Source organism: Lynx rufus, unplaced genomic scaffold (assembly GCF_022079265.1).
Source record: "Lynx rufus isolate CCGP_SWC_20201006 ecotype Redwood Valley unplaced genomic scaffold, mLynRuf1.p SCAF_14, whole genome shotgun sequence".
Taxonomy (NCBI): Eukaryota; Metazoa; Chordata; class Mammalia; order Carnivora; family Felidae; genus Lynx; species Lynx rufus.
This window is the reverse complement of record NW_025814828.1, coordinates 23,688,343-23,832,500: the sequence shown is the minus strand read 5'-3', so window position 1 is coordinate 23,832,500 and position 144,158 is coordinate 23,688,343. Positions and strand designations below refer to the sequence as shown.

Genomic DNA, 144,158 nt, shown 5'->3' with positions numbered 1-144,158 from the left:
ACAGAGCCCGACACGGCTCAAACCCACAAACCGCGGGATCATGACCTGAGCTGAAGTCAGACGCTTAACTGACTGAGCCACCCAGGCGCCTCTATTTTTGGTGCAGTTATAAATGGAATAGGTTTCTTCATCCATCTTTCTTTTAGTTCGTTATTAGTATATGGAAATGGTACTGATTTCTGGGTATTAATTTTATATCCTGCACCTTTACTGAATTCATTTATTAGTTGTAATATTTGGGGGGGGGAGTCCGTAGGGTTTTCTACGTATAGTATTATGTCATCTCCATATAATGATAGTTTAACTTCTTTTTTTTACCAATACGGATGTCTCTTATTTCTTTGTTTTGTTTGATTGCTGTGGCTAGGACTTGGAGTACTGTGTTGGATAAAAGTGGTGAGAGTGTATATCCTCGTTTTGTTCGTGATTGTAGAGGAAAAGTTATGAGTATTTCACTGTTGAGTATGATGTTAGCTAGAAGTTTTTCAGATAACAGCTTTTATTATGTTGAGTTATGGGCCCTCTAAACCTACTTTGTTGAGAATTTTATCATGAACAGGTGGTGAATTTTGTCAAATGTTATCCTTTGTTTTGTTGATTCAGTGTATTACATTCATTGATCTGTGAATATTGAACCACCTTGCGTGTCCAGAATAAATCCCCCTTGACGGTGGTGAATGATCCTTTTCATGTATTGTTAAATGTAGTTTGCTAATATTTTGTTGAACATCTTTGTGACTGTGTTCATCAGGGATATTGGCTTTGGTTTTCTTTTACTTTTTTGTGGTTGTCTGGTTTTGGTACCAGGCTAATGCTGGCCTCATATAATGTACATGGAAGCTCTCATTCCTCTTCTTTTTTTCAAAATAGTTTCAGAATTAATTCTTCTTAAAATTTTCAGTAGAATTCATCCATGAATCCATTTGGTCATGGAGTTTAAAAAAACTTTTTTTAGTTTTCTGATTACTGATTTGGTTTTGTTATTAGTAATAGGTTCAGATTTTATGATTTTTCCTGGTTCAGTTTTCGAAGATTGTATGTTTCTAGGAATTTATCCATTTCTTCTAGATTGTCCGTTTTGTTGGTACATAATTTTTCATAGCATTCTCTTATAATCCACTGTGTTTCTTTGGTGTCTCTTGTTAATTCTTCTGTTTTGTTTCTGACTTTAATTATTTGGGTCGTTGGTCTTTTTTCTTGATGAGTCTGGCTAAAGGTTTATCACTCTTATCTTTTCAAGGAACCAGTTCTTGGTTTTATTGCTTTTAATATAATATTTTATATATATATATATGTGTATATATATATATACACACACACACATATATACTTATACAATATACAAATAAATTTATATTTATACTATATATGTATATATATATTGGTTTTAATATGTAAATGTTTTAAATATGTTTATATATAGTCTCTGTGTCACTTATTTCTGCTCTGATCTTTATTATTTCCTTCCTTCTTCATACCTTGGGCTTTCGTTATTCCTCTTTTTCTGACCTGCATTTCTTTATATTTTCCTCTTAAAACTGCTTTTACTGAATCCCCCACATTGTGGATCATTGTGTTTTCAATTTAATTTGTCTCCATGTATGTTTTCATTTCCTCTTTGATTTCTTTGTTGACTCATTCATTGTTTAGTGGCAGGTAATTTAGTCTGTGTATTTGTGTGTTTTTCCAGATTTTTTCTTGAGATTAATTTCTAGTTTCATACCATTGTAGTTGGAAAAGATACATGGTATGATTTTATTCTTTTTGAATTTATAGAGAATTGTTTGGTGGCCTAACATTTAATCTTTTCTGGAGAATGTTCTATGTCTACTTGAATGTGTATTCCACTGTTTGTGGATAGTATGTTCTTTTTTTTTTTTTAATTTTTTTTCAACGTTTATTTATTTTTGGGACAGAGAGAGACAGAGCATGAACGGGGGAGGGGCAGAGAGAGAGGGAAACACAGAATCGGAAACAGGCTCCAGGCTCCGAGCCATCAGCCAGAGCCCGACGCGGGGCTCGAACTCACGGACCGCGAGATCGTGACCTGGCTGAAGTCGGACGCTTAACCAACTGCGCCACCCAGGCGCCCCAATGTGGATAGTATGTTCTGAATATATCTCTCGTTCACTTGGTCTAAAGTGTCATTCAAAGCCATTGTTTCCTTATTGATTTTGTGTTTTAATGATCTATCCATTTGTGTAAATGGTATGTTCAATTCCCGTAATATTATTGTATTATTTTCAATTTCTTCCCCTTTTTTTGTTAATAATTGCTTTATGTATTTCCATGCTTCTGTGTTTGGTGTATAAATATTTACAATTGTTGTATCATCTTGTTGGATTAATCCCTTTATCATTATGTAATGCCCTTCTTTGTCTCTTACTATAGGTTTTGTTTTAATGTCTATTTTGACTCGGTATTGCTACCCTGGCTTTTTTTTTTTTTTTTTTTTTTTTTTTTTTTTTTTTTGGCTACAATTTGCAAGGTAAATGTTTTACCATCCCTTCACTTTCATTCTGTATGTGTCTTAATATCAGAGGTGAGTCTCTTATAGCCATTATATAGATGGGTCTTAATATTTCACAGCTTCATGTGTTTTGAAGGGATCATTTAAGCTATTAATATTTAAAATAAATAGTGATAGGTATGTAGTTACTTATCTTTTTCTCGCTTTTTTGGTACTTCTCTGCTCCTTTGTTCTTCTCTTTCTTTCTTTCTCATGAGTTCCAGAATTCTTCTTGAATTACTTTCTCTGCTTGTTTTGTGTATCTATCAAACATTTGGGTTTGTGGGTTAATATGACTTTCATATATAACATCCTAAGTATTTAGTAGTCTTTACGAAGTTGATGATTGTTTAAATTCTAACACATTTAAAACAAACTTTTTTACTCCCTTGTCCATGTTTTATGTATATGCTTTCATCTTTTTATTTGTAATGTTTTTGTGCCTAATTATGGCCATTTTTTCCACTTACATGTTATGTCCTTGATAACATTTCTTGTAAGACTGGTTTAGTGGTGATCAATTATTTTACTTAGGTCTATCTGGGAAACACTTTATCCTTCCTTCTATTCTGAAAGATATTTATTTTCTTTATTGATTCTACTTTTAATTTTTTAAGTTTTTATTTAAATTCCAGTTAATATAGTGTAATATTAGTTTCATGTGTACATTATTCAACACTTCCCTCCATGACCCAGTGCTCATCACAAGTCCCCTCCTTAATCTCTATCACCTGCTTAACCCATCCCCCCCCCCCACACACACCTCCCTTCTGGTAACCATCAGTTTATTCCTCCCAGACCTCACCTGGGAGGTCCTTGGAGTGCTCTGCACCTGGGTCACTCTAGCAAGCCATCTGAAGTCAAGGTAGTGTGGGCGCTTGTGTGCTTTGCTTCTGTATCACCTTGGGAAGAAAGCTAGAGCTCTAGTGAGTGCTTACCAGGGTTATCCCAGTATATGTTGCCCTGTTGCCACCTTGGTGGGATGGCTGGGGCCAGTGTGGGCTAGTGGCCTGGGGTTCACTGAGGTGTCAGGTTCATTAGGGTATTCACACCACACACTGATCTGTGCTTTCAAGGTAAAGGGAACGTTGACCCTGTCCATCAGTACCTCCCACAAGGAGAGAGTTCCAGTAGTTTTCTCCTTGTTGGGCAGAGTTGCAGGGCTTGTCTTTTATATGCCAGTTCTTCTTTTCAAATGAGGCTGTTTTTTTCTGTATTCTAGGGCTTCTGGGGCTAATGTGTATAGGCTAGGGGACTTGGTGCTAGCTGAGGTAGCAGGTGGGTTAGGGCATGGAGGCTCTGCTCTCATTCATGTTATTAAGGTGTAGGGGGAGGTAGATGGTATCCACCATCCCCTCACATTGGAGAGTGTTTTATCAGCTCTTTCCCCTCCACTAGTTTGTAAGAGTTCTAGAGCTGATGTCTTCATAGGCTAGTTGAACTTTCAAAGCCAAGTCTTCTTTTCTGTGCCCCATTGTGTCTGGGGCTGGTGTGGGCTAGGGAAGCTGGGGCTCCCTGAAGGAGCAAGCTGGCTGTGACATCTGCATCCTGCTATTGTCTGGAGTTTCACGGTGAAGGGAAAGTGTAAATCCTGTCACTCTTGGGTCCCTCTGACCCAGAGAGAACTCTGGTTCATCTTCCACCATTGGTGAAGTTCTAGGGCTGGCTCCTTTGTGTACTAGTTGCTCTTTTAAATCATGGCTCTTCTTTTTTGTGTCCAAGGACAGAGGAACTTTCTCCCAGTCCCTCAGCACAATCCCTCCCCATTGCAGTGTGCAGGATCAAGGGTGGGCACTCTCTTTGTTGCTGTGTCTCTGTTTCTTTTGCTATTCTCTTTTGTTGTTCTACCTTTTGTTGTGCAGAATCTGTTCAGTCAGTCCTCAGTTCTTCAAGAGGAAGCACTCTATAAATAGGTGTAATTTGTTGTATTCCATGGAGAAGGTCAAATCAGGGTCCTTCTGCATTGACATCTTGGACTGGAACACTTCCTCTATCTCTTTGTAATGTGTATGTGTCTTCTATAAGTCAGAAATTTTTTTTTCTAGGACCTGAAAGCCATTTCTTTGAAATGCAACCATCAGCAAGGATAGGGCCTCTGTCTCCCAGCCTCTGCAGGAGGATAGATTCCTAACTTTGATATTCAGCCAGCTTGCAGACACAGCTGGTCTAATCACATTTACACTGACCAAGCCTTTGTAAATTTTCCCTTCCTTGACTCTACTTGAGCCATCCCTCACAACCTCTATCCCATGTCCTTCCCTTCCACCTCCTCCCCTTACCTTTAAAATGCCCAGTGACCTCTGTGAAAATTAGAACTGAGCCCTGCTCTCTCCATTACTGTGAGAAGTTACTAAATAAGTTTTCACTGCTTGAACAAAGGTCTGGGTTTGTCTTTGACAGGCTTATTCCTCCATGTCAGTGGATTATACTACTCTCCAACTAAAAGGAGTGAACCCTAACAAGGCATTTAACACACTTTCACAGGCGTGAACCTGAGTCTAAGAAAGTTTTACAAAGATAAATCCCTATCTAAGCTGTCTCCTCCCCTTCTCTGATCTCAAGTTATGGGAGAAGGAGGTGGTGAGGGGTCAGATAACATATCTTCAAAGTGCAGCTAAGAGTGAAACACACATGTCTCTGGTAGGGTGGGAAGGAAGTTAAACAATCATCTACACAATACCTGAAAAAACATATCTAAAGGATCCTAAAGCACCAACAATTTGAAAAGAAACAGCATGGTAATTATTGAAGAAAGAAGGAAAGAAAAGTAGGAAAGGCAGGAAGGCAGGCAGGCAACGCAAAATATAAATTACTCAGTTTAGAATCAAACATAACCCAAGGGAGAGAAGATAATTCTCCCCATGTTCTTTGCACTATAATACAACATATGTACTCAATAAGACTAGAGCTCAAAGATGAGATGAATAATAGGAGATTAAAATGGGGATTGCAGATCATAAGAAATAACATATTGAGGACAAAACAAAAATACCATTCAGAACAAATAAATTAAGAATAAATAAGCTGAAGGGAACAGAATAAAAATGACAGAAAATGGAATTACTAACCTAGAGAGATAGCTGATACAATCACGGTCAATGCAGATAAAACTAAAAACAAAGGAATTAAAACCATTAGAAAAAAACTATGACATGTGGAATGTGGATAACTAAGATTCAAAGTAAAAAATAATTTGATAGAGTATCCAAATTAACAAGGATTTAAACATATAAAAATTTCTCTGAAATCAAAAAGCAATCTAAAGTGGTTGGAAAAAGCACTATATTCCAAGAAACACTGAGACATGTCATGGTTAAATTACTGAAGTGGAAGTATTAAAAAAAAATCTTTAGTCATCCAGACAGAAAAATCACTTTGAAGAAGAAAAATCCAGACTAAGCGCCAGATATTTTTGAAGGAAATTTTAACTGAAAAATAGATTGCCAGACATGGGACCCTTGCAGTAGCAAGCAACCATTTTAATTATAAAAGAAGTGAGGGAGAATAGCCATAAGCCTTTGTCTTTTGTGTTGTGTTTAGGGTAAAATTAATTTACATTTCATTACATTATTAAAATCTAGGCTTTGAAAAAAATTGAAATTCCTGAAAGGAATGAATAAAACCTACAAAAAGGATTGAATGACATTATAATAGAATTAATACCAAACAGTTATTGGGGTCATAGAATAAAATGTAAAAGTAACAAATCTTGGTCAGATAATAGCATAGAATGTGTGGGAAAATGTGAGCACTAGTATTCTGATCTTTCAAAGCAGGGAGTTGATCATTGTTATTTTGATTGAACCATGGTTTAAAAAATAAGTAATGATTTTAGCCTCTTACTGTGTTCTACAATGTATTAAGTTTAGAGGAGTATTTTAGGGTATGATAACTCACAGAGAAGAATCATTTATTTGATGTAAAGTAGATTTTCTTTAGTATTCAATTTGCTTTTCATAAGAGTAAATAATTGTATTTAAAAATAAAAATAGGGTGGAGGGAGTTAAGATGACAGAGCAGCATGGGGACCTTGAGATTGTCTCATCCCTGAAACACATCAGCACCAAACTATTTTGCACACTTAGGAAATTGATGTGAGGATTAACACAGCAATATGCATAACTTGAGCCACAGAAATCAGCAGTTACATGGTGCAGAGAGGGGAACTGAGGGAGCGAAAAGCCGTGGAGGGTAGGAGCTATTTTTGGGGAGAGAGGACAGAGAAAGAGAAAGGAAGAGAGTGTGGCACATTGAGATCATGCCAAAAAAAAAGCACTCCCCCAAAAGTAGCTAGAGAGAGAAAGAGTGAAAACTCATGGGGATTGAAAAAGAAATCTGTTCCCCAAAACTATTGATGGGAAGAAAGGAGAGTATTCATTACCACTAGAATTCTGTAAACATTGGAGTACAGAGTTTGCAGTTTCAGAGCTCGGTGCCTGGTTATCCTCTTGTAAGGAGGCAGGGCGAATCCCCAGGAGAAGGCAACCTGGTCTGAGGGGTCCATGTGCCACATGGGGAGAAGCTGCTCCCCTGCTTGGAATGCATTTGGTAGAGGCCATATGGCCTCCCCACAGGCAAAGGTGCCAGAGGACCCCAGGGAGCAGCCAAGACCCTCCCGTAGAGAGTAGGCAAGCTTTGGGCATCTCTAAAGTGTGGGGTTTTGAGACACAACCCCATCTGAGATGAAACTCTGGAGGGAAGTGCTACCTGGCAAGCGCACAGCTTGGACATGAACAGGGTAGAGGTGGGAAGTGGACAGAAGCCTGAGACAAAGGAGGGGTACTTGATCGTGAGAGCATGAAGGTCCTGTGCCAGAGACTAGGGTGCTGGGTTAAGCCATTTCCACCTTTTCTGTGGAATGCGCATGTGCATCAGCTACTTAGCACCCCAGTAAGCTAAGCAGCGCTGGTGGAGAATGGAGCCACTAAACCAAGTCCTGCCCAACTGCACCCTCCAAGCACATCCCCTAGAAGACTAGGACAAGTCACTCCACTTGCTTAGTGACTTAGTATAGAAGTCTTCATAGTTTCTTCATTCTAGGGGAAACTGGATGTAACTTCCTTTGGGTTCCATTTTGTTTACCGGTTTATTTGTTCATTTTCTTTGTTTCTGTTTTTGTGTAAATTGTTGTCTTTTCTTTCTTTTCTTCCTCTTTCTTGGATATAGAAAGAGAAAAATTTTTTGTATTTTTTTTACTTTAATTTTTCTTTTTTAATTTTTTTTATTTCATTTTCTTCTATTTTATTATATAATTTTTAATTTTTCTTCGTTTTATTTCCTTTCCCTTTTTTTCTCTATTCTATGAAGCTTCTTTCAACAAGCAGACCAAAACACATGTAGGATATAGTTTCCTTTATTTGATTTCTTTGTTTTGTTTTGAATTTCTGAATTTGAATTTTTTATTAATCTTTTTTTCTTCATCAAAATGACAAAATGAAAGATTTCACCCCAAAAGAAAAAACAGGAAGAAATGGCAGCCAGGGGCTTAATCAACACAGATATATAAGAAAGATGTCTGAACTAGAATTTAGAATCACAATAATGAGAATACTACCTGGGATTGAAAAAGCATGGAATCCCCTTCCGTGGAGATAAATAAAGTCTAGTCAAACCAAAATTAAAAATGCTATAACTGAGATGTAGTCTCAAATGGATCCCACGATGGCAAGGATGGACAAAGGGGAGCAGCAAATCAGTGATGTAGAAGATAAAATTATGGAGAAAAATGAGGCAGAAAAAGGGAAACAAAGGCAAAAGATCGCAATACAAGATTTAGAGAACTCAGTGACTTATTAAAAAGGAATAACATACGAATCATAAGAGTCCCAGAAGATGAAAAGAGAGAAAAGGGGGGAGAAGGTTTCTGTGAGAAAATTATAGCAGAAAACTTTTTTAATCTGGGGAAGGACGTGCACATCAAAATCCAGGAAGCACAGAGAACACCCATTAGCAAAATTAGCACACAGAACGCCATTCAGCAAAAACCGGCCATTGCTAAGGCATATCACAGTTAAATTCACAAAATACACAGATAAGGAAAAGATTATGAAAGCAAGAGGGGAAAAAGTCCTTAAACTATCAGGGAAGACTGATCAAGCATGCCGCAGACCTATCCACAGAAACTTGGCAGGCCCAAAAGGAGTGGCAGGATAGATTTAACGTGCAAAATTGGAAAAATATGCAGCCAAGAATTCTTTATCCAACAAGGCTGTTACTCGAAATAGGAGACGTAAATTTTCCCAGACAAAAACTAAAGGAGTGCCTGACCACTAAACCAGCCCTGCAAGAAATATTAAGGGGGTCCTTTTGAGGGGAGAAAAGGCAAAACAAAACAAAAAAAGACCAAAAGCAACAAAGACTAGGAAGGACCAGAGAACGTTACCAATAATACCAACTCAATAGGCCTCAGGATGACACTAAATCCATAGGTTTGAGTACTCTTGCTAAATGTCAACGTAGTAAACACTCTAATCAAAAGACATATAGTATCAGAATGGATAAGAAAACCCATCTATATGCTGCTTACAAGAGACTCATTTTAGACGTGAAGACACCTGTAGATTGAAAGTAAGGGGATGGAGAACTACCTATCATGCTAGTGGTAATCAAAAGAGAGCTGGAGGAGCCATATTTCTGTCATACAAATTAGATTTTAAAATAAAGACTGTAATGAGATGAAGAATGGAATTATATTTTAATAAAGATCTAACCACCAAAAAGATCTAACATTGTAAATATCTTTCCAATGTGAAAGTACCCAAATATATAAATCAATCAGAAACTTAAACTCATTGATAATAATACCACAATACTGGTGACTTGAACACCCCACTTAGAGCAATGGACATACCATGTAAGCAGAAAATCAACAAGGAAACAATGGTTTTGAATGACACACTGGACTTGGATGGACTTTACTGATATATTCAGAATATTTCATCCTAAAGCAGCAGAATACACATTCTTCTGAAGTGAAGTGCATATGGAACATTCTCCAGAATAGATGAAATACTGGGTCACAAATCAGCCCTCAGCAAGTACAAGAAGATTGTGATCATGCCATGCATATTTCCAGACCACAATGCTATGAAACTCAAAATCAATTACAAGAAAAAATTGGGAAAGACCATGAATTCTTGGAGGTTAAAGAAGATCCTACTAAATAATGAATGGGTTAACCAAGAAATTAAAGAGAAAAAGTACATGGAAGCCAATGAAAATGAAAGTGTAATAGCCCAAAACCTCTGCGATGCAGCAAATGTGGCCCTAAGAGGGAAGTATATAGCAATCAGGCTTTCCTAAAGAAGGAAGAAAGGTCTGAAATACACAACCTCACCCTACACCTAAAAGAGCTGGAAAAAGAAGAGCAAATAAAGCCCAAAACTAGCAGAAAAAGGGAAATAATAAAGATTAGAACAGAAATCAATGACCTCAAAATAAAATACAGAACAGATCAAAGAAACCAGGATGTGGTTATTTGGAAGAATTAACGAACTGATAAACCCCTGGCCAGATTGATCAAAAAGATAAACCTCTGGCCAGATTGATCAAAAGGAAAGGACCCAAATAAATAAAATCATGAATAAAAGAGGAGAGATGCAAAAATTCTCAACAAGATACTAGCCAGCTGGATCCAACAACACATTAAAAGAATTAGTCACCAAGACTGGGTGGGATTTCTTCCTGGGATGCAGGAGTGGTTTAATATCCACAAATCAATCCATGTGATACATTACATTAATAAAAGAAAGATAAAAACCACATGATCCTCTCAATAGTTGCTGAAAAACCATTTGACAAAATACAGCATCCTTTCTTGATAAAAACCATCAAGAAAACAGGGATAGAAGGATCATACCTCAAGAACATAAAAGCCATATATGAAAGACCCAGCTCTAATATCATCCTCAGTGGGGAAAAACTGAGAGCTTTCCCCCTAAGGTCAGAACAGGACAGGGGTGTCTGCTCTCATCACTGTTACTCAACATAGTATTGGAAGTCTCAGCCTCTGCCATCAGACAACACACAGAAATAAAAGGCATCCAAATCAGCCAGGAGGAGGTCAAACTTTCACTCTTCACAGATGGCATGATCCTCTATATGGGAAACCCAAAAGATTCCAGCAAAAACTGCTAGAACCTATTCATGAATTCAGCAAAGTTGCAGGATATAAAATGAACGCACAGAAGTTGGTTGCATTTCTACACACCAATAATGAAGCAGCAGAAAGAGAAATCAAGGAATCAATCTCATTTACAATTGCACCCAAAACCATAAAACATCTAAGAATAAACCTATACAGTGAAATCTGTAGAAAGCTTATGAAATCAGTTGAAGAAGTCACTAAAAGATGGAAAAACATTCCATGCTAATGGATTGGAAGAAAAAATATTGTTAAAATGTTACCACTACCCGAAGCAATCCACATATTCAATGTAATCCCTATCAAAATAACTCCAGCATTCTTTACAGAGGTAGAACAAACAATCCTAAAATTTGCATGGAACCAGAAAAGACCCTGAATAGCCAAAGCAATCCTGAAAAAGAAAACAAAAGCAGGAGGCATCACATTTCCGGACTTCAAGCTGGATTCCAAAGCTGTAATCATCAAGACACTATGGTACTGGCACAAGAACAGACACAGATAAATGGGACAGAATAGAGAACCCAGAAATGGACCCCCAAACATATGGCCAGCTAAGTTTTGACAAAGCAGGAAAGAACATCCAATGATAAAAAAGACGGTCTCTTCATAAATGGTGCTGGGAAAACTGGACAGCGACATGCACAAGAATGAACCTGGACCACTTTCTTACATCATACACAAAAATAAACTCAAAATGGATAAAAGACATAAATGTGAAACAGGAAGCCATCAAAATCCTAGAGGAGAAAACAGGCAACAACCCCTTTGACCTCAGTCACAGCAACTTCTTAATTGACAGGTCTCCAGAGGCAAGGGAAACAAAAGCAAGATGAACTATTGGGACCTCATCAAGATAAAAAAAGCTTCTGCACAGCAATGGAAACAATCAGCAAAACTAAAAGGCAGCTGACAGAATGGGAAAGGATATTTGGGAATGACCTATCAGATAAAGAGTTAGTATCCAAAATCTATGAAGAACATAACAAACTCAACATCCACAAAATAATTAATACAGTGAAGAAAGGGGCAAAGGATATGAATAGACACTTCTCCAAAGAAGACATCCAGATGGCAAACTGACACAGGAAAAAATGCTCAACATCACTCATTATCAGGGAAGTACAAATCAAAACCTCAATGAGATACCACCTCACACCTGTCAGAATGGCTAAAGTGAACAACTCAGGCAACAACAGATGTTGGCGAAAATGTGGAGAAAGAGGATCTCTTTTGCATTGTTGGTGGCAATGCAAGCTGGTGCAGCCACTCTGGAAAACAGTATGGAGGTTCCTCAAAAAAACAGAACTACCCTATGATCCAGCAATTGTACTGCTAGTTACTTATCCAAAGGATATTGGAGTGCTACTTCGAAGGGGCACATGCACCTCATTGTTTATAGCACTGCTGTCAACAATAGCCAAAGTATGGAAAGAGCCCAAATGTTCATTGACTAATGAATGGATAAAGAATATAAGGTATATATATCCAATGGGATATTACTCAGTGGTCAAAAAGAATGAAATCTTCAATTTGCAATAATATGAATGGAACTAGAGTGTATTATGCTAAGTGAAATAAGAGAAAGACAAATACCATATGATTTCACGTATATGTGGAATTCAAGAAACAAAACAGATGAACATAAGGGAATGGAAACAAAAAAAAATGTGAAAACCTACTGAGACAAACCATAAGAGACTCTTAAATAGAACAAACTGAGCATTGCTGGTGGGTTGTTGGGTTGGGGGAAAGGCTAAAGGGATGAGGGGCATTAAGGAGGAAACCTGGTGGGATGAACACTGGGTGTTGTATGTAAGTGATGAATCACTAAATTCTATTACTGAAACTATTATTACACTAGATGTTAACTAACTTGGATTTAACTTTTTAAAAAAATAAAAATAGAAAAGACATAGTATTGTGTTAATATAATTAGGATATTACTAAGCTGTTTTTATTAACTATTTTCACTGTTTTAATATTTTTAAATCTTTTTATTCTACTTTTAAGTAGTGGTGACTAGGTCAAAGTACACATGGGAATTCATGTGCAAGTGTCGAGGATCAACAAGAAATGTCAAATAAAGGAGGAAATACAACAAGTGGTGTATGAGAGATTTAAGGAAGAGGGAAGTTGATACATGAGTAATGAATATGGGGAATGGAAGAAGTGCTGGAAAAAAACCTGAAAACAAGATAAAAAAAAATCTTACTCCTAAAGTTAGGTGTTTGACACGGAATGTATGTTCATGTGTGCACGTCCCTTCACAAAATTTAATACCTAAATAAGTTTCATACTTACCTACTCTTGAAAAATCAACTCCATTGTATTTCAAATTGAAAGCTTGCCCTCTCTTATTACCAACAGTAACAGAGGTCTTCACCGTATTCAGTAATAATGCAGGTATAATTGAGTTAAGTGTAAGTTAATGGGATGATTCTTAACAAGATTATTTGACAGCCTCCTGCCACCTAATTTGGTTAAGAAGTGCATGAGAACCTTGAAGGTAAATTTAAAAAAAAAATCCTTACAGATCTCAATGTCCTCATGATTCTCTTGTCAGTATTAATGTTTATTTATTGTTTGGTTAATAAACTCTTTTACAAACAATGAGTTGATACAAGTGATTAGGCATTTAAAAGGCAATTCTAATGGAGAAATACTCTTCAATATTTTCTTTGTGTTGGTAATTCTAAATTATACTTCAGTGAGAACACACAAATCACGTGTGCTTTCTAGAAACAGGAAAACGATTTTATAGGATTATAAGTTTTGTGGTATCTATTTTTGTTCTAGCAAATAAATAGTGACTACCTCCTCTGACAGATGTTCTATTAAAGGAGGCAATGAATATGACCATCCCTGCCCTAAAAGACCATGGTATGATTATGCTCAAGTCTAAACCAAAGATGTTGTAAGCATTTTCCCAAAGTTATATAATAATGATTTACTTTTGCATAGCCCTTTGCAAAAGTAAATAACATTTACAAATAGCATCCCGTTTATTATCACCATCACCCATACTCACTGAATTTACCTTAATTGACTAGTCTATAGCATGGATACATAGAAACACAAAGTAAAAAAAAATAAAATGAATACTTTGTTTTACTGTAAAACCTGCTTCTATCTTCATCTTATTCCTAATCTAGTTCTTCTACTTGCTTTCTCCTAATTCCCACCACCATCTCAAATACAAGTTAATCCCTATTTAGAAATGAAGTAACAAAAGATCAGTAGCTTATCTTAAATAAAGCTCAGTCTAGAAAGGAATCCTGCATGTAAATCATTCCCCTATTTTTTCCAACAGGAATATGTCTTAGGTTTGTAAAATTGTGAATATATAGTAATTTGTAGATGAAATTGCCAAGTTTCTGACATATTTACACAACTCAATTATATATTTAAATAGATGTTGTATAAATATTGATTTAGATATATTGGAGGTTTTTTCTTCATATTTTATGAAAGAAATTTATTTCAACTATTCACATACATCTTAGCCATCATTAGCAGTGGTAGACTGTTAGATTTGTGACCCCTGACATACCATGCCATTTGCCTTTATATATCATTTAGTATCATTTTCCTCTAGGCTTGGCCTTGTCACTTGCCTTGGCTAATGGAGCTTTAGCAAGTGTGATGGAGGTGAAGGCTTGATGAATACTTGAATATTTAGGCTTTTCCTGTTGGACAGCTCACTCTTTGAAGCCAAATGCCCTGCTGCAATAATGCGTGCCCCAGACTATTGAATGATAAAGCTGAGAGATTATCTTGGATGGTAGAACCACAGCCAAGCTTCCAGGTGCTTGGCAACTCCAGGAAATGCCACATGGAGCAAGAGACAAGCCATCCCCAACAAACTGGCACCAACTGCAGAATCCTGAGCAAATAACAAGAGTTGTGTTTCATCCTACTAAATTTAGAGATGGTTTGGTTTTCCATAAGTAACTGAAAGGCCATCTACAGCTTTATTACAATCGTTTTTTGAGTCATCCATTTTCCATTTCTTGCCATCTTTGCCTACTTCCGAGATTTTGAATGGTCACCAAAATTTTTATTCCTTAGCCTAAGTATCCATTCTCACAACTTTAATAGAGAGTTTCAATTTATTTATCCTATAAGTCTATGCTTGTGATCTTCACAACACAAACACTTTTGTAGGACTTTAAAAAGTGAGTTATAAAATGCTTATTTACAAACATACCCAATAATTGTTCTTGTGAGGTTATACACTAATAAATACTAAATCTGTTCACAAATATTAATGTCCTGAAGGAGTTGTGACCACGGTAGTTTCAGGCTAATTTGTCTTCTTTCATCATGACTATGTTGTATAAGAGAAAGTAATCCCAAAATACAAGAGGCTTTATAAAGTATAGTTTTACTACTCAAATAACAGTATTTCAGACTAGCAATGTCCAGCATGAGATGGGACCAGAATTTAGAGCCTCAACTCAGATCTAGTGAATAAAAATATGCATTGGAACAAGATCCCCAAGGAGATTAGTATACTTATTAAAAATTGAGAACCAAGGGCTCTAGAATAAAAATCGGCAAACTACTGGCCTACAGGTCATATTTGGTGCACTATTTTTGTAAATAAGATTTCATAGGTATACAGCCATGCCCATTAATTTACATGTTGTGTATGGCTGTTTGCACATCACAATGGTAGAGCTGAACAGTTGTGACAGAGATCACACGGGCCACAAAGTCTAAAATATTTACTGTCTAACCCTTTATAGAAAAAAAAAATTGCTGCTCCCTTATCTACAGTATAAGACTATCCCATAGTTTTAAAAGGTCATTTTGAGAAAAATTTCCACGTTTTTAAATCCATTATTAGCTGTGACCTTGAGCTATCATTTAATCTCTCTGAGACTTTGTTTTCCTCACGTGAGGAATGGTGACAGCATTGGCCACCAGGTGTGTGTGTGTGTGTGTGTGTGTGTGTGACATGGAGTAACAATTCGATATTTGGATACCTTGTTCAGTACTCTGTTGAATGGTCTTTATTCAGGATATAAAGATGAAAGAAAATACATAGAATCTTGTTTTAAAACACATGGCACCCCTTACTAGTATGTAATGGTTTATGGAAGTGGAAGTCTGCAATAGGAAGTAAAATGCATTAACCTAGTGAATCTATACATACTTGATTTTGAGCTCTGTTAAAAAATAAACATGCCTAAATTGGAGAGGTATGACTCTATTAATTTGCTGCTTCAAGAGGCTGTTTGTCCTCAATTTCACACTCATAAATTGTTAGTATGATCAAATCATTCCGGGAAAAGTAAAATCGATGCCTGTATAATGTTAAAGCTGGTAATTCAATGAGAATATGTGGACCTCTCAGGATGCAGCACATTGTAGACTGAAATCAAGAAGCAAAACCTGATAAAAAGAATTTACTGCTTGGAGCTGGAGTGGGCAGCCTGGCAGAGGTTCAGAAAATGGTAACATCATTTCAGACCTACTGTTCAGCTATTAGGAATATGGTGAGAAGTAAGATAAAAGTAACCTTTGCAATGCAATGCAGTTCCGAGCTATTTCTCATAGAAAAATGGCACATGAACTTGCCTTGAATAAATAGGCAATAGGGAGGAAAATCAGATGGATCCACTGTGTGCATATGCCATTTATTCAGACACGTGAGTGAATGTATGGCATATGGATAATATAAAGGTTCTAGAAGGAAAATTAGAGACTGGTTCTTACAGTTATAAAAAGCAAATAATACTAGTAATTAAGGATGGGGATGGTCTCTACTAAGGAAACCGAAACAAAATAAACTCTAATAGAAATCTGCCTAGTCAGCAAAACGTCAGGTTGAATGCAGATTGTAGATTAGTAACAGCTTTTCAGAGTTAAATAAATTTGGAAGTCAGGACAACAGACCAGGACTAATTAAGTTGTCTAATATCAGAGTTCCTCAAACTTGAAGGAACATCAGAATCCCCTGGAGGGCTTGTTAAAATACAGGTTGCTGGGCCCCATCCCTCAGAGTTGCCAATTCAGTAAGTTTGAGACAGCGGTCAGAAAATTTCCATTTCTAACAAGTTTCTAGGAAATGCTGATGATGCTGTCTGGGGACCACACTTTGAAAACCACTGGCTTAGATCATACTGTGCTGCAAAGAACTGAGGAAGCCTGACTTCACGTCTCTCATTCTTATAAATGCTTTCAACTCTCACAGGGAGATCAGAATGGCTACAATCCTTTAAAATAAGGCTAGAAGTTGTACACAGCCTTTGGTCTAGGTACACACTAGAAGATAATTCTTTAAAATAGGATGTGGATCTTGAGCTTAGCATTTCAAATAGCTGATACAACCTTACTTGATGACAATCGTGCTACCAAAATTCACTTTAGAACAATTGGGCCAAGTATTAGCTTTGTTGAAGTGTCAAAAACAGAAAATAGTTTGAAGGTTGCTTTTTATAGAATCACCATCGAAATACTCAGAGTTTAAGTTACCAATGCATACTTTTCTTCATAAATAACTTGGTATCAGTTTTAAATGCTTTTTGAATGCTTAGTATGAAAAAATGTTTTATTTACTTGCAAGGTGTTAGTAGTAGGTAGGTGGTGTTATTTTGCTTTAAAAGTTATGCAATTATCTGGCATGACACTGCTATTTGCATAATAAGCCACATATTTCTACCTTGTTTGCCCAATGCAGAGAATTACATGTTTATAAAATGCTGTGAAAATTTAGAAAAAACTTCTCAACCCACAACTAAAATCCTTCTTTGAAGGATCTGTCATTGTTTCATATGTTTATGAAGAAAAATGACGAGGTTAGTGACCCATAAAAAGGATGCAGATTTTTATAATCCTTTAATTAAATGTATGGTGAGTTTCTATTGCTAACTAGGATGTTGCAGTGAGGAGTCTCTACACCAAAATGAGTATCACTGAATATGACTAAAATATATAACAAAATCCAGTAAGAAAATGTCTGCCAGAAATCAAAATAAAAATTTAAAAAGCATTAAAACTACATAGATCTTACAGGAGTTTCTTATTTTTTAAGGTTTACTAGTAGAATGATAAAACATTGTAAAATACTGTGGTATTGCAAAGAATGAAGTTTGATGAAAAATGAGAATATTGAAAGCAAAATGTCAATGTGGCATTATAGAGACTGGAGCATAGATAGAAGATGGAATGGAAGTAGGCAGTGTGGTGTCCATAGTAAGCAAAGGATGCTTTCTATACACCAGGAAATTGAGGCATGTAAAGAAAAAAACAAAATTATTCTCCTCAGTAACCCTGACTAGATGCCCAAGCCACAAGTATATTTTCAGCTCTGCAAAGAAGATGATGAAGGAATGCAGGGAAGTATGCCCAAGGAAATCTAGAAAGAGTAATTTTCTTCAGCTGTACATGATAAAAACCTTGCAGTGAATGCAAATAAATACAATAAACAAATTTATGATCTCACCTAAGGCGAAGGTCATAGACAGGGGCAGACTAAAGGCTTGCTATGCCTGGGTTCCACATCAGTGGCTCAGAGATTCTCTTGACTTGTTTCTCATAATACCCTCAGAACGCACTGATGCTGAAGTGTAGTGTAGAGATTAAGTTCATCTATAAAATAACTCTTTGGTGCCTATGTTTGGACCCTGATCCTCAGTAGGTAAGTTGCTTCTCTGCAATTCATATTTTTCTTTTTAAGATGAATATAGTGTTCTTTTCAGCTTTAGGATAGGTAGTGTGTAAAGTACTTAAAACCGTTAATGTCACATGAGTCTACCACAAAGTTTAGCGAGAATGATGATGGTTATGGTGATGATGATTCCTTTGTCACTCAGAGGATTTAGATATGTTTCTATTCTGTGGGAAGCATAGATGTGAACAGAGAAATGGTATTCAATATGTGTCAACACTGGAAAGCTGCATAATTATTTCTGAAGGTTAATTAATACCCTACCACACTGACCCCTAAGTACACATTGCTGTCTAAACACTCTCTTAGTGATGTTTGGTGTTTGGTGTCTCGGATTTAAGTACAATAGTTGCAGCTTCTCCATCTATTGTCCAAAGTAGGCACTGAAGCTCTGGGCAGTAACCAGGCAAGCATGGCAGTAACATTTCTTCTTTCATGTTCCTTTCTTTCCATTATCTCCTTGAGTTTCACCCAGTTTGACCCATATGTGGTTTGTCTGACCTTTAAAAAAATCCATTTTATCTTTGCCTTAGATAGTTTTACACTTTGTTTTCTGAGCTATCTTTACCACTGTTTTCTGTTGGGGATTCTTCCCCTGAACCTATCAATGACTTTTTCCTCCCAACACTTATTTTAAAATTACATTTGTTTTAGATATTTTTCTTAGCCAAGCGAATGACTTTTAAACTACATGTGATGGGCAAGAGAATTTTTTCAAAGGTAGCAATAATAGTAAAAGTAACAATACTAAACTAACCATATTAATATGGTTTAAAATTCTGAATATATAAAACACATTGTAGAATTAAAGACAAATGTGTTTTGGAGTTAGCAATCTGATGCAAGGAAGAAAATACTATAGTAAAGCATATATTCTCACTAATCAACTTGAAAAATGATCAATAGATTTCCAAAAATCTTTTGAATGATTCAAATTACAGATCACAACTGTGGAAACTGGGTCAAGGGACAATGTTTAGGCTAAAGCAATTGTTTGAGTTCTTTTTATTGGAAAAATATTTCAAACTACTGAAATGTAACTAAGAACTTGAAAAATGATTCACTTAGACAAATTGTTTGCCCAGTTGACTGCCACAGTCGGATCTAAACTCTCATACGTGTAAGTTTTGGGAATGCTGGAGTTTGTACTTTTGTCACAATTAAATTTCTAACACAGAAGTAGATGTGGCACAGAATATGTGCTAAATACATATTCGTTGAAAAATTAATTAAAAAGATCACTATCTTTTAGGGTTAGAATAGAATATATCTTGATTATCTCTAAATTTATGTTATGCTATGTATTTTTATAATCAGCTAATACATCTAAAACTTAAAAATATTTTGACATATATGGAGACATATGAACAAGTTGTGACAGAATGTTGCAAATAATTCTTGTATACTCTTCAAATTCTCCAAATATTGAGAATGCATGAACTCTGTGCATTCATGTAATACATATAAATACTGAAACATTTAGAAGTGTACTCATAACCATAGTGTAATTATCAAAAAGGAAATTACCATTTATACATTAATATTAGCTTCTGTGAAGACCTTATTTAAATTTAACCAATTGTTTCTATAATGTCCTTTATGGGTAAAAAAACAAACAAACCTGGATCATGTATTGCACAATGTTATAAGGTTTCTTTACCTATTTTAATTTAGATGTTTCAGTCTTTTGTTGTCTTTTATGATCTTGATTGTTTTCGACAAGTACAGGTCAACTATTTTATGGAAAATCCATCGATTTGAGTTTGTCTTATTTTTTCTTGTGATGAGATTCAGGTTATGCATTTTATGTTAGAAGTACAATAGGCATGATATTATCACTCCAGACTTCATATGCTGTTGATTTTCTCCATGACTTCTTTTGTTAACTTTAGTCACTTGGTTATTGCGTTAGTTTCCTCTTGCTGCTTTAACAAATTACCACAAATTCAGTGGCTTAAAACAACACAAATCTATTATGGTACAGCTCTATATGTCAGAAGTCAGACATTGACAAAAATCAAAGTGTTGGTAGGGCTGTGTTTCTGCTGCACACTCTAGCGAAACATTCATTTCTTTGTCTTTTCAAGCTTCTAGAGGCTGGGAAACATTACTTGGCTCATGGCACCTTCTTTCATCTTCAAATCCAGCAACGCTGCATCTCTCTGACCTTTTTTCTGTGTTCAGCATCTCCCGTTGACCACAGCTGGGACAGATTCTCTACTTTTAAGGATTTGTATGATGATATTGGGTGTACCTGAGTAATCCAAGATAATCTCCAATCTCTCGATCTTCAACCTTAATCTTAACTCTAAATCCCTTTTTTCATGTAAGGAACAGATACAGGTCTGGAGATTAGAATATGGATATTCTTGGTGAATGGGGCATGATTGTGCCTACTATTGTTAAGGTGGTGTCTGCCATGTTTCTTTACTGTAAAGTTACCATTTTCCCCTGTGTATTTGAACATGGTATTGCAGTATATAGTTGAGACTGTGTGAATATTTTGTTGCTCATTAAACATTCACACACTAGGTTTAGAAGCCATTGATGATTCTTGCCTTGTATCTAAAGCATTACTTTTTTTACACATTGCATAACATTTAAGGATTCAGGGCTTCCCTTCAGACCATGTATTTTAGATAGGTTTGTTCCCAGAGCACATCCTGGGATGAAGACAAGGTGATCCCAGGAAATTCAGAGAGGGAGTAGCGAAAGGAGAAGAGCAAAAGAGGAAATCCATTGAAGGATTTATTATCAAACTGTGTAGTTTTGTGGGACAGTAGTGCTTAAATTTCCTGGGGACTATCTAAGTGCCTATATAGAACACATTTCAGAATTGTCTGACCAATGAGTGAAGATGTTTGGGTATTCATTCTCCATCTCTGTTGTCTGAAGGTATTAATTATCACTTCTGGCAGCCATGCTTCACTGTTTGGAGAAACTTCTTGGCCAGAGAGACCTAAGTATTTGAGGTAAGAAGCCCTAAGTATATATAGGAACTGTCAACGAAAGATGGAGGCAGCCTCTGGGTTGGTAGAGAGCGTGTGGGTAGAAGAATTGAGTGTCTTTTATACTTAAATTTGTTTTTACTTTTAAAAATTAAAATAAATCTTTAATAATATCATCCTTACCCTTACAGAGGCCTCATCAACTTAGTCTAACCTCACATACTGGTGATTTTTATCTTCAAGATTACTTCAGTGGCTCTCTTACAGGAGCTAGAAACATTGACCTTTAGAGATGGACAGAATCCAGAAAGTATGAAGATAATCTTGTGTTTAAAAAGGAGAAACTTGAAGTCTAGGAATTCTCACAGATGCCTGCCATGCCACAGCTGTTTAGTAGGAGTGTTACATATGAATATGTGGGCTCATAACTTTCTTATTTAATTACACACATGAACAAAAAATGCAATAAAAGAAAGCTATAAAGGCATATTTTACTAATAAGACAGGGAATGTTTTTCTGACCGTTTTCTACTCTTTAATCAGTATATTATTTCTGAGTAGCCATCAAAAATAAAAAGTTAATTTATTTTATAAAAAGCCACAGTACGATTGTCTTGAGGCTTTTTATTTTGAAGGGCCTAGAGATCTTGAAAGCATTTTCAGTTATATCATTTGGACATAACAGCAAGACATATTTCATTCCATTATGGCTTGCCTCCCTCTCTGTTTTTATCTTATTTTTCCTTCCCTTCCCCTCTGTTAATCTTTTTTTTTTTACCTCAAATTCTACATATGAGTAAAATCATACAGCATTTTTCTTTCTCTGCCTAACTTACTTTGCTTAGGATAATGCACTCTAGTTCCATCCACGCCGTTGCAAATGGCAAGATTGCTTTGTTTTTGAGGGCTAATATTCCATTGTGTGTGAGTGTGTGTGTGTGTATTATAATGGAATATTACTCATCCCTCAAAAATAACACACACACACACACACACACACATATCACATCTTCTTTATCCATTCATCAGTCAATGGACATTTGGGCTCTTTCTATAATTACTGTCTACAGTCTTCCTCCTAAAATGTAGTCTTTATGAGAGCAGGGTTTTTTTTAAAATTTATTTGCTTATTGCTTTATCCTAAGTAACTAGGTACTCACTATTTGTTAAATCATTTGTAAAATTGAATGTTTGGATTTATGTAAAATTTATAGTTGAAAATAAGGTTTTTTCCCAATATTTCTGATGATATATACATTTTTTAGATAGTATTTTTGAGAAGCCCTTTTCCACTCTGATTGCCATTCTGCTATTTTTCTAATCTTAAATTTTAATTTTTAGGGGCACCTGCGTGGCTCAGTTGGTTAAGTGTCTGACTCTATTTCAACTCAGGTCATGATCTCAAAGTTTGTGGATTCAAACCCTGCATAGGGCTCTATACCGAGCATGAGCCTGCTTGGGATTCTTTCTGTTCATCTCTTTCTGTGTCTCCCTTGCTTGTGCTCTCTCTCTCTCAAAATAAATATTTTTAATTACCTTTTATTTTATCTTTTTTGTGGTATTATGAAAATTTTTCATTTATTATGCTGTGCACTCAAAGAATGATTTCATTTGAAGACCATATACTTCTGTTGGGAATGTTCCCTGGTTCATTTCTTAAATTTCATTCCCATTTCCCCTATTTCTTTGTCATACACTTTTTCCACAGGTATTAAACTGCTTATATTGATGCTCTAATTTTCTTACCTCTTTTTTCCTCCTCTATTCCATCCCATGATATATTTCTTTTGGTTTTTGGGAGATGGCTTATTTTCTAGCCTGTTCCTGTCATTTAGGAATCCATGTTTGCATTCTCTTGCAAATAACAATTGTATACTAGCTTCAATAAACATTATTTTTCTTTGCCTTTTCCCTCTCTGACAAGACGTCTGGGTCCAGGCAGTCCAAAATGGAAACAAGTGCAATGATGTCATCAGGTACAGAGGCTTTTTTCATCTTTTCGGGTACAATTCTTAAGGATCTTGATCGATGTTGCAGATAGGATAAAGGAAAAGTAAACAGAGAAGGGTAGGGAATAAAGGTCAAGAGGATAATAACAGAGGAGTTATGTCCTCTCGAGCCATTCCCTGTATGTAAGTAGCCAAAGAAAAAATACAGGAAAAAAAGAGAATTAAAAAAAAGTGTCTAGCACAAGTTCTATTGCTTTATATTTATCAGGTTTGAAACTTCTTGAAACTCTTGTTTTCTGATAATCCTTTTGCTCAATTTCCTGTTGTCATTCAACCCATGAAATGCCACCTCTTGTGCATATAGTTATATTGAGAGAATTTTTATTTTCATTTTCTTCTTGTATCTCTTATTTTTTTGCAACTTTTTATTTTTCATCGGGCAATTTTTTATTTAAGTTTATTTATTTATTTTGAGAGAAGCTCAGGAGAGGCAGATAGCAGGAATCCCAAGCAGGTTTGAGTCTGATGAGGGGCTTGAACTCACTGGGATCATGACCTGGGCCGAAATCAAGAGTCAGATGCTTAACTGACTGAGCCACCCAGGTGCCCCAGATAGTTTGCTTTTAATCTGTGTCATCTGTGTTAGAAAATGGTCTCCAGTACATGGTGATCCTTGTTCATCTCTCTCTCTCTCATTTAAGGCACTAAAAAAAAAACAATTGCTATCTCAATATACATGGGAATTGTTGGTACAGGTTTTCTCTAGAGCATTTGGCAAACTTTTTCTGAGAAGGGCCAGAAAGTAATAGTTTAGGCCTCATGGGGTACATATTCTCTGTTATAAGCACTCTACTCTGCTGTTGAAATGGGAGAATAGCCATAGACAATTGCAAATGAATGAGTATGGCAGATTTCCAGTAAAAGTTTATATACAAAAACAGGCTGCCAGCCAGATTTGGCCTACAGGGTATAGTTCTATGGTAATTAGAGGATGAACGGTGTCTTCCTTGTGGGTAAGCATTTTCTCTGTGGATATTCAGTTTTTTCCAGGCAAGAAATCCTCTAATTTCCTGTCTGAGGGTATTTGAATCATATGTTGAGACACTGGTAGTGGTAGCTATATTTCTTAATATTTAGTCTGTAGGCAACTGCCACTTTTAGGTTATGTATCTCTCTCATCCTCCCAGAATCTAAATTCTCTGATGTTTGTTTTCTTCCTGGAAAAGCCTCTACCACCTGAAAGTTGAATGATTGGGATATTCACCTGACTGCTTTACTGCAGTCCTTCACATGAGCTGTTACCATGAAGGTCCTATGTCCTCCAGCCTTCTGCATATATACTTATCACTCAACACTGTGTGTGTGTGTGTGTGTGTGTCTCAAGCTTAGGTTTTAGCTTCCTCAGCTTCCCTTAATGAGGTGTAACTCTTCCATCTGCCTTTGCTCTTTCAAAGATTGGGTGACATATCTTGTCCATTGTTATCCCTTCTTCCATTCTCAATTTCTGGGCTTATAAAATTTTCATTTGTATCACTGTCATTTTAGTGGAGTTTCAGGCAGGAACCAGAGATAAATGCACTTACTCAGAAATATTTACCTAGAGGTATGTGGATTCTTTGTATAAAATAGCAGGGCTCACACAGTATTGGGAGGGAAATGGAAAAATAGAGAACACCTAAGTTGAGAGCCAGAGGGAATATTTAATTGCAGTAAACAAGAAGTATCGTAACATTTATGTTTTTGCTTGTCAGTGTATCTGTTCTTAGCCAGGATTCAATCGACAGTTTAAATTTCATCCCCAAATTTAATTATAATAAAAATGCTTCCATCAAGGCATCTTGATTAGAACACACAAAACAGATTATTATATAAGCAGATGAGAATCCAATAGAGAGTATAGCATCTACGCTATGATATTTGTAGGGTGAGTTCATTCCATGGTCATGAAGAAATAGAGGAAGGACTGTGCAGAGCATATAAAAGCAAAGCCTCATTAATAATTTAATTGATTATCATTTTATTTTAAAAGTCAACACGAAAAATTACATTCGTAGAAGTTGCACTATGTTGTATGTTTTAATATTCATGAAAATAAATATCCCATTGCAAAGCATTTTTGAAACCAGAACAGAGGAGCGATAGAACTTAGGTAGACAAAGCAAAAAATAATTGCTGAAAAATGGAGACAGTTAGCTCAAGTATACCTGTTTCAAGATACTCAATAATTCCTCATTAATTATGTGACATATATTTATTAAGCATTGTATATAGTTATAAAGATACTATAGTATATTGGAAAAAGCAGTGACTGTAAGAAACCACTGTCCGGAGTTCACACACAAGGTTAAGTGTATACTATCATCTATTACATGGACAAGTTATTTAAAAGTCATTCATGTTGATGCTCACACTTTTTTAAAACAATGGGAAAATATTTATTTTATAAAAATTAGTAATGTGAACTGTGGTATGTGCCAGCAGTGTCTTGTAAGTCCTATAGGTGTGCAGTATAGTTGAGTTGGTGTGGAGGTAGGCACACTTTGGATGTTAGATCTGGACCTCCAGACCCCACTTGGCTAATGCAGTTGTTAATCTGAGGCCTGAAAGAGCAAACTTAAGTAACACCTTTTGCAGAATATTGATTGCTTTAACACAACTCGTTACTGTCCGAATGTCCTACTCGGTAGAAGTTACTAATGCTTCGTACAGTGTCTGGTACATAATGAACACTCAAGAAATATTTGCTGATTTAATTGACTTTTGTCCCTTCCTTATACTAATTTAATAACATCTGAGAAACAACCAGGAGCTCAGTTTGACCAAGTCATTCACACTCTTTGTCTATTGGTTCCTTTTGAGGCATTTGCAAACTGATTTGCAAATACAGGCTTTTATAAAGAAATGTTATTAATATTGAAAACTTGCTTTTCAATTATTTCAAAAGCACTAATGAATCTAAGTCTCAGGAAGAAACATTTTAGTTCTCTCATAATTAACTTGTATAATGTCCATTTGACTGAAGAGTCAAGTTATAGGATTCATTAAAATATATACAAGCCCTAATGACAAAACACACAAAAAAAATCAAGACCTACATTATACTAAGAATAATGCAAAGAAAGAAAAATCCTACTTTCAGGTAATTTGAGGCAGCACTTTTAACATTTAACAGATGCATTTTTTTTCTTCTACTTGTAGCTGACACTGTGGCCTCAATATTGTCTCTTTCCAGGCAACCTTGGAAGCCTCGTAAGTTTTTCCATATTTTCTGAATTCTAGTCTAAAAGTGCTCCCTCTTTTGTCTGTATGATTTCTAATACTTGTCACTTTTTGGTCTTCCAGACGAGACAGGCAAGGGCTTGATCGTGTGCGGCTCTTGTTGACCTCTCTACTTTTCACTAATTAAGTAAAAAAATTGCTTCTAAAATCACTTTCCCCAACACTTTATTCTCCTAACTCTAATCAAAATCCTTAACTGTGCAGAACATTTTCCCCATCATTGTCAGATTAGACTTAAATAGGTTCAATTGTTGGATTTCCACATTCCCAACTAGATAACATCAGTTTAATCAATGGACTGTGGAATATGCTATTTGCTAATCCTGTCTCATATAAATAAGTCATTTGAGTTTTTACTGAGACAAGCCCAGCTTTATATGAATCCGTGTATTAGTATTTTTTTGCATTTATAAGTTACGGTTGCATGTAGTTTTTCTTATGCAAGTTAATTATATTCATTCATACAACCGTTTTTCTTTACTTATTCCGATTCCAACCTCTGGCCTGAATCAGGACACACAGATAGAATTATAAAGGGAAACATTTTATTGTAACCCAGCTCTGCTGTAATTAATTATTCAAAGCTCTTTGTTTATGCAGATTTACATACTTAAGCATCTCTTCCCTCACGCTGTCTACCTCACTGACGATGCTCCAAAAACATTTTGAAACTTAGTCATTAAAACATTTTTTCCTAAACGTTCCTCCATATGAACTGATGCAGGAGTTTCTAATCTCAGGTACTTGTATCCCTGGGTGAAGATAGAGCAAAAATGGTGACCCTTGTGTTATGCTTAGTTATTTGAAAAGCCAAATCTCAAGTGAAACCTGACATTTCTTTTTCTTTTTTTTTTTTTTCCCTGAATGTCTTTCCATACTGCCTGTTAACTGGTTATCTCAGCTTACTTGAAACTCTGGCTTTTCTATTTGAGTGTTAGAAAATTTAGAAAACAAGTTATTACCAAGCACTTCATTGGGAGGAAAAACTTTCAAAACATGAAGACTCGGGATTGAAGTAGGAAAAATTGAAGGTATACTGTTAAAACCTTGGGAAAATCTGACATAACCTATTTCAGGATGTGCTACAGATAAAGTCTCAGGGCTGGTTTATGACATCCAGAGATAATTGATCCTTAATGTAGTTACATAGCATACAAAATTCAGGAATGTTCTTGGACATGGCTGTAATTATTTGCTGGACCTAAGGGTAGCAGAAATGTTTACTCCTATAATGTAATGGCCACGGTGAACTTGCTGTATATTATATAACTGAGTTTGATGAGGAACTCCTGATCCAAATGAATTTATATTCCTTACATATGCAGACATAACTACATGCAGGTTTAGTTAGTTTTATAAAACTGGTCATAAAATAGGGTATTTTGACTTACATAATCTCTAAAGGGACCTTCTCACTTATATTCTCATCCTTAGGGTACATCTGCCTGGTATGGATTTTGGGTTCAGGTGACTTGGCCATTTACTCTGTGACTACACAGATTTCCTTTTGTGACAAGTAAGCCCCATCTGATTTTTTTTTAAGTTTGTTTATTTATTTTGAGAGAGACAGAGACAGCATAAGTGGGGGAGAGGCAGCAAGAGAAGGAAAGAGAGAATCCCAAGCAGGTTCTGCGTTGCCAGCACAGAGCCCAATGCAGGGCTCGAGCCCATGAAGCCATGAGATCATGACCTGAGCCCAAACCAAGAGTCCCAAGTTAAATGGACTCAGTTAACCAGGTGCCCCAGCCCTCTCTGATTTACCCAATCAGTGTAAGTGCCCAATTGTTAGATCAGTAAAGGCATACTATTGACTCATGTCAATGCAATTATCAAAGAAGTGTTAGGAAAAAAAAAGTGTTAGGAATATTTGACCACAAAACTGATACTTTATAAAATGATGTTAAAGAAGCAAAACCAAAACCAAAATATCATCATAAAGAGTGAACTAGATGAAGAATAAAGTCACCTTTAGACAGTAGCTACACTTGTGGTGAGCACAGCATAATGTATAAGCTTGTGAAATCACTGTTGTGCGTCTGAAAGTAATGTAATGTGTGTTGACCATACTCAAAAATTTTAAGTAGAATAAAGTCACTTATAAACTATAAGATACTTCTTTCTTTTTCTCTAATGTACATTTATTTGGCAAAATTATAGTGATAAAGTAATATAAATGATATTAACTACAATACACTGAACCTGAGCACTCTTTTAAATTTTTCTTTGTACATAACTATAGTGAAAATTCACAGTTTAAATATTTAAATACTATTTTAACCAATGATAGTAGTATAAATTGTTTTTTTCTTTTTTTGTCTTTAATTTTTCTGTTTTACAGAGGATATAACATTAAAACTCCCTTCAGCTTACAATTACATATTTTTCAGTTGACAAGTAACAGGTCTTTTATTGAAGTATTATTGACGTATAAGATTATATTATTTTCAGGTGTACAACATAATGGTTGGATGTTTGTATACACTGCAAGATGATCTCAGGTCTAATTTTTCCTGTCACTATATAAAGTTACATAATATACAATACAATAATGTTGATTGTAATCATGCTGTACATTATCTCCAATGATTTGTTTATTTTATGGGTGGAGTTTACACCTCTTGACCCCTTCTCCCATTTTGCCCATCCCCACCCCCCCTGCCTTGTGGCAATCTTTTCTCTGCATCTGTGAGTTGGTTTGTTTATCTGTCTTGTGTTTTAGATTCCACATGTGAGTGAAACCATACAATATTTATCTTTCTTATGTATTTCACTTAGCTTAATACCCTTAGGGTTCATTTACATTGTCACAAATGGGAAGAGTTAATTCTTTTTCATGGCTGAATAATACTCTGTGTGTGTGTGTGTGTGTGTGTGTGTGTGTGTGTGTGTGTGTGTGTGTGTTTAATCTTCTTTATCCACTCATCAATTGATGGGTACTTTGACTGTTTCCATATCTTGGGTACTGTGAATAATGCTGCAGTGAGTATGAGAGCGCATCTATCTTTTTGACATAGTGTTTTCATTTTCTTTGGACAAATACTCAAAGGGAATTACTGGATCATGCAGTACGATTTTTAATATTTTGATGAAACTTAGTGCTATTTTCTGTAGTGGCTGCACCAGTTTACATTCCTACCAACAGTGCATGAGAGTTCCCATTTTCCTCCTTGAAAATACTTGCTATTTCTTCTCTTTTTGATTTTAGCCACTCTGACAAGTGTGAGGTGATAACTCATTGTGGTTTTCATTTGCATTTCCCTGATGATGAGTGAGGCTGAGCATCTTTTTATGTGCCTGTTAGCCATCTGGATGTCTTCTTTGGAAAAATGTTTATTCAGATCCTCTACCCATTTTTTAAAATCAGATTGTTTTTGCTTTTGTTTTGTCTGATATTGAGGTGTATGATTTCTTAATATATTTTAGATATTACTCTCTTAGCAGAGGGCATTTGCAAATATTTTCTCTCATTCAGCATATTGCCTTTTTATTTTGTCTATAGCTTCCTTCAGTGTTCAGAAGCTTATTAGTGTGATTGGGTCCATATGTTAATTTTTCCTTTTGTTGTCATTTCCTCTGGAGTCAGATGCAAAAATTATACCTAAGAGTGAATGATGTCAAGTATCTTATCGCCCATGTTTTCTTCTAGGAGCTTTACGGTTTCTGGTCTTATGTTCCAGTCTTTAATCCATATTGGGTTTCTTTTTTTCTTCCAAAATTTTATTTAAATTTAAATTAGTTAACATATAGTGTAGTATTGGTTTCAGGAGTAGAATTTAGTGATTCATCACTTATGACACCCAGTGCTCATTGCCACAAGTGCCCTCCTTAATCCCCTTTACCCATTTAGCCCATCCCCCATGCAACACCCCTCCAGCAGCCCTCAGTTTGTTCTCTGTATTTAAGAGAATACCTTTTGAATGGCTCCTTCTCTATTTTTATCTTATTTTTCCTTCTCTTCCCTTCTGTTAATGTGTTTGTTTCTTAAATTCCATATATGAGTGAAATCATAGGGTATTTGTCTTTCTCTGCCTGACTTATTTCACTGAGCATAATACCCTCCACCTCCATCCACTTTGTTGGAAATTGCAAGATTTCATTCCTTTTGATGGCCGAGTAATATTCCATTTTATATCCATACTACATCTTCTTTATCCATTCATTAGTTGATGGACATTTGGGCTCTTTCCATAGTTTGGCTATTGTTGATAATGATGCTATAAACATTGGGAAACATGTACCCCCTTTAGATCTGTATTTTTGTATCTTTTGAATAAATACTTAGTGCGATTGCTGGATCTATTTTTAATTTTTTGAGGAACCTCCATACTGTTCTCCAGAGTGGCTGCACCAGCTTGCATTCCCACCAACAGTGCAAGAGGGTTCTGCTTTTTCCGCATCCTCACCAACACTTACTGTTTCTTGTGTTGTTAATGTTATCCATTTTGACAGGTATGAGTTGGTATCTCATTGTGGTTTTGATTTGTGTTTCCCTGATGATGAGTGATGTCAAGCATCTTTTCATGTGTCTTTTAGCCATTTGGATGTCTTCTTTGGGAAAATGTCTCTTCATGTCTTTTGCTCATTTCTTCCCTGGATTACTTGTGTTTTGGGTGTTGCGTTTGATATGTTCTTTATAGATTTTGGATACTAACCCTTTATCTGATATGTCATTTGCAAATATCTTCTCCAATTCCATCCATTGCCTTTTAGTTTTGTTGATTGTTTCCTTTGCTATGCAGAAGCTTTTTATTCTGACGTCCCAATAGTTCATTTTTGCTTTTGTTTCCCTTGTATGGTACATTTTTATACCATATGTGAGGTATTAACCAATGAAGAATTAAAAAGCACGTGAATACAAAGATGTAATCTCAAATGTTCAAATCACTCTGTGTAAAATACAATAAAATTGGAAACACCCCACTTGTCCATCAATAGGTAAATGGTTAAACAAATTCCACTCCATCCATACCATAAAATAATATTCACATAGAAGGGTTGATACATGGAAAAACATGGAGGACTCTCAAAAGCGTTATGTGTAGTGAAAGAAACCAGACATAAAAGCCTACATGTTTTCTCACTCAATTCATATAAAATCTAAAAAAGGAAAAAATCAGAGTAACAGAAAGATCAGTGATTGCTGGGGGCTGAGGTGGGAGATGGAATGCAAAGGGGCTGGAGGAAATTTTAGAGGAGATGGTATGTTACATATTTACTGTGGTGGTAGTTAGATGATTGTATGCATTTGTCAACAATGTATACATTTTATCAGAACTAGACACTTGCAATGGGTGGATTTGAATATAGGAAAATAATACCTCAATAAAACTGATTAAGAAATAGCATAGTGTCATGGTGGAGGCCACAGAAGTCTGCCTCATGTAGGCACAAAGGAGTTTGTGTTCTCCAACCTGACTGTTCAAATAGGCATCCCTGAGGGCACAAGCTTATTTTATAAGCCTTGAAAGATGAATATGGTTGTTGATAATAATGTTGATAGTTAAAAAGAATGGTATTTCAGCCAAAAGATTCCTGCAAATCACTGAAAAACAAATAATGCACTTAATCTTGGATTTAGTGATTGGGTTATAACAGAAGAATGGTTAGTGTCTCTGGGTTCTTGATAGAATAAAGAAGATTTAGACTCTTCTCTTTGGGATACCCACTTGTAATAAGTATATCTCTTTATACATGTATACTTTATCTTGTCATTAAGCAAGCTTTTAAAATAGCACATAGTAACAATCATTCCTGTTTCAGTTGCAAGTAGCAGAAATTCATTTTAAACCCCATTACAGAATGAGTTATTTATTTATTACACATAACCGAAAACTCCAAGGGTAGACCTGGTTGCAGGTGATAACTAGATTGGGATTGCTTTTCATCTCTCAAGTTTCCTTTTTTCCGTTTAAAATTTATTCCTAGGAAGGTTTCCTTGAAAGAATAAAGTTAGTATATAATTGATTGTTCGAACCAAGACAGTGTCTTATTACTAATGTTAGTGAGACTGCAAGTGTAAGCTCATACTGTCCTGGGTAACTGAGATGTTTGGAGGCCATAACAAGATGAACACCAGTAACTCGAGGCTTACCGATTTCCACTTTGAAGCCCCACTGGAAATATTTCTGACTTAATGTTCCAAAAAAACAATGTAGTTGATTCTCATTTTGGGTTACTTGAGCATTCTTGAACCAAAATCTGTGGCAGGAAAGATGTTGTACACTGGTAGGCCAGCACAGGACATTTGCTCTTTTCTAGAACTAATGTAAGGTTAAAAATTCGAGAAACACTTAAGTGGGCAGCTTTGGTTGTCTAAAGGAACAGGAATACCCTACTTTCAAAAGGAGAAGGAATGGATAATAGGTTAAGAAACAAATATGTCTGCAGTATACAATGTATATATTATTTCATTTATCACATACTGTTTTGATTATTTTTTTAGAAATGGTACTTTTTTTATCTTCATAACATGTTGAATTATTATGTCCCAATGTGAACAGAATTAAAATAGCATTTAATGTATTTGTCATCAAGCAGTTAAAAACATATGGTTGAGGTTTTGGACTACAGTGAGGAGTACATATTATATTGTTATTTCTCAAAAAGTTTTAATTTTAGTTGTAAGTGATAAACTTTTCTGATAATGTCACACATTCTTCCTACATTTGTCACTCTTTATATTTCATGAAATTTCTATTAACTTAGCTCTGCTTTTTTCTAATGAATCCAGTGAAATTATGGTTGTGTGCTTTCTGGAGTGTTTGATTTTCCCTGTCAATCAAGATCATAACCATGGCTTGTAATATGAGCATGTAATGGTTTACCCAAGGTATCTTAGTCATTTTATGTTATTTAAAATGGAGAGCCACAGGAAACTATTCCCTTTGCCTTCGACTGATACCACTTTTCAAATTTTCCCCCTCTTTTCATTTCAAAAAAAGGGTGTTCTACAGTTTGGGATACATTCATTTAAATCTATTTTGGAGAAACATATAGATAAATGGGAAAATTAAGGGAAGTAGAACCATGAAATCAATGCTCTTGGTTTTATTCTATTTGATTTCCTTCCAACGGGTGCCAAAGCAAGTTGGTTCTGTCCAGGGCTCATCTTTTTTCTTCTCTCTGCATTCTTGTTGGGTGGTTTTAATCCACTTAGTGTGTTAAAATAATACTGATAACACTGTGGTCTCCCAGTTATCTTCTTATCTCTAGTCAACGTTTCTTTTCTGAATTGTTAATTCATTGGTACTTAGTCATCTCCACCTAAATATCCTAATGGCATTTAACACAGTAACTCTGTATCACTGCATGGCATGAAATACTCTTTTTCTCAGTGAAAGACCTTACCCTTTACCCCAGTATTTGTTCAAGAATCCTACAAAGCTCCCCAATACTTCCTTCTTACTTATACCCATACCAAACACTGCAAAGTACATGCCCTAATCATTAAATATTTGTAACATTTTTCTAGCCCTGATGGTTTAATTTTAGCTCTGTCCATCATCATTTCTCACGCAGATTATTTCCTATTACTCCAGGTTGGTCTCCCTCAAATCCATTCTCTGTATTAACACTAGAGAGATCTTGAAAAATGCACTATGAGCTTCCACTTTCATTTCTGATGAAATAATTGTGGGAGGCCAGTGTTGGTATTGATAACAACCGGAAAAAAAATCTGAAACATAAATAAATATCCACTTAAACAGTTAAGATCCCTGTGCAAAGGGAAGTGCAGACAGGTACTTTAGGTATTTTATAAGCTCCTTTCCCTCTTGTGGCACCTGCTATTTCTTGGCACTGGGCAAAGGGTTGAGAATTCTGTCAGAAGGCCACAATGAACAAGTAGAGCAAAACGTATACAACTTTATTTCTCAATTATGCCTCAGTAAAGGTGGGAAGAAAGAAAAACAGATGTCCCGGGGTCAGGGCTGCAACCTCCCCCTCCCATCCCCTGGAAAACAGAAGCAGAGAAGCCAACAGAGTTTGGCAACCTTCTGGGGCGTGAGAAACAAAGATTGGGTTCTGGAAGCAGGATTTATGGGGCTGAGATCCTGGTGAAAATGGAGGCACACTAGTGACTTGTAGCACTTGACAGTCTTCTTCAGGCATTTGTTCATATTGTATCAGCAGCTAAAAAAACTAAACAGAAAGGTGCATGTTGAGATGATTTATTTTTGAGTACCAAGCCACCTCAAAACTAAGTGGCTTAAAACAACAGCAATGTTTAATTTGTCCATGATGCTGCTATTGAGGCAAGGCTTGGAAGGGACAGATTGTCTCTGCCCTATTCATTGTCAGCTGGGCCGGCTTGACACTGGAGGCTGAAATAATACAAAAGCTCATTTCCTCACCACCTAAGTGTCTGCCAGTTGATTCTGGCTATTGTCTGGAATCTCTACTGGAGCTGTGACCCAAACACTTTCTTACGGCCTTTGTAGGTGACTTTTTGGCTCCTTCACAGCATGGTGGCTGGGTTCCAAGGAAGAATATCCCCAAAGGGCCAGGTGGAAGGAAGTCATGTTGCCTTTTATGACTTAGTTACAGAAGTGATAAAGTATCACTTCCCCTGTAGAAGCAGGCTCGCCCAGATTCAAACAACATGGATTTTACCTCTTGCTGTCAGCCTTGAATTGCAAGCACATCATATGGGATAGGATACATTGGTGTGCTCATCTTTGAAAAATACTTTGTCTCACTGAAGAAGAGAAGATCAGAGTTTATATCTGTTTCACAGTGCTGAGAGGAGAGAATTGGAATTGGAATTCAGGACTGAGCAAAGGGGACTCCTTAGTGAACCCACTCACCTCTAAATTGGGATCTGTGCCAGGCTAAACTCCCAAAAGTGAACATAGAGCAGCGAGAGATGGAACTTCATGAAAACTGCAACCTGTTCTTAGTATATTCAGTCTCTGGTTAGAATAGGGTGATCTGCCTAGAAATAATATAGAAGTCACATTGAAAGCAAATATTAACATGGTAGATTCAAATTCAGCCATAGCAACAATTAAATGAATTATTAATGCTCTAAAAATTCAGAAAATTGATTTGCAACCTGATTTTAAAAAAACAAGATAAATCTACATGGAATTTGGAAACAAACATTTTAGATTTGAAGACAAAAGCTGGTTGATATGAAAGAATTGAAAAAAGGTAATACCATGCAGTCATTAAGTAGGAAAAAGATGCCGTGGCTAGACTAATGAAGTAGACCTCCAAACAAGAACTATGATAAAAGAGATAAAAGAGTTCAGTTTATAATCATAAAAGGGCCAATTCAACGATAAGTATATATATGACAGTAGAGCTTTAAAACACATGAAGCAAACTTTCATAACAGAAAATATCTGTATGAATGCAGATTTAAAGAATATTGGTGGATGCAAAGGAATAAAGGTGGGTTCCTTATTCTCTTTAAGGAAGAATTTGTTCCCTCACTTGTTTGTTCACTCAGATTTTGCCTCAGTTGCAGAGAGCCACAGAGTATGCCTGTTAACGTGGGCAACCCACAACCAAGTGTTAATTATGGTAAGGTTCTATATTTCATGCCTGATCAAAGCGTTTGAGTCCCAGGGGACAATCCGTATGGACTGTGCACATTCCAGGCATTGGGGTGGGATTGTCTGAAGCTTTGCTGATACTACTCTGGTACAGAGACTCCAAAGTGGGCTCTGTGCGACAACAGAGAGCCCCATGTGGGGCTCGAACTCAGGAACCATGAGATCATCACCTGAGCCAAATCAGACGCTTAACCAACTGAGCCAACCAAGAGCCCCAGGACATACCTTTTTAAAAAGCGCATGTGAAACATGCCCTTGGACACATTCTGGGCCATACTACAAGTTTTAGTAAATTTCAAATGACTAAAATACAAGTTATATTTTATGATTGCAACGTAATCAAATACGAAATCAGTAGCAATAGGTATTTATAAAATCAAATATTTAGATGTTAAGGGCAATATTTTGTAAGTTATATATATATGTATAACTTAGATATGTATGCATATATATATGTATATATAATATATATATATATAGGAAATTTCTTGAAAATCACTTCATAAAGGAGGATATCCAAATTAAATAGCCAATAAAGTATGAAAATATGCCCAAACTTACACATTTGGGAAACACACACTAAAACTATCATGAGATATAACCAAAGACCTGTCATGTGGCTAAAATGCAAAAAACAGAAAAAAAAGGAATGCTGTAAGTATTGGCAAGTATGTGGGGTAAATAGAGCTCTCACAACATTGGTGTGAATGTGAATTAGGACAAGCCTTTTGTTAGCATATACTGAAGGTGAACATACATGTGTACAAGTATATTTAAGCATAAGTTTATATAGTAGCACTACTTAAAAGCTACAAACTGGAAAAAATGTCCATCAATAATAGAATACAAATAGTTTGTGTAATATTTATACAGTGGAAAGCTACATAGCCATGAGAACGAACAAATCTATACAAAACATGGATCAATCCCATAAGTAATGTTGATCCAAAGAAGCTAGAAACAAGGAGTTCCACACTGTTTCATTAACTTCTATAAAATTTAAAAAATATCCCAAACTAACCCATGGTATTAGGTCAAGATAACAGTTTCCTTTGATGGGGACAGTGAGTGGGTAGGTGTAGGTGAGGTCTTTTGAATGTACTGATGAAGTTTGATTTCTCTTTCTGGGTGTTTGTTACATTGGTGTGTTTTGTTTCTAAAAATCTGAGCCTTATATTTATTATCTGTATGCTTCTCTGTTAATATGTTGTACTTGATTAAAAAGTTGCATTGAAAAAACAAGTATGTTGGTATGCCAAACTTCTCAGCAAGACAGCGGTCTCTTTATGATATGGCTCCTGTCCACATTTCTGTCCTCATCTTTAGCAAGGCCTTATTGCCTGTAACCTATGTGGAATGATTTTCAGTTTCCTCAGTGGCCATACTTTTGCACACCTCCTGGCTTGGACATACATGGTCCTTTCTTCCTAAAATTGCTTCTACTTTTGCGTGATGACTTTCTGGTCAGACTTCTAAAAGAAGTCTTCAGTGGTCTCTTTTATTATCTCATGTGTCTTCTATATTGCTATTACGATTTCTTTTGCTTTTGTCAGCAACTTAATATTACCACATGTTAGCCTTTCTGGTATTGCCTCCATCATTAACCTGGATGTAACTTACGTGAGAGCAGATTTCACCTCTCATTAAGCATGGTGTCTCAGAAAACGTTGGTATTCCGTTTAGGTTTTATTGAACACGTGACTCCTTGTATCAACTAACAATATGTGGGCTCTACAAGGGCTATGTGATCTGGAATTTGCTTCCCCCAAGATATTAGGTGTTTGTGCCCAGAGTTAACTCTGAGATGTTTAACGTGAGTGGTAAGGGTTTTATCAGTCAGGGGCCAGAGTGCAAAAGTCCACCAGTTATTTTAAAAGAAAGCACTTAAAGTAATCAATATTTTTAAATTATCAGAGAACTGAAAAAGCCAAAAGGGGACTCAGAGGGATAGTAGCTACAGAAAGTAGCTGCTATCCTTACTCCTGGGGGACAAAAGAAAGAGGTTATTATATTCAGATACAGAGGCTGGAAGGTGGGTTCCCACAGAAGAGTTTCTTCCGCCTCGCCTCGTCTAGCTGCATTTCTCCCTCCCATGTTGAGCCCTGCGATCTCCTGAGGGAACTCTTTCTTGGTAGAGCCTGACACTGAGCAGCTGGAATTGGAGCAGTGGGGTCTCCAGTCTCAGCCAGAGCTCCACAAAGCAGAATACAGACGGGTATGCTTGAGGTTGAGAGGCAACAGCTTAACAGGCAGCACGGTGGGAATTGGGAAGCGGTGTCTGAACTAGAATTCAGAAGCATAACCCTTTTCATCTCTTCTAAAGGGATTAAGGGTCAGTGTTTAAACTGCTCTCTTGAGTATTATTTTAGTCTTCAGAGAGACCAAATGGCAAAGTTGAATGTTCTGTAAGTTCTGAGATGAAATTGGAGCTTCCTGGACATCCTCAGGAGCAGACCTGGGTAAGGGAGTGTATTTTGATAGGAGACACAGAGGAGATTTCACAAACATTGGCTAACCTGAGCAGAATAGAGGACCTTGTGATTCAGGGATTATAATAGTAACCATGGTGACTATAATGTTTATGAGGCAAACTGTGGGATCCAGTATGTTTCCATACATTTTCTACTGCTGTTGAAAACTATCTCCATTTGTAGATAATATTTCATTTAATAATATCTAGAAGATGTAAAGTACTTCTTTTAAATGAGTAATTAGGGTTCATTTTAGCCTATCAAGTCGAGAAGGACAAGAAAGTTGATCATACACTGGTATTTTCAGCTGTTTTGACTGGAAAATGCAATTTATACTAATCCCTTTGCATCTCGGGCCAATTTAACCAAGATTCCAATAAAAATCTGTTTCTAAGTTTTATAGAAAAATAGATCTTACCTAAAAAAGCACAGTCTCCTTTTGCCATAATATGATAGAGTACTAAAAAACTTCAGAGTATTAAAAAATTCCATAATAAAAACAATTGTTTCAAGTGGAAAAGCAGTTTACAGTCCAAAAAGTTCGAGAGCAGCAATAATGAAATTTCCTTACCTGTAGCAAATTCAATAATGACAGTATGTTTATGTGTTGGTGTATGTGTAATATCACAACAAGAACAATATGTTTGTGTTAATTTTGGTTTTATAATAGCCGGTTTTATTTTTTAAATCTCATTAGCAGACATTGCTCCTGCAGCTGTATCAACCTTTTTCAATTTCATCACCTATTTATGCAAAAGTCCACAGTTACTCAGTTTGGATTATGAAAACTGTATTTAAAGAACACATGAGGAATGAATCTGGATGGCATCTTGTGTGGAAGAACCATTGTGTATCGGTCTCTTGTGTTGCTGTGAACCTTGCCAGTGAAACACCAACTGCCCTTTGTTTCAGAGAATCTTTTCAAGGGTATTTGTAGAGCAAACAGCCTTCAGAGACAGGCATAGTGTCTCCCTGTGGAGTGAAAGGCTTGCTTACTTCTCATTACAAAGAATTCAGGTTCCTTAAACTCTGGATTCTTCTCCTGTAAGGAATCCACTGTGTGTGCGAGTATCACCTGGCTTTCTCTGTGTTGCCCTTGGAGAACTGGAGCTTTGGAGACTTGGCACAAAATTGCTGAGACTCTGGCTCCTGCTTGTATAAATTTTCAATCATTGCTGTTAAAAAATTACCTCAAGGTTAGTGGCTTAAACCAACACATATTTATTATCTTACAGTTCAGGGGTCAGAAGACCGGCACAGGTCTCCCTGGGCTAAAATCAACAGGGAATGTTCCTTCTGGACACTGCAGGGAAGAATTCATTTAATTCCCTCTTCCAGCTTCTAAAGGCTGACACTTCCATTCCTTGGATCATGGCCCCCTTCCTCCATCTTGAGAGCCAGCAAGTTAGTAGCCCTCTGGCCCTGATTCCATCCTCACATCTCTTTCTCTGACATAGCCAGGAAAGTTTCTCAAGGATTCATGTGATTAGACCAGGCCCACCTGAACATCCAGGAGAGCCCGCCCACCCCCCACCCCCACCCCAGTCTCCCAAGGTCGCTGAGCCAGTAGTCACCTGTCTACCCGTATCCCTGAAACTGGCTGACTAACTTGTTAGCTTGCAAGTAGAGTGAAGCCTCATTCTTGAAATATGACTCTTATTTTGGAAATTGAATTCAAACATTTTAGTGAACATGCCTAAATATAACATAAACAGAGCTAAACATGAATCTCATTTTAGATACCATGGCCTCTTTAATATTTTCATGTTAGAAAGCAGGTGTCCAAACTTCTCAGGCCACAAGAACTAAATAAAACTATTAAATGAACTAGAAAACGATTCTCTAAGTCACTGGTTCTCAAGATGTAGCATGTGCTGGACTATCCTGGGAGTTTGTCTAATAATCACATGTCTGCCACAGCTCCATCCACCTGAGATTTTATTCTGGCTTTGATTGCACAGGTCTGAATGTGTAACCAATGTCCCAAGTGGTCTTTGCTTTGAGGTCCAATTTTTTATTACCAGTTATTTTTGTTGCTTTAGTAATTAAATTTCTCTCTACTGGTATTGAAAAGTATCTGCTTTAAATGGAATTCTAGAGTCATAATAGCAGTTGGTACATTCATAATTTTTTCACTAAAGAAAGTCCTGCATTCAAAATGTTCAGGTCCTGTAGCTGGTCAGCCATATTAAAATGTCTCTTTGGGGCACCTGGGTGGCTCAGTCAGTTAAGCATCTGACTTCGGCTCAGGTCATGATCTCATAGTCTGTGAGTTCGAGCCCCACGTCGGGCTCTGTGCTGACAGCTCAGAGCCTGGAACCTGTTTCAGATTCCGTGTCTCCCTCTTTCTCTCTCCTCCCCCACTCATGTTCTGTCTCTGTCTTCTCAAAAATAAATGTTAAAAATTTTTTTTAAATGTTTCTTCAGTGACATCAATTATAGACCATTGAGGACACCACATTCAAAAGCTCCCTATGTCAAGTTGTTCTAACAGGCATGGTGTTGGTGAATAAAATAACTTCAGTTTATTTTAATTGCAAGGGTTTAAGTTACCTTTTATAGTCACAGTTGAGAAAGGATCATGAGTGTTCATTTTGAGATGATCTAAACATTGATGGACAGCGTGACTGGATACAAACTAATAGTCTACATCTGACAACTGTTTTATTTTTTTTTATTCTTAAATATGGTTTAATACTCTTCTCCATTTCTGTACATCACAACACCAAGATTTCGCTGCTTAGGATCTCTCTGTAGAGGCTATAGAGAATGCAAAGGCTACGGTTTTCACCCCTCTTATTTACGTGTTTGTATGTGTAAGTGTAATACATATCAGTATATATTGATACACACATCAATATATAATGCAATATATATCACCAAAGAGAACACATTGATTAAAGAAATACAAAAATTTGGCATCATTTCCAAACTTAAATAGTAAAAATAAAAACTACAAAAGGAGCTGCATACCCTAAATGTATCATGTGAAACAACAAGCATATTCAAAAATGTAAATTTACATCCAATTTCTCTGGTCTTGTCATATCACATTAGACCCATTTACAATGGCAAAACCCTAAGGTACTGCTGTGAAGAGAGCATGTTTGCTCGCTCTTGGGTGTTCTGCAAACAAACAGCAGAGCCCAAAGCAAAAGCCTGTTCCGGTGAAGCCTCCCACGTTGGTGAATACCAAAGAATGGACTCTTCTCACTGGGGGTTGAGACATCAGATTATACATTAAAAGACAGTCATTTGGACCTCAGAGTATACAGTGTGAGAACCAGAAGCTTTACAATTAAGACATACTCCCTTCATTCAAGTGAAACAGGATTATTGGAACGATAGGCAGGTCTGCAACCTGGGAACAAGGAGCTGGTTCAGACCAATAAAGCTACGAGTGACTGAGTCAAGTCAGTGAAGAACAGCAGTCAGGCACTAAAGTGTTAAAAGTACCCAATTTGAAAACCAAATGTACCCCACTACTCTGTATCAGTGTGGGAACGATACCAATTGACTTTTAAAAACCTTTGGTCCTTCAAAGTCCATTTGGTATACTTTTTTCCATTGCTACCACTGGGCACATCCTATACACTTTATTCACTGTCACCACCTCGGGCACGCCATGACCTTGCATGTCAGCTGGGGTCAAATCCAACTTAGAACCCAGCTATGAAGCGTGAGCTTCAGGTTTTCAGGCCCACTTTTGGATCCAACAATAGTTAAGTCCTTGGTGCCAGAAGCTGTGTCCCATCCCTTCCCACCCCTGCCCTTCCCACCCCCCTCCCATAATTTCTCATATGAGAGGTGCCTGTAAGTCCCATATTTGAAACAGATGCTCCAACCCCACCAGGAGGTCAGGGGTTTATAATTACATGCACAGTCATACATGTCTTGTCAGTCGTTCCTGTGAAAAACCTTGCAGTTCACTTAAAAAAAATCAAAACATTCACATAATCATGCCATCCAACACAAGGAAAACACAACCATCTCCCTTTTACCAAGGACAGACCCAAGCAAAATAAAATATTCTTTAAATTTCTTTGCTTCCACTTAAATTGCATGTTTTATTTCTCCCAATCCCAGCAATAGCACAGAAGCCCCATCATATCCATCCCAAACTGGTTTCTAGTAGGCTAAGATTATGGGAACCCTTATCAATGCAATTGATGCCAAGGGCTCCCAAACCCTGGGCACAAATGCGCCTGCAAAACAGATGAAAGGGAACAGTGCATTGGCCCAAATGCTTCCTGTGTCAGTTTGACTTTGCAATGCAATTTGCATCCTTGAAACTGACAGTCTGGAGGGGGGAGGAGTAATGTGAGGGAGTGAAGTTGAAATTGCCTCCTATTAGCTCACCCTTTCAACATTAAACAGAGACCAAGAAAAAATGGTTCCAACATTTCACCGCATGTATTTCTTTTTATGCAGTCTAAGCTGAGAATGCCATGTAAATGGGTCACTGCGAAATGCAGCAATTTTTCTCCAATCAAAATAAGAAACAAACCAGTATGATCTCATTTCTATTAACTTTTGAAGGTTTACAGCAGTTAAAGTATTTTTGATTCTATGTATGAAGGTTAAAAAAATCATTTTTTTTTCATAAAATACAAGAGCAACCAATTTCACCATCGAGTAAAAGTAAAAACTGGGATTCTTTTTTAAATTAGTCCAAAGTGGCATTTTAGGAACTTAGTTGTAGGCTGCTGCGCTGACACCATGACAAACCAAAGTGTAGGGTTGGGTCTGGTTTTGTTTCGGTTTTCTTTTCAATATCCAATGCTCATGGATTAAGTTCTGGAAATGTTCCAATTGTAAGGCAGGGATCTGTTTGGATTCCACCACGGGTATGCTCCTTGGGTTGGATGCTGGAGGGTGAGGCACGTTTTGCCGGACCCATGTCGACTACCTAGTAGTCATCAAGGTCAAAAAATTCATCATCTCCTCCTTGGTATTCCATTCCCTGGAAATCTACTCGGTACCGCAAGATACCTCCAATTCCACCAAATCCTTTCACAAACTGGGATCCTTCTTGTGACTTATCTGTGACAATTTCCAACGTTGCTCCAAATTTTTTATAGTTGTTAGCAAACCATTCCAGCAGGGGCATGCTTTCGATCAGCTCATGTTCTTGTCCTGTCTCTTTGTCTGTGAAATGAGATTTATCCTTCTCTTGTTCTGGAGTTAGATAGAGAATTTTCTCCTCTTCTGTGCCTTGGCAATGAAGAACGTATCTCATTATATCCAGATTTTCATAGACTATTAGAATCTCTACAGCTCCCATTTCTAAAGCCTTTAGTGTATCTTCAACTCCAAAACAGTACTTGCCCGTGTCCTGACTGATTTCATCGAAGTATCGTCCTATTAATTTCTTCTCTTGAATGAATTTCACGTTGGAGAGGACTTCAGTAGATAGCTCGATAGCTTGGTTGAACCCATTTTCACCACCATAGGATATATCAACTAATTTTAAAACTTTTGACTGCAACCTCTGATCAAACATATCAGATTGACTTAGTTCAGTTTTAAAGTCAGCTGATCCAGCTAAAACAAGACCAGCCACATTCACTTTGTCCCCAGAAATAAAGAGCTGTACAGCAGTCTCAGCTACTTTCCGAACATAGTTATGTCGCTTTTCCATTCTTAAACGAGCAAAACGCAAGGCTGACTGACCTCCTCTACCATGTTTCTTTGGGAGATCCACAGTGAATTTGTGTAGGACTTCTCTTGTGTTTCCTTGGAGTGTGCCAAAAAGTGCACCACTACCATCTATTACAATGAAGCCAAACTTGCTGTCATCCGAAAGTAGTGCTGTAAGAGCCTCTGTATGGAATTTGTTGTCACACAAATACAATGACGTATTAATTGGTTTGAAAGGTTCAAAGTCAATGTTGACTTTCTTTTCCTTTCCTTCTTCTGTTACAATGGTACCACAGTAAACAACCAGGCCATTTGGAGGTACTTTGTTATAAAGTTTGAGTCTTTGTTGTACAGATGTAATGGCTCCCAGGACTGAAAGGCGGTTTACTCATGACTTAATGTTAGATGCAGTTCCAAACTCATCTGCTAACATTTTTGCCACTCGTGAAATCTGGTCTTTGGGAGGAATGATCAATGATATCATGCTTGTGCCATTGCCGCGGGCCGCCTCCAAGCTCTTGATGAGCTTCTTGATCTTCCAGATCTCCACGTTCCTATCGGCAGCACTGGGGTCGTCCGCCATCTTCTCGCCTCCTCCTCCCTAAGGGCCCAGTCCTGGGCGGCAGCAGCTGCTCCTCCCCGGCGGCGGCTCCGCGGCGGTGGCTCTGACGTAGGACACCGGCTCCCTCTCTCCAGGCAGCTGCATGTGTTGCAATCCGCTCACATCCTGACTACTGTTTTAAACACACACACACACACATACATCTATGCTCACAGTGTACACAAACTGGAGACTCATCAAAAGAGCAAGAAATCATAGGTAAAAATTAAGAAAGACATCAAAATTTGCAAAAGTTCTTGCACAAATCGAATTGATGGAGCTTTCAGTCACCTCACCTAGGCTTATTGTTTGTTAAATTACACATGGACACTCATCACTTGGGTTTGATTGCTAATTTGTATCTGTTACAGGGAACCTGAAGATCATTAGGGGAGAAAAAAATATATTACCTTTATAACCTGTATGATGTGGAAAAAAATGGTGGCTATGTTATCAAAGCATATCTAACTCTTAAGATTACTTGGTGGGGATGTTTCAAGGAGGCCGCATTCCATTAAAATAAAAAATCTCCTCAGACTTTTTGCTCACCCAGGTAACTGAATCTTCTAGTTTGCTAATTTAACTATATTCAAAGTTCCAATTTTTAAAATCATCCATTTCATAGGAAACTGGAATCCATTTATTCTCAAACTAGAAGTCTGTTTTTTGTGTGTGTTTTTGTTCTGTCACTTCATTAAGTAATCAACACAAATTTTCAAAGCTATCTCTTTTAGTCTAAGATTAAAATAGAAATCCATTTCATTTATTATACAATGCCATTGTGCTTGCCACGTACACTTAAGTGTGTCACAAGTTGGCATATTTATTTGACATCTGACAACAAATCGTAAGCAGTAAAAACGTTTTCATTAATAAACACTGATGAGGTCCAGGGCAACCATAAATGCTTGTGAAGTTGTGCACTGTGTGACATCAGGGATGCCATTTACATCCTATTCGTATGTGTGGTGCCCCTGGAGTTGTGCAGTGCACAAGCTGCACAACTATATAAGGTGGCCCTGCCTAATAGGAAATGAGGCGTTGTGATGGGTTGCAGGAATGAATATAAGGATAATGACCTCAAGGTAGTTTTTCTTTAAGAACTTACAGTTTAGAAAGAGAGACTGACAAAGGAATGTCTAATAAATCCCATGACAAAGAAACTGTAGAGCCTTTCTGTCTATATAGCGAGCTACTCAATTAAAATGGAAGAACAAATAAAGGTGAACAGTTAAAGCTAGAACTCGCTCTGGGAACATTTCAAAGTATGGGATCATAAGCCAGGACTTTTTTTTTTTTTTCTGTAGCTGCTTGGTATTAACATAAAACTTAATCTTAAATATTGTATAAATGAGATAGGTGCTCTTAATAACATCCTCCGTGCTCATGGTAAAGCCATAGTTGTTAAATAAAACATGGATTTTTGTATATGTTCTCTCAGTCTCCATCCTGGCTCTGCCTTCTGATCTCACTAATCCCACCTTGTGTGTCTTCGCTGTGTAGTCACTTTTGATCTTATTCTTATCTTTCGGTCCATCCCTTAATACTTGATGCTTCTGAACGTTCTTGGTACTCTAACCTACTTCCAAACCCTGGTTTTTGAACCTCATCCCTGTAATCCACTGCTTACTTCCAGTATGAGTGTTTTTTCTTAAAACCAAGTTTCTAGGTTCAAAGAATTTTTTTTCTTATAAACGGAAGCTTCATGAGAAGAGAAATTTTGATAGATTTTGTTCAGACACATCTCCGGTGCCTAGAATAATCCTTAGCATTTGGTGCTCATTTTTTGCTTAGTGATGAGATATATGTGGGACGATAAAGAACGATTCCAAGGGTCTTTTGCTAGGACCTGCCTTCTAGCCGTTGATGATTTTTGCTTATGTGAGGTGCAGCTTGCTCATTGTACTGTGGTACTCCCTGGGCTCCCAACACAGAACTTAGGTTCACACACCAGCATCCTTGAAAGGCGGAGTCCAAGGAGATCTGACAGCTCAACAGTGCCTCCCCATGGTAATGAATCCAGCTACAACTGACCGACTCCAGTCTCAAAAACTAGAGCACCAAATTCCCTTAAATCTCATCATGGAAGGAAAACTGCTCAGGGAAGTACCAACCAATAACTTAGGATCTTAATCCTCTGTTTCTTGCCCTTGCACTTACAAGAGAGTACATTATGCTTGAGATTCTCAGTAGGGGCAATATAATTTCCTTAGGTTTTCGTGCTTGGCTAACAAAACAAATCACAGTGCGACTCTGGTAAGATTTCTGGGAAAATGAATATGTTATTTTGGGAAAGTTTTCCTTGCTCTGTGCCATTTTCACTCCACCTGTAATATGGAATTCATAGCTGAGGTCTTTCAGCCCATTAAGCTGGTACGCTTCCTGTTCTGAACGTGAAGCCTGAGTCCAACTCAAGTGCAACAGCAACACAGTGCAGTTGGGACCTTGATCCCAAATGGAGTCCCAGGGCTTTGTACATAAAATAGTTCTAATGTTACCCAACCTGACAAAAGAAAGGACTTGGTGTGGTCTGTAGAAAACATCTACAGATGGCCATCTTTTTGATATTGGCTGCAATGCTAAATTCCTCCCTAATCCACCTCCATCCTCCCCTTCTTAACTGATGGAAAGAGTGGAGCCTCTTTGACCTCGGCCACACCAGAGTCTCAGACCTGTGTCCTGTGCCTACTTCCTTCACTTGCTGGTCCCACAAAATAGTACTTACCTGTTTGGAATCAGAACTACTGTGCATCACAGCTACCTTAAAAGCTTGCTTATGTTACCATAAAAGGCTCTGGAGTCTGGGACTCAAGCCAGTACAGCTGGAGCAAATTTGGGAAACTTGGAAACTCTTCATGTAAAAGACAGTGTCACCTTCTTTTTGGTGTCTTGTGTTTGTCATAGATTACATCCAGAAAGTAATGGCTCCTAGATAGACCTACTTTAAAAAGCATAGATTTCTGTAGGAGACCTTGTATTGGGCTATAATTCATTAACAAACTATGTCTACAACTGACTGAATGAATTTCTGTTCCAGGGATGTTTTAAGAGAATCCTAGGAGGAAGTGTAACTCCTAAAGGCTTATGGTACCTGTGTGTATCCCTGCATTTTCTGACCAGGAAAGCACTCCTAACATAGACCTCCAGATTACACTAGAAGATGAATTACCATTACATATGGTTATTTAAGTTGACTGTTATGGCCTGAATATTCTGTCCTGCCAAATTCACATGCTGAAGCCCTAACCCCCAGTGTGGCTGTATTAGGAGATGGGGCCCTAAAGAAGTAATTCAAATTAAATGAGATATAATGGTAAGGTCCTGATCTTACAGGATTAGCATCCTTATAAGAAGAGACATTAGAAAATTTCTCTCTTGCTCGCTCACGCGCGCTCGCCCGTGCTCTCGCTCTCTTGCTCTCTTGCGCTCTCTCTCTCTTTGCATGCACATACCAAGGAGAGGCCATGTGAGGAAATAGTGAAGAGGCAGCCATCTGTAAGCCGGGAAGTGCACTCTCACCGGAAACTAATCCTGCCATAATTTTGGGTTTCTAGCCTCCAGAAATGTGAGGATATTAATTTCTGTTGTTGAGGCCACCCAGTCTGTGGTATTTTGTTATGGCAGCCCAAGCAGCCTACCATGACCCACATTGTAAACAACAGAACTTGGGACACGTGTTGCCATACAAATATATATACATTTATTTTTGTCTTCTGTTAATAATTTAGTAAAGCATGAACAACAGTTAAATACAAACTCTAGAAATGTAATTTTTCAAAAATTAAGTGTATATTTAAGTTCTGATCTTTGCAATTATTTGAATTATGTGAAATTCAGATGAAGAAGTTCATGATCAAGAAGAAAATGATTGTCAAATTGGAATTTTAAGTCAACTTCAAACCAAGATTTTTATTTGAGAGCTGATAAAATTTTAAATGTGAGACAAATGTATAAAAAGGCATTTAAAAATGCTAATCAAGGAATTGGGGATATCAGACATTTCAAATTTAGGATTATGCTAATTAATAGTTTTTTTATGTAGAAATTCAGGGTGTAATTAATTAGAGACAAGTCTCTAGTAATTAGAGATGTGACTCATAATCTGAAAAATCATAGACTATGTGAAAAAAGCTTTAGATAAAGTGCATTTGATTGTAACTCCGAAATGAGATGGGTTCTTAAGTGTTATTCCAATGATTATTTTTTAAAATCTTAAATTTTAGTGACTTATGTAGTAAGTGCGCAATTAACATTTATTGAATGAATGCATAAGTCAGTAAGGATTAAAGGCACTCCCAAAATGTAGTTTTTAAAGCAGTTGGGAAATTCCTAAAGCCTTCCATACACTGACAGTTTGGTATACTAAGTGGAAAGTAGTTTCTCTGTTAAAATAAGGTAATTTTTGACATTAAAGGAAAGCAGTACTGAAGATGGAAGAAAGGGTAGGCTACTTTGAGTTCTTTCTAAAGAATTAAATGCACATTATCGTCTTAATGGAAGTTTGGAGTACATATGTTGTCAAAAGCTTAGTTAACTTTGGTAGATAATATTAGGCGTTGTAATGAAGAGGGAAGGAGGGGGCCAGGAAAGAAGAGATGGATAGGAAGATGGATAGACAAGTTGTTCTCATTTAAGAAAGGATTATGTTGGCCATTTTGCATATAGTACCGCCTTTTGCCAAAGCACTGTCAAATGACCAAAGATCTAGCACATTTTGTATGACCTTAACTGTTATTGACTAAACTGCAATCCCAGATCTATTAGCAACTCTTCTTTGGGTTTAGAAATCAGTCTCTCTGTACCTCAGTTGTCTTATAAGTGATGTGAAATAGTTATATTAGCCAGAACCTCCCCACTTTTAAAAATAGAGAAATACCTTTAAGAATGTGATGGTCTGAAAAATTCAGTCCAGTAATTGTTTTGGTTGTAGTATTTCAAGTTTAACAACAACAGAAAACAATGTTTAATTTTTTAATGTTTATTTATATTTTATTATGAGTGAGAGACAGAGCACTAATTGGGGGAGGGCACAGAGGGAGACACAGAATCTGAAGCAGGCTCCAGGCTCTGAGCTGTCAACACAGCCCAACGTGGGGCTGGAACTCATGAGCCATGAGGTCATGACCTGAGGCGAAGTCAGATGCTTAACCAACTGAGCCACCCAGGCACCCCCCCTCCGCAAAAAGAAAAAACAATACTTGTAATACTTCCAGTTCACGTGTAGAAAAATAAAAACAAGTTTTCATGTGTTATAAATGTAGGAAATTAATCAATGCTTAACTGAGAAAGTCTCAAATGATAATGTGGCAGTTACCTTTTAAATCAACTTGCTGGTACTGTAAAGAACTTACTCTGTTTGAGAACAACACATGTATCTCTGTCTATATTAGGGGTGCCTTCATGGCTCAGTCTGTTAAGCCTACGACTCTTGATTTCAGCTCAGTTCACGATCTCATGGTTTGTGGGATCCAGCCCCGTGTCAGACTCTGCGCCGACAGCATGGAACCTGCTTGGTGTTCTCTGTCCCCTTCTCTCTCTGCCCCTGCTCCCGCATGAGTGTTCACTTGCTCTCTCTCTCTCAAAAATAAAGAAAAATATTAAAAAAATCTTTTATCAGAATTTGATGATAATGAAGGAATAATATATATTGCCAGAGTTTCACTGTATTTTTACAAAATATCTACCTATTTAGTTGCATTTTATATATGACTTGAAGCTGGAAAAGAAAATTACTAAATGTACTTACCATATTGTCAAAGTAAATGTGTAAAGCCCCACTGGTTGAGTAGTAATGAAATTTGGCATTGCACTTTACATCAATTTTGAATATGAACTTCAAGTTGTGGCTTTAGGTGAGCTTAAAAGAAACCTGATAACATAAAAATGTGTTTCAAAACTTAAATAAATAATACAATCGGTAGTCAGAATAACCACCATCCCAGAGACCCCTACTTCCTAATCCCCCAGCGTCAGACTATGAATATGTTATGATACATGGTAAAGGGGAATAAAAGTTACAGGTTATCTTAAACACATTCTCTTGCATTGTCCAGGTGGACCCAATGTAATCAGATTTGATCCTTTTTTTAAACATTGTTATTTATTTGTGGCAAATAATTTTTTTTTTTAATTTTCAAGTTAACATGCAGTCTAGTCTTGGCTTCAGGAGTAGAACCCAGTGATTTCATCCTTGTATGTGTAAGGGGCTGGCAGAAGAGGTCTGAGGAGACATGGCCATGGAAGGGGCCAAAGGGATGCACTGAGAGGATGTGAAACCCCCTGCTGGCTAAAACACCTACTTACTTTGTGATTTCATGCCATGTATGAAACTAAATTTTGTTTGCTTTTCTCTTTTCTTGTGTGTGTGTGTGTGTGTGTGTGTGAGAGAGAGAGAGAGAGAGAGAGAGAGAGAGAGAGACAATGAGAGAGAGAGACAATGAATGGTAGAGGGAGATAGAATCTCAGGCAGGCTCTATACCCAGCATGTAGCCCACTTCAGGGACCAATCCCATGACTGTGACACCATGACCTAAGCTGAAATCAAGAGTCAGATGTTCAGAGGACTGAGCCACCCAGGCACCCCAAAATGTTCGTGTTTTTTTTTATTTTTTGTCTCATCATTTTGTATGATTTGCAGGTCTCATTTCTAACATTTAGCCTTGTGTTTATAAGATCCTTAATTGTTGAGGCTTAAAGTAGAAGTCTGTCTTTATTGTTTTGTAGTATTCACTGAATGCATATGCTACAATTTACTTATGCACAATTTATTTAAGCATTCTACTTTTTTGTTTCTTTCTAAAAAAAGATCTTACTTTCCGTTTGGTCCACAGCTTGGGAAAGGGCTCCAGGGTGGTTACAAAGCTGCCTGGTGGCTGCTGGGAGAGGCTGAGGCACAAGCCTTGGCACCAGGGTGATGCCAGAGCGTCCCTTCAAAGGCTGCTGGGCTTCAGAGGCTCATAGTTGTGCTTGAGGATGAGCCTTTCTTTATTTTTTAAAGTTTATTTATTTATTTTGAGAGATACAGATATAGTACAAGTGGGGGTAGGGGCAGAGAGAGAAGAGAGAGAGAGAATATGAAGTAGGCTCCATGCTGTCAGCACAGGGTCCAAACTCATGAAACCGTGAGATGATGACCTGAGCTGAAACCATGAGTCAGGGGCTTAACTAACTGAGCCACCCCAACACCCAGCGGGTGAGCCTTTCTAATAGATAGTCACCCAGCCCAGCCTGGAGGCCAGCCAGCCTGCAGAAGTGAGCCAGGTGGTCGCCATCTTCTTCGTGCTTTTCACCTCCTCATCTAGGAAGTGGGCAGGAAGTCACAAAGATAGGGGTCTCGGTAGAGAGAACCAAAGCATACAGATCCAAAAGGGCCTGGTTCAGGTTATTCTCCAGAACTAGGATGATTTCCACAGCCTCCAGGGTTTTACCTACTTCTCTTGGGAAGGCTTATGCACATCCTGGAAGAGGACGCTGCCAGGCTGGTTTTGCATCTTCGGGAGATGCTCTGTGCCCTCCTGCTTCTGCATAGCCAACTTGTGGAAGAAGTGGCCCACGGCCTCCAGAGCCACGTTGTCCCTGTCGAAATACAAGCCCAAAGAAAGGTAAGTGTAGGAAGACTGCAGCTGCATGTGGACTAGGCAGTTGTGGGTGGCCTCCAACTTTCATGGAATAATATGAGTGAGGGAGCTCGTGGTTGATCAGTATTGAGGAGCTAAGCTCAAAATTGGGTGTTGGCTGATCCTGGAGTCAGAGGGTGGCAGCAAAGATGGCTTTGAAGGTTGCACCTGGAAAAAGTTTTGGAGTGTGATCAGAGACTGGTAGAAGGGGCTTCCCCGAGTCTCTTCCGTCCTGCTGAAGCAAGACACAGATCTAGGGGACTGCTGGGTGCACTGCCTATGCATTCTACTTTTGATGGACATTTGTGGTGTTTTCTGTTTGAGTGTGTTACAGTGTTTCTGTGAATATTTGTGGATGTGAATTTTTTTTCTTCAAATTTTTATTTAAATATCAGTTAACATATAGTGTAACATTAGTGTCAGGTGTAAGATTCGGTGATTCCTCACCTATATACAATTCCCAGTGTTCATCACAAGTGCTCTCTTTCACACCCATCACCCATTTAACTTATCTCCCCACTGGAGGATACGTATTTCACTGTGGATTAGGGTCTTGCATAAGGTTTGGCTATTTGCCATTATGTCCCAGAAGTTTCTCTTCTCCATTTTTTTCTCTCCTCTCATTCTGGGACATCAACTAAATGTAAGGTAGGCCTTGTCATTGTAACTCTGTGCCTTTTCTATATTTTCCTTCCTTTTTTTTCTATTTTTGGATGAATTATGGATATTTTTCTAGTAATTCTGTCTTAAGTTGTATCTACCATTAAAAGTATACATTGAGTTTTTATTTCATTCATTACATTTAATGTTTTTGCAATATCTACTTAGTTCTTTTCCAAAATTACTCCAACACTTTTTAGAATTCCCTGTCCATATTTTGCAACTTGGATTTCATTTCTACTGTAAATATGGAGTTCCAATTAATTTCAGTAGCTCAAATTTCTGTGGTTTGGTTTGTGCTGTTGATTTATTAATTCAGATCATTCTCACTTATGTGATATTTTCCTGTATATGTGTATGATCTAGACATTGATTTTTATAAGAAGCTATTTGTCATCCTTGTTTCTAAAGACTACAATAAAAAAGAATAAGTAAATTTAACAAAATATAGCATATTTCTTGACTATATCTACAAAAATAAATTCCTATGGACAATTTTTTATGTGAATACATTTTATTGATTGATTTTGGGGAGTCACTTGCTATCTGGCTATATCCATACTCCTCCCCACAGAAAAAAGTCAGCCTTAAAAATATTTATTCTCATATATTCTTTTTGATCAAATAATACTTTTCATTAATAAACTTTATTTTTTAGAAAAGTTTTAGGTTCCCAGCAAAATTGAGCAAAAAGTGCAGAGAATTCCCATATACTCTCTATTCCCAAAGATGCACATCCGCCCCACACCCCATATCATCATCTCATTTGTTACAGTAGATGAACCTACAGTGCTACAGCATTATCACCCTGAAGTCCCCATTTTACATCAGGGTTCATTCTTGGTATTGTACACTCTAAGAATTTTAACAAATATATAATAACACTATCCACCATCCTGGTATTCTACAGAATACTTTAATTGCCATAAAAACCCTCTGTAAACATCCATGTGCAGGTTTTCATATGAACATCAGTTTTCAAATCATTTGGGTAAATACCAAGGAGCATGATTACTGATTGCATGTTAAAAGTATGTTTAATTTTAAAGAAACTGTAAAACAATCTTTCATGGGGCGCCTGGGTGGCGCAGTCGGTTAAGCGTCCGACTTCAGCCAGGTAACGATCTCGCGGTCCGTGAGTTCGAGCCCCGCGTCGGGCTCTGGGCTGATGGCTCCGAGCCTGGAGCCTGTTTCTGATTCTGTGTCTCCCTCTCTCTCTGCCCCTCCCCCGTTCATGCTGTATCTCTCTCTGTCCCAAAAATAAATAAAAAACGTTGGAAAAAAAATTTAAAAAAAAAAAACAATTTTTCACAGCAGCCATATAATTTTGCATTCCCACCAGCACTGCATGAGCTGTTGGTCCACATCCTCACCAGAGTTGGGTATTGTCGGTGATCTGGATTTCGGCCATTCTAATAGGTGTTTTGTGGTATCTTGTTTTAATTTGCATTTCCTGGATAATGTGTGATGTGGAGCATGTCTTCATATGCTTATTTGCCATCTGTATACCTTCTTCAGGGAGGTGTCTGTTAAGATCTTTGTCCCATTTTTAATATGGGTTTTCTTAGTGTTGAGTTTTGAAAGTTCTTTCTATATTTTGGATAAATGCCATATATCAAAAGTGTTTTTTGTAAATATTTTTCTCAGTCTGGATTGTCTTCTCATTCTCTTGACATTGTCTTTTGCAGAGCAGAACTTTGTAAGTTTAATGAAGTCCAGTTTACTAATTCATTCTTTCATGGATCATAGCTTTGGTGATAAAAATCCTCACCACACTTAGTGCTGTCTAGGTTTTCTCCTTAATTTTTGCAAACTATCTGAGGTCTTTGTTTAGATTCTTTTTTTTTTTTTTCTGCATGTGGATATCCAACATCATTTGTTGATGTATTGCCTCATACAAAGAATTAGGAAATATTTCCTCTGCCAGTATCTTCTGGAAAAGACTGTAGAGAATAGATATAACTTCATCCTTAAATATTTCATAGAAATCACCAGTGAACCCATCTAGGCTTGATGCATTCCTTTTTTGATCCAATTCATTTAACAAATGTGGTCCTGTTCAGATTGTCTTTTCCCTCTTGTGTGAATAAAATAACTTCAATTCTATGTCTTAAGTGAATTTTGGAATATTGTTTGTTTCAAAGAAGTGATCAATTTCATTTAGATAATCAAATTTGAGGGTATAGAGTACTTGATAGTATTTCTTTAAATTTTTTTTTTTAACATTTATTCATTCATGAGAGAGAGCATGAGCAGGGTAGGGGCAGAGAGAGAGGGAGACAAAATTCAAAGCAGGCTCCAGGCTCTGAACTGGCAGCAGAGTCCAAAGTGGGGCTCAAACTCACGGACCGCGAGATCATGACCTGAGCCAAAGTTGGACACTGAACAAACTGAGGCACCCAGATGCTCCGTTATTTCTTGATTATCTTTTTAGTGTCCATGAAATCTCTGGTGAGGTCTGTATTTCATGCCTCATATTAGTAATTTGTGTTCCCCCCCTTTTATTATTAGCATGGCATAGGTATATCAATTTTATATACTTTTCAAAGAACAAGCTTTTGGTTTTATTATTTGCCTCTATTGGATTCTTTTGTTTAATTTGATTGGTTTCTTCTCTGATTCTTTTTACTGCTCTTCCTTTAAATCCAGTTAACATACAGTGTGATAGTACTTTCAAATGTACAATTTAGTGATTCAACACTTCCATACAACACCCCGTGTTCATCACAACAAGTACACTCCTTAGCCCCCATCACCTATTTCACCCATCTCCCTACCTCCCTTCTGGTAACCATCAGTTCTCTAAAATTAAGAGTCTATTTCTTGGCTTTCCGCTCTGTTTCCCCTTGTGATTGTTTTGCCTCTTAAATTCCACATATGAGTGAACTCATATGGTATTTATCTTTCTCATTTTAACTTATTTTGCTTACCATAATACGCTCTAGTTCCATCCTTGTTGTTAGAAATGGCAAGATTTCCTTCTTTTTACAGCTGAGTAATATTCCATTGTATATGTATCACAATTTCTGTATCCTTCATCAGTTGATGGACTTTTGGGTTCTTTCTATTATTTGGCTACAGTTTATAATGCTGCTATGAACATCAGAGTGCATGTATCCCTTTGAATTAGTATTTTTGTATTTTGGGGGTAACTACCTAGTAGTACAATTACTGGGTCATAGGGTAGTTTTATTTCTAACTTTCTGAGGAACATCCATAATATTTTCCAGAGTGGCTGCCCCAGTTTGCATTCCCCCCAATTAGTTCCCCTCTCTTCATCTCCCCGCTCCCTTCTTTGCCACCGGGGCTCCCTCTCCTAGAAATGGAGCACTAGTGATCCATTTCTCTCCCAAACCACATCTCTGTACTTCCTACCTTCTTCAATATGGCTTCTTGTCTCCCTTTAGTTGTGGAGTTTGTTCTGTCAGTCTTCAGGTTAATTTCTGGGGTATTGAGAATGATTTGATATTTATCTTGTGTTCAAGGGCCAAGAAGAGGCTAGGGTCCTCTTACTATGCAACATCTAAGCTCCCCTCTTATTACTGATTTTCTTCTGCTTACTGGTGTCTCATTTGCTCTTCATTTTCTAGTTTCTTAAAGGGAAGCTTAGATGATTGATTTTAGATCTTTATTCTCATCTAACCTATGCATTCCATGCTATAAATTTCCCTCTAATCACTGCTTTCACCGCATCCTACAAATTTTGGTAAGTTGTTTCTCCTTTTCCTTTAGTTTGAAATATTTTAAAATTTCTTTTGAGATTTTTTTGTCCCATATGTTATTTAGAAATGTTGTTTAAGCTCCAGTGATGTTGGATTTTGCAGCTACCTTTCTGCTGTTCTAGTTTAATTCTCTTGTGATCTATGGATTGAGATTGTATGATTTCCATTCTTATACAGTTGTTGGGTTTAATGGTCCAGAATGTGGTCTGTCTTGGTGAATGTGCTATGTGAACTTTAGAAGAATTTGTATTCTGTTGTTGGACTAAGTAATGTATAGGTATCCACCACATTCTGTTGATTGATTTTGTTATTGAGTTCAAGTATATGTTAGACTTTTGCCTGCTGAATCTGTCCATTTTTTAGAAATGGCTGTTAAAATCTTCAACTCTAATAGTGGATTTGTGTGTTAATTCTTGCAGTTCTATCAGGTTTTGTTTCATGTTCTGTTGTTAATTGCATACATTTTAAGATTGTTACCTCTTATTAGAGAATTGACCCCATCGTTATGTAATGTCCCTCATAATGGGTGATAACTTTTCTTGCTCTGAAGTATGTTATGTCTGAAATTAATATATCTACTTCTGCTTTCATTTCAATAGTGTTAGCCTGATAAATTTTTCTCCATCCACTTACTTTTACACTGTATTTATGTTTATATTTAAAGTGGATTTCTGGTACACAATATAAAGTGTTTTTTTAATCCTCTCTGGCATTGTGTCTTAATTGATGCATTTGGACCATTGACATTCAAAGTATTTATTCATATAGTTGGATTAGTATCTATTTGTTACTGTTTGCTATTTGTTTCCTTTGTTGTTCCTAGTTTTGTCTTCCACCCTTCTGCCTTGTTTAGTGTTATTAAGAATATTATATAAGTCCCTTTTCTTTCCTCTCTTAGCATATCATATCAATTATACTTTTTTGGCTTTTTAAAGTTGTTACTCTAGAGTTTGCAGTATACATTTATAACTAGACTACTTTGAAGTAACAGTAGACACCTTCAGGGGTGTGTGAGTGTGTTACTGTAAGAAAATGATCCAAATTTTCTCCTCCTGTTCCTTGTAATATTGTTATCATTCATTTTGCTTTTACATAAGCATACCTAAACATACATATGTATACATTTATTCTCAATGAGTGGATTGTCAGAGTCCTACATTAGGAAGGTCCTGGGCTTTTCCTTTTGCCCTGTGATGTTAACAAAATTGCAGCTTAATTTTTCAGATATTTATTCTAGATGAGACAATGGAGCTTTGAAAGCTCCGTTAACTCTTCTGGGTTTTCACATCTGTATATTCTTCACTATCATATTGTCTCCTTGATGTTGAGAGCTATTTAAAACCTTTGTTAAGTTGTTTTCTAAGGGAGAATTGGTATCTTTTACCTAGTTTTCGATTTCAAGAGGTGAAAATCTAAACAGCATTGGTTTTAAAGTTATATTTTCACTGATCATTTCTTTGCAATAGAAAGACAATTTTATGGTCAGCCCTCACCACAGATACGTGAGACACTGTCATGGGTCAGGTTTCAAATGCTGGCCTGTATCTTTTCATGATTTACAAGGAATAAGAGTGTATCTCAGGAACCATCCTCTCGAATTGAGGCATAAAAATACTGGCCCTGAAAGAGAATCTTATGGGAAAGAAGAGAAATTTTTCATAGGAAATTAGAGCCTAAAACTTTCAAACCACTTATGTCCTGATATCTACTTGGATTTGGGTGGTATAGATGTAACTGATTTTTTTTTGAAATGAACTTGATTGCAGCAGAGAACATTGATGGTCTTAGAAGATCTCTTCCCTTGTGCATGACATAGAATATGCTCTCATGGTTTTTTTCCAGAAATTTAGAGAAAGAAAATTAACCTGGACATTTCTCCATCAAATGGATTCTTTAATTTAATCTCTGGAGTTTTCAAGTAAAGACAATATACTTAAGCTAGTCAGTGTTTTATTTGATAGGAATTAATCCTGTTAATATGGTTTTGCAGCAAAGGTGCGGTTTATTTTAACCCTCATTCTTAAAACCTAGAAATTTCAAGAATGTTAGAAAATACCACAGGAAATTATTGAAATTGAACTCAGAAAATGTTCATTGACCTGTATAATAAGCAATCAGAAATAAACAGGATTTTAATTTCTTCTCAATGTTCAAGCATGTAATTTTTAAATGCCATTTTAAAATCTTAGCTATTTGATAGCAATTGAGTTCTAATTGCTCAAAAATGTTCCAACACAGTTAATAAAGAAATTGGTGATTGCCTGAGGTAGATAGATATAGTTTAAATCTATACAAATTAGTTATCATTGATCCAGTTGACATTTAGTGCATTTTTATTTTAATTCTCCTTGTTTATTAGCTAAAGGCAGTTTGCATAAATTTACATTCATGACTCATGATGTGCACCAATTGTTTTTTTTTTAAACAAATGACATTGATTAATATTGTCTAGGAATCTTTTCTGTTTTACATTTGTATATGCACATGTACTGGTATTTTTAAGGCAAAAATAGTATCTTGACAGTTAATCTTTCCAAAGATTATAAAGAAGTTGCTCTAAAAGCCGAACTCTGTATTTCGTGTAACATATGATTTTTAAAGAAATGTTCCTATCATTTGACATAATTGAGTTTTTTTGGTGTTCAATTTTAATTTCTTTATTCAGGAAGGTGCCTTTCTGTTGTTGATTTTGTTGTTGTTTTAACATTTATTCATCTTTGAGAGACAGAGAGAGACAGAGCATGAGCTGGAAAGGGGCAGAGAGAGGGAGACACAGAATCTGAAGCAGGTTCCAGGCTCTGAGCTGTCAGCACGGAGCCTGATGTGGGGCTCGAACTCACGAACTGCGAGATACTGACCTGAGCCGAGGTCGGTGGCTGAACGGACTGAGCCACCCACGTGCCCCGGTGCCTTTCTGTTTGTAATTCATTTGTCATACACTCATCACAAGTACATCTTGAAAAGTAGTTTAAAGCAACTTTTTCAATTGATGATAATTGAAGAGATGATGAAGCCTAGTTTCTGTAGGTTGCATAATACAGTTTTCTAACTTTCCCCCTGCATCTCGTATAAAACACTGCAGGATTGATTTATCTCTGAAACTTAGGATAACACCTAAATGATGACCTCTAGACCCACAGGTTGAGGGTGTTAAGGGACTTTTAAAGCAAATGTAAGTCCCTCCTTCCTTCTGGGTAAGAGTTCTGACCACAAGGACTACTAGGTATAGAAGAGTGAATACAAAATGGCTTTGGAGTTTGAGAGAATAGATTTATATTCCTGTTTGTTCTTGACAGCTAGATGAAGTAGCCTTGATTTCTTAATATATAGCATGGGATCACAGTTGTTTCTGAGTAGGATGTTGTGACGATTGAGATAAAATGTAATGGCCAAAATTTTTCATCTGAATGGAAAAACAGGCATATGAACTAGTAACTATAATGAAATAAGTAAACAATAGAATTAGAATTAAAACCAATGTACCATAGGAATAACTGTTATGACAATGGTCAATTTTTATACGGGGATAATTATTTTTATTTTACTGCAAAAATCACACAATGTGAGATGAGCAAATTTTTAAGTGTTCAATGCTGTATTTTTGACTATAGGCACGATGTTGTACAGTAGATCGCTAGAGCTTATTCATCTTGCTTAAACTGAAACTTGATACCCATTGATTACAAACTCCCCATTCTCCCGCCTCCCAGCCACTGGAAACCTCCATTATACTCTTTGATTCTGTGAATTTGACTACTTTCATTACCTCCTATAAGTGGAATCATGCAGCATTTGTCCTTCTAGATCTTACTTCACTTAGCATATTGCCCCCAAGTTTCATTCATATTGTAACATGTGTCAGAATTTCTTCCTTGTTAAAGCCAAATAATATTACATTGTATGTATATACCACACTTAAAAACAAAATCTATTCATCTGTTTCCGCAAGTTGGCTATTATGAGTAGTATGACAATGAATGTGGGAGTGCTAACATCTTGTGGAGATACAGGCTTCAATTATTTTGGATAAATAACCTGAAGTGGGATTGTTGTATTACATGTAATTAACTTTCAAGAAGTTGGAAAGTGAATGAGGTGAGAAATGATGTTTTACTGGTAGAACTTGGTTATTTCTGATAATCGCAAGTTCAGTATAACTGTGCCCCAGTTTGAATTTTATCTGAGATAGTTGGTTTGCATGTAGGAGTCAGGAATGTTCAGGTTTGATGTTAATTTGATGGAATTTTCACTTATTCTAGTATCTTCCCTCTGTATGTTCAAGATAATGTGCAAATATTACCTACATAAAACTAACTTTTCAGCCTGATGCATGCCTTAAGGACATTCTAAGCCTTAGGGTTGCCAAGACCTTTTTGTTTGTTTGTTTGTTTGTTTGTTTTATGCGAGATAGAGACAGAGAGAGAGAGAACACATGCGAGAGCATGCATGCAGGGGAGGAGCAGAGAGAGGGAAAGAGAATCCCAAACAGTGGAGCCAATGTGGGGCTCGAACTCACGAACCGTGAGGTCATGACCTGAGCCCAGATAGAGAGTCACACACTTAACCAACTGAGCCCTCCTGGTGCCCCAGTTTGGCCAAGGGATTTTAACAAGTTTTTTCTTTGTAAAAAGATTAACTAGAAATTAGAAGAAAAACAAACGCATTTGTTGAACTTGCATTTCTCCAATGACAAATGTCATAATGACCCTCTGCTAAGAATGCACATACTAGAAGAGTTCGATGGTGGTTATTTTCCCCAGTAGTTTTCTATCACTTTCTGACAAACAATATTTAAACTTTGCTGATAGCTAACATGGTTTTAAAAATATGTTTAGAGACAAGATTGGGCACTGATGTTTGAAATAAAAGGGGCTAAGATGGTATCTAAAGAAACATGAAGAAGAGAATGGTATTTGAGGAAGGAGAGTAGAAGTGATACAAATTAGCACAGATCAGTTTGATGCTCAAAACATTTTACTTTATTCCTGCTTGTTGATTAGCCAATGGCCGTTTCCATACAATTAGAATCATGACTCATGATGTACGATTGCTTTTAAAAATGACATTGATTAATACTGATTTGAACATATTTCTTTTTTACAATGTAATCAGCATTTTTAGGATAAAACAGTATTTTGACTGTTATTTTTATAGGTTACTTCAAAAATCTGAACTTTATATTTTACCATAGTGCCGAATACATGGATTAGTATGAATAATATAGAGGCCAGACTCTTTCTGTAATGTACTTAAAGCTATGACATAATTTAAAGAACACATCATGTAAATAATAGCCAATTCACTTGGCTACTTGATCATTTCAACGTAAGTCTCAACCATTCTGGTGTTTTTCTTTTTTTTTTTTTTAATTTTTTTTACATTTATTTATTTTTGAGAAACAGAGTGAGACAAAGCATGAGCGGGGGAGGGGCAGAGAGAGAAGGAGACACAGAATCTGAAGCAGGCTGCAGGCTCTGAGCAAGCAGTCAGCACAGAGCCTGACACGGGGCTTGAACCCACGAATGGTGAGATCATGACCTGAGCCGAAGTCGGGAGCTCAACCCACAGAGCCACCCAGGCGCCCCTGTTTTTCTTTTCTTAATACTGTTTGTGTAATGGGTTTAATACTGTGGCGCTGTGGTGACAGGAGAGGAGGTTATGTATGCAAAAGCGAGGGGAGACACATGAAGCATGGGTAGCATCACCATGACTACACAGAGGGACCCAAGAGGAAAATAGTGTAGGTTTTGCAGAGACCAGCACCTTGACCTCCATGATCAACTGAGTGGCTTTGCTTGCCTCTCTTTTACTTTTGTCAAGATCCTTTTTTTCTTTACAGAAAATAAACCAGATTCCATGTCTTCTACTTAAATTTTCATCATGCTTACCCTTAATCCAAACTCGGTTTTCATTTCCACCATCCTAAATTATCTGCTCCTACCTATCCCTTTGACCTCATCCCCACTTTGCCTTCTTGCTCACTGTGCATTAGCAAAACTGGCCTCTTTTTTTGTTCCTACAAAGATCCCAGGTTCGTTACCACCTTTCAGCTTTTATGTTAATGCACACCTCTGGGGTGCTTTTCCTTGGTTGTACATGGCTTGCTTCTTCTCATTTAGAGCTGTCAGGTTCTTAGAAGAGCTTTTCATGACCATCTCTTCAGACATAGCTACCCAGTAACTGTGAAATCTTCCTGTTTAATTACATGGACAGCAAATAGGGCTAATGGATATTTTCTTGATTCTTTGTTTATTAATAGATTGGATTTTTCTTTATTCACTAAAATGTGAGCTCTGTGAGAAGAATTTTGTTTCTGTCTTGTTCATCAATGTGACCCAGAACCTTAAATGGTATTTGGTACATAGGAGATACTCACTTTATATTTATTAAATGAATGAATTAATATTGGATGTATGAAAATATTTCTTTAAAGATTCATCACTTGGATCAGCCAAATTTAGAGAATAAGCCTATTAAGCCAAAGGTTACTATAATAATCCTAGTATAAGGTGATGAGAATCTGAAACATTGGTTCTTAATCCTTTAATAAACTAATAAAAACTAATGGTATTTCTTTATAAATTCACATAGATATATACAAAATAATGCATTCTTCCTGTGGATTCAGAGATTGTCATTTCCCCATAACTCCATGAACCATTGAATAAAAACTCTAGCTCACACACTCTACTTCATGTAGTGTGTGTGGAAAGTAAAAAAAAAAATGATGTTAAAAAATAGCATTAAGATTTTCAGATTACAATCTTGAGGGACAATGAGAAAGAAGAATGATGGCATTAAAATACTGAATTGAGAAATGTAAGTGATGTAACAGTTTTGGGTTTTGTGACCCACTGGCAATTAGAATTAGCTGTAATTTTGGTAGAAATCTGAACTTTGAATGCAGGTTTAGGTAGTAGAAAAATAATTGACAGAATTCTGGCCTTGTTGCTATTCAAAGGAGTTGGTATGTAGAGAAATGTACATTTAAGGTATGAGAAAAGAAAGAAACACAATTGAAGGAGTAAAAAGAACTCTGAAATGCAAGATGGAACTAGGACAATATATTACCACCAAAATGTCAGACTAGGGACGGAAACACTGTAAGTGTCTTTGTCGTGTCAGAACATGGGCATGTCAAGAGTGAAGTGAATGAGCTGGTTTCATGGACCAGTAGAACTGAAGGCAGTGTCCTAGAAGGGCTAGAAGACAAAAATATTTGGAATGTTTGAGAAGCAAGATGGTTCCAAGATGTTTGTGGATAATTGAGGGAAGGAAAAAATTGAAGATCTGTGTTGAGGGGGCCCAATTTAAAGCCAAGTAGAGTGAGTTTATTTGACAAATAAAACCTGACAAGAATCAGGCATAGAGAAGGGAAAACAACTGGCCCAGAGAACAGAAATATTGATAGAAGCTTGATTCTAGTAACCTTTCTACTTTGAGCTTCTTTTCTCCTTTTGGTTGGCTTTAGTAGATGTCACGTATTGAGTGAAAAATCAGCAGCTGGGAAGCTCCATGATACTGAGTACAGAAATATAGGAGCTTCAAACTGGGGAAAACAGGATGGCCTTAAATAAAGTAGATTTAGTATGGTACAAGATGGAAAATGATGTATGATCCTCCAAGTTCTTTATATTGATATTGCTATGTAACAAATGAGGCAACAGTCTTCTAGAAACGGTGGAGTAGGTAATTAAAATTAATTTGTGCTTAACGGTTTATGGAATCAAGCCCTTGGTCAGGCTCTGCCCTGACAACACTGAGCCTGCTTGGGATTCTCTCTCTCCTTCTCTATCTGCCCCTCTCCTCCCCCCACAGCTCTCTGTCTCTCTGTCTCTCTCTCTCTCTCTCTCTCAAAACAAATAAACTTTAAAAAATAAACTTTACCTAACTTAAAATAACATACAGAGCAAAATTATTGAACGAACCTTCTTGAAGGCCAAAGATATCTGATTGAAGTGAAGGACAGAGACCAACAGGCATGAATTTTGGGGTCTTTGATTCCCCTTTGGACAGCAGTAAACAATTAGAAAATCATTTTAATTAGAGAATAGGTTTTTAAAAATGTGTTTGAAAGATGATATCCAGTTGGCCAATAAACATTTAGCCTGGGATTCAAACTCCTCAGTCATCAGGGAAATTCAAATTTACATATGAAATGCTGATGTACTCCAGGAATAGCTAATATTAAAATTATAGTGTAATATCTTAGCAAAGTGACAGAAAAAACAGAATTCTCATTTTTGGTCTTTGTGACTGGGAGAAATATTTTATCTTTATTACTCAGTAGTTCTACTCTAGAAACACACCTAACAAAAATGTACACACATGACTACCATTACACATGAACATGAATGTTCATACACATTATTCATCGTATCAGTAAATGGATACAGTCATCCATAGTAGAATGGATGCAACCTGAATTTCTGCATGTTTATTCAATGGAATACTATGAAGTAATGAAAAGGGGAGTTGTAGACACATGAAACATAGATGGAACACAAATATAATATTGAATTAAAGAAGGCAGATCCAGAAATACATGATATATAATTACATGAATATAAATTTTGAAGTACAGGAAAATGTAGGGATGCATTTAGATTTGATAAAGTGTAAAGAAAAATATGAATGTAATTGTTATGAAAATCAGGAGGGTGGTTACCTGTGAGCAAGGTAGAGTAACATGTGGCCCAAGAGGAAGCATCTGGGTAGCAATACTGTTCTAAATTTGGACTGGAGAGTGGTTTCATAGGCACTTGCTTTATGGCACATAATTGATCTGTGACTTTTCATGCAGTTTTTACATGTGTGTTGCATTTATGATTAAGTTTTTTTAAAGAAAAGCTAGTTGAAAATGTAGCATCACATGTAAGAAAAATTAATAAAAGTTAACCTTTTTAAAAATATTTATTTTCACAGAGAGCATGAGCACAGGAGGGGCAGAGAGAAAGGGGAGAGAGAATCCCAAGCAGACTCTGTGCTGTCAGCATAGAGCCCAGTGCAGGGCTCAATGCCACAAATCGCGAGATTACGACCTGAGCTGAAATCAAGAGTTAGATGCTTAACCACTGAGCCACCCAGGCGCCCCAAAGAGAAGTTATCTTGAGGGACCAGCATCCTTTTGTCTTATGTTTAGTGAAAGCTTGATCTATTTCCAGAACTATTGAATAGAACCCGAGAAAAAGCAGAAATCATAGGGGTTATGAATGTCTCCATTTTACAGGTGAGAAAATGAGGTTTAACAGGTTTGAATATAAGCTCAATGTCACATAACTAGGTAGAACTCAGAATCAGATCTGCTGACTAGGAGTATGGATGTTTTTTAAGTCCGTTCATATATTTTTTGTTAAATTCCCCTTTGAACTATGAATTGACTTGAGTATTAAAAAACTTTAAAGCTATAAATAAACTTCCCCATCCTTGAAAGAATATTTATAACTCAAATTCATTCCCTGTTATAAATAAATTTATGTCTTAATAATGACTTTTAAAGATATACTCTGGGGGTAATTTTTCTCTGGAACTTTTTCCCATTAGAAGTTAATACATATTATGAAATATCTTCACCTGGTAAATCTCTTCAGAATGAATGGATGTGCAAACTGTCAAATGATGCACATGCATTAAATATGGGCTTTTAATTAAGTGGATGAGTTAATATTTTTGTCCACATGAAAGGACAATATTTTACATCTAACATTCATGAATGTATTACTTCTTGCAGTAATTAGCACTGATTTATTATATGATGGGAGGGTGTGTGCATGGCATGTGTGCATACATGGCATTTATTTTATAATTAAAGGATTTTCTACAGTACACATCGAAAGGCACATGAGTTAGAGATGGTTTTATAATTGTTCACATGTGAAACCAACAGAGAAGAATGAATCTATTAATACGTCTAATTCATTCAAAAATATTTATCCAGTGTCCAGTAATGCAAGTTTAAAAGCATTGTATTAGCAGTGTTTACAAGCTAATGATGTGATATTTGCATTCTGGAAATGAAGGTTCTGTAATAGTGCCAGTCTGTGATTTCATCCTGGTTCTCTGCACAAATCCTTGTTTCTTATTATTCCAAAGTCATCTTTATTGCATGTGTATTCATCTGTTAAGTAATAATCACAAACGCCAAAGCCATGGATAGGGGTAGAAATACACATCCAGTGGTGGTATTAATACTCTTGCTTTAAAGAACTATTTTCATCTGCCAAGTTTTGATTGTTCTGAATACTTGGATGTATTACTGCCTTTCATCATGCCAGAAAATGTAGAATTCTTCATTTCTTTGTTTTCCTTGGCTTTCACAACAACCCTTGAGATTCATTGTCAATCTGACTGGCATCTTTCATATATTATGGCACCTAGAATTAAGCATAATGCTTTCAGAATAATATGTTTATTCAGTTTAGAATTTCACCTCATTCTAAATGGAGATCTCATAATTACATTGTTCAATAGTTTGTCACACTGTTCGGAGGAATACCTTAGCAAATTAAAGGGAAGACAAAAACCTTTTTCATTATTTAATGACACATTCTCTACTAATTCATCCTCATTATGAAATAAGAGAAAATTTTTCTTGTGAGATTTGTGATCAAAATCAAATCAACAGATATTGAACATTGGCTCATGCAAAAAACTGTGAGAAATGGAGAAGTACAAGATACATTGCCTTTAAAAGATTTATAGTTCGGTTAGATAAGGAGAAACATTAAGTAATGTAATATGACACAGTATTTAATAATTCATGTTTATCCTAACATAGTTGTGAAAGCCTCATATTTCAGTATTTGTATTAAAATGCTCATGCACTCCAAATTATAAATAAATACAGATAGAAATAAATAGGAAGTAAGCCAAGTTTCATGTTTTCTTAGTACGTCTATTGAACTGTCAGTTACTAAAATTATACCTACTTGATTAGTACTTTGAGATATAGAAACTGCCATTTTAGGGGTGCCTGGGTGGTTCAATCGGTTAAGCGTCCGACTTCAGCTCAGGTCACGATCTCGCGGTCTGTGAGTTCAAGCCCCGCGTCGGGCTCTGGGCTGATGGCTCAGAGCCTGGAGCCTGCTTCCGATTCTGTGTCTCCCTCTCTCTCTGCCCCTCCCCCGTTCATGCTCTGTCTCTCTCTGTCTCAAAAATAAATAAACGTTAAAAAATAATTAAAAAAAGAAACTGCCATTTTATAATTTTTGTCTCTTCTGAGGGCCTTTCTGACTTATACAAATCTTAGACAAAGATTAAAGATTGTTTTCATTTCAAAAAAGGGAAAAGAGGGGTGCTTGGGTGGCTCAGTCGCCTAACGGTTCGACTTTGGCCTCCAGGTTCATGGGTTTCAGCCCCGCATCAGGCCGTCTGCTGTCAGTTTGAAGCCCCTTCAGATCCTCTGTCTCCTTCTCTCTACCCCTCTACCCCTCCCTCAAAAATAAATATTTAAAAAAAAATGTTTAAAGCGAAAAGGTATTTCATATGTTCTCATAAATACATGTTAAATATTTCAAAAGGCAGACTATTGAATTTGAAACAACGGCTTATTCACATAATTTTTAATTAAAATTTAATAAAAAGTTCATCTACCTCTAAGGGGTAGAAATCATTGATTTTTTTATTGATGATATATTCAATTTGTGATAATATACTGAATTTCATGCTTTTATAAATAGGAGATACTTAAAGTATACCAATAATTTTAAAACATAAGTATTTCTGGGGCACCTTGGTGGCTCAGTCGATTAAGCGTCTGACTTCGTCTTGGGTCATGATCTCATGGTTTGTGAGTTTGAGCCCCGCATCAGGCTCTGTGCTGACAGCTCAGAGCCTGGAGCCTGCTTCGGATTCTGTGTGTCCCTCTCTCTCTGCCCCTCCCCCCCACTCGAACTCTGTCTCTTTCTCAAAAAGTAAACAGTAAAAAATATTTTTAAAAACATAAGTACTTCTACTAGAATATTTATAAGTCCTTATTAAATGTACTTACATAAATATGTATTTATGAACAAAAATGACTACTCATCTTTCAAATTCTAGAAAGCAAGAAACTTGAAGTAAGCAATTATTGAAAACATAATTTCTAGAGCTCACATTCATGAATACTTTGAAATTAGACAATGTAAAACAAAACAATTCACAAATTAAGGTCCTAATTGGTTACAAATGACATTTCCTTCTGGGTAAAACATTTGATTCCATCATTTCCATGATAGAGAAATGAACGAGTTTTAATGTGCATTAAAGTCTGAAAGTAGGTCTCAAGAAAACAGAGAAGTCACGTCTCTAATTTGGCTTGAAATGTATTAGAATTTTTAGTTTTTCTTATATTAGTGTGTGAGAAATACATTTTTTTTTCAAATCGGCAAATATCTAAAGTAAATTTCTTTGATTTTAAACAAGAAAAATATCAGAGTAAAGCAAAACAAAAAACAAGAATGTACTTTTCTCTTGAACATGCAACTAGGAATGGAAGATATGTCTTAGTATAAAAGGGCTGCAGCATCAGTTTACCCTGTCTCAGGCAATTGAACAGGAATGCTCAGCCCAGAAACTTCCCTGCAGTCATTCAGCAAATAGTATTGATGGCCTGCCAAGTGTGTAGCACCTGATTTTGAGGCAGTAGAGGACCCTCAGAAATATAATACCCAGTCCCTTTCAATAGGAAGTGTCAATCTAGACTGGGCCTAAGTCATGACAGTGGATGAGAAATCACTGTACAAGAACCAATAATAAAACTAGACAGGAATATAAAGAATGTCTGCAAAGACTAGATGATAAGTGATACAGGAGGTATGTACTCTAGAAACTCCAAGAAGGAAAATATCATTCTTGGCTGGTTATGTATTATGATCTTATGCCAGCCGATTCTGGAACATTGGGCTAACATATATAAAGTTACTTGAAAGAATAGATGTCATTTATTTTTTTGTAGGCATAGAAGAATTTGATTAAAAACACAAATAGCTGATTTGATGTAATAATTAACAGGACTTAATCTTTGTGTTTTGTCAAATTACTGGGTTTCATTAAACGTGTAGAGTCACCCCTCTTATTGACATAGGTGAAATACAAGGAAGTTTTGTTTCTTAACCTTATCTTTACCACCTTGTTTGGATTACTCAATTACCTAGAATTCTGGAAATACCACTTTATTTTGTTGATCTCAGTTATCTCTTTGTTTTGGTATTAGCTTTTCAAATATACTTAAAAAATAGTTGAGATGAGCTTATTAAGGTAGAAAAATCCACATGGGGCTAGATTTCTAAATAAAGATTGTAATTCTCATTTTGGGAGATTTCCCTAATAGAAGGGTAGATTGTAAATTGTTACATTAATCCTTACTTTCTTTCACATCCAAACTATATAGTTTTTCTTCTTTTAAAAGCCCAATTTTATATATCTACAGAGATAAGAGGGTTTTTTTAATTCCAAGTGATGTAAATACTCACCATCCATACCCTAGAGCTGACATGTCTATATTTCATTATACATTTATTCTTACCCTTCCACAGAAGTTTACTCTCTTAACCAAAGCTGCCAAAAATTCTGGCTAATTTCCTTAAAAATTCCTAAACCATTTTAACATTTGTTTAAAAAAGCACTAAAGAAATCTGCATCAGCATTTTCAGGACATGAATGCTTTATAATTCTCTTTTTATCTCTTTTAGAACTTGTGTCACTTTGCCTTTAGTTTGGATGTTGAAGGATGCTGACCTTGGCTCATGATCAGACATAGACTAATAAAGCCTCTGTCAGACTTAGGAAATTAAAGAAATAGTACTGCTTGTAATAGACAAGTGGCTTCTGCATTTCAGGGAAGGTTAAAGTCAAACTGAACAGCCTTCAGAAGTTTAGACTAAATTAGGGATATGTGTCTTTCCTGCAGAGTATGTCAATCCTGGGATGGAAAAAAGATACACTTAAGGCTTTTGTTCAGATACACTCTAGACACAATCATCATTCTTAGGACAAATTCTGCCTGCAAATATTTACACATTACATAATCTGATACTGTTTAGTTCACCTGCCCCAGCCTTTATTTTTCCATGTGCAACATGAAGAAAAATCACTCAGGGCTTATTGAAAGTATTAAGTATATAGAACCATAAGAAAAGTAACCCTTTGAGGCTCCTGGGTGGCTCGATCAGTTGAGCGTCCAACTCTTGATTGGAGCTCAGGTCATGATCCCAGGGTTGGGGGATCAAGCCCCCACATTGGGCTCCACATTGAGCATGGAGCCTGCTTAAGATTGTGTGTGTGTGTGTGTGTGTGTGTGTGTGTGTGTGTCTGTGTGTCTCTCAAATTAAAAAAAAAAAAGAACCCCCTTTGTTCATTTATTAAACAGATGTTTGCAAAGTGCCTAGTGGAAATACAATGATTAAAAAAGGCATGGTATCAGTCATCAAGGATAGGACTATTAGATGAGGAAGTAAAGTCAATTGACGGATCAATGGATAAAGAAAATGTTGCATACACATAGAATGGAATATTATTTGGTCTTAAAAAGGGGAAATTCTGCCATATATAATACCATGAATAAACCTGTAAGACACATAGAGCTTTTACTTATAGGAACTATCTTAAATAAGTCAAATTTAAAGAAGCAGAGAATAGAATGTTTGTTACAAGGGCCTAGGAGGAGGGTTATATGGGGAGTTGCTGTTCTGTGATTTTAAAACTGCAGTTGTACAAGTAGAGTAAGTTCTAGAGGTCTGCTGTACAATATAGTGCCTATAGTTAACATAATGAACACTTAAAAAATTAAAGAGGCTAGATCTGCTTTTAAGTTTTCTTACCGCATACACTACACAAAGGGCAGGAGAAAACTTTTGGAGGTGATATGTTTATTACCTTAACTCTGGTGATAGTTTCACAGGTGTATGCATATGTTCAAATTCATCAAATTGTATGTGTTAAGTATGCAGTTTTTATGTATTATACCTCAGTAAAACTGTTAAAAATGAAACAAAAAAAAGATAGATAAGGAAGTAGCCTAGATAGAATGAGGAAACAAAAGAGAATTGCTTAAGGGCATTCAAGTATTTAATTATGGGTGCTCACAGAGGAAAAGACAGACCTAGGTTACTTCCATATTCTTTAATAGCTTTATTGGAATATAAAAAATACATACCATAAAATACACTAAATACCACAATAAAATTAGGTTGTAGTACAATGTGCCACATTTCCATCATTTACAAAAGAAACTTCATGCCCATTTCCATTCACTCTCATTCCCACCTCCAGTCACAGGCAGTTGCTAATCTACTTCCTGTCCCCATAGATTTTCCTTTTATGGATATTTCATATAAATGGAATCATACAATATGTGGTCTTTGTGTCTGGCTACTTTGATTCAGTATGATGTTTGTGAGGTTCATCCTTGTAGCATGGATCAGCACTTTATTCCTTTCTATTGCCAAATCATATTTCATTGTCTGGGTCTTCATTTTTTAATGTATCTTACAAATTTAAAGAAATGAAGAAATGTGGGGCACCTGGATGGCTCAGTCAATTCAGCGTCCAACTCTTGGTTTTGGCTCAGATGATGATATCACAGTCCTGCGCCTGAGCCCCACATCAGGATCTGGATTGGGCATGGAGCCTTCTTAAGATCCTCTTTCCCTTTCCCTCTGCCCCTCATCTGCTTGTGCTTTCTCTCTCTCTCAAAAAAAAAAAAGTCATAAAATGGTTACCAAAACCATTGTATAATTTAAATTCTTAGTTATAAGAAATTAATATCTTTGCAAAGAAAGATGAAAATTTAGGGGTGCCTGGGTGGCTCAATCTATTGAGTGTCCAACTGTTGATTTTGGCTCAGGTCACGATCTAGCAATTTTGAGGTTCAAGCCTGGCATCTGGTTCTGTGCTGACAGCACAGAGCCTGCTTGAGATTCTCTCTGTCTGCCCCTCCCCCACTCATTTTTCTCATGAAATCATAAAAAACACATGAAAGATGTAAACTTATATGCCTATATTAATAAATATACTTTCTTACATCAAAAGTCTAAACTTAAGGCCTAACCCTCCCATCTCTTGAACGCATATTATTATACTTGATTAGTAGTTAACATTTATCCAGTGATTACTGAAAAACTATAACTCATATAAATGCTTTAAAGAGTTGATGTCTCTTAATCTCCACAGCAATCCTGTAGGAAAGCTTACGCTGACTCTGAAATCAGACTCCCTCAGTATCAGTGCCAGTCACTGACCTAGTGTGTGATTTGAGCAAGAAACTTTAGTATCAGTGCTTTGGTATCCACTATTAAAAAAATGGGAATAAAAATAGGATATAAGAATGGGTTTATTATGAAGGTCAAATTCCATAAGAATCAAGGTCAAAATCCATAAGAATTCTTGGCACATTGTATAACTATAGTGTCAGCTACTATTAATAGAAAAGGAAATCACAGCTCAAGAGTGTTCAGGAACTTTTGTTGGGTAAACACTATGGCTGGGATTCAAACAGGCAGTAGCCCCCCAGACACCAACAACCTCCCGTGTGAAGGAGGAAAACCTAGAGCCCAGATGGTGGATATGGGATTTAAATCCATTACTTCTTTTTCCTGAAGCTGGAAAATAAGCCATTTTTAAACTATTGAATATGTACAGCATAATGAGCATTGAGTCCAAGAGGTTACTGACAGAATAATCTTATGTCCTTAAATTTGGTGGGGCCTGGGTTAACAGTATTAGATTTTGGTTATTCTGTTGAGGTTATTTAAAGCTGCTGCATACTAAGAGAACTTTAATCTGTGGAAGTAATTTAACAGAGTTTTACTTAAGGAATGATAAATGTTGAAGGGCGCCTGGGTGGCTCGGTCGGTTAAGCGTCCGACTTCAGCTCAGGTCATGATCTCACGGTCCGTGAGTTTGAGCCCCGCGTCGGGCTCTGTGCTAACAGCTCAGAGCCTGGAGCCTGCTTCTGATTCTGTGTCTCCCTCTCTCTCTGACCCTCCCCCACTCATGCTCTGTCTCTCTCTGTCTCAAAAATAAATAAACGTTAAAAAAAATAAAAAAAAAAAAAAGAAATGATAAATGTTGAAATACCTAGTGGTACTGAATGCTTCTGCACTAGATTGTTACCTACAACTTTAACTGATTCCAGGTATCTTTTATGACCATTACAGTTTGCTCTGAATCCCCAGAGTAATGTCACATAATTATTATTATGAAATATTTTATGAATGAGCATATAGTCATTAATCTGTGCATACTGAACAAAGGAAGATTCATGTCTATACTAGTAATCCCTCTTCCAAGGAAGAGTACTCTAATGTGTACAGATCAGTGAAGGAGTTATTAAATGGCTTTGTCCTATTGTGTTTCTTTGCAAAGTGGATAGTGCAATTATTTTAAGGATATTTTTAGGTCCAGTTTTAGTGGAGATATTTGGCATGATGATGCCAGTCACTAATTTAGTTTTTAAAAGTTAATAACCTTTATTCTTTAAATAAATTTTAAGTGCACAGAAAAATTGATCAGAAAATAAAGTTCTCATCTACACCCTGTTGCCTCAGATACATATTTTATTATTCAACTATGTCTCTGAAACTGATAAAAAATAGATATATTCTAAATTACTCTTTTTAAAAGTGTAATTATATCCGTGGACTTCTTGTGATTTTGCTGTATCTGTACACATTCCTGAATTTTAAAGGTTGATTATTTCTTGAACAATATGATTATTTCAGGATCCTGAATTGGTAACGTATAAGCCCTTAGTTGATGCCTACTTCAATTTACCTACTTCAGTTAAAACTCCGATTAAAACAAATTCTGCCACATCTTCAAATTGAAGTTAAACTTTCAGTTCGTCTTCTGTTGAAAGTTCTGACGTCATTCTAAAATAAAAGGTTCTTGCAATTTTTTAAGTTTTGCAAAAGGATGCTGAATTCATCTGTTGAAAAGGAAGACCTAAAATTTATGACTTTTCAGAGAGAGTTTAACCCTTTATTATATCAAGATACATCCTTCCCTTGTACAGTAAGAAATTGTGGAAACAAAAAAGGATTTTATTTTTTTGTCTTCTGTACTATATTTTGCTTGCAAGGGCAAGTCTTTTTTAGGACATTTTGACCAAATTGCCATGGTAATTATGAGTGAAATGCAAAAACTGGTTTCAAATGCTTTTTTATAATTAAACAAATTTGGGAGAAAGTGAAAAAATGTATGTTAATCATGGGCAAATCAATATCTGGTAAAAATGAGTTGTATCTAAGAAAAATTCTAGAAGAATTAAAAGAAAGGCCTGGAGGCTGCTTTGCATTCTCTGTCTCCCCCTCTCTCTCTCTGCCCCTCCCTGCTTGTGCTCCAAATAAACATTAAAAATTTAAATATCAGTAGGGCTAAATAAATATGCCGTGCATCTTAATCGAAGGGCAAACATGTAAGGGCAAAACAGAATGCTTCAATTTTATTTATTTCTTTAATATATTTGACCTGTAACCTTGAATTTCAGGTGCATAGTGTGTTACTTGATACATTTATATTTATAATATTACCTTTGTAGCCATATGTATCACATTACAAAGCTGTAGTGCAATATTGTTTGTTGTCTTTATTTATCACACAGTACATTAGATTACTGTGGTTTATTTACCACTTGTTTCCAATTTGTACCCTTAAACAAATGTCTTCCCTCCCCATTTCCCATTCTCTGTTAACCCTGGCAACTACCAGCTTGTTCTGTTTTTTATGGGTTCGTCTTTTTTTTTTTTTTTTTAGATGCCACATGTAAGTGATGTCCTACAGTACTTTTCTCTTTCTGACTTAGCCCGCTCAGCATAATGTACTCAGGATCCTTCCATGTTGTTGCAAATGGCAGGATATCCTCCTTTCTTATGGATGCATAATACTCTATTGTGTATAGATATCCCATTTTTATTATCCATTAAGGGACATTTAGATTGTTTCCATATCTTGGCTGTTGTGAAAACTGTTGCAGTAAAAATGAGGGTATAGATATCTCTTCACAGTAGCATATTTAAATTTTAAACCAAGAAGAGAAATATTGATCTACCCAACAGAAAGACAAATACCATCTGATTTCACTCATTTATGGAATATAACAAACAGAACAGATGAACATAGGGAAAGGAAGAAAAAAAGGGAGGTAAATGATAAAAGACTATTGATTATAGAGAACAAACTGAGGGTTGCTGGAGGGGAAGTAGGCAGGGGATGGGCTAAATGGGTGATGGGTATTAAAGAGGGCACCTGTGATGAGCACTGGGTGTTACATGTTACTGATGAATCACTAAATTTGACTCCTGAAACCAATGTTACACTACATGTTAAGTAATTAGAATTTGAATAAAAACTTGAAACAAACCCAGAAAACACAAAGAGCAATATAAAAATGAAAGAAAGTGTAAAAGTAAAGGACAAAGTCAAACAAAAAAAAAAGGAATAGTATAAATAAATATGTTCTAAAATTTGTAATATAAATGTAAATCCTTTAAAGCCATTGATTCAAAGGCAGAATCAATAGAATAAATACTTAATGTAAAAAAATCACAGAAAACTTGCACATTTTTTAAAATGAGAAAAGGTCATGGGTTACTTCCATAGCTTGGCTATTGTAGACACTGCTGGGTGAAACAGATAAAGGAGATTAAGAGTAAACTTAATGTGATCAGCACTGAGCAATGTATAGAATTGTTGAATCACTGTATTATAAAATAATATACTGCATATTAATTATACTTCAATATATAAAAGAAAATATAAGGGTAGAAATCAAATAATGACTAACATTAATACAGAAAATTACCATAATCAGACATTAGACTTTTAAAAGGTTAATAAAATAGACCATTGGTAACATAGTCAAAACAAAAAGAGGATGTAAATAAAATGCAAAGTGAGATAAAGAATTTGTATGCAACAAATAATTGAGAAAATAACATAACTGCATGTGCAAATACAGTTGAAGATGTGAAGTATATCATCTAGAAAAATATAAAATGTTTAAATTGGTGCAAAGAGAAACAGAGAAGAACTTCACTAGGTAAATAAAAATCAAACCAATTGATTCTTTGGGAAGTTGATAAACCCACTTCTTTGAAAACGCTCCAGGATTAGATGGTTTTACATGTGAGTCCTACCAAATGGTCAAGGATCTTTTATTTTTTTTCCTTTCTCATGGACGAGAATACAAAAACAGGAGCACTTGTGCCTATGTTGTTTTATGAAGATAATATAATGTTGATTACAAAATCACATAGAAGAATTTCCCTTTCTCTTAAATAGATGACAATATCCAAAATATTAAATCTAATACCTTATTAAAATAATACAACATGGGACACCTGGGTGCCTGAGTCAGTTGAGCACCTGACTCTTGATTATGGTTCAGGTCATGATCCCAAGGTTATGGGATCAAGCCCCAAGTGGGGTTCCATGCTGTGTGTGGAGCCTGCTTAAGATTCTGTTTCCCCCCACCTGCCCTTCTCCTCTACTCACGCTCTCTATCTAAAATACATAATAATCATTATCATCATCATCAAGTAAGGTTATCCAAGAAATGCAAAAATGTCCCCAATTCAGAAAATCTATCAATATTGTTTTCCACATAAGTCGATTAAAGAAGGATTTATACAATTATCTTAAACAGTATAGAATAAATATTTGATACAGCTCTTTATCAATTTAAAATAGAAAATTCTATTAAGCCAAGAATATAAAGGAACTTCCTTATCTTGGTAAATTTGTGTTCTAACCCTACAGCAAATATAACACTTACTGTAGTAACTGAAATGTGTTCTTTTTATGATTTGGAACAAACCAAGTATATTTATTATCACTACTGCATTTTAATCTAGGATAGGAAGACCTAGCCAGTATTAGAGAAGGAAACCAGAAATAGGATTGGAATACAGAACAATAAAATAGACACTTTTTTTGTAGATAAATGACTTACCTAGAAAAACTGGCAGACTCCACACAAACTATCAGAATTAAGAATTTTTAAAATGTTCACCTGCTATGTTGCTGATAACAAGATTATTCCATAAAAATGATGAGAAATAACCAATTAGAATATTTAATAAAAGAATACATTGTCATTTTTTTTAAACATTTATTTATTTTTGAGACAGAGACAAACATGAACGGGGGAGGGTCAGAGAGGGAGACACAGGATCCGAAACAGGCTTCAGGCTCTGAGCTATCAGCACAGAGCCCGACGCAGGGCTCCAACTCACCGCGAGATCATGACCTGAGCCGAAGTCGGATGTTTAACCGACTGAGCCACCCAGGTGCCCCAGAACACATTGTCATTAATAATACAGGGATTAGTTTAAGAAAAATAGCTCTTTATAGCTGAAGTTTAAAACTAACAGAACACAAAATATTCCATGCTCTTGATTGAGATGAAAAAATATTGTAAAGATACCCATTTTCCCCAAATTCATTCAAAAATTTAATAATATACCCATCAAAATTATAGTATAATGTTTAAGGAAGTTGCTGAACTCATTTTTTTACCTTAAAAAAGTGTATGGATAAATGAAAATTCAGGAATAACTAGGCCAATCTTTAAAAATAAGAGTAAAGATGGAGGACCAACCATGCCAGATATTAAGATAAAAAACAAAGTCATAGAAATAGAGTGCGCTGTCAAAGCAAGAAAAAATTCAAATGAAACACCAAAGTATGTTCAGAAACAGACGTGGATAGGAGTTTCATACATGTGTCACACACATCGATGGGGAAAATGGATTGTTTCAAAGATGGTGGTGGGCCAAAGAGATCCCTATATGGAGTAAATAAAACTGGATTATTATCTACCACCACAGCGAGAGGTGTATTCTAACTAGAGTACAGGCCAAAATTTGAATGGTACAACAATAATGTTAATAGAAAAGGCATCGGGGTATGATTGAGAGGTAAGGACTCCTTAAAATTTCAAGACTACAGGGCGCCTGGGTGGCTCAGTCAGTTGTGACTGAGAACCTGCCTTCAGCTCAGGTTCTGATCTCACAGTTTGTGAGCTCAAGCCCCACATCACGCTCTGTGCTGACAGCTCAGAGCCTGGAGCCTGCTTCGGATTCTGTCTCCCTGTCTCTGCCCCTCCCCTGCTTGTCCTCTTTTTCTTTCAAAAATAAATAACCAAACATTTTTAAAATTTCAAAAATACCAACCATAAGGCAAAATTTAATGAGTTTGTATAAAAGTTAAGGATTTCTGTTCTTTTTCAGTGAAGCACGTTAGACAAATTTAATTCAAAGTTAAAAAATGGAAAAATAGATTTGTAATGTCTAAAATCAAAACGTGTTTTATGTTTTATATAAAATGATCTCCTGCAAATAATGCAGGAAAATAGAACTCCAGCTCCAGAAAATAATGGATCAAAGATTTTTACAAGCACTTTACTAAAGAGACAACCCAAGAAAATAACAAGCTTGTGGTGGGATTGTCTAAATTATTGTTTGAGAAATACAAATGGAAAGAAAACGGGATCACTCTACAGCTGTTAGACGGGCAATAACTAGAAAGCTGGATTGTGCCAAGTGCAGTCAGAGATTTGGGGACCTAGAAATCCTCATCGTTACTTTTGAAGCTGTAGCCCAGTGCAGCCATTCAGGGAAGCACTATGCACTGCTTAGTAAAATTAAATATATATGTGTTTGTGTGTATACATATACATATTTATATATGCATATGCATATGTATATATGTATAAATATAAATATATGTATAGAAATATACGTATGTACATATATACCTAAGGTTTAGCAATTTTGTGACTGTGTTTCTACTGCAGTGAAATTTTCATCAAGGCACATGAGAGTGTATGTGCGGGATGTTTATTGAAGTGTCGATTGTATGCCTGGGAGACACAGGCAATCTGCGTGTGTATCTCAGAGAGTGTTCAGGTAAAGCACTGCAGATACACAACTGAAAACGTTATGAGTGGTTCGAAGCAACATGAGATGTACAAGAAGCAACTTACATAGATCTTAAGAGCATGGATGGAGTTTAGTGATAAAAATTAAGCAGAATGATGGGGTGCCTGGGTGGCTCAGTGGGTTAAGCGGCGGACTTCGGCTCAGATCATGATCTCACAGCCCGTGAGTTCGAGCCCCACGTGGGGCTCTGTGCTGACAGCTCAGAGCCTGGAGCCTGTTTCGGATTCTGTGTCTCCCTCTCTCTGACCCTCCCCCGTTCATGCTCTGTTTCTGTCTGTCTCAAAAGTAATGCTCTGTCTCTGTCTCAAAAATAAACGTTAAAAAAAATTAAGCAGAATGATAACTAAAACTTACTACCTTTACATGCACTAAAAAGTGTGTTTACATAAAGCAATGTACATTTTGCAAGAAACATGTAAAACAATTTAAATGGTGACTGAAGGCAAGAGGAGAAAAGTGAGTAGGGTGTAGAGAAAAGGGAGTATTACTCAATTATTCAACCAATTAAGACACAAAACTGGGTCCTTGTGTGGGACAGTATACCACAAACTGAGTAAAACGATCAACTCACTAAACTCAAGGTATCTCTCTCTCTGTCTCTCCACTGCTAGAATAATGGCTCTTTCAAGCAGTGACAGAAATAATCAATGTAGTTGTATGATTTTAGGACTAGTGAAACAATCTGAGTCTCCGTTAAAGGGAAAGCAGACTGCCACCTTAAATTACTAAATTAATTACTATCAAATTACTGTTCCTGGGATTATGCCAGCCATCCTCCAGTGCTTTTTTTCTTAAGCATTCTAGAGAGGTTTTTATATTATGGTGAAAAGAGAATTCCCAGGCCGAATCCTCACTCTGAAGTCATAGGAGACAAGATCCTTAACACATACTTAGCCTCTGTGCTGGATGTCTGCTTGTTTGCGCTCAGATCTCTTCTCAGCCCTTTACTGCATACTGCTTTTCCCAGGCATACTACATTTCCTGGAGGTGGGGCGGGGGCGGGGGGGAGCTTCCTTCTGGTTAGGTTTAGCCAATGGATACCACTGTCAGGACCTGGAGGACAGGAGTGAGTAGTCATTACATCAGAATATTTTCTTTTCTCTAGTCCCATTTCCACTGGGGCCCTCCTTTCTAGGGTCGCCCCCTCCTCCATGTTTCCTGTCCTTGCTTGGATAGCCTCTCAGACATCACCTGTTCCGAGTTTCCAAGCTCTATTGGTAATTGTATCTTCTGAGATCAACTAAAATAACTGAGCCTTTTTATTCCTCCAGCTTTAGAACTGGCAGCAGTTGACTAATTTTTATTCTTTGGGTTACCTCACCTTGCCCTTTTGTCACCCTCTCTATTACTTCTGCATCTAGGTCTTTGTTTTCAGTGACCTGTTTTGAAATACAATTAATACCTTGGATTGTGAGTAACTTGTTCTGTAAGTGTTCCGCAAGATGAGCAAATATTTCTAATAAATTTTAATTTGGTAAACAAGCGATGTCATGCAATATGAGTAGTATGTGACACTGAACATCACATGATCACAACTGAGCCAATGGTTCTTGAAATTTGCTTTGATATGCAAGTCTTTGTATTTCAAGCATGTTTCTGGAACGAATTATGCTTGCAAACCAAGGTTTTACTGTATTTGTTTTCATAACTGGCACAACCTGGTGCAAGAGAGTCTGTTGTGGGGATTAAATGAGATAGTAATAATAATATTAACACAACAAGAACGGTATTGTTAAAGAGAATTAATATGCTTATTATGTGCCAAGTACAATTCTGAACACTTTACATGCTTTTTATTATTTTCTGTTACACTCCTTTAAGAGCCCTATTATGTCACCATTTCATGAATGAGGAAATTGAAGTCCAAAGGATGAGTTGCCCAGTATCATGTAGACATCCAAGGGTTCCTCTTAATGTGCCATATAAAGTACATGGAACTTAGTGGCCACTATCATCCTTAAAAATATCTGTGACAGTGAAAATTAAAACCCGGATTGGGGTTCTTAAGGCAAACACTGAATGGTGACACACCATAATTAGCACTTTTTAAGGGAGGCTGCATTCGCTGTTACATTTTCTCTACCCACTGGTATGACCATTTTTAAAATAAAGCATATAATAAATTAACTCACAACAAATTCAACAGCATCTTACAAAGATCCCACAAAAAAATTAACTCCAAACAGATAGTAGACCTAAATGTAAGAGCTAAAACCATAAAACCCTTAGAAGAAAACATAAGAGTAAATCTTCATGAACTTGGGGTAAATAATGATTTCATGGATATATCAAAAACACATGACAAAAGAAAATATAAATTGCACTATATCAAAATTAACTTTTCTGCTTCGAAGGACATCACCAAAGAAGTTAGAAAAATATTCACGGAATGGGAGAAAATATTTGTAAATCATATAGCTGATAAGTGACTAGTATATGGAATATATAAACAACTCTCACAACTTGATTAGAAAGGCAAATAACCCAATTTAAAATTGAGAAAGAACTTGAATAGATAATTCTCCAAAGAAGATGTACCCAAACCAATGAGAACATGAAAAGATGCTCAACATCCTTAGTCATTAGGGAAATACAGATCAAAACCGCTTAACTCCTTTATGATCACTATAAGGAAAAAGAGAGGAACAAGATTTGGCATGGATGTATAGGAATTGGCATCTTTGTACATTGCTGGTGGGAATGTAAATGGTGCACATACTTTGGAATGTTGTTGGTGGTTTCTCAAATGGTTAAATGTAGTTACCATATGATTTAGCAACATACCCTAGACCTATACTGAAGAGAAATGAAAACGTGTCTGCACACAAGCCTGTACGTGAATGTTTATAGCACCATTGTTTATATGAGCCAAAAGTGGAAACCAAAATTTCCATCAATTATTGAATGGATAACGTGTGGTATAACCGTATAGTAGATTATCTGCAAAAACGAAGTACCAATACCTGTTAAAACTTGGAGGAATCTTGAAAATATGTTAAGTAAAAGAACTCAGTTGCAAAAGACCATTTATCGTATGACTTATTTACATGAAATGTCCACAGTAGGCAAATTAATGGAGATGGGAAGAAAATTAATATTGCTTAGGGCTAGGGTAGGGGAGGGAGGTTTTGGATTGACTGTTTATGGGTATGAGGTCTCTTTTAGGATTGAATTGTGTACTTTAAATGAATTATGGTATATGAGTTACATTTCAGTAAGACTATGAAAATAATGAGTTAAAGCTGTTTCAGTATGTTAACTCATCCATTCCAACTTGTTCAATAATGTCAGATTAAGATGTTTTGACTTTGTAGGTCAGACAAGTGACACAATGAGATTTATTTGGAGATGCCAGAGAATACATTTAAAGGGGGAAAATGGGATAGGGTACTTTTTTTATTTAAATAGCTAATGAAAACAGGAATGAGCTAGATGTTATGTGAAATGATTAGAAAGAAATGAGAGCTATAGTCTTGTCTAAAATTACTGGGGCAGTGGTGGTAGCCCTGAGAAAGCAAAAGATGGAGGGAGAATATCTTCATTCATTTACTTGTTGGTCGTTTATTCTGCATTCTAATTGGATTTTCAAGAGCATAACAACATAATGAGGAGAATGTCTACTGAAGACTTGAATAGCTTAAGTAGATTGAGATGACATTGTAGGAAGATATTTCTGGCAGATGAAATTGTGTTATAGCTACCTCAACCTGTTGATTCATCCAGAATTAATTTAGCTCATCTGGCTGGCCAGGTGTGTGGCCCCTTTCTATATTTACCACTCCCCTTGTTTTCTTTCAGAAGCTGCATGCTTCATTTAAGATGATGACTGACTTTAAGTGGTTTTGATAAGCATATAGCTACATCTCACCTCCAGGTAGAACTTCCAAAAAGTTCTGAAGGTCAATTTAAAGGAGAATTTATCCCTTCTTAAATCATTAATAAAAAGTCTTCTCTATTTCTCCTAGAATGGGATTATTAGTTAGATCTCACTGAGAGGAGAGTTTAACAATTTAAGCCTTGGATGCCAAGTGTCTTGTACACAGTCTAAAAGTAGAGGACGGCACCGTAGCTCACAGGGATCTGATTTTGCTAACAGGCTGTAATAGTGTTTGAAGTGTCATTAGTAACAGGTTGTTTAGTAATGGTGTGCACAGAAACAAAATTTTAAAAATGCTTCATGAGTGCTCTAAGTGTGTTTTACTATTTCTTTTTTGAGACAGCACAAACCATAACAGTGAAGAGTGGTAAAATAAGTATACTAAATCCTGCTCGATGATTATGAAAAATTAGGTGGGAAATCAAGTCGTTGAATTTTTAAACAAGAAAGTTTTCACAAAGTTTTATGAAATGATGCTCCACTCTGTGATAAGTCCATAATTTGGCAAAAAGAAAACATTTCATTTCAGAGGTGGAATGACTGCGCTGTATTTCTCACCTTGAGGACATGAATATGGATTAGGCTCATCAATCAGGATATATTCTAAATTAGTGTTTTTCAACTCAGTTGGACCTAACAGTGTCTTTTAATATTAATATTTTAATGCCTCATTTAATATCTTGAAATAAAATTAATAGGTAATAGGACCTACTGACATAAATTTTCAAAAGTGCTATAATATAAAGGAGACATTAAATACCAAACACTTTATTTTTTAAGAAAGATATTTTTATTATGTAAATTCTTAGGTATGACTATTCTAGAAGACATGATGAAGTATTCACATACTTGTATGTCATCTCCATAGAGTCTATGGACTTGTGACAGCTGTTCATACCAATAGACATAGATGTGTAATGTGGGCTACTCAAATACTATAAGCAGCAATGACTTCACTGGCATAATTTTGGGGAATACTGAGAAATTCTTGGTAACATTCTGGAGAGCAAAGCACACCCTTCCTTAATAAACCTAGAAGTTGGATTTCCAGAAAATTCAGGTTATTTTAAAACTTTCCAAAAGTGCTTTGTGTTTATAAAATGAGATGAGGTTATCTGTCCTCACAGATAAAGAGGCTTTTCGTGTTCATGAACATTCATGGGGATGTTTGAAAGTCGCAGGATATTTCTTTACATTTGGTATAATCTGGAGCATTTATGGACCTCTGTGTACTTGATTCTGGTAGCTTTCCACCCCTATCACTTTGATAACCTAAAATGTTCCCCTGGAGTGAGTGATACAGGCCCCCTTAGAATACTACTGATCTAAATGAACTGTGTCAGCAAGAGATCTCCTTGATACTTCTTAAATTTATTGTTCATATATATTTTTAAAATAGCCTAGAGTTATGTGAATGAGTAATTTTTAGCTGGAAGATCCCTTGAATTGCCTGAAGTGAGAGAGATTATCATAGAACCACTCTGCTTTAAGTGCAGTTAATTATCATTCATCAATAGATATGTGGAGTTCTTTAATTCTGCCTCTGAAATTCATATCATAGTCAACATGTATAAGCATTCAATACCATTCTGAAAGATGATATTCTCAGTGGAGTGTACTAAAATCAATCTATTTCTGACAAGTTAAATCAGTTTTTAAAGAGAATCAGCCTGAGGCCAGAAACCAGAGTCCTCAGTGGTTTCTTTGTTTGGAAAGCAAAGTGGTTATTATTATTATTTTTTTACTTAGTTGTCATCATTTTAAAATTGTTATGTTTTGAACAAAATAAGAGGCTAACATAGTTTTAAAACTTGTAATTATAATCTACTGGGCCTATAGCTAATGCCGTTTGTTGATGCAGTATACATTCTCCAGTTCACCATAGTTTTTCTCATTTCTTATTGATTTTCCAAAATGGCTGACCTCAAGTATTTATTCACTTGTCTTCAAATCAGGGTGCATGGAGCCCTAGAGATAAATGGAATCTCCAGTTCACTTAAAGGGATTTTTGATGCTTTTGTCACTGAATGTAACTTTTTGTTTAACATAAGTAATACAGTTCTTTACAGAATGCTTGAAAATAGAGTCTCATGTAAAGAAAAAATGATGAAAGACACGATAAGATAATAGCATTTTACAGTATGTGCATCCAATTTAACAAAAGGCCTCTGAATTTTTTTATATCTAAATATCAGTGGGATTGCAGTTACTGAAAAATTTATAGATGCAGAAAAATGCAGAGAACCAAAATAAAGCATGCCAGTATCCTCTGCTATATTAGTTTAGTCTGGGTTCTCCAAAGAAACTGAACCAGTAAGATGTGTGTATATATTTATATTCATATCTCTGTCTAGATGGAGTGACAAGGGAGGAAAAGCAAAGCAGTTCAAGTCTGAAGGCTTCTGGCAGAATTCCCTCCTAGCGGGAGGTAAGTCTTGTGCTGTTAAGTCCTCCAACTGATTAGATGAGGCCCACCCACATTATGGATGGTAGTCTTTATTCACAGTCTGCTGATTTAAATTTTAATTTCCCATAAAAAAGTGTCTTTACAAAAACTTGTAGAATTATGTGTGATCAAATATCTGAATGCGATAGTCCAGCCAAGTTGACATGTAAAAATAACTACCACATCAACCTAATATTATTAAAAGCCATGTGAGATCTTCTGTAGTCTGTATTTGTGAAAGTGCCATGGGGTGCTTATGAGACATTTAATTTTAACTTACTGAGAGGGTTGTGAGTGAGAAGTTGATATTGTACTTGTAGCTTAAAAGGCAGATAAGAATTTTGCAGAAACCAGGAAATTGGGAGGTTGTAATTGATGAAGGAATTATAGGTTGAGGGGGTCAAAATAGCACAATTTACTAGATGTGAAAGTATAAGGGATATATAATGCTCAGAAACTATGGTAGAATAAAAAGAAAGATGTCCTGATGTGGAGGCTGGAATGGTCATGGAGTTAAGGGATACTTCTGAGTTTTAGAAAACATTGGTGAAAACTTTTACAAACAGTAAAGCTTTATACTGAAATAATAAATTATTGTGTATCTGAGGCATTTCAATGGACTGTGTCTGTGTTTAGCTTTTTATTGTTTGCTTTTAGTTATTGGTCTTTTGACGGTCCTTATCAATGAGGAGTTTAGATGACCATATCTCTGGTTTTAAAAGTAAGGGCAGTTAAGGGCTTTGCACTGTACAGCATATTGCAAAATGGAGTATTTCCCCCAGTGACAAATCATGGAAGTATTTAAAATCCTCTTTCATCAATGCTCACATTATATGGGGTATCAAATTTATAGTGAACAAATCTGGGGATTATTTTAAGAAAAGATTTTCATCCCCAAGGGTGAATCAGGAAAAATCAACTTATTCTTATAATATATAAGAATATGTAAGCTTCTTATTTAATATTCTCCTTTTATGTTGCTTGGATGATAATTAATTTGATCAATTATGCTATATTTCTCCCAAAAAGCTATCCCTTAGAAACCATCAGGGCTTAAGGCTTAGTCTAGCATTAAAAACATCAAAATAATATGAAAGTGGAAATTTTTAATTTTTCCAATTTTAAAAGTAGAAGTATAGAGGGTTGGGAGTGTGAATGTGCCTCTTTTAATCTGAGGATCCATATATTCCTGGAAACAATATGTCATGGGTTAGTTTGAGGTCATAGAGAGAGAGTTTCAAGAACTTGAGAGTTGCAATGTGGTAGAAAGCACATGCAGATAAGTATAGTGACAGAGTCTAACTCACCAAGGGATCAGAGTCCATTACATCCTGGGCTTCCAAGATGCTCAGGACTGGCTAAGAAGTGACCAGTAATGCTGGGGATTAGAGCTGACAAGGTTGAGAACTGACAGGCATATTGTGTTGATTGACTATCATCAGACCTACCTTTCTCATGTGACCTGCAGAAGCCAAGCCAACTTCTAGATATAAGAGGGTTTCAAACCACACATATGGCTTATAGAGTAATAATCGTCCCAAACCAGATTTTCCCTAAAGCGAATATAGGAAACATCATTTCCAATATTTTATTCCTGTTTTCTAAAATGCTAATGCATGCCCAATCCTTCAAAAATGAACAAACTGGCTCTTGGCATCCAGTGAATCCATGTATAATTTAATAGAGGGTAAAAGCATGTAAAATTGGTTTTGTAAAAACAGTGGATTTGGATATATTTTTTTCTGAAATATTTGAGATTTATAAAAATACCATTTCTTTACCTCTAATTATTTCCTTAAAGACAACCTCTTAAATCACCACAGCACAATTATTTAAATCAAGAAATTTGTTCTGAAGTAATACTATCAGCTAACCCATAGATCTGATTCAAATTTTTGCCAGTTGACCCAAAATCTTATTTAGAAAAAAAAAAATTACCCTAGTTCATGTTCCAGTCCAGAATCGCATGTCACATTAAGTTGTCATATCTCTTAAGTCTTCTTTAATCTAGAACACTTACTTCCTCAGATTTCTTTGCCTTTCATGATTGTGATATTTTGGAAGACTACTGGGCAGTTATTTTGTAGAATGCCCTTCTATTTAAGTTAGTCTGATGGTTCCTTCTGATTAAGTTTCAGGTTATGCATTTTTGGCAGGAATATCACAGAAGGGATTTTGTGTGATAGACGTTTTAGGAGAAGCAAGTACTAGATAAACCGTTGTTTGGGATTTTCAGGAAATGTTACCAAATTGTAGCCCCTTCCTGTTTTTGAAAAAGTGAAATGAGCTTAAGTAATATTGTGAGAATGCATTTTTTTGCAGTCTACTTGTCTTTTCATTGTCTAATTATTTGGGGTTTCCCCCCTTTAAGTAGGAGAGGTTTTTACCGTGTGGCTGTATTTAACAGCACAGAGTTCTCTATCTAAAAGGGTACTGCACTCACACGTTGAGGGAACTTAGGTCCACATAACCTAACATGAGGCTCCAGTGAATGGATATTTTTAAAATTCGTAACGTGTACCACATTCCTAAGAAAGTAACTCAATACAAATGAAAAATAGAATCAAGTTTGAAGAATTGGAAGGATTTATGCTCCTGCATTGTGATAAAGGATAAGATGATTATAGTATTTCTATGCACAAGTCATTTTAAGTACCTCTCTTACTTTGCAAAAGCAGTAGAGTGCAGGAATTAAACACATTGGCTTTAGAGTCAGACTGCCTGGGGAGAATCCCAAATCTTCAATATCCTAGCTAGGAGACTCTAGATCTCACTAATCTCAGTTTGCCTATCTGTAAAGAGGATCATAATACTACTGAATTAATGGAGTTATAGAGGATTAAATGGAACCATGTAAGCAAATTCCTTACCATGGTTCCTGCCACACAGCCATCGCGTACAGCAATGATCTGATTCTAAATGAATTAGTTCAAATCCAGGCTTCTCCATTTTTGTGACTTGTGGGCAAATACTTTAATCTCCGTAAAACCCAAGCTCCTATTTTGAAATGGAGATAAGAATAGTACCTACCTCATAGGGTTCTTGTGAGGATTAGTAGTTGTTTAATATATTGTTAGTATCTTTCTTATAAATATCTTTATAATATTGTTAATATATTACTATCTTTCTTAGAAACTCAGTGAAAAATTCAATGTTTTTGTGACAGTTTGTAAATTGTAAAGTGGTATTTAAAACTAAATAGAATGTATATCTCTAGATAATATTTGCTTTTCCTCTGAAATATAATTGCTGAAAATTTTTCTTCTTCAATTAATGTAAATATCTTATACTTAACCTCGGATCTGTTTCATGGTTTGGATTATGCACAGATGTGGGAATTTAAATGTGACTTTTTATTTAAAAAAACCATTGACATTGAAATGTATACAATTTGATGTTTGAAATAGGGTGAAACAGGAGATTACCCTGACATAACATGTGTTGTATGTTTGTGTGTATGTATACGTGTTATGTTAACCTTAAGACTGCCATTAGTGCATCTAACCAGAATTTTTCCAGACTTGTGCAAGCCTCTCCTTCCTCTGTTTCCCACATTTTGCTCAAATCTTGCTTTTGCCAGCACATCAAGGCCAAACCCCATTATGTAGGAGAATCACTAGGCCCTAGGAGTCTTTAGCATTTTTTGAGACTTGGCCCTATTTGGCAGGAATAATCCTTCTTATAATATTTCCAGAAATGGAACTTATTCCTTTAGCAGATAGTTTGTTCCATTTTCTGGGCACCTTAAATTGTTGGGAGATATCTTTCTTACACAGAAGATAGGTTGATGACTATATTATGAATTAAGTTTTGAACTTGGACAATCCCTTTTTCAGTTTCTCTTTTAGAAAATTACCTATTTTCCTTACATAATTCAAAAGGTGGTTTAAATAATAAAATAATAAATGGTAAAATAATGAAGTGGTAAAATAATAAAAATAAGTGATACATCTCAAATTTATCAAATATTAGGCACTATAATCTTTAAAATACTTAGAATAATTCACGAATAATTTCCCCTGGTTATTGCCCCTTTTCTCTTTCTATTCTATTTACTATTTTTAAATACTTTATAGAATTTGTATAATTTGATCCATATAAAAGGTCTCTGAGATAGCCAGGGCAGGAATGATTTCCCCTGTGTATAAACAAGGAAATTGAGCCAGGAGATGCTGAGCAACTTCTCAGGGCCCCCATAACTGTTACTATCGTAACAAAGACTGGTCTCCTGCTTTCCGAACCATTATTCTCAGTACACAACCATATCGGTCACTCTGACTTCAAACTTTTTAGCCTGCCAAGTCAATTCCATAAGTCAATTAGGATATATATTCCAGTGTCGAGAACAATCATTTCTTTAACTAGAAATTGACTTGCACTTGGTTAACATGAGTTTTACTTTTCCCCAGGAAATAGCTCTGGACTTTCTGGTAGTTCTTTGAGATGGGCAGAGCACCAGGACACAAGATAACAGTTCCCTGATGTGTTAAAAGTTTAAAAAGAAAAATTAAGAACTTAGACAAGGCTGGAATTCACAGAAATATATAACCTTAAAACCATACAATTTATTAATTAGTCTTCATAAGATCATTTGAAATTCTTTTGTTTTATCTCCTCTGTATCTCTAGTTGCTTTAGCAGCGCTAAAATGCATTTGAACAATTTATCCTGCCTGGTTGAGGGTATATCTTTGATCTGCCATTTGTTGCTTAGTCTTGAAACAGGTTTTCCTCATCTCCTTCTAGGTCTACCTAGCAATGTATAAATTTAAAAGCGAACACTTTTTTAAATATTTAATTGGACTTTCAATTTTTTTTTTGGACTCACCAGCAAAACTCCCGTGGAGTTGTTGTAAGTCTTTATTTTATTCAGTGGTTCATAAACTTTTGTAAAAAATGTGGTTACTGATATAAAAACTTAGAATTCCACTTTTATAAGAGATTTGATGACAGTAACAGCCATATTTTATACCATTCATAAATATCATCAAAGGCATTATCCATGAGTTTTCATATAGTTAGATAATTTTCAGTAGTGGAAAACTTGCTGAGAAGCCAGACTTCTAATAACATACAAGAATTAAAAATCTTCTAGTCTAAATCCCTTACCACACATCTGAGGAAAATAAAGGTCAGAAAAGAAAAAGGATAGTGACCAGAATTCAAATTTGAGTTAGTAATTGACCACATTTTGTTATTCTTCAGGGATATAGTCTTCAAAGCAGCCTCTTATTCACCCTAAAGAATATTCTGTTATGAAATCTACTTGTTCGCGTATTAATTTAACTGCTCTAGCCTTTTGATTAGTTTTAGTGTAATATATCTTTTGTTGTTACTTTGAACCTACTTTTATCTTCATATTCAAAGTGGATTTCTTGGTTTGGCTTATGGTTTACTCTACCTTTTTACACTATTCAGTCTATTTCTATCTTTTATTGTGATATTTAGACCACTTAATGTAATGTGATTATTGATACTGTTGATGGTTTAAATTTACCATCTTTCTATTTGTGTTTACATGCACCAATTATTTGCTTATTTTTCTCCTTTCCTTTTTTGGGGGGGAATGAGTTTATGATTTTATTTCCTTTGTTGGCTATTTAGCTATGTTTCTTCTTTTTATGTGATTGCTTCAGGGTTTATAGGGTGTATATATGTGTGTGTGTGTGTGTGTGTGTGTGTGTGTGTGTGTGTGTGTGTGTGTATCTATATATATATCTCCATATAATTTATCCTAGTCATTAAGTTAACACTATAGTATTTGATCTATGGTATAAGAACCTTCCAAAAATTTACCCGTCTCAGTCATTATGCTATGGTGTTTATGGATTTTATTTCTATATATGCTGTAAATGACACCCTACATTATTATTATTATTATTATTATTATCATTATCATTAATGCCTTTAATTGACAATTATATTTTAAAGACTATTAAAAATAATTTTTCGCATCTTTGTATTTGCCGCTTCTAGTCCTCTTCATTCCTTTGGGGAAATAGAGATTTTTATTTAGTATTATTTTCATCCTACCTGATAAATTCTTTTAACATTTTTTTGCAATGCAAGTCTGGATGGGGACTTACTTCATTCAGATTTTATAAGTATGAAAGTCTTTATTTCAGATTTGTTTTTGAAAGATATTTTGGCTAGGTGTATAATTCAGGGTTTATGCCCTACTTTCCTACCCTCCTTCCTTCTTTCCATTCATTGCTTTAAAGATGCTGCTCCAGTGTCTTCTCATTTGCATTGAATCCCGTGCAAATTCTGCTGTAATTATTACTTTTGTTCCCCTGTATGCAATGTCTTTTTTTGTCTCTAGCTCCTTTTAAGATTTTTCTCCTTATCATTGGTTTTATATAATTTGACTGTGTTGTACCATGGTATATTTTTCTTGATGTTTCTTTTGCCTGTGGGTTGTTGTGCTTTGTGGATTTGGGGTTTATACTTCTTCTCAAAGTTAGAAAAATTTTGGCCATTGTTTCTTCAAATATATCTTTTTCTGTTCACCCTACTCCTCCTCACTTTTGAGGACTCCATTTACATATAGATAACTTGATATTGTACCACAGCTCAGTGATACTCTGCTCATTTTTTTTCAGTCTTTTTCTGTGTTATTTGGGACACTTCCTACAGGATGTCTTCACGTTCACTATTGTTTTTGTTTTTTCTGCAGTGGCTAATCTCTTAATATTATGTAATGTATTTTTTTGCATCAGATATTGTATTTTTAATTTCTGTAAGCGTGTCTCTATTTAATATGCTAAATTTTTCTTCAGTCTTCTTGAACATTTGGCATTAGTTATGATAACTGTTTTAGAGTCCTTATCTCATAATTCTAACATTTTGTATAATTTCTGGATGTGTTCCATTGATTTATTTTTTTCCTTTTGTGGCTAATATTTTCCTGTTTCTTTGCAAGCCTACTCATATTTTTCTTGAATGTCAGAAATGCCAAATATTACCTTGTCAGGCTCTGGATTTACTTGGAAATTTCTTCTGACTTGCACTTAAATTACTTTGAAATTCTTTGATCCTTTCAAGGCTTGCTTTTAAGCATTGTTAGTTGGGACTAGAGCAGTCTTTCATTTAAGGCTAAATTTTCTCCATTATTGTATCCATGTTATTCTGAGTCCTCTCCCCTAAACCCTACAGATTTCCATTTTGACTGGTAGGACCATAAACTATTTCTGGCCCTGTGGGAGATATGGCGATTGTTCTAATTCTCTTTGGTAGTTCTTTTGAAGATGTGTGAAGAATCTGAGCGTTTGTTCTACTTCAAGCCGATGACTTAGCTGCCAGAGTATCATAAATGTTGTCAGGAGCTGTAAGATCCTGAACACAGTTAACCTCTCTGAGCCCCAATTCTCACAGTGTACAGAGAAACAGGTGACTACGGCACATGCACTAGGTTACATTACAGGAGGCGAACTCTAAGTTTGGTGAATTTAGATATTCTGTACTGGACAATAAGTATACCTTTCCTTTACTTCCAAGGGAGACATTATTTCTGTGTTACAAGACAGTTCACTCTTTAAACCTCCTCAAAATGCCTAACAGAGGCAGTTAGTGAATCTGCTTGGAAGACCTGAAGAGACTGTTACGGACTTAATGATGAACCCCCAACATTTATATATTAAAGCCCTTATACCTAATGTGACTATATTTGGACTATATCTATTTAAAGAGATAATAGAGATTAAATGATGTCCTAAGAGTAAGGCTCTAATCCAGTATCACTTATGTGTTTAAAAGAAGAGAAAGAGATACCAGGAATATACATGCACAGAGAAAAGACCATGGGAGGATGCAGCAAGAAGGGGGCCATGTGCAAATCAAGAGAGAGGCCTTAGGAGAAACCAAGCCTGCTAGCACCTTGATCTCTGACTTTTAGCTGCCAGAAGTGTGAGAAAATAAATTTCTGTTGTTTAAATCACCCAGTTTGGGTATTTTGTTATGCAAACCTTGGTAGACTAATGAAGAGACCCATAGAGAATTGTCTCTGAACAGGTCTTTGCCTGACCTCAGATAATTCCTCATGTATGTGCATTGATCTCTACTTAGAAGATGACTTGGGGACCTTCTGCATGTCTCTGAATTTCTTTGTGAAGTTCTTCCCTTCTGGTATACTGTCTGAAGACTCTCGCTGCCCTAGTATCACCAGATTCTAGCTCCATCTCCTCAAATCATGGTGGCCTTTGCATTCTGCAAGTGCTCTCAGTCCCTGTGTTATAGCCAGGAAACTTTCTCTTGGTAGGAAGCTGGTACACTCAGGGTATTATCCCATTGGTTTTCCTTATCTTAGGGATCATTGTTCTCTGATACTGCTATACAGTGTCTAAACCATTTTTTAAATACACACTTTGCCTTGTTTTTAGTTGTTTGACACAGGAAGCTATATCCAGTCATGGAAAGAAGAGTAAGTTTCTCACCCTCTAAAGAGTAAATGTTAACTTTTAACCTAGGAAAGAATCAAAGCTGATTTGATAATTGGTTTGGAACTTAAGTGATGCATCATAGCTTTGATTCAACAACTTTGCAGGCTGTCAGATATCCTTAGTCTTTAGGTCTCATTTTCTCACTTGTAGCACTGGGGAAAAATAAATAACTAAGATTTCTGAGTAGAATGTTGTCATGGTTAGACAAAATGTTATGGAAGAGATTTGAACTCTTCAGAAAGAAGTTTATGTACAAATATGAGGTTCCTGCATTATTAACAAGGCCTGGGAAATTCAAATTATGTTATACAGTTAGGTGAAATATCAAGAAAGATCGTAGTAAATATCACACTTCTCTCCTGCTACTCTGGGTGTTACAGTAAAACTCCAGGACACTGTTTATTTTCTTTATTTTTAATTGTTGCACACTTAAAGCACATCCATTTTTAATATTAATATCTCTATATCCAACCATGTGGATTTGTGCTTTTTGTGTTTCTTTTAAAAAAGAAGGAAAACAGAAATGGTTGAGTTAATTAGAATGTTCAATGGAATTGAACCCAGAAAAAAAATGAGTTTTATTACCTAGAATATTTTTCTCTAAAATTTCTTTTTAAAAATTTTTTGATGTTTATTTTTGAGAGAGAAAGCACAAGTAAGTACAGGCAGAACATGAGACAAAGATTCATAAGCAAGCTCTGTTAACACAGAGCCCAATGCAGGGCTTGAACCCACAAACCATTGAGATCATGCTTACCCAACGGAGCCCCCCAGGCCCCTATTTTTCTTTATAATTTCAAAATGGATGGCAACATAGAATAAAATATTTCATTTCATCCAGCCCACCTAATAAAATATTGGGAAATTGTATCAGTGGTGTTGAAAGACTTGGGAAAAATGGAGGGTGAAAAGGGGCTGGAAGCTGAAAAGACATGAGAATGAGGCATTTTTGCCTTGGGGAGAGCAACTGTTTAAAAACATACTTTTTAAGAAAGTCATTCCTCTACATCAAGAGAAAGATGTCATCCAGGAGAGTACACTAGGAAACTGCTTTTAAATGCTTTTCAAAATCTGTAGCTAGAAAAAATTATCATTTAGAAGCCTTTTAGAAAAACAGCTCCTCTTCCCACACACTCACATTGGCGAAAGAAATGCTAGGGAAGAAACTGATTGTTAAGGGATGTAAAGTTCCTCTTTAAATAGGACTTTTTAAGTTTTTTAAGACTTTATTTTTTAGAGTAGTTTTAGGTTTACAATAAAATTGAGTAAAATGGAGATTTCCCATATACCCCCTGACCATACACATGCATACCATCCCTAATTATCATTACTACTCACCAGGGTAGTACATTTTTTACCAAGCATAAACCTACATTGATACATCATAATCACTCAAAGGCCATAGTTTACCTTAGGGTCCACTCTTGGTGTTGTACATTCAATGAGTTTGGACAAATGTATAATGACATAGACTCATCATTATAATATCATATGGAGTATTTTCACCACCCTAAACATTCACTGTGCTCTGCCTATTTATCTCTCCCTTCTCCCTAGCAACCAGTGATCCTTTTATTGTCTCCACAGTTTGACCTTTTCCAGAATGTCCTAGAGTTGGAATCCTACAGTATATAGTCTCAGATTGCCTTCTTTCACTCAGTAATAGGAATATAACATTCCTCCATGTCTTTTCACAGATGGAAAGCTCATTTCTTTTTAATATTGAAAACATTCTGGGCTTACCACAGTTTATTCATTCACATACTGAAGGACCTCTTGACTGTTTCCAATTTTGTCAGTTAGGAATGAAGCTGCTCTAAACATCCATGTGCAGGTTTTTGTCTGGACATAGGTTTTCACCTCCTTTGGGTAAATACCAAGGAGTGCAATTGCTAGGTTGTATGGTAAAACAATGTTTAATTTTGTAATAAACTGCCAAACTGTCAAAGTAGCTGTACAATTCTGCATTACCAACAGCAATGTATGAGAATTCCTGATATTCCACTTCTTCATCAGCACTTAGTGTCATCAGTGCTTTGGATTTTGGCCATTCCTGGGTGTGCTTCATGCTCTCTCATTGTTTTAATTCACATTGCCCTGATGACATATGATGTGGAGCATCTTTTTTTTTTTTTAAGTTTTTTTGTAAGTTCATTTATTTTGAGAGAGAGAGAGAGAGAGAGAGAGAGAGAGAGAGAGAGAGAGAGGCAAGCAGGGGAAGGGGTGAGACAGAGGGAAAGAGAGAGAAGTCCGAGAGGCTCTGCACTGTCAGCACAGAGCCTAATGCGAGGCTCGAACTCAGGAACCATGAGATCATGACCTGAGGCCAAGCCAAGAGTCTGACACTTAACCAACTGAGCTATCCATGCGCTCCAGATGTGGAGCATCTTTTTATATCTTTATCTGCCATTTGTATATCTTCTTTGGTAAGGGGTCTGTTGAGGTCTCTGGCACATTTTAAGGTTGTTTGCTTATTGTTTTAAAAGTTCTTTGTGCATTTTTGATAACAGTCCTGTATCAGATGTGTCTTTTGCACATATTTGCTCCCAGTCTGTGGCTTGTTTTCATATTCTCTTGATGTTACTTTTCACAGAGAAAAATTTTTAATTTTACTGAAGTCCAGCTTGTCATTTATTTCTTCATGGATTGTGTCATTGGTGTTATATCTAAAAAGTCATCACCAAACCCAAAGTCATCTAGGGTTTATCCTATGTTTCTTATTAGAAGTTACATGCTTTGAATTTTACATTTAACTCTATGATCTATTTCGAGTTAATTTTTGTGATAGGTGTGAGATCTGTGTCCAGATTAATTTTTTTATGCATGTAGATGTCCCATTGTTCCAGCACCAATTATTAAACAGCCTGTCTTTGCTTCATTGTATGGCTTTTGCTCCTTTGTTAAATACTGGTTAACTATATTTATGGGGGTCTGTTTTGGGCTCTCAATTTTGTCTCATTAATTTGTTCTTTCATCAATACTACACTATCTTGATTACTGTAGCTTTATATTGAGTCTTAAAGCAAGGTGGCATTAGTCCTCCAGTTTTGTTGTTCTCTGTCAATAGTGTTTTAGCTTTTTTTTCTTTTTTGTCTTTTGCTCTCCATATAAATTTTAGAATCAGTTTGTTGATATACATAAAATAACTTTTTGGGATTTTGATTGTATTGAATCCATAGATCAAATTGGGAAGAAAACACACCTTGACAGTTTTGAGTCTTCCTATCCATGAACACAGATTATCTCTCCATTTATTTAATTATATTTTGATTTTTTTCAGAGTGTAGTAGTTTTCCTCATATAGATTTTGTGTGTTTTTAAAGATTTGTATCTAATTATTTCATTTTTAAGTGCTAATAATCCATGAAAATCTCAATGTTTTAAGGCTAGCTGATTCAAAGTCTTAAATCTATCTGCAACCTTAACTTCCCTTTGTGATGTAACATAACATATTCAAAGTTTCTGTGGATTAGAACATGGACCTCTTGGGGGGGGGTCATTAATATGCCTAGCACAATACCTGACATGTGAAATGCTTTCCAATAATAGTTGCTGCATGGAAGACTGCACGGATGAATGAATGAAGAAATAAGCATTAGGTTAAAAGTGTGGTAATGTTGGAAAGACTCAGGTTGATGAGGAAATAGACCTGTTTACCAGCCTCAAGAAAAATAAACAAAACCTTGAACACACTTGTTAACAGAAACTTTTCAAAGTCCAAGTTCAGGGTTATCTTTGGGGTCCATAGGACGTACAATTTCTAATACGAAACAGTACCTAAAGCTGAATCATAGACATCATCTCTTTCTTTTCACTGATAAAAGGAAATAGACTGTGGGATAGAGATTCTCAAGCTTCAGCATGCACCACATTCATCTGAAGGACTTGTGAAAATGCAGATTTCTGGGCCTACATATGGCAGTGTCTAGACCAGTAGGTCTGGAATATGGTACAAGAACTTGTACTTCCACCAAATTCTGAGGTGATGCTGTTGGTCCAGGGAGTGCACTTTGGGAACAGCTGGTATAATAGGGCACAGATTTTTAAAGAGGCCAGTCTTTGGGCTCCAATATCTGTCCAGTCATTTCTTCTTTGGGAGACATCTGGCAAGTTATTTATCTTCTTTTAACTTGAGGCTTTTGACTTTCAGATGAGGATACAATTTATAGGGTTATTTTAAAAGATAATGGATGTGAAAAGTTACTGCTTGGTGAAAACATATATACATTTCCTATGTTCTAAAAGACACTCAACAAATATTGATGCCCTCCACTTTCCCCTTGCAATGAAATTACTACTGTTTTCAAGAATGTGTGGAAGTGAGTACAGTAGAATGGAGCAGTGCTTAGGGTGTCGTCAGAAATAGCGGAAGTGCAAATCTCCCAGACCTTAACTTAGGTGTGTGGAAAGATGACCACACTCATTTACATGAGGCAGGAGGAAGGGAAAACTGCTGAGTCAAGTTCCTTGCAGTAAGACTGGGTAGCACCTGTAGCCTTAGCTGCAGCCAAAGATTGTTGCTTGGCTTTAAGTTGACGTATAATAATTAGTGCTTTCTTTTGCTCATATATGATTACAAAACTTATCAGTAGTAGGTGGTTTTAAAACTATATGTGATTTGGGATCGTTGATAAATGTTGATTTTAGACTTTTTTTTTTTGAGAGAAGAGATACATGTTTCTATTCAGAGTTCTCAGAGGAAATACCGCTCTTCCTGAAGTTTTCCCCTTTTTTGGTCAGATAAATTTGATTTACTTGTGTTTTATAAATAAAATATTTCAGAAATTATACAAGAATCTTAAACTGTTGCAAATCCTCATTATTCTGTCAACTCTTTCAAAATGTTGCAATTTGTATTGGTACAGTCTCTTCCACTTGGCAATCGTCAGTGATTCAGTTTACAAGTATTGTTACTCAGTGCAATCTTACTAGAAGTTATGCCCTAAAAGTGTAGATTCTATCTGATTTTAAACTGAAGTTATTCTAAAAATCTAGTCTTTTTTGTTTTTGTAAATTGAAATATGCTTGTGAAGTATCAAGCAATATATTGTACAGAATTCAAACTTGGCCACTTTTATTATACCAATTCCATGGTCCAGTAAACAGTGAAAGTGTTTCTAGAAAATTTCTTTCTGCTTCTAGTAGACCTTCGTGGCACCATATCAACATCCTCTTTGTCTGGCTATTGCTCCTATCCTTCAGCTGCTGTTACTTTTGGCTGCTAACATTTATAGCTGGCCTGTCTCTGAAGATTTGCCTTCATCTTGTTGGAGAGATGAACCTACTCTCCTAAACTTAGTGCCACCCTCATACCCAGAAGCAGCCTGATATGGGCATACAAATGGCAGTACCTACTCTGTGGTGCAGTTCCTGTTCCAGGACTCCCTGTAAGTTTCATGCTCAATGTAGACTCCAGCTTAAACCACATTCTTGCTTTTTTTAATTTTTATTTTACTTGCTGTATCTGCTTCCTTAACTTCCTTTCACCTGAGAACACTCCTCCCTAGATTACTTGTTCAAGAATTCCCATCTCAGTCTCTGCCTTTGGGGAAATTAACTCAACACTCCTGAAAAATTAAATATTAAATTATTTTTTACTTAAATTTGGCTTTTATCTTCCAGTGTTTTATTGCAGAGATGAAGATATTGAATTACTATATCTATACTGTCTACCTAGGATAAGGATAATAGTAAATTAGACTTGATACATCATGGTGTCTGGTACAGGATTTTATATAATTTGATCTGACCATCATCACTTTACAAAAATGGTCCAGAATGGCGAATTCGAAGATCACCTCTTTGGTCTGGACCCAGGAATGAGAGAGATAATGACGAGGTTAGAGAAACCAACTGCTTTCACAATGATGAAGGTCAAAGATGGTTGTAGGTGCAAAGCAATGAAGTATGGCCTGGTAATCTAGTCGCCAGCAGCTGAGAAATAGAGTTAGAGATTCCTTAGAATGTAAGGTTACAAAGATCCCTGTGTCCTAGTATAAAGAATCAAATTGACCTGAATGTCCAATTATTGATACTTGATTAAAAGTCATAAAAGAGGTGTCTGACTCTTGATTTTGGTTCAGGTCATGATCTCAACGTTCGTGAGTTTGAGCCCCACTTCATGCTTTGTACTGACAGTGCGGAGCCTGCTTGGGATTCTCCCTCTCTCTGCCCCTCCCTAGTGTGTTCGTTCTCTCTCTCTCTCTCTCTCTCTCTCAATAAATAAATAAATAAATAAATAAATAAATAAATAAATAAACAAATACATACTTTAAAAAAAAGTCATAAAGGAGAAAGCAGATATTTTACTGCAATGGTCCATGTTCCATTGTTTAAATATAATCTCCATGTTACTATGTTATTCTAGTGCCTCCCCTCTGCTACTGATCATGTAATCAGTTTCTCAAAAATGGAGAGGTAATTGGAAATTAATTTTCAATTTGTAATGCTGGTGAAAATCCTTCCCCTTACCCACCCCAACCTCTCAAATGGATTTAGTTGATTTTATTTATATAGAGTCATGTAAGATGTGTAGTGTTGTTCTGCCAATATAAGGAAAAACGCCTAACAGAAATAAGACGAGCTTACTCAGACTTTGAGCTTCCTCTTTCAGTATATTTCGACAAAAGCATACAGGGTGTTTGAGATTACCTTCTTCACATGTTACACATCAACTCCTCTCTGTCCTCTCAGCACTCTTGTTCTATTCAGCTTTGGACTTAGATTTTCTCTCCTGACAAGACACTTCCTCGAGATGGTTTTCTAATGATTAGCATTTCTTGGTAAATTCTTGTGACGAGTTACATTTTTAACCCACCTTGGCCAGTATTCTGCATGGGCATAACCTTGCACTGTAGACTCTTCCTCCATCTGCAGACAAAAGATCCCACTAAAAAGAGGGCTCAGTGAAAAATTACATAAATGATATCACTGAACTTCTGATAATACATCCTGAATTCTTCTTTAATGAATCTGTTTTTATTATGATTAACAATTTGTTCTTAGAGGATCTTTTTTTCAGTTTGCGTGAAAGGGACAGTACAAATCACTCTTCTATGAAAACCCTTAATTTTATAGACAAAGAGTCTGAGGCCCAGAAATGATTTGTAACTATAATTCATAAATTTTGTCGTATTTGTATAGTATTTAATTGTATAGTATTTGTATATTGTAATTCATATATTATTTTAATTATGTATTTTACTATTGCGTTTGAGTTCTTTCTAAGTTTTGCTCTGAAACCAGTGCTGCTAAGAACAATTTATATGAATACATTATGGTTAGTGAAGCAAGAATTTACTTGCTTATTACTTGTTATTTACCTAAAAGTAGAAAAGTTGGAACATAGAATATGTGCATTTCCAGTTGCACTTTATAAAGTTGGTTCATTTTCCAAAGTGGTTATACCAAGTTACATTCTCACCACAGTACATAATGGTTCTAGTTAATTCATATCCCCACATATGCTTAATATTTTTCCCTACTATGTTGGGTATGAAATGGCATCTCATGTTTTTAATTTGTATTTTATTGGTTAGTAATGAGACTGATCATCTGATTATTTATAGGTTTATTCATTACTTGAGTTTCTTCTTTTGCAAAGTCCCTCTCCAGGTATGTTGCCCATTTCTTCAGTTGAATTATTTATCCTTTTCTTATTGATACCGTGACAAAAGAGGTAAAACATGAAAGAATTTGTTAATATGATTATATTTGCATAAAGAGGAAAACCAGGCAAACTAATTTATATTGTCTACACGTACCTACATATATGTTAAAACTAGTGAAAATAAGAGAATTATTTTAATTACCTTTTTGATTATTTTTTAATTTTAAAAAATATTTTTAAAATGTTTAATTATTTTAGTTATATTTGTATACATAATTTATATATTTTATATTATAATTATTTTAATTCTATTTTTAATTATTTTATTATCCTGGCTCCACACCAGGATAGTGTTGACACTTAGGGGGAAGGAAGTAGTTATGATTAAGGAGGGGTATGTAAGGGGTTGCTTCACTGCTGACAGTATTCTACTTTGTGACTAAACGTTAGTTATATGGTTCTCCACTCTGTTAATATTTGTTTAACTGTGGATAGAAGTGTATGCTCTACTTTGAATATATATGTGAAAATGGAAAAAGTTCCACTTTGTATCTGCTTACTCTTATTGTTTAAAAATGCAACTGATTTTTATATTTTTATCAAGCAGGATTTTAGAAACTTTCTTATGTGTAATTAAAAAATCTGTAGATGGTGATCTTTATAAACAGAGTGCTATTATCAGAGAAAAAGAGTAATCTTGTTTTTCCCTTTCTAATAATTTATTTTACTTCGCTAATTATTCTGGCTTTTAACTTCAGTATAACGTGTAAATAAGAGTCATATCATGTTCCTGAATCTAAAGGCAACAGTCTTCATGTTTTTCCATTTATTGTGATTTTTACTATAGGATTTGTGGAGTTCTCTTTTATTGAAGTAAGGAAGTTTCCTTCTATTCTTTCTTTGAGATCACTTTTAAATTAAAAATTGATGTTAAATTTTATCAAGCATGTTTTTCTCATCTATTGAACTCTTAATATTCAATATTATATTTTTTAAATCTTCACATTAAATACAGATATTTTTAGATCTGTTCATTTTTATATTTCCTCATTTACCTCATTTAATCACTTATTTTTTAAATCTACGATCATACTTATTTTTGTTCTCTTTGTAATAATTCAAGTGTATGGAGTATCAACAGGTCCGACTCCACTGTCTGATGCCTTCTTTGTTTCATTTTGCGTTTTGTGATTTTTGAATTTGAGCTCATAATTCTAGAAATTTTACCTCTGGAAATCCTCTGAAACTTGGGTTTTAGGTGAGCTTATCCAAAAAGCATTTTCATTTTCTTTTGCAGACTCCCTAGGAGGTTTTACCAGCTCTGGACCCCGTAAATTCTTGGTTAGAGATTTTTCAGACTACTCATGTAGGGGAATTCAGGTTACAAATGCACATAAGGGCTGGATTTTGGCTACAAATTTTCAAGGAGGATTTATTTTTCTTTCCCTGCATTCAATGCCAGAGCTCAGTGGGACATTTTTCTTTCATTCTTGAGGCAGGGAGTGGGGAGGGAGGCTGGCTTCCTGCCAGCATAGTCTTATTTTGAAGGTATAGTTCCTTGAGCCTTAGCTCTATATGGGGGTTATTTCCTATTAGATACCCCAACTTGGCTGTCTCCTAGGATTTGCCTATTCTCCTTTGGGTCTTGACAGGATCTGAAAACCAAAGTTCAAGATGACCTTTTGGTCAAGTGTTAAGAAGTTGAAAGCCATCCCTCAACTTATTTTTCTTCTCAGTTCTAGCTTACATTTATTTTATTGGCCTCTGGATATTTGTTGGCCAGTTTTTCAATTCTTGGATGTATTTAAAAATATTTTTAAATATTGTCTCCAGTGCCTTTGTTTTTGCGTTTTTTTTTTCTATTGAAAGGTTTTGTTCAGGTTACTTAGTCTGCTAGAATGCCAGAAGCAATAACTTAAGCTTTATGATTTCTGACCTCTCTTTCAACTTTGTGGTTGATGCTGTGTTCACTATATTAAAGATTTGTGGTTGGTAAGTGCTATATTTCTAAAAAGAAATAACTTGTGAGAGCAAGCAATATAATTGTCCACTCATGAGAGAGTTTTGGGCCACATGCTCCCATAGCTTTGCATCAGTGTCCTTGCCTTAGGCTGTTCTATTTAACACACAGGGGATTCTTAGTTAAATGGTAATTAAGTTTAACTAAAACCCCATTCTCTAACCATTTCCTAGAATGTAATAACAATGCCTTGATAATTGTTGGAGATTTCTTTGTTTTAGTAGAAAATAGCCTTCTGAAAATAATGTCATAATTCATATGGTATAATATTAATTAAACTTTTAATGATATAAACCTCTTAGAAATTAAAAACTTCTTTTTCTGTTAAATATACATTATTTTCTTGATAAGCGTGTGGTATTCTCAATTTCATATATGTCTATTCTTAAATCACATTCTTGGTTATCTATAATTCTTGCAATGACAATAGTACCAACTCCACAGAGTTGTGAGAATTTCACGAATGTATGTGAAAGTTTTTTGCACATCATAAAGCAATAAAGGTTACCAGATACATTTTATGAAATTAAATGTTACATCATCTGAATTCTCATCGCACTTTGAAAAATCATAAGGGGATAGAAGTCTATTTTTCTCTCTAAATTCTGAGCTAAATGAAAGAAGAAATTCTGATTTAATCACACGAAATCTCTAGAATTTAGCACTGTGCCTGGCCCAGAGTAAACATTCAGTAACAAAGAATGTTGAATTCATTATAAATGAGAAATACTTTTAATGAGATGTTTTTGATGCGTACTATATCACAAAAACCTTTTGAAGGGGTATTTATTTAGACTAAGGTTTTTTCATGTCTGTTGCTATCTTCATGTTTTATATCTGCTAAAAAATGTCTGTAACAACTAGCAATAATGGTCTTTGTTGGGATAAGGGCAATGTGAAGATAATTTTTCCATGTGTAGAATGGGAGAATGTGATTGAATAATGTGAAATGTTTTTCCCAGATGTAATATCCTGTAAGGTTTGATATTAAATCAAATGTAAAGTTTATTTACTACACTATAGTGCTAACACAGTCACCTTTTAGCCTAGAAAATACATACTAGAAGATGTGTGGTAAATGTATACAAATATGCAAAATTTGCAAGCATATGCAAATTTGTTCTGTAATACTTATCCAGTTTTCAAAACAGGACTATTCATGGCCCTACCTCTATAAAAAAATCATACTTTGATTGCTTTTCAGAGGCATAGCCTATTGCTTCATTTTTTTTCTCTTACCATCAAAAACTATTTGCTTTGGGTGTGATCAGTTTGGGGTCATTTTCTCTAATTTCCAAGGTCACAGGTAGATAGGCCAATAAAACAAGCCATGAGATTGTGTTAATGTATTTATGGAGGCATATTTATAGCTAGGCTCAGTCTAGTATATTATCCTGTATTATTTCAATATAATTAAATACCATATCCTTGTGATTGTTGTTTCGGCAGAAATAGCAAATTTATTAATAGGAATTTCACATTTTATTGTAATGAGGGTAGTGCCTTAGACCTCAGAGTAAACAGAAATCTTGAGGTCAGCAGATTGTAAACATGTTCAGTTTGTAAATTTCCATCAGGCTTCTGGGTATGTGGAGGATGTTTAGGTGAGAACCAGTTATAAATACAGCTACTTTTTACATTGTTTATACATTTTTAATTGGTTTAAACATCTATTAACTATATAGAATAGTACTATGAACAATACTGGTACTTCATAAATGGTTACTAAATACTATATGATTGAGAATTGAGTGGATTTCAAAATTAATATTTTACTTGAAGAAATGACAAAGAAGAAGCCTCACTTAATCTTTCCATTATAAATATTTCTTCACTTAGAGGCCGTATCCTTTTAATATTTAGTCCAAATTTATGAATGTTGTCAAGTACCCTTCCATTCACTTTTTGATAACTAAAAACAATGCTTTTGAAGATTTTCTCCATTTTCTGTAGTTGTATTTAAAAAAGCAAGAAAGAAAAGCAAATGTTAAATGGAAGGACACATTCTAAATATTCCTGAAGAGATAACATTTTGTTGTCAACTTAGATTGTGAAGTAAGTGGATGGAAATCGAAACACACTCGCAAGAGGTAGTCTTTTGAGACTTCCATTGAAGTCCATATTACCCATAAGGAGTGCACAGGTTATCTGTGCGAACTATTGCATGGCCGTAGATCCAGGGATTTTACTATTTTGCTATCATATTCCCTTTAGGCAGTGAATCAAGGGAATATAAACTGAAAAACCTACAGATAAGGGATTTTGAGTATTTATAAATAATTCATCCTTATGGTATTTAAATGACTATAAAAAGTTGCTAATCTATGGGCATGTCATGCTTTTTCTTATGTCATTTTCTTGGTTTCTACTTGGTTTCTTTTTCCTACTTGTACTTTTGAAAAGAATGTTAGGAATTTTTATTTTAATAAACCTTCTGTTTTCACAAACCATCACTTGGTAACAAATCATTTAGAATTTTATGATGTTAGATCAATCACATAAGAACAGAAATGACTATAGCACAATTTGATTGTAAAATGTGTATTCTGTGCATGTTTTCCAACATATGCATAGTTTACATGTTAGAAAAATTCAATTTAAACATATTTTTGATCAGAAATTCTTAGCTGTATTTCTTTCTTCTGTCTCTTGGATTTGGCATCTGTAAAAACACAAATACAACATAAAAGAAATTGATATGACAAATCTAGGAAAACAAGACTGGTAATAGCAAATTGTTTGCAAAATTCCAACTATCAAACTCCTCATATCAATAACATCACTGATTAAACAGAGTACTTTTCACCTTCTCATCAAGATGTGGCACCTTCAAGCATACTCTAGAAAGAAACTAGCTGTCCAACAGAGGTAGTAGAAAACCAACATCATTTGCAATCACTGATTGAAATGTATGTTTGCAAAATAAAGATTCACTTCAGTTCCACAGTTTACCTGTATGGTTGTACTAAATAAGACATGGATATTCAAAATGATGCCTGAGACAATGTATGGACTAATCAATTAATTATTAAGTCCTGAATTAAACATTAAACTGTATCCTGAATACGCAAAGATAAATTAAGACAAGACCCTTGCCCTCAATCTATTAGGAGTGTCATACAAATAAATCATTTCAGTACCAAGTAATAAGCCATAAAAACAATGTGGAGAATGCTATAGGAGCGCAGTGAAAAAGAGAACAACTGTTGGTTACTGCCTAGGGTGCCTGAAGAAGACTTTTACTGAGGAAGTAATAACATTTGAATAAGTCTTGAAAGCTAAGTAGGAAAATGGGTTAGGAAGATGGGCAAGAACAGTACCACTCCAGGAAGAAATAATGATAGGGAAAAGGTTTACCTTGATGAGAGAAAAATCAGTCATTTGGTGAGACTGGATGTCAGGAAAGGAGAAAAATTTGATGATTTCAGGCTATAAGGGGCCTTGTATATCATGTTAAATAGTTTGACTATCTGGAACGAATGTGGCAAACAGGGAACCCTTGTGCACTGTGGTGGGAATATAAATTGGTCCAGCCATTGTGGAAAACAGTATGGAGGTTCTTCAAAAAAATTAAAAAATAGAGCTAATAGGATCCAGCAATCCCACTTCTGGGAATATTTGTGAAGAAAATGTGAACACTAATCTGAAAAGATAACTGCATCCCCTTGTTCACAGCAGTATTATTTAAATAGTCAAGACATGAGTAACATAGACATTTACCAGTATTTGTTCTTTGATTCCATGAGCATGGAATGTCTTTCCATTTCTTAGTGTCATCTTCAATTTCCTTCATCAGTGTTTCATAGTTTACAGAGTATAGGTCTTTTACTTCTTTGGTTAGATTTGTTCCTAGGTATCTTACTGTTTTTGGTGCAATTACAAATGGGTTTGATTCCTTAATTTCTATTTCTGTTGTTTCATTATTGGTGTATAGAAATGCAGCAGATTTCTGGACATTAATTTTGTATCCTGTGACTTAATTGAGTTTGTGTATTAGTTCTAGCATTTTTTTTGGTGGAGACTTGAAGGTGTTCTGTATAGAGTATCATGTCATCTGCAAATAGTGGTAAGTTTTACTTCTTCCATGAAAACAACTTAGGTGTCTATTGATGACTGGCTAAATAAATAGATAGTATATATTGTGGTATATATAAATCGAATATTACTCACCTGTGGGAAAAAAAAACAATAAGGAAGTCTTGCCATTTGTGACAACATGGATGGACCGTGAGGGTATTATGCTAAGTGAAATAAATTAGAGACAAATAACTGTTTGATCTAACTTATATGTGGAACCTAAAAACTAACAACTAATAAAAAGAAAAGATTAGATTTGTGGTTACCATAGGTGGGGTGGGGTAAAGGGGAATTAGAGGAAAGTGATCAAAAGGCACAAACTTCCAGTTAAAAGATTAATAAGTACTAGGGGTATAATGTACAACATGACGACTATAGCTACTTCCGTAATATATAGCAAAGTTGTTAAGACAGTAGATCCTCAGAGTTCTCATCATAAGGAGAAAAGTTTTCTCTTTTCATTTTATCTATATGAAATGAAGGATAACTAAACCTATTGTAGTAATCATTTCACAATATATGTAAATCAAACCATCATGCTGTGCACAGCCTTAAACTTATAGACCTTATATACCTTTTACTATCTTTGCAGGACGAAAATTTCATCAGGATAATTCTTTGCCTTTTTAAAATTAAAGCTTTTTTTTAAAGATAACTGTAGATTCATATGTAAGTGTAAGAAATTAAATACAGAGAGATCCCTTGCAGTCTTGACACAGTTTGTCCCAATTATGACATCTTGCAAATCTGGAGTGCAATATCATCATCAGGTTATTGACATTGATAAAGTCAAGATACAGTTTCCGTTATTACAAGGATCCCTCATACTGTCTTTTTGTTACCATTCATACTTCCTTCCTCTCAACCCTACCTATACTTATTCTCTGGCAACAAGTCTGTTCTGCATTTCAGTAATTTTGTCACTTCAAGATTGTTATCTAAATGGACTGTTATATTATGCAAATTTAGCCATTGACTTTTTTCATTTAGCTAAATCCATGGAGATCTATCCAAAGTGTTGTGCATATCAATAATTTGTTCCTTTTCATTAGAGAGTGGTAGTGCATGGTATAGACAGATCACAGTCTAATTGTTCACTCATTGAAAGTTATCTGGGTTGTTTCAATTTTTGGTTTTATGAATAAAGATTTGATGGACATTTGTGTAGCAATTTTTGTGTGACTGTAAGGTTTTACTTCTCTAGGGTAAAAATGCTCATGAATGTAATTGCTGAGTTCTATGATTGTTGCATGTTTAATTTTATAAAAAAATTACCAAACTGTTTTCCAGAGTTGCTGCGCTATTTTATATTCCCACCAGCAGTGGTAATGTGTAAGTGATCCATTAATGTATGAGTAATCCAATTTCTCAGTATATTCGTCAATATTTGGTGCTGTCATTGTTTATTTTTTGTTTTATGCTTTTCGGGGCTTTTTTTCTCACTATTCAGATAAGTATATGGTGAAATTTCATTGTGGTTTTAATTTGCATTTCTTTAATGACATATAGTATTAAGTTTTTTGCCATATGCATATCCTCTTTGGTGAAATGTCTTTTTGTGTCTCCCCCAGTTTCTAATTGGCTTGTTTTTAACTGGTAAGTTTGAAGAGTTCCTCATGTAGTCTCAATACCAGTTCTTTGTCAGATGTGTGGTTTACAAATATTTTCTTCCCATGTATATCTGTTTCCTGTAATTCTTAGCAACTTTGAAGTGAAGACATATACTCCTAGATAACTATTTTATCAAAAAGTAAATATAAGGAGGGAAATTACTAAGTACCTGTAAAATAATGTAGAACACTTCATACCAGAATATACTGAAAACAGCAAAAGCTGCGCTTAAACTTTAAATGCCTTTATTGTTAATCAAGAATACTCAAAAATAAAGAATAAATGACCATGTTAAGAAAGTAAAAATCATAAGAAATTAGAAAAACAATGTATTTTAAATACAATATTGATAAAGCTTTTACTAGTGATAAGGTGAAATTAAAATGTAGAATTTTATTAACTGAAAAACCAAAACAGAGGAAATGAAATGAATAAGTAGAATGGGGAAAATTTGATTACATGTAATAGCACATGCAATTGAATACATTGTTGCTATTATAATTTCAAAGAAACTATTTTCTGTTAGATCAATTAAGAATAAAAAAAGTGCAACAGCTGGGTGGCTCAATTGGATGAGCCTCTGACTGTTGATTTCAGCTCAGGTAGTGATCTCATGGTTTGTGGGATTGAGCCCCACTGTGGGGCTCCTGAGCTGTCAGAGCGGAGCCTGCTTGGGATTCTCTCTCCCTATCTCTTTGCCCCTCCCCCTCTCGTGTGTGCACTCTTTGTCTCTCTCTCAAAAATAAATATTAGAAAAAGAATAAAAAACAAAAAAAACAACATAAAACAAAGGGTAACAGTGAGAAAGACTGCTAGTTTTCTCCCAGTGCTCATTGATGCTCCCATTTTTAAAAAATAATAGAATCTTCAATGGCTTTCTAACTTCAAGGTTACATTTTCAGTAAAGTTGTCTCTTCTGGCTGGGATGCAGATGTGATGGCTAAAGCTCAGTAGTTATTTTAGACCATGAGTTGGAAACCACACATGGAGTTTAAAGTGTTATAAGATAGAAAGTGCTGGAATACCTGAAGATTAGAAACCCTAAGTTATTTATTTCCAGAATTTGTTTACATATTAGAAAAATAAAATTATGTATAAGGGGTAGTACCAAAGGGTAGCTTTAGAAGGATATACTGACACAAGGGCAGTGAACCTTTAAACAAGGAGGAGATTAAGGATATTTCCTTCTTATCAAAGTCTGGGGTTTCACATAGCCACTCTGTTAATAGCCATACTGTTAATTAGAGTGACGGGTTGAGAATAATTTGGAGGCCAGTAAATAAGAGACTAGAATCTTAAGGCTTAAATACATGTCTAGATTTGGAGCTGGCCTATAGCAAATAGGCCAGAAATCATACAGTTTTGAAAATTTTTTTTTACTATAAAATGTTAAAAGAAAACAAACACAAAATACAAGCTAGGACTGAAAACATCCTGTAACTGTTTAACCCATAAAGCAATCCCCAGGCCAGTGAAGCTGCACCAGCATGAAGCTAGCTGCAAAAACTCTCCCACTATGCTTCAAATTTGGCCATGGAAGATAATAGAAAAGAAAAGAAAGAGCCCCCAAAGGGAAAAGACAGATGCCATAGAGGAAAATAGAGAAAAAAAGTGCTCTGAGAAGACACCCAAGGGGACTTGGAGCCACTGCACTGTTATGATATGCAATTTTTGCAGTCCCTGCCCTGCAGATTTTGATAATGGCTAAGAATCAATGACTAGTTTGTGTTTCTTATTTTCCTATTGTTGAATGGGAACTTCATTTTAGTTCTATTAACACTGCATCCATTTATAGTAAATAATCAGAGGTCATGAAACATGTCTAGAAAGTAAATACCAGATATGAATCTGAGGGAAAAGGTGATTATCACTGACTGAGCTTGGATTTTGAGATGTAGTAACTATATGGTACTTTTGAGTATGTTCTCTTGGAAATAGGTTGATATGATTTTATAGAAAGAAAGTTCATGGATAGTTGGGTTGCAGGTCTGCCAGGTGTTCCCCCAGATCAGCCTATTTTCAATTTCTAACTTGGTACTAGATGCCCTGGTGTTTAGTGAGGCACATGGCTGTCCGGTATAAAGACTACATTTCTCACCTTCCTTATGGCCGAATGTGTCTTTATAACCAAGTTCTGGTCAATGGGACATAGATAAAAATTGTTTGTTCTAGTTAGGACAGGTTAATGCTCTGTTCCAGTTAGTACAAGGGAGAAGTAATTTTTTCATCCCTCCTTTATCTTGGAAAGAACATGGGTGTGATGAATGGATTAATTCATTCATTTTAATGTTTGCGAAATGTTGGTTGTCATGGGGCAGAAAGATAGAGTGGGATCCATGGAATTGCCTACCAGCCTTGCAGTTCTTACCCCATATGCACTTTTGTGATGCAACAAAGAAATACACTTCTGTCTTTTGAAAACACTGATGTTAATTCAAATGTCCCTTTATATTCTCTGGAGCACTTTATTCCTTTATGCATTACTGAACTTCCATCCATATGGAATCGTTTTTCTTCTGCTTAAATAATTCCATTTAGTAATATTTGAATGAACATTTTCTAACCCCATACTCCCCTAAGTCTTGGATTGCTTTAAAACATAAATGTCATTCATTTTGTTCTTTTGGAGGAAATTTTTTTAGATGTTTGCTTATTTTTTAGAGAAAGAGACAGAGCATGACTGGAAGAGGGGCAGAGAGACAGGGAGACACAGAATCCAAAGCGGGTTGCAGGCTCTGAGCTATCAGCAAAGAGCCTGAGGTGGGGCTTGAACCCACGAACTGTGAGATCATGACCCGAGCCAAAGTTGGATGCTTAACCGACCGAGCCACCCAGGTGCCCCTGGAGAAAATTTTTTAAAGTCACACAATTGTAGCATTTACCCACTTTCAGGACTTTAAGTAGCTCACTCAAGTTTGTCTTCACTACATTTTTCTGTTTCTGTTTAACAGTAAGCTGTCAGTCTTGCCGATACTCTAAAAATTAAGGTAATGTATCATGTTTATTGTTTTGCAGATATAGAACCATCCTGGTATCTCAGGAATAAATACCACATTTTTGTGGTGAATGATCATTTTAATGTATATTGAATTTGATTTGCTAATATTTTGTTGAGGATATTTGCAACTGTGTTCATTCAGGATATATGCCTGGAGTTTTCTTTTTTGGCAGTTTCTTTGTCTAGTTTTGCTGTCAGGATAATGATGGCATCATAGTGTGAACATAGAAAATTTCCTTCCTCTTCTATTTTTTAGAAGAGTTAGAGAAGGATTGATATTAACTCTTCTTTAAATGTTTGGTAGAATTCACATATGAAGTCATCTGGTCCTGGAATTTTATTTGTTGGGAGCTTTTTGATTAGCTATTCAATTTTATTATAAGAAATTAGAAATTCGTCTGTTCAGATTTTTATTTCTTCCTGATTCAGTCTCAGAAAATTGTATGTTTCTTAGAATTTATCCATTCCTTCCAGGTTGTCCAACTTTTTGGCATATAATTTTTTCATTTTGGTCTCTTATAATCTTTTGTATTTCTGTGGTGTTGGTTGCAACTTCTCTTTGATTTCTGATTTTTTAAATTTAAGTCCTCTTTCCTTTTTTTTCCTTTATGAATCTGGCTAAAGGTTTATTAATATTATCCTTTCAAAGAACCAGCTCTTAGTTTCATTAATATTTTTTTATTTTTTTAGTCTCTATTTCATTTATTTTTCTCTGATCTTTCTTATTTCCTTCCTGCTACTAAGTTTAGACCTTGTTTCTTCTTCTAGTTTTTTTAGATGTGGAGTTAGATTTTTCATTTAATATTTTTCTTATTTTTTGAGGTAAGCCAGTGTCATTATAACTTCATGCTTAGAACTACTTTTGGTGTGTGCCAAAGATTTTGAACTGTTGTGTTTCCATTTTCATTTGTGTCCGGATATTTTTGACTCCCTCTTTAATATCTTCATTGGTTGTTGAGTGGCATGTTGTTTAGCTTCCTCGTTTGTATTTTTTCTAGTTTTTTTCCCTCCTAATTGATTTCCAGATTCATGCCATTGTGGTCAGAAAAGGTGCTTGATATGATTTCATTCTTCTTCAATTTATTGAGACTTGTTTTGTGTCCTATTATGTGATCTATCCTGGAGAATGTTCCATGTGCCCTGATGTGTGTATTCTGTTGTGCTCTTTTTACATGGTATATTCTGTACATTATCTTTTAAGTCCATCTGATCTAATGCATTGTTCAAAGCCACTGTTTTCTTATTGATTTTCTGTCTGAATGATCTATCCATTGATATAAGTGGGGTGTTAAAGTCCTCTACTCTTATTTTATTACTGTCAATTTCCCTCTTTATGTCTGTTAATATTTGCTTTATATATTTAAGTGCTTCTTTGTTGGGTTCATAGATATTTACCATCTATCATCTTGGATTGATCCCTGTATCATTCTGTAATACCCTCCAATGTCTCCTGTTACAGTCTTTGTTTTAAAGTCAGTTTTGTCTGATACAAGTATTGCTACCCAGCTTTTTATTTTCGCTTCAATTTGCATGGAATATTTTCCATCTCTTCACTTTCAGTCTGTATGTCTTTAGGCCTGAAATGACTCTCATGTAGGCAGCATACAGATACATTTTATTTTTTAGCCATTCAGTCACCCTGTGTCTTTTGACTGGCGTATTTAGACAATTTAAATTTAAAATACTTACCATTAGGTATGTATGTATTGCCACTTTATTCATTGTTTTCTGTTTTTTGTAATTCTTCTTTGTTCCTTTCTTCATTGTTCTTTGTCCTTGTGATTGAGGACACTCCTTAGGGTTATGCTTGGACTCATTTCTCTTTATTTATTGTGTCTCCATTAGAGATTTTAGTTTTGTTGTTATCATGAGGCCCATATATAACATTATAAGTATATAAGTCTACATTAAGTTGATGTTTGCTTAAGTTCAAACACATTCTAAAAGCACTGCATTTTTACTTCCCCCTCCACATTTTATGTATATGTTGTCATATTTCCTATCTTTTCATTTTGTGAATCCCTTAACTAATGTTTTAGATAGAATTTATTGTACTACTTTTGTCTGTTAACCTTCCTACTAGCTTTATAAGTGATATGCTGCATTTGTTATATGTGTGTGTCTTTACCAGTGAAATTTTTTTCTTGCACAATTTTCTTCTAATTATGGTCTTTTGTTTTTCACTTAAGGAAGTCCCTTTGACATTTATTGTTAGCCTGGTTTAGTGGTGAAGACATCCTTTAACTTTTCTTTGTCTGGGAAACTCGTTTACTCTCCTCTAATTCTGAATCATCACGTTGCTGGGTAGAAAATTCTTAGTTGTGTTTTTTTTTTTGTTTGTTTGTTTGTTTGTTTTCTTTCACTACTTTGACCATGCTACTCCCTTCTGATCTGCAAAGTTTCTGTTCACAAAAATCCACTGATAGCCTTATGACGTTTCCTTTGTACATAACTAATTGATTTTCTCTTGCTGCTTTTAAGATTCTCTATCTTTAATGTTTGGTATATTAATTATTATGTGTCTTGGGGAGTATCTCCTTATGTTAATCTTATTTGGGGCTTTCTGTGCTTCCTGGATCTGTATGTCTTTTTCCTTCTCCAGTTAAGGGAAGTTTTCAGGTATTATTTCCTGAAATAAGTTTTCCACCCCTTTGTCTTGCTCTTCTCCTTCTGAGACCCTTATAATATATTGCTGGTATCCTTGATGTTGTGACAGAGGTCTCTTAACCTACCTTATTATTTTTTTCTTTTTTCTTTTTGCTGCTCCATTTGGGTGCTTTCCTTCCTCCTGTCTTCCAGATTGCTGATATGTTCTTCTGTATTCTCTAATCTGCTATTGATTCCTTCTAGTATATTCTTCATTTGTTGTACTATTCAATTTCGATTACCTCTTTTTGTGTGTGTTTTGTAACTCTTTGTTAAAGTTCTCCTTAAGTTCACCCACTCTTCTCTCAATTCTAGTAACCATCTTTATGACCATTACTTTGTATTCCGCCTCATTTTGTTTGACTTTTTGTGATTGGGTGAAACATCTACGTCTCCCAGCCTTGAATGAGTGGCCTTGTGTAGACTGCATGTGCCTGGCAGCTTTGGCTGGCTGGCTAGAGTTGTAGCAGGTATGGGCTGGGAGTTCTAAGGTGCTCCACACAGGGGCCACCCTGGTGAAATGGTTGGAGGTAAAGTAGGTATTAGGCATGGGACTTTTGGGTGCTCTGCACAGGGGGCATCCTGGTAGGACAGCTGGAGATGAAGTAGGAAAGGGCTAGGGGATTATGAGGTGTTCTGTGCAAGGGTCATCCCAGTGGGACCACGGGAGCCGAAGAGGGCCAAGCTGGGTGATCTCATGGCACTCTGTGCCGAGGCTACCCTAGTGGGACAGTGGGGTCTGAAGCAGGCATGGGTTGGGGGTCCTCTAGTGCTTTGTGCTCAGCATGCTCTGGTAGGATGACTGGAACTGAAGTGGCTGTGGGCCAGGGATGTCCTAGTGTGTTATACTGGGGCTGCCTTGGGGGTACAGCTGGAGCTAGTGTTGAATGCAAACTGGTGCAGCCACTGTGGTTCTTCAAAGTGTTCTGTAGGTTCTTCAAAGTGTTAAAAATAGAACTACCCTGTGATCCAGCAATTGCACTACTAAGTATTTACCCAAAGGATACAAAAATACTGATTCAAAGGGATACATGCACCCTGATGTTCATGGCAGCATTATCACCAATAGCCAAATTATGGAAAGAGCCCAAATGTCAATTGACTGATGAATGGATAAGGAAGATGTGGTGTATGTATGTATATATATACATACATACATATATGTATGGGGAAAAAGATAGAAGCAGACCAGGAAACAGACTCTGGAGAACAAACTGAGGGTTACTGCAGGGGAGGAGGGGCAGGGCTAGGGGGAAACCAGTTACATGAGTGATTGGTATTAAGGAGGGCAGGTGTTGTGATAAGAACAAGGTGTTGTATGTAAGTGATGAGTCACTAGACTCTATACCTGAAATTAATGTTACATTGTATGTTAACTAACTGGAAGTTAAATAAAAACGTGGAAGGAAAAAAAACCCACAAAGTTCCCCCATTTCTTTTAATGGGTCTATAGCTTTTTTAGTGATAAATAGTGCTCCACTGCATGGGTAGACATATCTGATAATTTTGATCAAATTCAAGATATAATGTGTAACAAATCTTATAATCCCTAGATGATGTTATCTTACTACTGGAATAATTTAATTTTCTTCTTGCAAGAAAGAAGATATTTATTACCATGATCCAGAGGATCTCAAATTATTTGAGACTGGATTTCTTACTTTGGACAAGTTAGTCTTCTTCTCCTTTGCTTTTACTTCCAGAATGTAGTCCTTCAGAGGTCTCATCTAAAAGCCTGGGGCATTTACCCAGGCTTTAGCAAGATGAATTCCAATTTGTGCCTTTGCCACATAGAGTAGAATAATATGTCATGAGCCTAATAAAAAAATATATATATATATACACACATGAAAGAAAATTTAGCTGTATGCAGAGCTTAAAATAATTATAGAATAATGTTACATAAAACTAAGAAATTTGACAAACCAAATGAAGTGTATTTTATTTATTTATTTATTTATTTATTTATTTATTTATTGTAATTTTTTTTTCAACGTTTATTTATTTTTGGGACAGAGAGAGACAGAGCATGAACGGGGGAGGGGCAGAGAGAGAGAGGGAGACACAGAATCGGAAACAGGCTCCAGGCTCTGAGCCATCAGCCCAGAGCCTGACGCGGGGCTCGAACTCCCGGACCGCGAGATCGTGACCTGGCTGAAGTCGGACGCTTAACCGACTGCGCCACCCAGGCGCCCCTATTTATTTATTTATTATTTGAGAGAGAGAGTGAATGAACACGTGCACAAGCAGGGGAGGGGCAGAGAGAGAGAGAGAGAGAGAGAGAGAGAGAGAGTCCCAAGTAGGCTCTATGCTACCAGTACACAGCCCGATGTTGGGCTCAAAGTCATGAACCATGAGATCATGACCTGAGCTGAATTCAAGAGGCAGATGCTTAACCAAGCCATCCAGGCACCCTGAAGTGGATTATTTTTTAACAGTACATAAATTATCAAAATTGTTTAAAAAATTGTCATGGAAGACATTGAAAACTTATTAATGTATTATTTGAAATAACAGTATTGGATCAGTTAACACTTCACCTTGAAAAAAGATGATTCAGATGTCATTTAAAATTTGTAGACCGTAGAATAGTTTGAAGTTGCCTGGTTTTGTGAAGCAAGGCTAATATTTAAACAAAAATATAATAAAACAGTACCAATAAAAATCGTAGTAGACTAGTTTCCTTTATACATTTGGATGCAGATATTATATTTACAGGTTTAGAAGATAGTGGACAGCTCTTTAAAAATTCTGCAGGAAAATGTCTTAAAATATCTTAAGTCTCAGGAAAAACATAATTTAAACTTAAGAAAAATTGAAATCATTTTTCAATATGGAAGGAGACATCAAGTTTACCATTGATAATTTCTTACAAAAAGTCAATAATATATTATCATAATGACCAGAAATAAAATTGATGGAAAATTTAGATTTAAAGAAATTGTGTGGTGAATCATGACATGACTTACTAAAAGGTAAATGTAAACAGCTGCGTTTTAATACAGAGATAATTACATCTAATACTGTTTCATCAGTGTGGGTTTTTTGAGAGTGAAGAAGCTACCTGTTTGCGTCTGCATTCTGATAAAAGTCGATGATCTTAATTTAGCAATTGAGAAGCTCATGGTCTGGGTTCATTCCAGTTAATATGTCCTTGGGGCACTGATTCAGCAGTTGAAATAATTGTGGTATTTAAATTGGTAATGATTTGACCTTCAATACAGGTGTTTCCCATGAAGTGCTTCCATTTATGGAATTCATTTTTCCCCATGAATTGATGAAAGCCAGACCTATTTTAAAGCTTGTATCTTCCCATTCCATCTTTTTAATCACTGATGTAAGTGTGTGATGGATCAGGTTGTTAAAGGATACTATTTTATAATATCAAGATGATGTGGTAGCCTGAATAACAGCTCTTAAAGATACTAAGTCTTAATCTTTGGAAGCTGTAAATATGGAAAAGGAATCTTTGCATATGTGATTAAGTTAAGGATGTTGAGATGGGAAGATTATGCTTGTTTATACACGTGGTACCTAAGCGCCATAGTATCCTTTTGAGGGAAGGCAGAGGGAACTTTGACATAGAAGAGAAGGTAGCATTGTGACTGTGGAATCCAAGATTGCAGTGATGTAGCTGCAAGCCTAGAAGTGCCCAAGGAATTCCAGCAGCCAGGGGAAACTTTAAGAGGCAAGGAACAGATTCTCTCCTAGAGCTACCAGAAAGTGTGACCCCCTCAAGACCTTGATTTCTTCCTACTGGTAGTACTTTCAGACTTCTAGCCTCCAGAACTCTGAACAAATGTATGTTGTTTTAAGCCACCAAATATGTGGCAATTTATTATGGCAGCCATAGAAAATTAATACAGTTGATGTTATAAATTTTCATGCATCCCACACAGAAGCTCAGCAGGACTTTAGAAAACTGATGACGACCCCAGAAAAAATTAAAGTATGTTTAATATAGGTTATTTTGGAAATGAAAATAAGTTTTAAGATTTATTTTTTTTACATGTATATTTTTAAGGTGTACAACGTGCTTTGGTATACATAGTGAAATGATTACTAGAGTCAAGCTAATTAACATGTCTTTTCCTCACAGTTAGAATTCTTTTGTGTGAAAACACCTGAAATCTATTCTCAGAAGAATTGAAGTGTTCAGTACAATAGTAATTGTCATCACACTGTACATTAGGTCTCTAGATTTATTCATCTTACATAACTACAACTTTGTAGCCTTTCACCTATCTCTCTCCATTTCCCCACCGCCCCACCTCTAGTAGCCACCATTCTACTGTGTACTTCTCTGTATTTGATTCTTTTTAGATTCCATCTGTAAGTGAAATAATGCAGCTTTTTTTTTTTCTTTGAGTCTGGTTTATTTCACTTACCATAAGGTACTCTAGGTTCATTTACATTGTTGCAGATTGCAGGCAGGATCTCTCTTTTTTTCTGAAGTTGGAAAATATTTCTCACAATTTTCTTTGTCCATTCATCCACTCATGTGCACAGGTTGTTTCCATGTCTTGGCCTAGCATTTGTGAATAATGTACAATGATGAGTTTGGGAAACTGAAGTCAATTACTAATGATTGTTCCAAACTAGGGCATGAGGGAGAAAGGATGACAAGAGGCTAGTGTTTAAATGAAAGTAGCAGTTGGGTCTTCTATTATTTGGAAAATATCATAGGTCAGAAGAAGACATAAGTGAATACAGAGGATGAATAAATCATAGTATGAATGGCAAATCCCATGTTTACCTTGTATGAGAGATTGTCTGTATTTTGTGCAAAAGCCCAATTTGTTTCCCTGGTAACAGGCATAGGCTGCAAGGCAGGTTAAGAATCTTGGAAATAAGAATGCAAAAACGCTATTTGTCTAAAATAGTGGGCACTGTGTGAATATTAAAGTAGCCAATACTACTATAGCTTTCATGGTCACTTTTGTGGTGTGTGTCAGGAAAAATCTTTCCACATCCTCTGTCTTCAACAGTCTGTAAGCGTATATATACTATTCTATCATTCCTCTTTGCTTTTTCAACACCACAATATTATTTCAGTGTGTCCACTTCAAAATGAATTTTCCTATAGATTTTATAGAATATATTATTATAGAATTATAATTTTAGAATATATTAATTTACTATTATAAATTATTAGTTATTATTTTTGACCTCACAAGGTGAAAAGTCTACCAATTCATCTCTCTTCCTGTGCTAATCTCCCCTTCTTTACTGAAATTTTAGGAAGCATTTAATAAAAAATGACAAAAATCGTACAGTTTAATAGTTTAAACTTTGTAACTTAACATTCCAATCTTGATTGGGTCATTTAGTGGGAGCTACAGGCTCCAAATTACTGATTCATGTAACAAATTCTAAGCTAGGCTTAACTTGCTTTTAACCAGTGATCTTTTGAATCACTGTGATAGCCAATAGAAATACTGTATTAAATTTCCAGGTGTAAGAAATTAGATATTGCCTTAGAAATATCAGAAAATAGTGAGGTCTCATTTATTGCTCCCTAACAAATGATCCCCAAAACATAGTGACCTAAGAACATTTATTATCTCCTTTTTCTATGGGTTAGGAATCTGAGCATGATTTAGCTGAATCCTCCAATTCAGCCTCTCACGGCTGTGATCAAGTTGTCACCTGGGGCCTTAGTCATCCCAGGGCAAAACTAGGGCATTAATTATCCACTTCCAGGCTGTCTCCATGTTGTTGGCAGGGCTGACTGACTTGAAGGTTTTTGAGCTGAGGGCCTCACTTGCTTTCTGGATTTGGTTTAATTAATTTCTACACTCAACGTGGGGCTCAAACTCACAACCCTGAGATCTAGAGTCACATGCTCTACTGACTGGGCCAGCCAGGTGCTCCTCTTTCTGGATTTTGAATGGAAGCTATGGTCAGTTCCTCACCACATGGGTCTTTCCGTAGGATAGCTCATAACATTACTTTATCAAAATGAGCAAGTGAGATGAAAAGAGTACCAGTAAGACACAAGTCAGTTTTGTAACCTAATCTCAGAAGTAATATGCCATTTCTTCTGCTATACTCTGTTAAAAGGTAATCACTTTGTTCAACCCCACACACAAAGGGCAAGTGTTATACAAGGACATAAACACTGGGAGGTGGAAGAGAGAGCATTAGGCACCATTTTAGAAGGCAGTTTAACAGATATGTACTTCATGTTTTTCAGTTTAATAACAATGTAGGTAGGTCCATTTAGGAATTTTATTTGAACAAAATTACTTCTTTTTTCAAAATATTCAGTTGTAATATAGTTGTTATTTGAGGATGTATGTGTTGACATTGGTCTGATTTATAAAAGAGATGCTTTCATGCTGTCTCTGCATACATCATCACAAAAAAGCAGTGAACTTATCTAACAAACAATACTTCTCTACCTCCATTCCAAAAATGTTCCTTTAACTTTATTCTCATATGATTTTACTGGCAAATCATATACCAAACTTGATCTGACTCATGATACAGACTTTATGTTGTAATTTCAGGTGACACTGTATTTTCTGATAACGTTTACAAGCACTTATGCATATGTATTATGGATATATATATATATATATATGTATATCACTTTTGTCTGTCTTTTTTATTGAATAATTGACATATAACTGTATATTAGTTTCAGGTGTACAATGTAATGATTCAGTATATGTGAAATGATCATTATAGTAAACTAACATCCATCACTGTACATACAGATGTTCTTCTGATGAGGACTTTGAAGATTTATATACATGGCAAGTGTATCTTGACGTCATTTAAATTTGCAAAACCACATCACCATGTCCCTAAACCTCTTTCTTCCTTTATTTTTCTAGATAGCACTTTGCAACATCTGATATATTTACTTGCAGAGTTACTCATTGACTGTTTCCCCCCTAAAGCATGGAAATTCCACGATGAAAAAATCTTTTTTCTTGTATCTTTAATGCTAGAGAAAGGTTGGGCACACAGCTGGAACAGAAGAAATAACCGTTGACTAAATGAACTCATACACTTTGACCCCTTATCTTTTGATTCCTGAAATAATACTTTATAAGCTTCTGTTTTATACCAGCCTTTGAGAACATGCTGGAAAATTATTTCTATAGTTTATAACCAGTATTGTAGTGTTCTTTCCAGGTATTCTATTTTTATTTTTTAAAACTATTTTAATGTTTATTTATTTTGGAGAGAGAGATACATAGTATGACTGGGGGAAGGGCAGAAAGAGAGGGAGACAGAATCCGAGGCAGGGTCCAGGCTCTGAGCTGTCAGCACAGAGCCCGACATGGGGCTTGAACTCACGAACCGTAAGATCATGACCTGAGCTGAAGTTGGATGCTTAAGTGACTGAGCCACCCAGGCGCCCATCCAAGTATTTTAATACTTTTCATTAAAGGATCATATCTCTCAGCTTCCCCACATTCAGAGTAAAAATAGAATCTGCAAATGTTTTAACCAACTGCTAAACTTTTTGGAACAAGGCCAGATAGAAATATAAATAAATCACAAACAAAATAACAAGTAAATAATTTTATTAGGCTAAGGGGAAGATACTCTTAATATTCACACTATCCATATTTTAAGATTATGTTTATGCAGATTTTTTCTCGCTAAATATATATATATATATACACACACACACACATATATATATATATATATATATATATATATATATGAATGACAAAAGTAAAGAGATTGTCAGCAGCATAAAAATTTAGAAAATTAAAAGATTTAAGCCTTTTTTATTTTCAGACTAGTTATGAAACTATTTTTCATTTAGGCACAGTTTTATCAGTTTAAATTTTTTGCCCTATTGTCTTTTTTACTGAGGAAAAAATGATGTATAACTTTATATTAGTTTCATTTGTACAATGTAATGATTCAGTATTTGCATTTATTGTGAAATGATCACAGTAAGTCTAGGTAACATCTGTCACTGTTTTCTTCTAATGAGGACTTTCAAGATCTCTCTTAGCAACTTTCAAATACATAGTTCAGTATTATTAACTATCATCCTCATGCTGTACATTAGATCCCTATGACTTATTTATTTTATAACTGGAAGTTTGTACCTTTTGTCCCCCTCATCCATTTCATGTACCTCCACTCCTGCCTCTGGGAACTACCAATCTATTTTTGTATCCATGAGCTTCTTTGGTCTTTCTTTTTGATTCCACATGTGAGATCATATGGTATTTGTCTTTCTCTGACTTATTTCACTTAGCATAATGCCCTCATGGTCCATCCATGTCGTCACAAATGGTATGATGTCCTCAATTTTTATGGATAAGTAATATTCCATTGTGTGTATATACCACATTGTCTTTATCCATTGATGAACATGTTTGCTTCCACACCTTGGATATTGTAAACCATGCTGCAATGAAATTGGGGGTACAGATATCTTTTGAGTTAGTGTTTTCATTTTGTATTGGATAAATACCGAGAAGTGGAAGTGCTGGACCACATGGTAGTTCTGTTCTTAAGGAATATTTTGTTTTCCATAGTGGCTGTACCAGTTTACATTCCCACCAATGGTGCACATGGATTTCCTTTTCTCCACATGCTTGCCAACACTTGTTAGTTCTCTTTTTCTTTTTTAAGTTTATTTATTTTGAGGGAGAGAGAGAGTGTGAGTGGACAAAAGATGGAGAGAGAAGGAAAGAGACAATCCCAAGTAGGCCCTGCTCTGTCAGCACAGAGCCTGACTCAGGGCTTAAACCCACGAACTGAGAGATTGTGACCTGAGCCAAAACCAACACTTGTATGCTCACCTGACTGAACCACCCATGTGCACATTGTTTTTTTTTTTTTTTTTTTGATAATATCCATTTTAACAAGTGTGAGGTGATAGCTCATCATGGTTTTGATTTGCATTTCCCTTATGTTAGTGATGCTGAGTACCTTTTCATGTTACCTGTTGGCCATCTGCAGGTCTGGAAATAATCATGATCTCAACTACCTTGACCAAAGACTCTCTTTTACTTACCATTGACATTAATCACTAAAGGAATAATGTATTTTCCCATAAAATTATTTTCTGAATGTTTTATTGAGTTAAATCAGGGGTGCCTGGTTGGCTCATTTAAGCATCCAACTCTTGAATTGGCTCAGGTATGATCTCATGGTTTGTGGGATCGAGCCCTGCATTGGGCTCTGCACTGACAGCATGGAGCCTGCTTGGGATCTTTCTTTTCCACTTTCCCTCTGTTTCTTCCCGACTCATACTTTGTCTCTCAAAATAAACATACATTAAAAAAGAGTTAAACCAAAGTATCAGAAAACATAATTGATATTATTCTCAGTAATTATTAATTGCTGACTCCTGGTTCTACCACACATTTATATATTTTTAAAATATATGCCATTATATCTTCATTGATTTCCCAGAATATAATGATATTTTCAGGGGCTATTTATAAGTTCATAATGACTTATCATCAATCAACTTTGTAGTTATTTAAAGCTCTGGCTACTTAGGGAACTGTGTCAGGGGTGTCTGAGACCACCCTCATGCTCAATGATTCACTAGAAGGAATGACAGGACTAAGAAGTTGCTGTATTCACAATTACGACTTACTATAGTAAAAGTAATATAGATGATAATCAACAAAGGGTAAAGGCTTAGGAGGTGAAGTTCAGCAGAAAGCTGGGGCAAGCTTCTGAATCCCTCCCTACTTCACCCCTGGCATGGGATATTCTTAATTCTCCTGAAAAGATGTGACCACACATGCATAGTGTTGTCAACCAAGGAAGCTCACTGGAGGCTCGATGTCTAGTGTTTTTATCAGGGGTCAGTCATGTGGGCATGCAGTACCTGAATAACTGACCTCAGCTATTTAGACTCCACACTCCCAGAGCAAAAAAAGTGTTTACTATAAATCACATTGTTTGTATAAACTTGGGTCAAAATGATCCAAGCAGAACATTCCAAGAGCTCACAGCTCAGCTGCCAGGAGCAGCCATGGGCCATTCCTAAAAACAGGCCTTTCTTGAGAATGTGTAGAGTTCAAGCAATCCACATCTACTTAATCCTTTCTTACACATGAACACATCCTGTGACCCCTGGTTTATTTATTTATTTTTAATTTTTAATGTTTACTAGAGAGAGACAGAGCATGAGTGGGGAAGGGGCAGAGAGAGATGGGGAGACAATCTGAAGCAGGATCCAGGCTCTGAGCTGTCAGCACAGAGCCCAATACAGGGCTCAAACTCACAGACTGCGAGATCATGACCTGAACAGGTTGGACACTTAACAGACTGAGCCACCCAGTTGCCCCCTGTGACCTCTGCTTTAAAAAACTGCTTCATGAAGACCAATCCACTAAATACTTCTCGTTTTTTCTGAGTTTTGTTTTCTTCTTTCTCTAAACATCAAAAAGCGACAAAAACAAAAAGGTGAAGGGCATTATCAATCATTCAACTCTGTCACTATCATTTTGTATAAATAGGGATAGTTAACTAATTTTCTTTAAAACAAGAGAAATTATCTCCTCTCTCTCTGAGATGAGTAACTATTTGTCACCTAAATCATGTGATCACTAATGTAATTATATTTGTCCTTTTAGCAACCACTCTGTTATAGGATGACATATTAAATTGTTTCTGTTATTATCCATCCAATATAAGTACCAAAAACAATTTTGTGAAAAAACAGTTCTCTTTTAAGCCTGGGCTTGAAACAACTATGCATAAAACTCACTAACTTTAATTACATTTTAAAATCAGTTTATGTTTGTTTGTGGGTCATTTCTTTGACTCCAGAACTCAGACATCACAAAAGAGTAAATTTTTTTAAAAAAAATTTAAATCTCACAAACTGAGAGATCATGACCTGAGCCAAAGTGAGTCGTTCAACCAACTGAGCCACCCAGGTGCCCCAAGAGTAAATATTTTAAAAAGTAAAAATAGTGCCTCTGCCCACTTTCCAGAGTTAACACTTGAAACTGTTTGTCATGCCCCTTCACCGCCACCACTACTACCAGCCAAAAAAAATTTCTGTTTGTTGGCTGGTGTTGTCTGAAGATGCCATAAGAGACTCAAAAATATTTTTCTTTGTGGTGTTGGGTTTGGTCCTCCTGCTTGTTGTCTCATGGTCGCCAAATGGCTGCTGCACCTCCAGGCTTCACAGTAGTATTCCAGGCAGGGTAAAAGAAAAGGAAGAGGCAGCAATGGAAGATTTTTGAATACAGATCATTAGCCGTAGCAGTTTCACATGCTCAACCTTAGCTGCAAGGGAGTAACCTAAGCTGCAAGGAAGTCTGGGAAATTGATTTTATCTTTTGCAACCTCCACAGAAGAGGCAGGTAGGATGGAAGAGAACTGAAAATGAGGTTAGGTAAGCCACGATACGATGATTATATAGCTTCTGTGTACATACACACAAAACACATACATGCAGACATATGCATTTAATGCATGGCATTCACATGACAGCATGCAATATAAAATTTTATAACTTGGTTGGGATCCTTAATTATTAGATATCCTTCCTTATTGGCCATATGCACATTTTCTTCATACTTTGTAAAGGCACAGATTATATGGATATATAATTATTTTAACCAGTTCCTGATTGATTAGCATTTAAATATTTAGGTGTCAGTACTATGAACAATCTGTTACAGTGATCATCAAGAACATATATCCTTTTGCACTTAGGTGAGTATATGTTCAGGATGAATTCCTTGAAGTATAACTGCTGGATTAAAAGGTATGCGTGTTTTAAATCTTCTTCATGGGGATTTATAAAGAGATAAAAGGTGGTTTTGTAATTATAATGGGAGGTAATATGTTCAATTTTATATTAGATACAAAGGGAAGTTTCTAGTGAAAAATCCAACAGCTTCCAGTGTGACCTTGTATAGTGAAAACAGAAATGCAAGTTCTGTTTCACAAGGCTTGATTGTAAAATTCTGGAAGACATTGGGTGATCTAAAGGGGTTAGGGGAATACAGGTTGTAGGAGGAGGTTACATATTTATGACAGATTTAGAGGATGCTAGTATATCTGTCTCCAGCATTGGTCCTTTAGTGAAGACTTTAAAATGAACACAAATCACCTGTTAAAATCTGGGTTCTGAGCCCACAGTTTCAGAATAGGTCCTGAGATTCTGCATTTCTAACAAGATCCCAGGTGAGGCTGGTGCTTCCGGTGGGCGGGGGGTGGCTTTACTCAAACTTCACAGATCAGAAGTTCAGGTCTCTGGCAAGAGAAACGTTAAGCACTAACTGAGGTCTGCATAAGATGTTTGCAAAGTGCTAAGCACTCCTTGGGGAACACCATGCCAGGGAGGAACTCAAGGTACATATAAATCATTGTGTAGTTGACACAGTGCCAGTTCTAGAACACACTGATTTGTATGAACACCAGCACTGGGAGGTAACAATAGTAACTATGGCTTATGTGTGTTCAAATAACAGTAGGGTTCTTGGGCCTAGGGTGAGATGCCATTGAAGCAAGAGAGGAAGGACTTGGAAGCTACTCTTTGGTTGACAGGGTATTTTGCATGATCTGCCATTAAACAGCTATATGGAACTCCCATATATAACTTGCAGTAGGGGAAGATAGTGAAATTTGTAGTAGACTGGATGGCTATAATAGCAGCTTGTGGCAAGGGTTATAGAAGCACTGTTACTGTTACTCTAATACCATTTAAGCCCTGAGCAAATAAGACTTCAAGAAGCATAGGTTATCCTCTCCTTATAAACTGCTATCTGAAATCCATTAATATGGAGTTCCATATAGTATAAAAATTTATTAGAAAAGGAGAGTCAGGTGTAGACCATCACTTTCTAGAACTGAATAAGGAATTTTAAAGAATGTAATTTATCTTTCTTCTCATTGCTCCTACTAATTCCCTCTCACTTCCCTGCATTTACAGTCACCAGAATACTAAATTGAGAATGGACAAATTTTGTCAGACACAAACTTGATTTACCCATGCATTCCAATGGAAATAAAACACAAATGGGAATAACAAAAGGCAAAGAATATTGTATCTTTCATTAAAATATCAGTAAAAGCCCATGTGGACCTTCTGTAGTCCAGTGACATGTTCATTAGTACTAAGGAAATTAGACATGTATGCTCCATGATTATTGCATAGAAGTTATTAATTTTAATTGAAGTCACAAATGGATAGCCAGTACAGTTGTTTATTTTTAAAATTTGCATTTTGTAAGCACCTTTTAAAAATAGGGAGATACCACATGAGCATCTAAATTTTTACCTTCTTTTTGAAAAACTAGCATATCTGGAGAAATTGGGTTCACATAGGGCTAAGGGCTAATAGTTGCTTGTTTGGGCTGGGACATTTTCACCACAGTCTCCACCACTATTTATTCTTTATTCCATGGCCAGATTCACTTATGTAGTAAAATGCTGGGCCTTGGTAGGAAATGAAATTTGTGACATAATTTATGTATTCTAAATTCAGTTATTATTTACATTATGTCCTCAGTATTACTGAGTACCTTTATATAAGGTGCCATATACCCATGTATACCTGTGCTGAAAGAGCCTCTTTTTTTTTTAACGTTTATTTATTTATTTTTTTTATTTTTTATTTTTGGGGCAGGGAGAGACAGAGCATGAACGGGGGAGGGGCAGAGAGAGAGGGAGACACAGAATCGGAAACAGGCTCCAGGCTCTGAGCCATCAGCCCAGAGCCCGACGCGGGGCTCGAACTCACGGACCGCGAGATCGTGACCTGGCTGAAGTCGGACGCCTAACCGACTGCGCCACCCAGGCGCCCCTGAAAGAGCCTCTTTGCTTTCACTCCATCAATATATATTCCCTTAAGCAATTAAGGCACATTCAGAAAAACCTCATGTTTTCATGGCATATATTTTGGTTGAAAAAGGTACCTAATATGCATACATTCATCTGTACAACATACATGTGCATATTAAATATTTTGGTTAATGCTCTAATCAGTCAAGATAGAGTTAACCAACTTGAACCTACGAAAGGATAAGAAAATGACCAAAAGTTTCTCTGTACATACAAAATGAATGGCTTAGAGCACCTATGTTTATCTATTACTGAATGCATTACCACAAATCAGCAACCTCAACTAGCACCCATTTATTATCTTACAGTTTCAGTGGGACAGCACTCTCGTTGAGGAAAGATCTGCTTCTAAGCTCCTTTAAGTTGTTGGAAAAACTCATTTTTCCACAGTTCTCAGACTGACAGTCTCAGCAGTTTTGCGGGTTGTCAGCTACCCTCCGATCCCAGAGGTTACTTGCAGTTTCTTGTCACATGGTCTTCACCATAGCCCTTCTCACAACATGGCAGCATGTGTCTTCAAAGCCAGCATCTGAGAGTCTCTGACGTCAGAGAAGGTCCAGTTCCTCTTGAAAGGGATCTCACCTGATTAAGCCAGGCCCATCCTGGACAACCCTCCTTTTGATAGCTCAAAATCAACCAATTTACCAGCATTATTTACGTCTACAAAATCCCTTCACAGTCCTACTAATGTAACCTAATCAAAGGAGTGGCATCCTCTCTACTTTGCCATATTCAGTTGTTGAGAAGCAAGTCAGAGGTTGTGGTCACACTCAAGAGAGAGGGAATACACAAAGGCTTTAATACGAAGGGGAAGGGACCAGAGTCTGTCCACTGCAGCATGAATTTAAGTTATATATTTTATTTATAAGAAAGTCTCACTCAGAGACACTTTTACATAACTTTGTAATGAATCTGGGTATCTAATTTCCAAAGTCACGTAAGATTAGAAGCACACGCTTACAGTTAGAGGGAGGCACAGTGGCAGGATCAAGATCTCACAATCTGTTATTAAGACACATAAGGGAAAAATCTACAGAAAAAAATCTACAAAGTCCCAAAGGGAAACATCCTAAGAACATACAGTACAGGGACAAATTTTTCTACCAACTTGCATAAACCCTGAAGGTATCACATATGAAAACAGAACACAACAATTTCTTTTAATAATGGTGATCACTTACAACCATTGAGCAAAATATAAATTATGTTCAGAATACTCTAAGAGCCTGAATTTCTATTTTATATAAAAATACTTTCTTAAAGTTGAATAAACATAGTATTGATTCCAAATTACTCCCTGATGCTAAACATATGAGATGTTAATGCACAAGCTTCTGTTTGTATAAATATATCTACTTGAGAATGTAATATAGAGGATGAAAATAATCCTTTGATGTGCAAGATACTACCAAAGAGTAGAAGTTACAGGAAAGATAATTACTGCTCAGCATAAACTAGCGTCTTCTAGTAACTGAAGGTATGTAACAATGAAATGAGGAACTGAACTTGTCCTCTCTGTAAAAGTACAACTAGTAAAACTAGTTGTAAAACTAACTAGTGGGTTTATCATCTTCCTGAAATCTGTAAATGGAGGTGCTGGTTTTGTTCAGTAGTTAGTCTAGATGAGCTCTCTATTACCCTTCTGACTTTTAATCCCTTTGTCAGGTTTACCTTGGCGCAGTCCTCAGAGATTGCAAACTTCCTTGGGACATAGGCCTGACTCTTGTACGCTTCAGGCTCCCTGTCTAGGTAAAAAAGTTTTAGAGACCACAGATGGTAAAAGCTAAAGCTGCACTTGAGAATGTCCAAGGTGCTATTAAAAAATGGTTTTACATGGTCCAGGAGCAAATAAGGACTAGAGTAGAATTCCATTAGCAGAGAAGGCATATCAGTCTTTCAACTGATTTCAGAGTCCTGGAAGACAAGGAAATAAGCAGAATACAGGCCTCAATTGAATAGCCAATTTTAACCCAAATTTCCATGCTGCCTCCTTTCTCTGTTAAGCTGCTAAGAGGGCAGCCTCAGCACATGGAAAGGCAATATAGTATTTCCAACAAATCTTCTTACTAATTTGGAGCAATCTGGACACATTTTACAATATTTCTGGCAAGAGTTAAGAATTCACTTTCCAAACTTTCTTTGTAATTTATCTATATTATAATGAATAAGTCTGGCTTTTCAATTTGTTGTCAACATCCAAAATATATACATATAAGCTTCCTCTGCACTCTGCCTTCCTTCTCTCTGCCACCCAAGTGTTGTCACACACATGGCAATTTTTGGTAACACATTTAAAAACAGCACATGCTTATAAACAATATTTCCCTTTGTAGTATTCCCATTGTATTTATATCTCAGAGTTCAGAATATTAACTCTGTAAATTTTTAATTTTTCTCTTTTATTTCTGTTGTTTTTGATTACATGGAGCAAATTACTTAATAAGAGTTAAATTGCACTTAACAATGTCTTTATGAACCTATATAGCTTCATGCATATATTGTTTACATTACCATGTGCTGAAAGCTTGTCATTGCTGCTGCTTTACAATGATTGTCATTGTGAAATAAATGTTAAACTCTGTGCTTTTTGACTTAAAGACTATAAAGGGACAATCAAGCTTAACCCTTCAATCATTCTTGCTTTTAATATTATTAAGATTAATAGAACTGAGGCCTGGATAATTAGAATATTACCAACATTTGGAAAATTTTCAACTATACTTGATTTTCTGTCCTAGATAATCCAAATTAAAAACAAAATTAAGTTTAAAAGAAAAGACCTATCCTTCATAACTAGAAATCTGCCTGTCCCTGAAAACAGAATTTATTTCTGATGTATCTTTATCATTTCTTAGTGTCTAGCATAGTGCTAGTACATAGAGTTTATTTTCATAAATTCCTTTTGGGGAATTTCTCAGTATTTATATCTGAATTGCATGGGCCATGACTGCCTACCTGAATGAAAGAAAAGTGAGTAGGCCTATGTACTTCAATGTAAAGTTTGTTGTGAGGGGAAAAATGTTTAAAGTTAGATTCTGGCTGGTTGGTACAACTTTATTAAGAATCCCGTGTAGAGTAAGGAGTTTCAGCAAAAAAATGGATCACTGAGGAGGACTAGAGGCAAGGAGACCAGATGGAAGCCTCTTGCAAAGTAAGAAGAGGATGTACAGCAATTTATGAGTTCCAGAATATAGGCCTGGCTCTATACTAAAATATTACTTTATACTTTATACTTATACTTTATACTTTAAAATATTCCAGTAAGCTCTATCTCAATTTTGCAGAAAAACAAATGAACAAATAAACAAACAAACTAATAGGCCCGGAGGCTTAGAGAGAGGATATGACTTGATCAAAGTCACACATCTTCTAAGTGCCAGAATGAGACTATAACATTGGTCCATTTGACTCTTCAGCCTGTGCTTTTCCTACCTCACTTGGCTCCCTCCTTTGTACTGTGTGTGAGTTTGCAGAGATGCACGGGAGAAATTTTGTGAGCTGATAACTACAGTAGTTTGGAAAAACTATTTGGCTTTTCATTAGTTTTTATTATATTCACCAATTTTAGATACATTGTAGTGTCGTCTCTATAGACAGAAAGCTAATATTTGACCCTAGAGTCAGGGTCATTATGAAAGCCTACGACTACAATGCTAAAGAAACAAAACAAAGTTTACTTTATTCAAAAGTTATAATAAGTTTGTACATTACAATATCAAAAGTGCGATTTCATGGCTGAATAAGAATAAAGTAAAAATATGAGTACTTTATCACTACCTACTGTTTTAGGAACACAAAATCTGTGTTCATAAAACTAAATTTATCTAGATGTTCTGTAATCGCAGAGAGTACTTGGTAATATTAAAGTGATTCAAATAGGATGCTCACAGAGTTATCACCTTTGATACACAAATGGGTATTCTATTCTACCACTCCTGTTTAAAATCACATATAAAATTTGGAATCAGAAACAAAAAAATAAGAGAGATAAAATAAAACCATATAAAGCCAAACTATGGTTTTCAAATAAAAACACTTTTCTATTAGTTTATGTCACTGGGCTATATTATAATTTTCAAAATTCTATTCTGATATTATTTTTACTTCTAAGAAACTTCAACCTAATTTTCCTAATGCATGGCAGCTACTAATAAAACTCTTGGAAAATCTATTAAAAGGCCTTCTCACTCAATAAAAGATCCTTTTTTAATTGGGGAAAATAAGAGCAGTAACTGCAATAAGGGGTTATTTTATACACACACACAAATTTATATACACACACACAAACATGTAATATATCATAAATGTGTAATACAATGTACATGACTTATTAACTTACAAGTGATAAAAAAATTATATTAACAAAATCACATACTACAGAGTGAATATATATTCATGAATAGTATATATTTAGTATATAACAGTATATTGTATGGAATACGTTTTATATAATGTATGTGTCATATAGAATGTAATGAATAAAATAGTATATTTATGGGAATGAAAACTGGTACAGCCACTCTGGAAAAAACAGTGTGGAGGTTCCTCAAAAAATTAAAAATAGAACTACCCTATGACCCAGCAATAGCACTGCTAGGAATTTACCCAAGGGATACAGGAGTGCTGAGGCATAGGGGCACTTGTACCCCAATGTTTATAGCAGCACTCTCAACAATAGCCACATTATGGAAAGAGCCTAAATGTCCATCAACTGATGAATGGATAAAGAAATTGTCATTTATATACACAACGGAATACTACTTGGCAATGAGAAAGAATGAAATATGGCCTTTGTAGCAACGTGGATGGAACTGGAGAGTGTGATGCTAAGTGAAATAAGTCATACAGAGAAAGACAGATACCATATGTTTTCACTCTTATGTGGATCCTGAGAAACTTAACAAAAGACCATAAGGGAGGGGAAGGAAAAACAAAAGTTACAGAGAGGGAAGGAGGCAAAACATATGAGACTCTTAAAAACTGAGAATAAACTGAGGGTTGATAGGGGGTAGGGGAGAGGGGAAAGTGGGTGCTGGGCATGGAGGAGGGCACCTGTTGGGATGAGCACTGGGTGTTGTATGGAAACCAATTTGACAATAAATTTCATATAAAAAAAAGAAAAAAGTATATATAATGTATTTCTGTTTTTGTGTTCATAAACAGATGAGATATAATATATATTTTTCTATATAAATATCATTTGAAGATGATATGTTCTCTCTCACTTGAACTGACATCGTATGAAGGATTCCTAATCACAGTTCACTTTGAACTTTTTAGACTGCCCCTGCATTTCAAAAAGTAGTCTTGAATTCTAAATTATTGTGGCTATTAAATACCATACACACATTTACCCTTTCAAACAATCCACACACTGCTACTGATGAGATTGAAAAAGAACAAGGTATCTGAGCACCATTACCTGCTTCGTGATTTATGTAGGTAGTCCCACTAAATCCTCACATCAGTACTGTGAGAGACCTATCATTATAACCTTTACAAATTGGTTATAATTACTTGAATAATGACCTTTTCTAAAATCTTACCATGATTTGAACCCAAATGTGTTTACTTCAAATGTGATTCTCTTTGCATTGCACTATATTGCTATCCTAGCATGTTTTAAGTAACATTTACTTTTATATATGAAGAATAACTGGTAGTATACCTTTCCCCAAATAGGGATACATAATTATGTAGATAAGATGAAGTAAACCATTTTTACAATACAGTCAAACAAAATTTTGAAGCCATACTCTATCTTCGACAAGCTTACTTATATACCCACGACAGTAATTAAGCTGAGGGCTGAACTATTTGTCCATGAAGAGTTTGCCTAATTTGTGAGTTACATATTTTATCTGTAGTTTGACGAAATCAATAGTAAGCTATGGATTCTTCCATTATTTTGAGTCATTATCATCCCATATTGTTATGAAGAAGAATCTCAGAGATTCATATTAAACCTAAACTTTATAACCTTGTGTTTTCATCATTACATAAGATTGATATTGAAGGCAGTTTTGAAAACTATCCAACCTTGTAATAGAAGGTTATTTTAGGAAGGTACGGTGTATTAATCCCAGCATGGGTTATTGATGTTAACATCAGGGAATGGGAAAATTTAGGTAGGCATGACCTTAAGATAAAATGACCCTTCTGCTGCAAAGGGAATACCCTAGTGGAGCTCTTGGTTTAGGAATAATTACTGTGTGAGATGAATGACCTCGTTTTGTCCATACCTTATACTCAGTTTCCATGCACTGTACTACCCTTTATCTAGAAAATCAGAATAGCAAATATCACAATTTAGAACCTGGCAATTATGTGAACATTTTCAATAAACTCTATAGAAATGACATTCACTGCTTCGTACTTTTCATCTTGATAAAAATAAGGGGTTTTTAGAAACTTTTCTCCATTTCACTGTTTCCTTTTTGTTGTCTCAGTATTTTTCTGACCGCTAACTTTATATTCTAGCAATTTGATACAATAAACTGAAATATCCTAACAGCTTTTTTAACCCTAAATCTATGTATTTACATGGATTAATTAATAAATGTTCATTAAATATTTATAGGTTTCTTTTAGAAATTCAAAGGTAGAAGTTCTTTCAGTTTATAGTTGATTTATGAAATTGGTTCTTTTGCTTTCTCTTGCTCCTTTAATTCTGAGATTTTAAGCTCAGTTCTCCCATCATTTTCTGTGTGCTTTCATTATTTTTGTGGAAAAGAATGAACGAACAATGAATGGAGGCAAGTAGTAGATAGGTTTGTAGAATCATTATCACACACTCTAGCATTATAAGATAAAGCTTAATTCTAAGAAGTTATCTTAGAAATCTTAATTCTTTTTCTTAGTGTATTTTAGATTGTTTTAGAACAAAATTTGAATGCAAAGGAGTTTTGACATCTTTTTAAAGAAACCTTTAAAAATGACATTGAAGGGCGCCTGGGTGCCTCAGTTGGTTAAGCGTCTGATGTCGGCTCAGGTCTGATCTTACTCTTCACGAGTTCGAGCCTCACGTGGGGCTTTGGGCTGACAGCTCAGAGCCCGGAGCCTGTTTCTGATTCTATGTCCCCGTCTCTCTGACCCTCTCCCACTTGCACTGTCTCTGTCTCTTTGGAAAATAAATAAACATTAAACAAATAAAAATCACTTTGGAAGAGGCCAGAAAACCTGAAGAAGTCAAAATTTTTAATTTTACTCGAGAAGTTTTTTAAGTTATATTGAGAAATAATTGAAATACATCACTGTATAAATTTAACGTATATAGCATGATGGTTTGATTTCCATACATTGTAAAATGATTACCATAGTTGGTTTAGTTAGCATCCATCATCTCATATCGATAAAATACAAAGTACACAGAAAATGAGAGCATAAGAAGATCCTGAATTCATCTCCAGTAGACACACTGAATGTACAGTTACATATGCAAAATTCCCTCTGAAAAAGGCCTGAAAACAAGCTGAACAGCTGCTTCACAACAAATGATAACAGGGTCACATCAAGACAGAAGATGCAGAGAAAGGGTCTTATCACAAACCATACCCCTGGCATAGTGACACACACTCAGGAGGGATCTCACAAACCTGGAGCTTCTCCCTGAGGAGAAAGGGTACCATGTCCTATATCAGGCACCTCAACTTTTAGGACCTGCACTAAAGAGATGAGCCCCCCAAAATGTCTGGCTTTGAAAACCGGATTTATGTACAGGAGACCCAAAGGGCTGTATGAAACTGAGATACCGTTCTTAAAAAGTGTGCATGAAGATTCACTTGCCCTGGGGCCCAGCACAGAAGGAGCAATTTGAAAAGTGCTTAGACTTTTAAAAATTATTTTCTCTATTTTGTATTGTTAAGAATGCCATTCGTTAGGGGCGCCTGGGTGGCGCAGTCGGTTAAGCGTCCGACTTCAGCCAGGTCACGATCTCACGGTCTGTGAGTTCGAGCCCCGCATCAGGCTCTGGGCTGATGGCTCAGAGCCTGGAGCCTGTTTCCGATTCTGTGTCTCCCTCTCTCTGTCCCTCCCCCGTTCATGCTCTGTCTCTCTCTGTCCCAAAAATAAATAAACGTTGAAAAAAAAAAAAAAGAATGCCATTCGTTAATAGCATTTTTTACAAGCTATTATTGAAGTATAGTTGACATACAATGTCATGTCAGTTTCAGGTTGTACAACATAGTGTTTTGAAATTTTGTACATTACTCTGTGCTCACCATGATAAGTATGGTCACCATCCGTCACAATATGATGTTATTAGGATATTGTGTATATTCCCTATGCTGTACTTTTCATCTCTCTGACTTATTTTATAAATGAATGTAATCTGACTCCCCTTGACCTGTTTTGTCCACTCCTTCCCACCTCTTCTCCAGCAACCACCCGTTTGTTCTTTGTATTTATAAGTCTGTTTCTGTTTTGCTAGTTTTGTTTTTTACATTCTGTATATAAGTGAAATCATACGGTATTTGTCATTCTCTGAATTATTTCATTTAGCACAGTATTCTGTGGGTCCATTCATGTTACAGTGGCAAGATATTATTCTTTTCTACGGATGAGTAATATCCCATTGTGTAGATGTATTATATATGTCACTTCTTTATCCATTTATCAATCAATAAGACACATAGGTTACTTTTATAACTTGGCTACTATAAATAATGTTGCAATAAGGGATAAATATATCTTTTTGAATTTTTATTTTCTTTGGTTAAATAGCCAGCAGTAGAATTACTGGGTCATATGGTATTTATGTTTTTAATTTTTTGACAAATCTCCATACTGTTTCCTCACAATGCACCAGTTTACATTCCCGCTTACACTGCATGCAGGTTCCCTTCCCTCCACATCCTCACCCACCCTTGTTGTTTCTTGTCTTTTTGATACTAGTCATTCCAACAGGTATGAGGTGATACCTCCTTATGGTTTGGATTACTCTGTTAATTCATGATGTTGAACATATTTTCATGTGTGCATGTTTTCTGTGGACAAATATCTTTTCAGGTCTTTTATTTTTTAATCGATTCTTTGTTTTTCCAGTGTTGAATTGTATGGGTTTCTTCTGTTTTATTGACTTACATTTTCCATTGTAGTTTTATTTTTATGCTTTATTTTTCAAGTTTTATTTAAATTCTAATTTATTTATACTATAATATTAGTATTGGGTATAAAATATAGTGATTCATCACTTACAGATAATACCCAATGCTCATCACCACATGTGCTGTTCTTAATACCCATCACCATTTTATTCCATCTCCCCACCCACCTCCCCTCCAGTAACCCTCAGTTTTTTCTTTACAGTTAAGTGTCTTTTTTCTGGTTTGCCCCTGCTTTTTCTTTTTTACCCTACGTTCATTTCTTGTTTCTTCAATTCTACATTAGTGAAATCCTATGGTATTTGTCTTTCTCCGACTTATTTTGCTTAGCATAATACTCTCTAGCTCCATCCATGTCATTGCAAATGGCAAGATTTCATTCTTCTTGATGGCTGAGTAATATTCCATTGTATGTATATGTATGCATGTATGTGTTTATACAGACACACATACAAACCACTTGTCTGTCCATCAGTGGACATCTGGGCTCTTTCTGTGATTTGGTTATTGTTGATAATGCTGCTATAAACATTAGGGTGCATGTATCCCTTCAAATCAGTATTTTTGTATCCTTTGGGTAAATACTTTGTAGTGCAGTTGCTGGATCTTAGGGTAGTTGTATTTTTAACACTTTGAGGAACCTCCATACTCTCTTCTAGAGTGGCTACACCAGTTTGCAATCCCACCAAAAGTTTAAGAGGTTTCCCCTTTCTCTGCATCATTGCAATATCTGTTGTTTCCTGTGTTGCTCATTTTAACCATTCTGACAGTTGTGAGGTGATATCTCATTGTAGTTTTGATTTTCATCTCCCTGATGATGAGTGATGTTGAGCATCTTTTCAGGTGTCTGTTGGCCATCTGGATGTCTTCTTTGGAAAAGTGTCTATTTGTGTCTTCTGCCTATTTTTTAAATGGATTATTTGTTTTTTGGGTGTTGAGTTTGGTAAGTTCTTTATAGTTTAGGATACTAACCCTTTATCAGGTATGTCATTTGCAAATATCTTCTCCCATTCCATAGGCTGCCTTTTAGTTTTGTTTATGGTTTCCTTCACTATGTAGAATCTTTTTATCTTAATGAAGTCCCAAGCCTTGTTTTGCTTTTGTTTTCCTTGCCACTGGCGATTTGTCTAGTAAGAAGTTGCTGTAGCTGAGGTCAAAGAGATTGCTTCCTGTTTTCTCCTCTAGGATTTTGATGTTTCCTGTCTAACATTTAGGTCTTTCATCCATTTTGAATTTATTTTTGTGTTTGTTTTAAGAAAGTGGTCCAGTTTCATTCTTCTGCATGTTGCTGTCTAGTTTTCCCAACACCATTTGTTGAAGAGACTGTTTTTTCCACTGGGTACTTTTTCCTGCTTTGTCAAAGGTTAGTTGACCATATAGTTGTGGGTCTATTTCCGGGTTTTTGTATTCTGTTCTATTGATCTATGTGTCTGTTTTTGTGCCAGTACCATGCTGTCTTCATCACTATATCATTGTCATATAATTTGAAGACCAGAGTTATGATGCTTCCAGGTTTGCTTTTCTTTTTCAAGATCATTTTTGTTATGCAGGGTCTTTGGAGTTCCATACAAATTTTAGGGTTGTTTGTTCTAACTCGGTGAAAAATGCTGGTAGTCTTTTGATAGGGATTGCATTAATGTGTCGATTGCTTTGGGTAGTATAAACATTTTAACAAAATTTCTTCTTCTAATCCATAAGCATGGATGTTTGTCTATTTGTGTTGCCTTTTATTTCTTTTATCAGTGTTTTCTAATTTTCAGAGTACAGATGGTTTACCTCTTTGGTTAGGTTTATTCCTCGGTATCTTACGGTTTTTGCTACATTTGAAAATGGGATCGATTCCTTGATTTCCCTTTCTTTTTCATTATTGGTGTTTAGAAACAACAGATTTCTGTGCATTGATTTTATATCCTGTGACTACTGAATTCATGTATAAGTTATAGCAATTTTTTGGTGCAGTGTTTTCGATTTTCTATTTAGAATATTATGCCATCTGTGAAAAGCAAAAGTTTGAATTCTTCCTTGCCAATTTGTATGCTTTTTCTTTCTGTTGTCTGCTGAGGCTAGGACTTTCACAACTATGTTAAGTAACAGTGGTGAGAGTGGACACACCTGTGTTGTTCTCCTGACTATTAAGGAAAAGCTCTGTTCCCACCATTTAGGATGATATAAGCTGTGTGTTTTTTTCACATATGGACTTTATTATGTTATGTACCCCTATACTTTTCGAGGGTTTTTATTATATATGGATATTGTACTTGGTCAAATGCTTTTTCTCCATGTATTGAATCATATGGTTCTTATCCTTTATCTTATCAAGGTGGTGTATCAAGTTGATTGGCGAATACTGAACCACCTTTGCAGCCTAGGAATAAATACCACTTGAACATCATTAATGATTGTTTTAATGTGTTATTGGATTCAATTTGCTCATATTTTGTTGAGAATTTTTTGCATCCATGTTCATCAGAGATAGTGCCCTTAGTTCTCTTTTTTAGTGGAGTGTTTGGTTTTGGAATCAGGGTAATACTGGCCTCAAAGAATGATTTTGGAAGTTTTCCTTACATTTGTATTTCTTGGAATAGTTTGAGAAGAATAAGTATTAAGTCTTATTTAGTTATTTTTTGAAACTTAAAAAATTTTTTAATGTTTATTTTTGAGATATAGATACATAGCATGAGCAGGGTATGGGCAGAGAGAGAGGGAAACCGAGAATCCGAAGCAGGCTCCAGGTTCTGAGCTGTCAGCACAGAGACTGACACAGGGATTGAACCCAAGGACTCCAGGAGCATGACCTGAGCTGAAGTCAGATGCTTAACTGACTGAACCACGGATTCAGTTTCTTTCCTGGTTTTCTGTTCAAGTTTTCTCTTTCTTCCTGTTTCAGTTTTGGTAGTTTATATATTTCTAGGAATTCATCCATTTCTTCCAGATTGTCCAATTTGTGGGCATACAATTTTCCATCATATTCTCATATAATTGTTTGTCTTTCTGTGGTGTTAGTTGTGATTTCTCCTCTCTCATTTGTAATTTTATTTACTAATTTAACTTTGTTTTATTTTTTATTTTATTTCTTCTTCCCCATGTACCTTAGGAATTCCTCAGGTTGCACAGTCTGCTCTGGTGGTTGTTTGCCTGCCTTCTCTCCAGGAGTAGGCAGCACCCTCAGGGCTCTATCCTGGCCAAGCCTGCTGACATTTAAAACTCCAGTTCTGGGGTTTCTGGGCAGCTTACTTGGTTGAGTGTCTGACTCTTGATTTCAGCTCAGATCATGATCCCACGGTCTTGTGTTTGTGCTGAGCATGGAGCCTGTTTAAGATTCTCTCTCTCTCTGCCCTGCTCACATGCTCAGTCTCTCTCTAAAGAAACAAAACTCCAGTCCTTGAGCCCTGCTGGTTGCAAAATCTCACAAAAATCAGTCCCTCTGGTTTCCTAAGCCACTGGCTTTGGGGAAGTGTGCTCCTCTCTGTCTCACCTTTCTCCCTTCCCTCTGCAGCACCCATGATCCCTCTCTCCCCTGAAACATGTCTCTGCACTTTCTATCTTCCTTGATATGGCCTGTCTTTCCCTCTAGTTGTGCAGTTTGGTCTTTCAGTCCTCAGGTCGATTTTTTGGTGATTTAGAATGATTTGATAGTTACCATGTTGTGTTTGAAGGACAAGACAAGCCTAGGGTCTTCCTAATATGCCACCATCATAGCTCCTCAAAGACTCTAATTATTGTAGTTTTAATTTATGTTATAATTTTTGTCTTTTATCCTTCATACTTGGAAGTTGTTGATCTACTACCTTTACTATTTAACTTTTATAGTGAGATTTTTACTTTGGTATGTTTTCTTCATATTAATAAGTGTCTTTTCTTTTTGGTTCAGTAAAGTCCCTGTAATACTTCTTGTAAAGCTTGTTTGGTGGTGATGAGCTCTTTTAGCTTTTGATTATCTGGAAAATGCTTAATCTATTTTACATTTCTGAATGATAATCTTGCCTGGTAGAGAATGACTGGTTATAGGTTTTTCCTTCCAGATCATGCCACTCCCTGTTTGCATTTATAGTTTCTGCCAAACAATCTCACAGCCTTGTGGGGTTTACCTTGTACATACTACATTGCTTTTCTCTTGATGCTTTTAATAATTATAATGTGTCTTGGTATGTTTCTCTTTGGGTTCTCCTTATTTGGAACTCTGGGCTTTTTGGACTTTAATATCTATTTCCTTTCCCAGATTAGGGAATTTTTCATGTATTATTCCTTCAAATAATTTTTCTGGCCCTTTTTCTTTCTCTTTTCCTTCTCAGATGCCTATAATGTGGATGTTACATTCCTTGATGTTGTCCCAGAGGTACCCTGAGCTATCCTCACTTCCTATAATTCTTTTTTCCTTTTCCTGCTCTGTCTGGATGTTTTCCATTGCTTTGTATTGCAAGCTTACTGATTCATGCTTCTTTTTTTTTATACATTGTGCTACTGAACCACTCTAGTATATTTTTCAGTGCAGTGATAACATCTACTTAGTGCTTTGTATTTTCTGTATCTTTTCTTAAAATTATTTCTCACTGTATTCATCCAATCTTCTATGATCAGTGAGCCTCCTTATGACCATTACTTTGAAATCTTTATCAGGTAGGTTGCTTATCTCCATTTTATCAAGATAGTTTTCTTTGTATTTGCTTGTTGTTGGCTTTAAAATGTATTACTCTATGTCCTCATTTTGTCTCTCTGTGCCTATCCATATATAGTAGGTAAAACAGCTACCTCCCTGAATCTTGAAGGAGTGATCTTGATTAGGAACTGTTCCCATGTCACCCAGAATTAGTCTCTCCTGGACACCAAGGCCAGGTTCTTTGTGGGTATCCCTTCTGTATGCTGCATTTGCTCACTTGCTTTAATTGGACCATAGATGCTCCTGAGGTTATCAAGGTGTGGGTACTCACCTGGTAGTATCAGCCACTGTGTGGGCAAAGTGGATTTTGAGATGCTTCCCTGTTCCAGTTGCGGTTCATTCTCTGGGATGGATGTGTCTCAGAGCACTTGCTGGGCCTAGTATGGACTTGAGTGCTACCCAGCATAATGGGGTGTAGGGTGCTTGCTCAGCCTGATTACAGTGTAGGGTGGCCACAGCCTCTAGTGCTAGCAGGCTTGAGAGAGGACATCAAAAATAACATCCATCAACACATCTATTCATAGACAGTCACTGCAGGTTCCTGTCTCTCTGGCAGCCATTTTAAAATTAGTAAGTGGGTCTGCGGTCCGTGAGTTCGAGCCCCGCGTCGGGCTCTGGGCTGATGGCTCAGAGCCTGGAGCCTGTTTCCGATTCTGTGTCTCCCTCTCTCTCTGCCCCTCCCCCCTTCATGCTCTGTCTCTCTCTGTCACAAAAATAAATAAACATTAAAAAAAAAAAAAATTTTAAAATTAGTAAGTGGGTCTCAGTCACTTATGGTCTAAGCCCTTTTCAATCTCTTGCTTTTGTGATTGATCTCAGGGCCAGTGGCTTTGCATGTGAGCCCCTTAAAAAGAGTAGGATTTTAGTTCCCTATTGTTCTGTGATTCTTCTGTCTTAATCTTCATGTGATCAAGAATACCAGATGTTTTGGGGGCTCCTATTTCTAGTGCTGGCCCTCAAGGTCTTGGTGCCTGATGTGCAGCATAATCCCTTCACTCCTTTAAGGACAGTTTCATGTTTTGGGGATCCCTCCCAATTGTGAACTCACCATGCCTGGGTGGGGTCTCATTATCCATAACTGTCTCCTTTTTAGCCATAATAATGTTTGTCCCATCTCTTCTGATAATCCATCTTGTTAGATGTCTGTTGATTTTATTTTTTATTTGAAGAACTAACATCAAG

General features: G+C 36.0%; 1 protein-coding gene and 1 pseudogene across 1 annotated transcript; both read right to left on the bottom strand.

Moving 5' to 3' along the window:
- Nucleotides 1–42,622: 42,622 nt before the first annotated feature.
- On the bottom strand, nucleotides 42,623–44,866 carry LOC124509429 (eukaryotic peptide chain release factor subunit 1-like). The gene is given in 1 exon segment (XM_047076034.1): nucleotides 42,623–44,866. A coding segment is annotated over 1 exon segment (1,314 nt). The 5' UTR covers nucleotides 44,758–44,866; the 3' UTR covers nucleotides 42,623–43,443.
- Nucleotides 44,867–51,939: 7,073 nt separating this feature from the next.
- Nucleotides 51,940–89,616, bottom strand: LOC124509214 (ferritin light chain-like; annotated as a pseudogene).
- Between the last annotated feature and the right edge of the window lie 54,542 nt (nucleotides 89,617–144,158).